We start from the raw sequence: 113,291 nt of genomic DNA, 5'->3' as shown, positions 1-113,291 counted from the left end.
ATAAATATCTTAATATATAAAATTACAGTAATAAGAAAAGAAGGCCGATGACGCTAATTAACGATGGAACGCGGAAACGAACCGAATCATTGACGTAAGCCGGATATCGTAAAATAAAATTGGATTTAATTTTACCCTAGATATAGATAATAATATTAAAGTGTTCATAAATAGAGCGTAAACATGTTCTCGCGGAAATACATTTAATAAAACGTCCGTGGAGTGAAATGTCCGCGCGCTAGGAATTTTCAACTCAATACACATTTCAATATGTCAATAACACCGTTGAAAAAGATCGTTTATCTTTTTATCGTTGATCGAGAGATAAACCGACCAACGCTCTTCGGCACGTACCAAGGCCAAGGTCTGGCCTCGCGATCACGTTGGTACTGTTGGTAGTCAACCGTGAGTTTACGAGCTTCATCCCATTGGATGCGCCAGCTTAACTCTTTGATTACGTGGCTTCCCGACAAGTTGCATCTGTTTTCAGGCATTTCTATTTCGTAGATACCTACGATTGGGCGCCAATCGTTTTAACTAAAGGAATACTTTTATCTACTTAGAACTCTATTGAAAACTTGCAGAAGATATTAAAAAAAAAATACAATTAATTAATCTTAGAGATTAGCACCCTCTTCGGTGTGTTAAGGCCCCCGCACAATGAAAAATGTAAGGAACAAGGAGCAGATATTAGAACAGCGATTAGAAATAAAAAATCAGGAATAAAGCTGGTGTAGCATTGATACACGGCTTCCGATAGGTTAAAAATCTATTGCCTGTGTTATTCCCTGTTTCTGTTGTCTGCATTTTTCATCGTGCATTCAACTTTATTCTTAATTCCTAATCGCTAATATACGTTCCTTGTTCCTTGTATTTTTCATTGTGCGGAGGCCTTTATGGTGTGTTATATCCCGTTACGATTTATATATATATTAAATCTCGCATATAATTTCAAAAAGCAGCATATACCTGCAATTCCATCTTTCAAAGATCATACATTTTCTTTTCGTTATTTTATTTTCTCGCGAAGGACATGATTCTCGAATCTATGAGCGAAGTCTTGCGAACTTGTCAGAGGCTCTCGCAGATATCACAATTTTAAAATTTAATTCGTCCCTTAAGGCAAAAACTCTCGAGCTCTCCGCCCAGCCTTCGACCCACTCTTTGATTCATCAATAACTTTCTCAATTCTCTCTGCGTTACTTTAATCCGCCATATGAAACGCTTTGTTAGCGCCGTTTTGAATCGACACGATCCCGCGGTTTCGCGTTCCGTCGTTCCGATATCATCCGGATATATGGGTCACCCAGTGGTTTCCGGGGAACGACGGGATTTCGAAAGGGGTGAAGGGGGAGAGGATGGGAGTGCTGTTACGAAATCAGCTGTGCGTCCGCTCGGGTTGCTCTAGGTCGCGCCGATCCAGGACCCCCATTTCCACCCCCGCGGAATAGCGGAGGGGAGACCGTGGAGACTAAAGGTCGCTCGTGGGTAGATCAATACTAAACTACTACCCACATACCTACCTACCCTACCCTCCTCCCTATCGTGCGCTAATAAGAATATCCAGAGAGGATTAAAATTCTCTCTCTCATCATCGGGAACCTTTCGCCACGTAGGTATATCGCCCCCTGCCTATGATTATTCCCACGTATGCGATAATCGTTTCGTTGACGGGCCACTTGCAATGAACCCTTACACGTTACGTGGGATATCTCCCATCTCTGAAGTGGATCTTTCCTCGGGACGAATTTAACGGCCGCGATATTAATTAAGGGGATTGTCGCAAATAGAACTTCGAGAGAAAATGGAACTTCGCCTTCTAATTAATCCCACGTGGATTTAACTTTGACGCAATTCTAATTGCGGACTTAATTATCCTAAGATATTCGATATAAAAAATTGAATTGAAGTAGAACTTGTAGAGAAAAAATTAAGAAACGACTCAACGCGTATCTCGCTTTGACACGCGTATTTAATTGGACGCTTTTAATTGCTAAAATATTCAACGTAGAAAATCAAAAGGCGATTATTAAATTAAAATAAAAGTGAAGCGAACAAATATTGATTTCAATTATGGATTTTCTGCGTCTTAATTGGTGAGTTAATTTTTGCAAATCGAAATTATAATTATATTTGCGGAAGCCTGACTGGCTCCATTTATCGCGTTCATTCACCGCATTCCACGTGGGATTTCCTTGGGGTTCTACCTGCGATAAGCAAGGTAAATATTTGTTTTCCAAAAGCGCTCCGTGGCGCGATATCGACGCGTCTATGTCTATTTTCGAAAAACAAGACGATAAATCGAGTTTGAGTGTCAGATGGGTGAGCGAGACAGTATTTCGCGATATTTCAACGAGGCATCACGTTTCATATATGCAATACTACATATAATACAAAATTCGATAAAGATAATTATTTAATAATTATAAAAATTATTAAAATAAAGTAACGTAAGATAAGTAAAGTATAGATAAAAAGTATTCGTTTCCAGATCCGATGTGCTCAAATTGAATGAGAAGGAGGAAGAGAGGAGGAGAGAGAGAGAGACCACTGTGTCAACGCTAAGCTCTCGTTACGTAATGCTAACGTTCGTTGGACCAAGTATATTCATTTTCCGCGGAAATAAACCGAACCGAGCCAAGAACGCGCTGGTACCTTGAGAATACCGCTCGGCTCGCAGCGGTTTCTTGAAATTAAACGAAATTACATTCCACTCGTGCGGAATACGACGCTGCATAACAACGCGTACGTTTTTGCGGCCCGTGCTCGATCGTGTGAGAATCACTGTCCCGAGCCTCTCGGAGAACAGCCTCGACATCCGGCCGTCGAGACTGATCGCCTTCGCAGAGTCCCCGCCCAGGAAATATTGCAATTCGACGCATCAAGCCATCCTTATTATTATAGATCCGCACTCGCGGTTCATCCGTCGCGGTCGCGGTCGTTTAGATTAGAGGATCGCCAGGTGCCCTCGCGGCAAATATAAGTTATCGGAAATGACGGGTTTTTGGACGAGAATATTGAATCCATAATTTTCTGAGCTTCGAGACATTCTGAGATCTGGAGGCAACCTAGAATAAACCTTGTAACTTATGAACTTAGCGTGTTCCAAATTTTTTGAATACATGTAATTTGAAATGCTCATCTGTCCTCTAAAGATTTAATATGGGCTCCATTAGTCCGTGATCCACAAAATTGTGTAACAAACGATTGCGTGATACGAAAAATATCTTCAGCACGGAAAGAATTTATCGCGGACCTATACCTCGGTCTTGCGAATCTGTTATTTTCAGCGGCACGTGACGAACGAAACGAAACGGACAGTGAAGTTGTGACAGTGAAGCTACGACCGTGACCTCGTTAGACGGTGTCCGCCAAATGAGAGGGAAATGAGAAGGGAGGTTTATTCGCCAGGTACTTCGCCAAGATACCGCGCCAAGTACTTCGCCGTAAACGATTCTACCTGTGTCGGTTAACGTTATGTCATAAACGTGGGTGACGAGACGAAGTCTTCAGGACAGGAGCCAATGGCCGGTAGGCGTTCGTTTATGGCGACCCGTCTGCCAAGTGCAGTATTTTCTTCATTCCTCTCTTGCTTATGCCTGCTATCGAACTGCCTTGTTTACGAGGAGCCGACAGTCTCGATCAAAGCTTATAATTTACTATATAGTAAATCTGTTGGTCAGCCGTCACCTGATTGTTACGGCCTGATTTTGGCCTTCTTCGGTTGATCGGCTGCACAAACGACAGAGGAAGTTTGGGATTTTGTGGATCAAAGAGAGAGAGAGAAACTTCGTATTATAATATCTTTTAATTACACGTTTGCATTTCTAATTAATATTAGATGTGCTATCCGATTCAAAGGGATGAATAGCTAATGACGACGAAACCGTGTATCAGGCGAGCAGCTAATGAGCAGAGAACTAGATTTAGCACGAAACATTTAGTAGGCAAACACCACATGATAGGCCTGTGCGGAATCGAAATACATTTACGATTCCGAATGCGCACCGTGACGAGAATTTTGTTTCTTCTTGTTTGCGCCGGCCATCGCGACGGTGATAAATCTTCGTAGTACAATAGTCGGTCCAAGTGATCACGCGGCTTTCGGCCGTCATCTGGATGGATATTGTCTTTCTTATGGGGCTATTAAGAGTTCAAGGAAACAAGCGGCGAACGCGTGACTCACGCGTTTATTAAATAGAATTTATTCATTCCTTCCATTTATTATTCTCTAAGAAGGTTAATATTATTGCCGTTTTATAATCGTATTATATTTATAAGTAAAAATACAATTTTTAATAATTAAAAAGATATAATAATTAAAATTATGAATCATATAATACAATGATGATACTATAATAAAGTTAAATAATATAATGACAGCGTAATGTATTACGGAATAGTAAAATTTATAACGAAATAATGAAAAGACCTAAAATAAAGGCTGTGATAATTTGGAATATTAAATGCAGATTCAGCGATAAACATTTTTATCGAAGAATGAATGCGCGTTCGAGCGCAAGGTGGTTCGATCGATTGAACACGCTTGATGAAACATAATTGCGAGTTGTAGGTAATTGCAAACATCTGATGAATCAGTCCGGAGGATTCAACCGTGAAATTAATTATGTTATCGTGCTGAGAAGCGAACCGGGTTGCCAAGATCTCCGGCTGAAATTAATTCGAAACCTCCGCCGAGGCACCGAAACCGTCACCGAGAGCGGCAGAGCGATATTGCATCGGGCGATGCAGAAGAAGTTGGAATCGAAATGTAGAAGAAGTTAAAACGAGCTCTCGGTGACGCGCGTACGCGCTAATGTCTTTGGAGATGCTCGCGAAATGGCACACGTGCCATCCGCCACATCTCTCTGCGGCGCGATTACGTAAGAACGGCTGTACCACGCGCGCGCGCTCACGAATCGATATCCGGGGGTCTTTTATCCACGAAGCAATTGCCTTTCGAATACCTTGCTTACTTACTTTACGAAAGTTTAAAACATACCAAATATATCTCTCTCATTTATCTAACGTGCTTTTGTCAATTATATTGATTTGAAACTCTTTTAACAGTTTTATTCCAATCAAACTCTTTCCCAAAAAAATATCAATATTTCTAAATTCGAGATAGCACCGCACTTGTATGGAACACTTTGTGTGTGTGTATGCGTGTGTGTGTTTATTTAAAGCAAAAATGTTTTTTTTTTTCTTAAAAGCGCAAGCTTTGAAAGCTGTTAAATTGAATGTAGCGTTGCTGCTCGTTATATTTCTGGAAATTCCATTATACGTATAGCTTACTTCCGCTCTTATCGCATACGTGACAATCATCCGACAAGTTATCTGACGTTTAGAAAACCAACAGATGTCACAAATTGTATGATAATATGCGTGGACAGATTAAGGTCCTACCTTCATTGATATACGTAATAACTCATTGTCGGATATAATGATTATCGATTATCCAATCAACCGCGTAATGATTATCCGCACAATCATTAATTACCAGATAATGATTAGTTAGAAAATATCAACAGGAAAATTATCACAGTTTAATTTTTTCTTTTAAATAATTCTACATTTCTTTAAAAAAATATTAAATTTCTAAAAAAAATATATTTTATTTTTAATTAGTGATAAATCAATTTATAGAGTGAGTTTGTGTGTGTGTGTGTGTGTGTGTGTATGTGTGTACACAATCGGTGTATATAAAACTTTAAATATTATCGCATGGTATACGAATGTATTATTATGAAATATTTCCTTCTACTTCTTATTTTTCTTGGCTGTAGCCAACAACAATGCTTCTTTACTTCTAGCCAACTCTTGAAATTTGTTTGTCTCTAATCTAAACGCTATATATTCCCATGTCGGATCTTACTCGCGATATATCAAGAAAGTACTATTTGGCGACAGTCATATATTTTATTGATTCGCATATCTGCAAATCGAGAATTTTATAATTAATTGGCGTTGTTCATCCATTGAACTTTGGCTCGATAACATTAATAATGTTAATCAGCGTTTGATTTTCTGGCCAGCGCGCTAACTTTCCACGGCAAAACTCTCCAACGAATCCCCAGAATGCTACGAAAACGATCTATTTTCGAGCTCGACGAATCGCTGTTGTCAGGCAGTCTTTCGACTCCCTGTCGCTTTTCAAAAGAACAGGGAGCAACTCTTAAAACAGCGAAACGATTACTTGTGGTTAATATATTTAATTATGAAGGATTAAGTAAAATTTTTCAGCAAAGGCCAGAATATTAATTTATTTCAGCATTTATTTTTCTGTCTTCCTTAGCGTTTGCTGAAACACATTATCAGAGATTTTCTATCTCAGAAGAGAAAGAGAGAGAGTGCGAAGGGAATTGATCGAGATTCTGTTTCGTGCTATAACTATACCCACGTCCGCGCAGTGTGTTATTCCTGCTGCGTTATGCGTTCTATTCGTTAGCCCTATCCTATTTCTCACTTCGGCTAATTCCATCACGGCGGGCCTGGTGGACTGACCTCGCGAACAAGAAACGTTTCCTGTCTTTCTATGCGATATTTTGAGACGTTTGACGTCCCGACGTCTAGCAATTCCCAGTAACGTTCGACAATGTCGCGATTTTACTTTCACGTGCTTTGTTTCAAATCACAGCGAGTTTAATAGACTTTTAAATGTAAAAATACGTACAAAATGAGAAAGACTATAACGCGTGTATTAAATTACATATTTGAAGAATAATAATGAGATGAATTATGTTTATATTAACGATAGCATAAATAATTGGTGAATATAATAAGAATAAATATGTACAATACATTTTGTAACATGAGAAAAGCAAATAAATAAATAAAATATAAAATTGAAATTATAGAAGGCTTTGATATTGGATATCTACAAGTATATAGAAGAGGAGCAGGCTATTATAATTATTAAGAGCCAGGCACGGTAAGCGGTGCGCAAATTATTCTTGATTTATTATAAGATTTTATTTTGTCGTACGTTTCGATCCTAGTTTCAGACCTAGTTTCAGACCATCCTCAGTAAATAATCGTCGGTTAAAACGTGCATATGTCTATCAGTAGCATATAGCAATACCCAACAACGGATAATGATAAACCTCCTTCCGGCTTCAACTCTAAAGGAAGGGCTTTAACGTTATTATTATATGTTGGAAACATTTTCTGAATGTCCTAACTTCTTCCATCAAATTGGGCACCGAAAACCACCAAATAAATAAAGTATTGAATAGTGAGAGAGAGAGAGAGAAGAGAGAGAGAGAGAGAGAGAGAGAGAGAAATAAATAATTATTATAATTAGTGATAGTATTTGATAACTCTATGTTCTATCCATCTTGTCTAATTATATTAAACATTTATATTAATATTATAAATATTATTAGGTTTTTAATTATAATTTGATGATTAGAATGTGGAGATTAGAAGCCACTTTGAATAAACTCCGATCAATTTATCAAGCAGTATGTACTTGCATTATTTTGTTAGTATATGGAACAAATTATTAGTTTCTTGTTTAATTTAGAGGAAAAAAGATTAGATACAATAAATTATATAAGTAGAAATTTTGTTTTAATCGATTGAATTAATCGCCAGTTCAGTTAATTAGAATTTGGTCGAACTTACCCTAGCTAATTACATACAAAGAATGTTCAGAAACAAAGACATAACGAAAGACAATTCGAGAAGATAATGCTTTAACAATGAACAAGATGATATACTTTTTATGTTTTGAATAATTTAAATGCATATAATAAAATTAATGAAGTTTTGGCTGTTCTTCCGAAAATGCAGTCCATGCTCTAATCGAAGTTTGTAAATAGGTTTCTTTTAGATAAAAAAGAAGTATATCAAAAGGATTTTTTGCTACTCAAAAGTTAAGCAACTTTTTCAACATTTTCAATATTTTCTTTTCTTATGCCTTGCACAACATTTTTCAGTAAGGATTAATTATATTAATTTCTCTAAGTCACTCGATTGTTGTTTAGCAACTATTCAATTTTTTAATAAGAAAAAATAAATACGCGGTTCGACACTTTTAAAATATATTTAATATAAATCTCTCAAAGTCTCAATAATTGTAATAATAATACTTCCCAAAGTTATCGTTAGGTGTCGCCACCTGCCGCTTTCGAGGGGCATCCAATTGAAGTCGGTCGATAAATACGGATCTTCTCGTTTCAATTGAATTTTTAATCTCTTGCTAAGTTCTAACAGAATTACATGTATACAATGATTATATGTTTACATAAATAATGTTAAAATTATTATTCCACTCGGAAAAATTTATCATAAAACATCTTAATTCAATACCATTTTTGTAATAAATAGATATTAAATTGCATAAATATATTGGACATCACAGCATAAGAAATACGTACGTCAAGTATAACATCTATCGTGTGTTCGCTACATTTTTCTTAGATTGTCGTAAAATATAGTTTTAGCTTTCAAGACAAATTAATTTTTATTTAAATCATTTTTTCTCTCTCTCTCTCTCTCTCTCGCATCAAATGTAAAATTAATTGTAAGAATAATATTCTTGCTCTCTCCCATATCTCGTATTATTATATTAGCGGTTTATTCTGGATTCGTAATATAATAGTCGTTCGATAACACTCCTCTGTAAATACCTTACACCCCCGTGATTACACACATCAACTTGTAGACCCACATGATTCGTGAGAACGCGATTTCACGACAAATCGCTTTCTCATGACGTGTTGTCGAGGACAAAAACGCCTCTGGTCGACGTCGTCCCGCATACAAGATCACCTATACGTAATACAATATAACATATGACTGCGGGTGGGAATAGTTTATGGGCTTACGTATCTTCGGATCTGATATTGCTTCTCGTATTCACGCAGAAACGCGGAAAAATGCGCCCATATGCAGGGCGTCATAATCTACCTACAGATCGGGATCTAAACTAACTTAATCGAGATGTTTTTCAAACATGCTTCTTTTGCTTCAAAATTGTTTGGAGTTTCTATATTGTAAAGATATTATTTCTGAGAAATATGAATATAAATGTGAATTCGAATTAAATATGGTGTTTATTTCTTAAGGAGGAGAAGAAGAGGAAATAAAGAAAGAGAAAAGAAAGAAGAGAGAAGAAAAAAGATATATTTATCTCTTATCCTTTTTTTTGTTTCTTTCAATTTTATTTTCAATTAATTTTATTTCTTATATGTATATGTCCGTACGTATTTTAAATAGATATATTAGTATTGTATAATAATATGCATTATGTAGTATGTAAAATAAAATATGATCACAAAATCTGTTCGAGTTTGATAAGCTAATTCACAAATGCTGCACAATGCTCCATGGTTTCTCTTTTTAATACTTCCCATCGCACTTACATCTCTTTTTCTGGGAACGAACGAGCAATTTATTTCGAAGGGAGTATTCGAGATTGTTATGTGTGGCTGTAGACTTGAAAAGGTAGCACCCACACGTTGACGAAAATATTCCATCGATAAATTGTTCTCGAGTCCTCCAGGACCCCGTATGGCGAAACCATATGCTTTTGAAGTCCGTTTATGCTGGCTGAGAGATGACTCTTTCCGACACGCGACCCGCAGCCATTCCGGACACTACATTCTCGACGTTTTATTCGTGACCGCGAGAAAATCCTATAGCCGTGGAATCTCTCATTGTCATTACGTCACTTCACAGAAATAGGAAAAGATATACAAAAATATCAAGAGACATAATTATCAATGCAATCTCTTTGCATAAAAGCTCTCTAAAACACATATTACATGGCTTAAATGATTTTATTAAACTTTTCCAGTGTTTTTTTTTTATGTAAACGGATATTAGGCGGAAATTTGTACTGTCAAAGGAATGACGAAGATATCATATTACGAATAATATTCGGTGCGCAAATACGCAACGGGGATACGAACGCGACGGATGCAAGCGAGCGTGTTCGCCGAGAGTTAATCAGGATGCAACGTCATCGTTTAAAGCGTCGTATTTTCTCTCACTTCGAAGGGCGATATATGCGCGAGCTCGAAACCGCGCGATATGCGCTTGGATATTAATTTCGCGAATAGTGTCCGTACGAAATATATTCCACCTTTTATTCTTAAAAAAAGTCGTGACTCCATCTTTTCCTTTTTTCCTTTATTTCTCACGGCGATATTATAATTACCGTACTTGATAGATCAATTATTATTACATTGATTGTATTGTTCTATCATATATTATATATTTTACTCTATATTAAACAATATAAAATAATCTGTAGATAAATACCTAAACTTAAAAAATCAATAAATTAAAATTAAAATGTTTTATATATAAAATCGATTATTACTATCTTATTCATTAGTTATTATACACATGTATACCTACTGATATTGAAGTCATATTTATACGTCTAGCCCGTATTTTCAAAAGCCCAGAATAAGACTCCGAGACAAGCTTCACGTGGGTCGTGTGCCAGAAATATAACACACACAGAGAACTTTATTCTCCCTTTGGACATGAATGGACCCAAATTCTAACGTGTCATTGTATACGATCCGAGGAGTTCAGCTATCAATACAAAATCGACGATTTGTGACAGATATAGAGAAACATGTCTCTCGATGTTCGCCTTATTTCCCGCCCTTGCAAACGCGTAAACGCAGTCTACGATTTCCAAAATCTTACGATTATTATTTTGTGTTCTTTTGATCAATTTCATATGTTCATATCTAATTATAAGCTTAGAACAAGTAATAATAATAAGGAATGGAATTTTTTTAATCTTTTTTTTACGCGTAGAATCTTTTATCAATAATTTATAAACTTTATCATAAAGCTGTTGCTCCATGGGAGAGTTTAGCAGAAAAATTTCAACATACTGTACCGGCTGACAGTTAAAAGTACGATATCGGTAGTGGTCGGCAGGAAGAGCTTGAGAACGCGTAACATCTCATTGACGATATTTGCGGCACGGAGAAAAAGAGAAAGAGAGAGAGAAAGAGAGAAGCATGGCGGAGGTTCCTCGTCGCCTTCGCGTAATTACGTCCAATTGAGGCACTTTAGACCAATTGAACGTTAACAGGCTCAATTGCCAGGCCCCGACGCTGCGGGCAGCATCGCACGTTCGTCGTTAAACGTTATGACAAACCTACGACGGAAAAGAAATACGAATGACGTGCAGAAAAAAGAAGAAGTCCACCGTTCAGAGGTCGAGCATCCGCGTCTCTCTGTTTCTCTCTCTTTCTCTCTCTCTCTTGCGCGTGCGTGTGTTTCTGACGAAGTTTCCTTTCGTGATGAAGTTTAGATTCGACCTCGCGTCTGTAGTTTGCAAAATCTTATATAATCCAGAAGGATTTTGTACTTGCATTTACAAGTTAGTATTGCTATAACATCGATAAAAGGATATTTTATTACAATTGTATTAAGATATTTCAATCATTCTTATAGCATCTTATTTTTGGGTCAGAAACTTCTTTTTTTTTTTTAATTACAATTGTGGTAAAATATAACGATTTGATCATCCCTCGTAAATTTACCATAAATCTACTATAAATTTAATACTTATTTAGCTTATGTATGTGAAATTTGTACAAGAGTTATATGCAATAAACATGTAAAATAATAAATTATTATTTTTTATGTTTATTATTCTTATTTTAACTAATACAGTTATAAAAGTTATATTTTGAAGTATTCTTCAAATTAACACGATTCGATATATCGAAATTTCAATAAAATGACATACTTACAATTAATGATTGAGTGATTTTGATAATGTCACTTATTAAGTAATTCTGTATTAAATGAAAGATAAAAAATAAGACGATTTTATTACACGTAATTCATATAGGTCTATAGCAAATTCGGTTGGACACACCAATGCGCACTGGTGCATATTAAAACTCTAATCTTTAAAGTAAAATGCAAATATCTCGACTGATAAAATGCCCAATACAAATTTTATCAAATAGCACAATAAAGAATATTGAGAATTTCGCGATTTAACACGTTATATTAAACACACACTTTATGTTGACTTGTGTACGACGGCTTTAATGTGCGCACAAACTGAATTCGCTAATAAATATGTAGAGACCTGTCCTTTTCGACCAAACCACTTTTTTCTCGATCTTTATCCGTTCTTTATTATGACATGTACCTATTTCTTTTTTTTTATCGTGTCGTTCTGAACGTGTACACAGAGCGCAGCTAAAAAAGAGTAAATTCTCGAATAATTTTATACATTTGCGCTACGTATCGAGAGTCCATTTGATGGAAGCCGAAGCGAAGAGGTGGAGCCGAAGAGGCCGCGCCACTTTATCCCCCTCCGCACGAAGTAGAGGGGTGACGACGTATCACACTTGTCTTCTTTTCTTATCTCTCTTCAGACCAGATTTCGTCCAACCGCGTCGCAGACGGAGTGGGAAGCATTAACGCGTCTCCTTCCTCGTGCACTTCACGTTCTCGTCCCTTTTTCTCGCGTTCCGTCCGCTTGCATCATGCTCGTCACCAATACCGGTCATTTGGATAATTATGGTGTAACAAACGAGAGATTTCAAGATAAAAACGCGCACTGTTCGTCTTCCTTCGGCGAGATAATCAAATACGCGATATGAAGGTCGGCAAGCGTGAGCGTGTTGTGATATTTGACGAACGGAAGCTCCAAAGATTCGAAAAGAGTTAAAAAAAATAGTAATTATCTTCTCTCGTTCGATGTGCCGCTATTTTTTACACATTCGCAGTCCGCGAATTATGACGGTACGCTAACGAGATCAACATGGAGTCTCGCTCGTTCTTGGCGGTGAAGCTACGGCGACTCGCACTTCCGGTAAGCCGCGCGGCGCGAGAAGCGCGAAAGCGCGATGGCGGGGAATCACATCGCGAATCCTCCTTGGACCGCCTTCGAATCTTGAACACCTGGTCAATCCGGCGATGGACCGACGAACCGCGGACGAACACGCGTTTATTATGTAGGTCATGTTTGTATCTCGCGAGGAGCAAGATGGCGGACGCGCGGATGCGAGAGAAAGTCGCGGATACGGAGGGTCGGTGCAGGAGGCTGCGTTACACTGCAGTCCGGCGCTCACCGGACCTTCACTTATATCGTCGCTCGGCTAATAACGCTAGTAATGTGATATGATTAGCTTAGTTGAGTTCAGTTTAGTTCGTATTCGTTCAATTTAGTGGTTCGCCAGCAAAATCACATCGAGTTAAACCCATTTAGGCCAGTTAAGTTACCGACTTCTCTTCGTTCTCTTGCGGCCGCCACCGCCGCCGCCGCTGCCGCCGCCGCCGCCACCGCCATCGCTGCCGCGCATCGACCTCCTGGGGTTCGATCCTCCTTGACGCGGAGAAATATCCCGAAATGTCCTAGAACATCCCGCATGAGAGTCCGGTCTTGTTATTCTGCCGTGAAATTGGAAATTAAACGCGCCGCGGGTGATCTCGCCATTGAAACATCTTGGTCGACTGACAATGAGTCAGTCGGGAATGCAATTGATCTAATATAAGAAACAAGGTCTCAAGCCCTTTTAAAGAATGATCTGGAAAAAAAAGAGTACTTCATATTTTACAATTTTCGTAAGATCTATAAAAAATGTCTATAAAAAAGAAATAATATTTCTGAGGAATTTCTGTAAGGAATAATAACACTTCTAATTTTTGTCAAAATTAATATAACATTACGGTTTAGATTTATAAATATAAGAACATAATATATATAATACTAGCAAGAAAAATATATATGTGTATAAAATATAAAAAAGTATTTGTATTTTTAAAAACTCAATGACTCGTTCGTCGAAATTGCAGGAACGCCTGGAAATTAATTGATATAACGTATAAAATGTTTAGATTTAAGCGATAAGCTGCTGTCGCGTTTAGGTTTACGCGTCAAAATGGTGGGACGATGGATCATGATGACGCAGTCACCCGCATTATCGCACCTTTATCCTGAAAGTTTCTTTATATTAATTACCGTATCCCTCATATTATTGTATTCCCCCTGTCGATTGTTTTACGAGATAAAAACGATCGAATGTGCGTGCTTTGACCCTAGGAATAGGTACTATGCCCATGGCTTTGACCAGAGAATGGATATCACAAGTGAAATATTATTTAATTGAGTAATGTATATAATTATTGAATTAACGATTAATGATGCAGAAGTAAGTTAATAATAGTTCAATTTTTAAGAGCCATAAGAACAAAGAAATGCGAGATTAATTTTGAAACAACAAATTATTTTTCTTTGTCACACAATTTGTATTTCTTGGCAACAAATTTCTTTTTCCTGATTGTATAATAGCTGACATATAACATTTGAATACATTTTATAATAATCTTAGGTCAATATTGTTACGTATTTAATTATCATTCGGATGTTGTCGCACCTCTTGACGTAGTTGCAGTAATAAACAGCAGTAATAAATGATAAACCAGATAATTTTCCTGATATTAAACTTTCTATTATTATATATTGAAGAATATATGCTTTTTCATAAGGCAGTTAATAGAGAAAATAAACTAACACTTCAATAGAAGTCAATAAAATGAGACAGAAGATGTAATGGGTAAAATAAATCTAGGATTAGTTCGTATACAAAAATGAGGAAGTAATGGAGCGATCGAGCAGGGACAAGGTAATGGCCGGGGAGATGATTAGGGTCGATCGGTGGCGCGATGGAGGCGATCAGAGCGGAGAGCGCGACGAAATCGGCGCGTATACAAGCGCGCGCTAATTACCGACCACGAAAATTAACGGTTAATATACGCGCGTGTACGCACGGGGAACGGGGGGGTGGTTTGATTGGGCCAATTCGAGGCAATTCCTGGCGATTGCTGATTTCATTGAGCTTGCGCTTAAGAGTGGCCTGGCTCAGTGCTACGCCAACTGCCGGCCAACAGAGACATGGATCTCTTCCCCGAGGCAACGAAGGTGCCGTACACCTTTCGCGATCTCGATCGATGTCGATCGACGCGCGGATCTCCCATTCGCGTTTTCGCACGGCATCGACTTTTCCCACCTCGCTGGATCGTCCGTGAAGAAGAGTTCGTTATATGGAAATATCGTGCCGCTTCCGATCTGCATTTCTTTGAACACGGAAGATGAAGAAGGAAAAGGTGAAGAAGGCATAGATGAAGAGGAACACGAGGACGGAAGAGTTGTCAATTGTTGCACGTGTCTCGAATGTTTCTCATCTCGATGATGGTAATTCATATTTGTATGTTCAATCTGAAAGGAGAGTGTTCGTCTCGCAAAGATTTTGATGACGGCACGCTAATCGACGGGAGATTTACACGTACTATACACGTCGCTGTGCTGCACCTGAAAAGTTTGAGCGATTAGAAAGATGATACAAGGAAAAGAAGAACATGAACGTAAATACACGTCGGAATTCACGATGGATTCAAGGTAAGAAGATAAGCTGTTAATCATACGCTTCTTTAAACGTCGTAAGTTGCTTTATCGTGTACTGCAAATGGAAGAAAAAAGGGATTAGTTGCTGTTAACGCGAATTTCTTCAATTCTAAATTGTTCGGATCTCCTAAATAACATTATTCAAGGAACTTTTTTTCCATATTATAATATTTCTCGAGTCCGTCTCACGTATTATCTCTAAACGCAATGCGGAGACTGGCTGAAACTCATCTAAGTACTTCCCACGAAGCGAGAGCGCGACTCCCTTATTTCTATTCCCACGAACGCCTAGCGTGTAACCCTCGCACGGATGCTCGTACCCCGTGTCATTTCCACCCCCGTCCGCGCACCAGCAGATATCGAGAGACGTTTTTTGCGCGCAGGTCGGCAGAGGAGGGGAGGGGGAGAGATAATGGAGAAAGGGGGGGGACGAGTCGCCCACTGACCACGGGGGCCCGCGGAAACAGTGGAGCGAGGAGAACGATGGCGCTGGACCATGAGAGGCAGCATCACCGCGCCCGCATGAAGCAGGATTGGCCGGGGCCCCGGGTATGGGGGCGGTCTGGGCCGGCGTGACGCGGAAAATATAAGCCTGTGTGAGTGGCGGCTGATTAGCCAGAGGCTCGGGACGTGGAGTAGTGGCGAGAGTGTCCCGACAGAGAGAAGAGAGGACGGACGTTCCTCTCGTTTTCGAGGGAGACGTCGATCGTCGGGTTATTCGGTCCAGTTCTTCCAAGGTCCGCCGCGAATAATCGGCCGGCGCATCGCGCGAGTTAACGCCGCTTAAAACTAATCAAAATTAATCATAACCCAGGCAACAATTGATCGCAATTGCCGCGCGCGCTCCATTACGGGCAATCGGGCAATCGGGCGACGCCGATCCTCTTCCCTTTTTTTTTTCTACCGACGGGAAGCGGAAAGAATCTCGGAAGAGCCTCGCGATGATCTAAGTATGCCAAGGTGTGAGACGGCCGATCTCGTTGGCTCTCGGATTTCAATTTAACCGTGTTGGTCACTCGACACTCCCGAAGATGGTGAAATTGACGGAGGAGATCCGAAAAGGGAAGCTTCACGTTGAAGAGATAAGCAGAAGTGATTTGTGACATCCCTCACGTTGGATTTGTGACAGCCGGCACGTTGGACCAAGTCGATTAAGATTCGGAAATCGAAAGTCGAGGTTTCGCAAGCTTGGTGATTGCGCACAATCTGACTTTTTTTAACCAAATCGAACAACGGTGCGAACTGAACGTGGGATGGCAACGCGGAATGAAAGTAAAAACTCTAATGCGAGAAAAGAGAGCTAACAAATAATTGATGATCAGTCGAATCCGACATCCTAGAAACTTCCTCGTTTCTCGTTTTTGGAGTCAGTAGTAACATATCTCTTTGAGATCAAGAAAGATATACTTCGTAGAAAAAACGTCGAAATTTTACGCTTTGAAGTGCGCGGACTATCGTCCGATCTTTCGAGAGAGGTTGTCCGTTTAAAGGTCTCCCGTTTAAGGGAAGAAATTTATTATCAAAGAAGATGGACGGTGCACCCTCGTGGGACGATCCGATCTTTTCGGACTTTGGGACGCGCGGCGGGACCACCGGGGCCCACAGTATCCAGGTGATGCTGAGCTTGCACGGTGGTGGCGGTCATCACGGAAGCGGCGACCTGATGCCGACCGGCGGCGGTCAGCTCCACAAGCTGGACTCGTCCAATAGCCCGTCGCCGCATCATCAGGCCGCGTCGCAGCATCAGCATCACCTGCAGCAGCAACAGCAGCAGCAGAAAGAGCTCAAGGAGCTCGAGTTGTCCGGCATGTACGCGCCGCTGCCGCCGCAGACCCAGGACGTCACCACCTCGACGTCCACCAGCGTCACGTCGACCTCGACGAGTCTTCAGCAGAGTTTGCAGCTTGGCAACGCGCTCAAGAGGAAGCCGGACGATCCGATCAATGCGCTCGCGCCAGGTAATCGATGCTCGATTCGGTTATCTTCTCCGTCTTCTTCTCATCAATCATGAAGCGTGTCCCCTTCGAGACATGATCGACCCTACGCTTATCTTTCTTCTTATTTCCGCTTTCTACAGAAACTGTTGTAGCGCTCCTCCTGGCTCAGTTCCCTGATCTCATATCTAAACTTTCCAAACTTTCCGATTGACGAACAAATATTAACTTTGCAGTCAGCAGCGAGGCACAGCCAGCCAAGAAGGACTCGAAAAAGAAGACTGACAACAATAATATCAAGAAAAAAAAGACAAGGTACTTGCATGCGATGAAACTGTGTGATTGATCTTATATTTAAATATCCTCTCAAGTATTTCATTTTATAAAAAAAAAATCTCTTAAATTTATCATTAAAATCTCTTAAATCTATTAAAATATCAATACATCTTTAATTTACATTTATATTATAGATATTAAATAAAAATGTCTCTTTTTTCGGTTTACTTGTAACTAATGTTTATTTATATCTAAATATATGAAATTTTCGATTTTTATATTTAATCTCTTTGCTTCAGAACAACTTTCACGGCTTATCAGCTGGAGGAATTGGAAAGAGCCTTCGAACGAGCCCCTTATCCGGATGTCTTCGCGCGCGACGAACTTGCGCTGAAGCTCGCGCTATCAGAGACTCGCGTGCAGGTGTGGTTTCAAAATCGTCGAGCAAAGTGGCGAAAGAAAGAACCACCGCGCAAGACCGCCGGTTACATGGCTGCAGGTTCCGCCAGCCCCGGTCTGTCAGGTAAAATTTTGCATTTTTGTGTGCAAAACCTGCGTGACAGAATCTTTTCAAAGAAAGAGAGCAGAGAGACGTTAATAAATAAATCAATATATAAAGGAATATAAGATTTCTCAAAGTATTCTCAAAGTATCAACATAATAATTAATAAGATCAAAATACGGCTTGCAAGAAAAAGCGAGAGGGATTTAAATTTAAAATGTCTTAAAATTACATACATATATTCTTCCAATCTGTTGTATTATTTTTCTATATATACTGCACATGTAGAAAAAATATATTTCTATAGATATGAAACTATATTTTACATTCTATTCAACGCAACACTCGCGCACGATAAATTATTTCAAAATTATATATTCTATATATTACGACCCTTGAACTCTACAGCTTATATGTACAGATTCTGTTTTCTCTTGCCATTTATCAGAAACGTTTTCTATGTTTCCCATGTTTTCAGGCTCTTTCACGTCGCTCAACAACACCCTGAACCCGTTCGCGTCGCCGACGACGGCGACGGCGCCGTCGGACGCCTGGGCATACTCGCCGGCGGCTTACGACCTGGCGCCGCACCTGAATCTACTGAACCCGTCCAACTCGCCGTACTCGGCGGCCGCGGGCTTCGCCAACAACGGCAGCGTCTCGTACTCGTCGTACGCGAGCATGCTGCCGACGCAGCACGACGCCGCGTTGTTCACCACGCCGGCCGCCGCCGGCAACACCATGCGCGTCCATCAGGACTACATGAATCCCGGTGGCGGCAGCAGCCCGCCGCCGTCCGGCGGGCCCCTCACCCGCGCCGACTATCAGACCATGGTGACGACGCACTCGCCGCCCACCCACCTCGGTAACTCCATGTCCGAGGACGAGCACGGCGGCTGCCTCGCGGACAAGTACGCGCACGACCAAGCCGCGGCCGATTACGGCCAGCAGCAACAGCAGCAGCAACAGCCGCCGCCGCCGAACGATCAGAAGCAGGACTACGGCATGCACTCGCCGCAGGCGCGCCAGGCCATGAAGGATCAGGTCATGGTCAAGAGCGAGCCCGGCAGCCAGCCGAGCTACGTCCAGCTGCCTCCTTTTCTGAACTGACTCGCGGCCTCCTCCGCTCTAGATCTCTTCTAGGCGACTTTTGAGATCTGTTCGCGATTTTTCGCGACGAGCGCGAGGAGTATTAGATCCTGGACTTGCAATTTCGATCGCGTAACTTCGACCGAGCTCTCGCACCGGCGCTACTTACATTTGTAACTCTCGATGGCGAACGAGCAGAATTCGACTCTATTAACCCGAGAACGGGCGCCTTTTTTTTTGCATGAACGGTCACCTGGGGCTTTCACATCCCAATTAAAAGTCATTGTTATTAATTACATATTGCATACTTTGGATTGTTCTATAATTTTTCAGTATTTGAGAACAATATGTATATAGATTTACTCAACATTCTCCGAAAAAAGTAAAGCGGAACCAAAGAAATATTTAAAAAAAACGAAAGAAGTACATTAAAATTATTATGCCTTTTTTCGACACTGGAGTGTTAAATAGCCCCACCGCTCATTCTCGGGTTAATGATATATAAGAATTCAGAGATTGGAATAAATTTGATTGAAAAATGCTATTTAAATCGTGAGCACCGGTGAGATCTCGATCGGTGTGCAGCATTCCGATTTTATTCGAAAGGATAATAATAATAAGTCCTAGGCTCTCGAGCTCGAATATTCGCGTTGCGACAGCCGCGACGTTTCTGTACTTGTTGCTTGAGTGACGCGTCGCTTTACGCGTGAGAGTGATTTCGAGCCAAATTCTGATTAACTTAATCGGCAATTAACTTAACAAATAGTATTTTGTTACCACGAACAGAATTATTAATTCTTTATTGTTTTGACGTAAAAAGAAAAATTAGAGATTAGAGATAACAAATTATATATATTTAATTATACAATTGAAAACTTTACTATCAGATTAGATTAATTCTGATTAAATTAATCGGAGCTTAGCCGGAGTCGCCCAAAGTCGATTGAGCATCTATGTGCGAGAGATAATGCCGAAGGAAAAAAAAGGATGTAAAAATATATCCTGAGGATATAAAATATTTTATTTAACGGAAGGAAAGGGAATATATATATATATTTATATAAGGATTCTATTTTCGCCGCTCTAATAACTTCATGTCTCGATCCGCGATTAACGCGTGATTGAAAACAGATTTGCCTGGAAAATGAAGGAAAATTAAAACGAAGAAATCTCGCGATGACTATACTTCATTCGCATCCGAAAACGCTTCTTGGTTGATAAGGATAAAAAATATGAAAATAATTCTTATGTTATGCTACTAATAATTACCCCATTTCGGAAAAATATAAATTTTTCTGAATCTAATGAGAGAGAGAGAGAGAAAGAGAAAGAGAGAATGAACCAAATATACTATTAGATTTGTAATATAATCGAGACAACTTTCCGTGCCTTGAATAATTAATGCCTTATGCGCAGTGCCTTTGCATTAGAAGAGAGTAATCGAAATAATCTCGCTTTATGTATCTTGCTAATATTCAGTTTCTGTATAAAAATAATTTGTAATAAATGAAGAACGAGGCAAAATTGATATAATCTCATCTCCGTACCGCAGTACTTGAATTTTATGCGCATAGTACGCGAAGATAATTTGTAAAAAAAAAACGAGAATCAACGAACTCGATAGGTATTCTTCGCTTGATCTTCCATTTCGTAGCCTTGTTTGAAACATATTACTGTATTTTTTCATCCCACTTTTACATACGTTGTATAAGTTATAAATATACAAACTTTGTTTTCTGTAACGTGACTTGCTGTAAGATATTCTATACAAGTAAAAACGTTTATGTACAATATGTACATTATGTATGTTGTTTCAACTGTTTATATTACACATATTGTTACTGCGTACATTGTCTACATCATTATGATCAATATCATCATTATCTTCTATTCTCAGATTATTTTTCACAATATTCATATTACTATCAGATTTCTTCACGGTATTTTGTTCTTCCGAAGATTGTTGCTTCGCGTTCTGCTCATTGCTCCACACACCATCGCCTGTGAAATGATTATCTTTCTCTAGCATATACAGGCACAATGCGACATACTGGCTATTAGTAAACGAGTACTCCGTACTCTGAGAGTACTGTCGTTTCAAGTCAGCCAGTACTTTTTTCACTCGAGATCTGAAAAGAAACAGGAGATTTGATCAGTCATCTATTCTAATAACAAAATAAATAAATAAAATAAAATAAAAACAAAGCCCGAAGATTGAAAAAACCAAAAATAGAAAAACAGAATTCATAATTTAAACTACTATTTATACTCTCTTTGTTGAATATTCTAAATTATGTCTAATTTAAATAATAATTCTATTATTAAGTAGATTACTGTTTATAAAGTACGATGTGTATATTCGGGCGTATCTCGTTTATCGTAAAATGCTTCTTTAGATATTTTAACATCTGCACGATATCAACAAACGTAGCCGTTTTCCAATGTTGATGTCTCATTAGCAAATCGACCTCGTCCACTCCCAATTCCTTTATTAACACATGTCTTAAATTATGTTTGGCTGAAACTATGCCGGCTTGTATAGATCTAAAAAAATAAAATTAAAAAAATATACATACAATAATATCATCAAATATATGAAACCACATAGAGTTCTTCAATTTCCCACCATATTTGCAAAATATTTTACAAACTCTTACTTGTCCACTGATGCTGCTGTAGATAGGAACGATTGTGGATGGGCCCACTTTAAAGAATCCATGATGTCAATATATTCCACACGATACTTTGTTTTCTCTATTTGGCATATAAGTTGCAGCATTCGCGGATGCTTGTACCACATGTTCAGGTCTGGGTGACGTTTTAAAATCTCTATTCGCTTGTGGAAGGCTTCATTACTTATCATAAAAACTTTCATATAATTTTTTACGTATTTATCCGGTATTTCATACTGTTGAAACAACATCAATAATCGTTTAATATTATCCACATCTTGTAAAAGTATATAGGGGTATTTTCTCAAGAATGTTACAACTGGGATTTCTAAGATGTCCGTAAAACTATTCAACAGCGACCTGATGTTATCGGCGGAAGCGACGATGACCGAGGGATCCTTTCTTATCTGTTTGAACAATAAACTTATGTAAATATATTTTATAGAATCAACAAAAACTTAGAAATACTAAGACTCGATTAAGATTAGAAATTCAAATCGAAGAAATAATTCAAAGCAGACTTGAGAAATTGAACGAAAACTCGCTTTCAACTCCTTTAAACTGATCAGGAAAATTTTCATAAAGAAATTCACATAAATTTTAATACTAAAGCTGTATTTACCATTTCGTCGTCATAATGAAGATCAAGCCTGAGTACTTTCAGCGTCTCCGCAATCATGCTTATGCTCTTTATTTTCATATAACTGTGCAATAATATTTTATCGTCCAAATATGGCAGATTGAATACCCGAGTTTTGCAATACAGTAGACACTTTTGATAATATTGCCGGAGTGTCAATTCTTCACTCAATTCCAACTGAGAAATATCTTTAGGAACTTCACCACCGAATATATTTGCAGCAATGTTTTGCTTGGCTGGTATATCAGTCTTCTCTTTGAACTTGGACACTTTTGTGTTCAAATGATAGACTGTTCTGGAATTTTAAAAATTATTGAAAGAAACTTATTCGTTTTACAGAACATAAATAATTCTGTCAATTGTTTACTTACTTGTTTAGTAGATGCGTATTTATAACCGGCACTCCTACATCTTTGAGTACATTAATTCTATGCTCTAACTTATAGTCAAGCAATTTCAGACAATAGTGGAGCTTTTCCAGAGATTCCACATTGACATTATATTTCTGGAGTAAATAAATAAAGATATTATTGTATATTGTTAAAAAAAAAAAAGATTACATCATTCATTTCAGAAAAGATTGTATTCTAACTAAAGACTGCGTAAAAAGTAGAAAAAGAAACTAAAAATTTAGAAAAGTAGAGAGAGATTCTAAAAAGGAAATTTTTGAAAATATATTTCTTCAAAAATGAGTGAGTCTATAACGAGTCAGGTAAACAGTTCCAACTAATTGCAGCTTTAGTTAGCAATTCTTTGTTGATCCCTCGATTCTATTAATTATATCACAAATAATGTAAAAAATATCAAGTTATTTGGTCATCTAAATACTATACTTGACCCTTTTGACCCTTAGGGAAAAAAACAGATTGTATTTAATTACATCGTATTAGAATTAATAAATTATATTTGTATACCCACCTGAAATATTTGACAATTTTTCAATACTCGATGACAGGGAATATCAATGGTACTTTTCTTCATATCGAGAAATGTGTCCACCTCGGTCGAAGTTAAACCCAGGTTCGTCATGAGAATCTTTCGAAACTCATTCCTTTTTGAAATGTATGACATTCTGAGTAAACTTCTATTACTGAATCTCATGATTAGAAAAAATATTGTATTGATTTATACGATATATTTTCCCAAATTTGACTTAATAAATTTTCTTTTAATTCACAGCAATCACGTGTATTCGAGTCGAGATATTTTATTATTCGACGGTGCTGTAAACGATTATAAAAATATTTGTTAGGTTAAGACGGTTTCCGACCGCTAATCAAACCTAACCTAACTAATTTACTCCGAAACAGCTGTAACATGGGGCGCGTTCAGCAGAACAAACCAGAACAAACTAAGAGGAACTCTAGAACAAACCGCTTAGTAAAAATCGAACGTGATTGGTTGCTTTGCAACTGTGTTGTAAAATTCGTGAATATGATTGGCGTATACTCTTATGCGGGGTCTACAATGGCGTTCAGCAGATACAACTGTTGAGTTCGCCTTATCAACACTCTGCGTTGATTGGTTGGTTCTAAAAGTAAGAGCCAATCACGTTCGATTGCTACTCAGCGGCTTGGTCTGCTGAACGCGCCCAATTTAAAGATTTCATATCTTTTTGCTTCCTCATGGAGGAAGCTTTGTGATGGTAAAAAAAGAATTTTTCGAGATTTTGATGGAAATAGGTTTAGAATATTCCAAAATGTCGAGAAATCATATTAGTAGAAAATGTCCGGAAGTATGTATGTATGTGTGCGTGTGTGTGTGTACGGATTTTTTGTACACGCATCTACTTCTACAATTTTTTAGATACCGGATTGAAATTTTGCACACAATAGAGTATCATAGAAAGTATGTTCTCCTCTAATTTTATTAAAATCCGTTGACCGGTATGGATTTTAAGGGATTTTCATTTTTCAGAAAAGCGTGTTTTACGCTGTAGCTTTCTCAATATTTGAGATATCGATCTATTTCTAATTCTATTATATATTTTTCAGTTTTTTCTACCCCTATTTCATATATAATTCTTTAAGATTTGATTGATTATCCATTTTTATACGCGATCAAAGGTCCATAATTTTTTTAGAAATATGTGTGGCAAATTTTGAAATATCGGGCTATTTATAGTTTTATTATATTCTTGGCTTAATTGTCTAGATCGGATCATGATGTAAGATCGGTATGATTCAAGCAATTAAGTCAAGATCGGGGCATGATCCAAACAATTAAGCCAAGATCGGGGCATGATCTAGACAATTATGCCAAGATCGGGGTATGATTTGGGTCAAGATCGGGGGACGATCCAGACAATTAAGTCAAGATCGGGGGACGAAGCAGACAATTAAGCCATGATCGGGGCATGATCCGTACTTATAATACCAAAATTATAGCAGCCACTAATTTTGGTATTAGAAAAATAATTTCGGACACAATTACATTACACAGCATCTCAAAGATATGTTAAATTTAAAAAGAATATATAGTCTTTAATTAAAACGCATTTATTCAAGATCAATAATTATTAACTCAGGTGAATAACTTTTTTTCCATTGGCCAATCAAGTAGGAGCTAATAATATTGTGGCCCATGATAGGACATTGCTTGAGACTAATGTAATAATTATCAGGTGTTACAAATTTCACGTTTTCCAGATGTAAATGTTTCAAGTTTTTGCACTCCGTTAGTAATATCAAATTGCGATCAGTAAGGACAATACCACAACAATCCAAATGTATTTTTTCCAGCAGTTGACAGGAAGAAAGTAATCTGCTCAAGCTATCATCAACGTCTGCTTTAACGCTCCATATTCTGCAGTAACAAAAACCATATAATTACATTACAGAATTTCCATCACAAAAAGAAAATTGATGTAATTTTTTTAAAATGCTTGCAAGAGAAACAAATTTTAATAAACAGTACGGTAATATATATTTTGAAAGAAAATGTAGCACACACTTACTGAAGATCCACTTTTTGTAAATTCTTACAGTCAGCAAAGGCATTAATACCCTCCGATGTAATATAACCTGCTTCATGTAAATTTATTATTTGCAAGTCCCGACACGAATTTCTTAACTCTATTACAATTGGGTCGATTGGGTTCAAACTGTAAACCTTAAAGGTACAGTGTAAATCTAATTCACGCATTCGTTTATTTTTTTGCAGTATTTTGCAAAGACGTCGAGCGTCTATGTTTGTATTTCCTAGTTTTAACTGTTCCAGGTTCTCTAGATTTTCGAGACATAAATATCCTTGATCGTTACCAATTTCAAAACATCCCGTCAGATCCAACTCTAAGAAAAATATGTATTGGTCATATATGCAACTTATCAATAATTTTGATATTTATATAATCTTTTATCTTTTATCACGTACATACTGTCAGTTCAAGATGCAAGAACAAAAGATAACATATGAGAAGATACAAAAGAAAAATCAAGAAAATGAGGATTCTAATATTAATACAGGAAATCAAACTGTGGACAATATTAGTACAGAGAGCAGCAGCATAGACAATGAAATAAAAAAAGAAATAAGTCCACAACAAAGTTCTCTAAAACCGTTACATGTAATATTTTTGCCTGACTGGAGCATTGATATAGATAAAAGCGCGGGTTGTGATAGTTCAACAAATAATAGTACAAGTCTGTCTTCTTATAAAGTATTGTTATTACGTCATAAGATACGCATGTTGCAGCAAAAGGTTCGCAGGAGAGACAAACAAATAAATTCTTTGAAACTGTTAGTAGAAAAATTAAGAAAACAGGTACAGTTTAAGAATATACAATATTGTTTTGTGTGTGTTTGTAATATTTTACTTTTTTTGGTTTGTGTTAATATTTTACTTTTTCCCTTTGACTTGTGTTTATAATATTTTACTTTTCCTTTGGTTTGTGCTTATAATATTTTACTTTTCCTTTGATTTGTGAGTACATCTGCGTAGTATATTTTTTTACTTCTTGATACAGGAGAATTTGGAAAGTGATTCTTTGCATGTGCTACTTAATAATTTTAATGGCTTGCCACTTAATAGCTTCAGTTATCTAATTGTAAATAAAAGAGTCTTTAAAAAATTATAAATATACAGATAATATAAAAAAATTTACACCAACATTGCATTTTCTAGAAACCTATGGATGCCACTGCTGTGAGATTGCGATATAATAGGAAGTGCATGGACAGTTGTCTCTTCGCGCATGAGCAATTTTTTTATTTGTGACAAGTCAAATATTTATACTGTGTCAATGCTAGCATGTTTTTCATAAATAAATATTATTAAATTAATTCATATGTAACAATGTAATTGCATTCGAAATATTAACTTTGAAATCAAATATAATCTCTGTTCCACAATCCTATGTGGACATATGTTAATGAATGACAGTCGATAGTTCGTCAGAATATAAAAAAGTGCATACTGAAGAGAGAAATTTATCAGATTTGAATCAGTAGGTTCAGTCAGTATCGTAGTGTTTAATTATTTTCAAAATGCGCCGTATGTCATTATAGATTCACATGAAATGAGATTTGCATATTCATAAAATACACAAAATAACACATAAAATTTTAAAGACTGACTAAGATCTTATCAGAAATGATGTTTTATTTCTTACAATTTATACCAGCTGCATTGCATTTGCCCTGTATTAAATAGCAAATTATAATACACGTTAGATATATAAAACGTTAATTGATATTAATTGTTGTTAGAAAACTTAATAAGTATCGGCAAGAGTTTCTAAGTAAAATTTATTATGTCTCCATACCACAGTTTAAGAAAATTTATTTCAACGATCTTATACACAGCAATGTATTAATCGATATTAATCTCGTACTATATTCGATTAATACAGTTATTTCGTTTGTGTGAAATGGTCAAATAGGGCTGCGTTCGGGAAGCGCGCTATTAGCGCTATTGCATCATTCTATCTTTATCGCTCATCAGGTGTAAAACAAGAATAGAATAAGCAAATAGCACTAATAGCGTCTTCCCGAACGCACCCTAGGAAGTACAATAATCCGCGCGTGTATTTACATCAAAATATTGTACTCAATATTCAGTAATTCCTTGTCACTTGTCTTCCTTTTTAGACGCGTTGGTCAGTTTTTCGTTTAAATCTTTTCTCGAGAAAACGTACATATTTAAATCTCGGAAGGTTTAATCCGTAAAATCACAGGAACACTAGTGCATGGCAGAATCGCCAATTCCGTGACAACGGCCGTCACAAGATCGGCCGGCGTCACGTCGTAAGTGATGTTCAAAAGATTCAACGATTTCTTCGTTCGCCAATTCGAGAGTAGAGACCTTTTACCGTTCAGTTGATGATTCACGAGCTCGTCTGCGTTACCTAAAGCAAACATCGAACAAAATGAGTAGCTGATGCAAAATAGAGAAAAAATTGCGACATTAGATAAAAGTTATAATCATCACTCTCTTAAGAAAAAAAAAAAATATATATATATACACAATATATATATAAATTTGAACGCAAAATATAATTATTAGATGATATAAATGTAATTATAATATAAAACAATATAATTTTATACATAAATATAAACATATGCATATAGAATAAATACAATCTCTAAAAAGATATCTACAGCGATAAAATCTGCTTCCTTGCTTACCTAATTCATTATGAACGATGGAATCGGTCTGTACTCGTTCACACGATTTGTGTGTTTCGCATGCTACTAAAACAGGAACATTGAAGGCTTTCGCTATTAGAGCAACCTGTGCGGTTCCAACTCTCGACATTACTGCTCCATTTGCTAATATCGCGTGAGCACCTAGAAAAACTTTACTGACCTAAACAAGTAAAATAATAAATTAGCTTGGCGGTAAAAATAGAAGTTAAAAAATGATAAGCAGATATTTGAAGAGCTTATTGTCATGCTTGTTCTCAAATCCGTACTTAAAACAAATGGAAATTATATGTTTACATATAATAGTGATATTATTTTGAGTTTCTTCAATAATTTTGTAATGTGTAAAATCTATCTTTGAAATTTATGGATTAAATATTTGAAAACGAGCTGTGGACAGTCAAAACTGTGAACTATTTACCTCTGGCATAATGAAGCTGAGAGCATTGATCAGTATATACGAGCAGTCAATTCCGTGTTTTGCTAAACGCCTCAATTGTTCCTTCCCTTCCAGCCACGGTCTACCATCGACTACGATCACGCGAAATTGCTTCCCTGCAGCATGTGCCTCCACTAATATCTTGTGAATTAAGGATGAACTGAAAATGTGGTAATATTTTCAGAAATCATTTCATGTTTCCTTCTTTTAGAAAAATTATTTATGGAAATACAGAAATAAACATATTATTATCTTAGAAAATAATAATAAATCCTCAAAGAATAAGAAATATATGTGACTTTAATCTTTGGATTATGCTGTATATATGAATAGATTATAGAATATACTTACTAGCCGTATGTTAAAATAACATTTCCATCCGATATTTTGCTCTGTATCGTTACCGATATTGCGTCATCAGCCAGTTTAATTTGTTCTTTGATATAAGTCTTTATTATTCCTTGTAGCTTAATTTTTGCCTGCAACAGATCAAATCAGATATTAACCAAACTGCTATAGTCCGAGGGATTTAAATAAAAATATATATATGTACATATATGCGATTCACAGATTCTCCCAAATCCCCCTTTGTTTCCTTTGTATATTTATTTATTATATATTTAAGAACTTTTGATTTGCACAAGTCGGACAACTTTGTACCAAATAAAAGAATAATTGTAATTTAATTATAAAAATATAATGATACGACAAAAACAAAATCACTTACCTCTTCGTCCGACAACGTGGTCGAAAACTGTGTCATCTGCCACTGGATGTGACGCACGGCATTCCGCATCGAGACGCCCAATGGTCTGCAATGATGCAGATACTTGAGCGATTCCTTCAAGTACGCCTCGAGACCGCGGGTGAAGTCTTCCTGTGGCGGCTTCTCGAAATCCCGGATCACCCGTTTGATAGCGGCCAGAAGCGCGACGCACCTCGCGTTGCTGCCGACGATAATCTTACTCGCGTACTGAACACCTAGTCTGACTATCGCTGGGTGTATATTCGAATTGACCGTGGCTATGCTGAACAACGACTGCTGCCTCTCTTGATACAAGTGTTGAAACAAATGAACTTCGTGCACGTTCTCCTTCATTGTACTCTTCACGACACTTCTCTTCGCCGAACATTTGGATACTGTTTCTACAGGCGGTTTGAGAGATTCCTCGCTTTTCACACTGTCCTTCGCCGACGACTGTTGCTGCTTCGCAGCTCTCTGGGCCTCCTGCTTGGCTCTTCGCTCCGCGCGCAGCTCGGCCTTGCTCCTCCCGTCAGGTTTGCCCTCGGCCGGGCCGTTCTGAACGACATTTGAAGATTGAATTGCCTCTACCTTCGAGGCCTCTCTACCAGGCTGCGAGCCTGCTACGTCTGTCGCTACATTTGCTTCTTTGTCGCTACTTTTACTTTCTTCTAGGGTCTCACAGCCAGCCGTCACAGACTTACTTTTAATATCGTCCGTTTCCACTACCTTATTAGTTTTTTCCGTTGCTACGTCCACTTTCGGGTCTCCCACCGGGATCTTACAACTGGCTACTGGAGCCACGTTCTTGACACGGTCCACTCTATCACTTTTACCCTTTGCCGCTTTAGTGGCAGCCTTAGCGGCCTTCTTCGCTTCGCGCTCAGCCTTGATTTCCTCCCTCGTCTTTTGCGAGAGACTCGGCCTGCCGTCCGCCTTCTGTGACATGTTCGCCCGTCCGTCGTTAGAACCAACGATCGAATAGCTTTAAGTTCTTCCTCTTTCCGTGGTAACGTTCCTTCCGCTGTCGGATAATCATCAGCATCTGTCAGAGACCTATTGAAACGCTATCCGTCGACGAGCGTAAACAAACGCGGGGCTGAATATCTCCGCTTGTGAGGTGCAATCTTGATTGTGCAGCGTGCTGTTGCATCAGCGAGGACGACGATGCGCTTTGGCGACGAGAACTCCGGTTTGGTCAGCTCTCTTAGGAGTTTCAACAGCGAAATACTTTATTACTTATGTATTAGTAATTTGATAAATTGTGCAAGAGAAAAATCCTTAATTCCCTCTTACTGAATTAAACTCGGAACTCCTTGAATCGTGGATTTTCAGGACACATGTGTTCACAAATCTGTCGCCATGCTGGAAATATCCTGCCATCTAGCGGGTAGAATTGAGATTATCAGCTGCAGAAGTGTGTCCAATTTATTGTATAAATTATCAGTTGAAGATACATATTTATAATTAAACAATAATTAATTTATCATTACATCAAAAGATTAGTTACAGATTGACAATTATTAGCTAACAAAGCCACGATTGTATTTTTTTTTCTCCGATAATTGTAATAAATTCTTTAGTTATAATTAAAATAAAAATTTTTATTTTAGATTTATATTTATATCTGCTTGCTTTTCCGTCTTTTATGATGTTTATACCTTCAATTATAAAATCAATACCTATTTATAGCTAAAAAATTTACTACATTCTTGGAATTGCTTCCTACTTATATAGTTTATTTTTTAAATCTCTGAATCATTTTACTTTCTTGTATAATTGTTTCTATAAATGTTTGGGTTCTTATATTAATTTGAACCGATTTGAACCTAAGCCTAAAGCGTTAGGAAGAAAGGTTGATACGCTTCGATTACCTTTTTCATTTTATTTATATAATTTTTCTTAAGATACATCACGCAATTTATTTCTTTGCGGCATCGTCCTCGCGTTGATACGACTGCAATAGCTCTTGCTTCTTCGAGGCAATGCGCTCCGCGCGGCGTTTACGTGCTTCCCTGACCTTAGTGCGCCGAGCCTCGGCCTGATCGGACAGCATCTCGGCACGGGCCTTCTCCGCCTTCTTCTTATGAATAAACTCCATCAGTACTCGCTTGTTCTTGAAAACGTTACCTTTAGCTTTCATGTACAGCGAGTGGTACAGGTGTCTGTCAATTTTCTTCGTTTCGCGGTATTTTTTCAGGAGACGACGAAGGACCCGCATCCTTTGAATCCAGAGATCCTGCAAGATGCATGCGAATGATTAGACAGACTTCACTAATAATAAATTTCATGTATAAATGTTCATGACTTTTTGATTAATACAGTCAAGATAAAAAAATAATAGAGCAATAGAATTATAACTGCTGGTATATACGTACTTTTTGAGGTGTACGCGCGTTTGCCGTACCCTTTCTCTTACCGAAGCCACAATGACGGCCCTTGCGTCTAGCTTCGGTATTCTTGCGAACGCGAGCTCTCGAGTGTACAGCAACAGGTTTCTTAATAATGAGCCCATCCTTGATTAGTTTTCTAATGTTTTGTCCTAAGAAAAACATAAATAAATATGTAAATCTTCCTACATAAATTAAGAAAGTAATAATGCAACGATGAACAATTCTCTTGCCGATATTCGGCTTACAGAATTTTTATAAATTTTTGCAAAAAGAAAAAAAGCACAGGCCACAAAGAAACAACGAAACTTACGAGAATTCGTATTCGCAATCTCATTGATCTCGTTCGGATCCAACCAGACCTTCTTCTTGCCACATCTCATAACAGAGGCTGCTAGCCTCTTCTGTAGCTTCAACGAGCTGCAAAGGTAAAAAGTGAGGTTATCTCATTGCAGAATTTATCGTGACGCGTCTCCGTACGCGGAACGCTCGTCGAGGACAAAAATCACGTCTTTCACGCGTAATTCCATCGGCAAGGTATATCGTCCACGCAACGACAGAGCGTCACGAAGATATTTCGCGAACGGCGTGGTTCCATGTGCTCGACGGATCGCGAACACGCGACGAAACATTTCCTCGCGCAATATTCATCGCGAAATCGCGTTCGTACGCGCGGCCGGATTCCAGCGAGTCATACGACGACTCCGAACGCAATTAGCCGCGGTACTTGTCAAAATAACGTATTAAATTCATCGCGGCGAACGAACCTCATGTTGTATTCCACAAGCTCTTCTCTGTAAAAGAAGATCAAGATGGATCAAGATGGCCGACGTTACATTTCCTTTCCACGAGGGACGAGGGAAACGTAAAGCCGATATCGCATGGCGGCCAAGCAGCGTGGCTCGTTCTACGATCGGATTGGCCGTGGGATATGGAGAGCGACACGATTGGGCACGATCGACCCTCTATCCTTTCGACGGAACCGCGACGAGAGTCTCGACGCCCTCTGCTTCACTCTCGTGTGATGGGCTTTATTTATTTACTATCCGAAGCAAATTGGCAACTCAAAACCGTAATCCGGGTCGTGAAAGAGACATATTTTTTTTTCTTCTCTCACGGCTGTGCGATTTTCACGTCGCTTCTGCGATATCGGAAGGTAACACCGTTCGATAATGTTGCTTTTGTTCATTGCGAGATGTAGCCTCTAGCCTCCCCGCGTAATGCGCCTCACCGCGAGATGGGTTTTTTTCGGCTTCCCCCTTTTCCTCCTAACGGCTGAAGCACCAGCGACGGGGCACGTTTTATCGCTTTTATCATGCAACTCGATGCGATTTGCGAGGGGAAACTTTTCTTCCAGTTATTCGCACAGCACGTAGCGTTACGTACACGCTTAGCCTAAAAGAATGGAGAAATGATAACAGAGCTCGATTTGAGGCACCTTTGCAGCTTTCATTTTTGCTTTCTTTATGTTTGTTTCTATTGCGACGTAATATATACTGCTTTTTGATTTACTTATATAATTTCTTTAAGATAAAAAATATATATTTTATATTGGTACACTATGTATCATTTTTTAACTGTATCAAGGATAGGGTGCTTCTTCATCATCTTATAAGATTATCTGAATTTTTATGCGACCCATTATTGTCTCTTCTTTCTTCTTTTTTTATTTACTATTCTTGTTTAGGTTTATTTGATTATATATAATTCCTTAATCAGGTTGACCTTGAAAAAAAAACTTGACTAATTTTCTGATTAATACAAACAGCTTTAAGATACGAATTGTACAGGCAATCTTCTGAGATTCTATAGCTAGTCTGTCCAAGTTCTACGAATGAAAGGGCCACTTACTCGCATGCCAGGTCAGATAGATTTTAGGTCGTACACTGATTCAGCATATTGTTAATTGTAAAGTCTTGCATTATGATTTATGCACAGTGATCAATTGGACGGAGCTCTAGTGTCTGTTCTCTTTTATTTTCTCTTTGCCCTGTTCAACGAAATGATGAAGAAGGCGAAGCATGTTACTTGCGAGTAAAAACTTGGACAGGCTTGCTATAATTTGTTTGGATAGAAAAAAGAAAAGGATGATTTTAAATGACACAATAAGTCTTTAAATACTTTAAAAACATATTTTGAAATTTATCAGTTAATAAGTTTGTAATTTCCTTAAGTGCGATTCTCTTTAACAAAACTTCTTACTAGCTCAATAATTTTCCTATCAACTAACGAATGCGCGAAATAAAAAGAGAAGAAACGTACCTTTAAAAAATTGACTGGAAAAGAAAGTCTAGTCTCTTTTTTTTTTTAAATCTACTGATTAGAAATAAGATGAACTCAGTAGAAAATACAACTCGAAAATTCTGTCTGAGATTTCTAATATATATTATTGTAACGTGTAGCAGCTATGTCCAATGAAGAACGCTTGAAGAAACTTTTATCAGATCTGGGAAAGGCTACCCTTCGTGGAGTTCGAAAATGTCCGAAATGTGGAACTTATAACGGATCTCGTGGTCTTTGCTGTAAGAACAAATATTGCGACGCAGTGTTCAAAGAACCTGGCGAGAAGCGGAAGCTGTCCACGGAGGCATGCAAGCTCATCACAGGCTCGACGGTGCAAGTGTTCTCTGTACGAGTCAAGGATAAGGGACCTGATTACCGTGGCTTTGTACAGTTACCATTGATAAATGCCACCATTTCGAATGACATTACAACGCTTATTTCACAAACCACCGCATTGTGCTTCGTGGACAGCTGTGAGAGAAGTTTTCATACCAGTGTCCTCAAATGTCATGTAAATGTTTTATATTATAAGATTTGCATATTGACACATTTCCGTGATTATATTTTGTATTGTACTTTTATATATTTTTATAATTGGTATTTTTAGGAGAAAGGTTATTCAAATACTGTGTTTGCGTGCCAGCACATTCAAACGGCATTAAAATGTTATGCGGAGGCGCAGCCATTAACTTTGAAGAATTCTATTTTGTCGTCGTTGAATGTAAATAATGAAACAAAGCAAGAGATATGGCTGTTAGCGACGGAAACTTCTGGTCCTTTAGTACAAAGAGTCTCAAAGAATATAATGGCAGTGAAATGCAAAGCTTCTCCGAAGCATCCTTTAGGCTATCTTCATTTTTCTTTCTTCGTTAGTAAATTAAAGGATAGAATAGAACATCGTTACTTCTGTAGTTGTACTACGTTTAAGGTAAGCAAACTGCATAATAATTTTCATAAAAAATTTTTTTCTTAAACGATTTAAAGAAAGATCGTAGGTAAATAAAAATCAAATTTTTAAATTATGCGAATTAATACAAATAATATTTCTGGTTAGAAAATATTTTATTGAATAATAATTGATTAATTTATAGGGTACAACAAAGATAGGAGGAGATAAAGTCGACGGCACTTCGTCGTCACAATCAAAGCGATGCGTGCATTTTTACGCATGTATTTGTGCTTTTGCTAGCGACCCAAAGTTATCCGAAGAGTTTAGTTATTATATAAATTTAGATCAAACGCAATCTAGTATAGAAAAGTCTCTAGCAACTGTACCGCAAAGTGAAGAAGAAGATAAAATTGTTGGAATTGGTGAGATTATATGCGCGTATATATGTATTGTACATTAGAAATTTATTATATACTTTCTGCTAATAATAATATGAAATTTCAGATCTCGATAGTTTAACCACTGATGAAACTGATACACATCTATTAATTTTTCGTGATGATACTTTAACCGTACAAAGTTTGGATGGAAATAGATTAGATTTGGATTCTATAAATTTGGATTCTTCGATTTTGCCGCATAGTATTGTCGAAAATATAGAGGTGGAATGCGATCGCAGTTTATTAGACGATAACAATATAATATCACAAGTAAGATAAAATATTTATGTTGAAATTATATTCGTTTTTTTTTCATTAATTTATAAGGAATTAAAAAATAGTTGTTTCTCTAAATTATTGAAAAGAAACAAATGGTTAAAATTATTAAGTTATTTATATATTACGCAGGTTCACAATTTAGAAGTAATTGATCAAAATGGTGTTCAGTTAGGAGGAGGAAATACTATAAAAATAGTAAATGATCAAGGGACAATTAATACAAAATATAATGTACTCAATAGTCAGTACATATTGAACGATAATAACATAAAAATATTGGATCCGAATACGTTGAAGGTTTTCGATGCCAGTGCTGCAGTCTTGAGTGTAACTAATGCAAAGCTCGTCAATAATAATGTTGCCCTAAATAACAGAAGTGTTAAAATAGTCGACAGAAACGCGGTAGTACATTATAATAACAAAAGTACATCGAATTCCGAAGCTAACGCAACGCAACCGACAATTTCGACAAAACGGAAAAGAGATGAGAAGCATATGAACAATAGTAATTTGAATCTAAATTCGATCGAGTTAAGAAAGACGAAGGCAAAGTCGCAAATTGTTAAAAAGTATCAAAATACTTGCGACGACTTGGACGAGGCCAGCGCGAGCTTGCCATTTATCAAGTGGCTCGCTTCGATAACCGAGCGAATAAATCAGACGATGCATTTCCAGTTTGACGGCAAGCCCGATCCCCTAGTGTTCCATGTGCCGCAGATATTCTTCGATTGTTTACGCGAACGAATATCATGCGGCGGCAAGAAGAAACGCCTGCCGAATTCAACGACGGCGTTTGTCAGGAAAGATGGAGTACCGTTGGGAACGTTCACGAAATACACGTGGCAGATTACAAATATCTTGCACGTAAAGAGTATTTTCGAGACACCGTATATACCTTTGGAGATTACGAGAAGTTTCGTGCAGAACGCAGATGGAACATACGAATTGTATAAACGTGAGGAAACGGAAATAGATCGTTTCAAAAAGACGAACAACAACGCGTTGATTAAACCGTTAGAGCTGAAAACATATTTAAAAGTGGGTAAGTGAGAGTTCGATACGCGAGGAATGATTCTGATTACTTGATAAAGATGATTTATCGAAATTTGGCAGCCTAAATTGGTGCTTAAAGAATCTATCATTAATAGAAAAGATGATATTAGAGATATTTCTATTTAATATATGCTCTTGTTTTGTTTACTTTTAGGAAATACTTCTCCGAATCAAGTCGAACCTACACCGTTCTTGATAGAATGGATACCGGATATTTTGCCAATCTCGAAGATTGGTGAGCTTAGAATTAGGTTTGAATTTGGACATGTAAAGAACGAAACGAGCCATAAATGGAGAAAAGTTGCTCTTTCTAAAAATGATTAACATTTTTACCCTTAAAATGATCAAGTTTTTACTTTTTTATCATAAATGTTTAAACGATACTTGAGGATTTACAAGACAAGAGGCAAATTGTATTATATGTGTGATATGTAATTCACAAGAACAATGACTATCTCACTAACAGTTACGAATGCAATGTTATAATTTAAATAACTAAAATTTTATTAACGGGATTAAATTTGTTTTGTGTGTGAGTGATAAATAAAACTATCGATTAGATGATATGAAGATGATAAATACAATTACGAAATACGTAATTATATTTTTCTGAAATAAATATTAATTAACATGCTTTTATATCACCAATTCAAAGACTGATGCAATTTTTACAATTAAATTGCAGTATGACTTAATCGGAACAGAACTTCAATCTTACTTTATAATTAATGAGAAATGAGAAATCTCTTCTGTATGTATTGTATTTACGCAGCGATTTACGATTGCCGCTGTACAATTTCTTCTTCATTCTGTATCTTGTATCCTTAATTTAATGAGAAAAGTATCGTCAAATATCACAATCATAAAATGTGTTAATATTATTAATTATTGCGCTGTAGTGTTTGAAAAATGTAATATATATTGTAAATATATTTCAGATTTTATGCTGTTATGAAAAGATATATTTATATTATTTAACATTATTGGCTCTACGTTTTGTGAATATTTAAACTTGAAAATAAATTTATTTAAACTACATTAATTATATATAATATATATGAATATGTATAAATTTCCTGAAAAATAGGCTACACATACAGATATATAATTAATTTTATCTAATTCGTATAAATATATATTAATTTTACACACGCGCGTTCACATGCACACATACATGTACAAGTATGTTATATAATTTTATGAGATTAAAATTTATATAATAAATAAATGTTAAATATGATATTTATTTACTTCAGCTTTACATAATAGCCAGGAAGGGACTTGGTTTACAAAATAAAACTTAACCACACTCATCCATCCATACCTTGCGTATACTATCCGTTATAGCCTAAAATAACCTACAACTACCTTAAACTAAACTATTTCTCACAGTCATATCACAGTCATATCTTTAGTCTTATTTAATTCCTTGCGCTTCTTTAGTTCCTTCTCCCTCTCTTTCCATAATTTCCTCAGCATCTTACCCTTATCTAAATCTAGTTCATCGCTCCACAGCCTTTTCCACTTCTCCGCCTCATTCCTACCTAAATCCTTAAACCACACACTTGCCCTCTTACATTCCTTTACATAATGTTCCATACAGTCACTGCCCTCACCGCACAAAATACATTTTTTACAATTTTCTTCTAACCAATATTTATTTACTTCTTCTAAATTTCCGCATCTCAGTTTTATTAAAGCTCTCACATCATCTCCTATCCTTACTTTCTTTAAATTACCCTTCTTTAAATATTCCGGACCCCCATTCGCCTTGTCTAACACTCTATATCTTTTGTTATATCTTGCCTCTAAGATTTTATTTCCTTCCCATTGCCTCTGATTATCTCTTTCCCTGCTTATTATTTCTTCCTCTAGATTTGTACCCTCTCTTCTCTTTTCCTCCAGAAAGCCTATTCCCCATCCATTCCTGTTATAATACCTTTCTCTTTCCATACTATACAGATCCTTCCACCCATAAGTTTCTTTTTCCTTCCAACAATGACTTACAATAACTCCGCACCTATCTTCTAAAATTCTTTCCTCATATTTCATTGCCCTTATTCCCCAACCCACCATTAATTTATCCATACCTAATTCCCTAGATATCACATACCTTGGTGTGCAGAAATCTATCGCAAAAATCCAACGAATATAGTCCATCATTATTTTCTCCAACTCTTTTTTCTCTTCCCACCCCCAAATTTCTACCCCGTAAGCCATAACGCTTTGCACCAAATATTTAAATAACATCCACCTCCTTAAGAAATCCCCTCTACACATTCTTTCTCCTAATCCCCAGATTTTTCTGACTGCCATCCTGCCTTTTTTCATCAGTTCTCTAATATGATCTTTGTAATTACCATTCCTATTAAACGTAAAACCTAAATATTTAAAGCTCTGTACCTCTTCTATATATTTATCCCCCCATTTCCACACTTCTTTGCCTTCTTTTCTCTTCCTATTAAACACTAAAATCTTTGTCTTTTCTGTACATAACTCTAATTTCCTTTCCTTTAAAAATCTTTTCAGCGTGCTTAACATGTCTAACAATGCATCCCTATTTCTCGCAACCATTACAATATCGTCCGCATACTCTAAATTCCAAACCCTCATCTTATCTACCTCTATTCCTCCTATATCTCTCTTTTTCAATACTTCAGCTAACTCCGCTATGTACAGATTAAACAGAAGTGGACTTATTACGCATCCCTGCCTTACTCCTTTTGACGTCTGGAACTTCTTCGTATACCCCTGGCTGGTCCTGACCACAACTTCCGTTTCCTCGTAGATCATTTCCAATCTTCTTAACAGTTGTTCATTTGTACCTTTATCACGTAGAATTCTCCACAGGATTTCCCTATCCACATTATCAAATGCAGCCTTAAGGTCTGCAAATATCGCGTACACCTTTTCCGCTTTTCCGCCTCTTCTTCTTCCTTTTTGGATCAGATGGTTCAACACGAAAATGTTATCTATTGTTGACCTTCCTTTTCTAAAGCCTGCCTGACTCTCCGGGATCATTCCTTTCTCTTCCGCTTCCCTCTCTAGCCTGCTCCTTATTACCTCCACATAAACTTTATACGCCGTACATAATAACGATATACCTCTATAATTTCCGGTCTTCTCTTGATCTCCTCTCTTATATAGTGTCACTATTATGCTTTTCTTCCAGTCTGATGGTATCGTTCCTTCTCTCCATATTTGTCTCAGCAAATCCACCAGCCTGTTCCATAAGGGTCCACTCGCATATTTCCACGCCTCCATTGGTATTTCATCTATTCCCGCCGCCTTTTTTAATTTCAATTTCTTCAATGCCAATTTGATCTCCATTTCTGTAATTTCATCCTCCTCATCCCCTTCAATCCTTTCATCCCTTTTCACTTCTTTCCTTCCTTCTTGATGCCTTGTCTTCTCCCTACTTTCCTCTTCCTCCTCCACTTCCGACCCTCCTAGTAGCTCCATGAAGTGCCTTCTCCATTCCTTCTTGCCTATTTTATTCTTCTTCCATACCTTTTTGTTCCTTTTCTTATTTATGTATTTCCAGACATCTGTTTCCTTCTTCAATTTCCTTAATTCCTCTTCTTCCTTTTGCCTCTTCTCCTCCTGTTTTTTTAGTTGTAGATCCCTCAACTTTCCTTTTTCCTCTATGTACCTTTTCCTACCTATTTTGCCCTTCCTCCACTTCCTGTACATTCTATGCACTTCCCTCTTCTTTCTTGTACAGCTTCTATCCCACCAGTCCTTATGACCTAATTCCTTTTTCTTAATTCTTATCCTTTTTTTGACCATGGATTCTTGAGCAATTTGTTTAATCCTTTGCCATTTCTCCTCCACCGACCTGCATACCTGTCCTTCTTCCATACATAACTCCTCCGTCCTCTCTTTATACTCCTGTATAGCATCCTTATCCCACATTATAACAAGCTTTTCCTCCTCTTCTCTTGCTTCACTTTCCTTTTCTACCTCTTGTCCTCTTCCTTTTTCTATTTCCTCCTCCAGAATTAGCGGCAAATAAATGTTAAATATATAATCATAATCTCTGCTGCCGATTTTTCCCTTATATTACTTATAACAATAAAATTTGTTTTCTGTATTTTATTCAGAACAGTTTTAATATTCTAAGATAGTGCATTAAACCCTATATGTTAATCATTAATATCTTTTTAACCATAATCGACACAAGTTCCTTTTAAGGACTCAAAGTCCTAACAATATACTTAATTTTAATTGCAAATAAACTTCTCCGACACGTCAGCACATATTATAATTATAATATGTCAAAATACACTAAAATAGCCCATTTTTGCAAGCTTTAACTACAAATTTCTCAAAATTGTGACGTGATAGAGTAATTTGACAAACGGGATTGTGTTCAAAAGAACTACCGGAAACGACTAGTTTCGTTCTTGTGCTCGAAAAACAAGTAATTTTTTGTTGAACAGTGCTATATAAAGAGACACGGTAGTGTCTCGCGCCAAGTACACGCGGAGCGAGACCGACCGTGACTCTTTTACGCGACGCGACGAGTTGCGAGTACTCTGGGAAAATCGTCACTCATGTTTTGTTTATCTTTAATTAATTATAGTTGAAATATCACAATGTTGCATGTCACATCTCAAGTAAGTACGTGGGCTTCAAGTGCTTCGTTGTATAATGTATATATAAAATATATATACATATGTAATAGTACGATAAAATTTTTACTGTGACATAATTTATGGAATTACGTTATATAAATTTTCTCTAAGGCTGCGTTCGGGGAGCGCGCTATTAGCGCTATTGAATCATTCTGTCTTTATCGCTCATCAAGTGTAAAACAAGAATAGACTAATAGCGTTTTTCTTTGGCAGAACTGGTGCGCACTCAGTGCACATTAAAGCCGTCGTACACAAATCAACGTAAAGTGTATGTTTAATATAAACGGGTTAAGTCACGAAAGCCTCTATACTTTATTGTACTATTTGGTAAAATATGTATTGGGTATTTTATCAATCAAAATATTTGCATTTTACTTTAAATATTAAAGATTAAATCAGTGTACAACGGCTTTAATGTGCACTGAGTGCGCACTAGTTCTGCCAATGAAAAACGCTATAAGCAAATAGCGCTTCCCCGAATCCAGCCAAAAACTAACATTTTAAAATATCTAAAAAACATGACATTATTTATAATCGTCAATAAATGATTGAATGTATAAATTATTGTATATTGTTGAATTTATAGGAATCTGTTAAGTTTTTATTATCGATACTCATTGTTAGTTGAGAATAAATCTTATATCACGATTTAAATCGTTTTGGATTCAAATTCTCGTGATGGATCAAGCGATACAATAAAGCGCTCGCGCATGAAAGATTCATTGAATTAATAAATTCAGCCTTTTGATGAATTGTCCTCGTGAGAAGAAGCGTTTACGTCTAATATGCCAATGGAACATAGGGTACACGTACATGAAATGCCATACAAAAAATGGCCATCGTTATTCCCTCCACTTTGCCTCAATCCTGATTGGTCGAGTTAGCGGTCCAGGGGTCGATCATGTATCTTTTCCCCTAGCGCGAAAACGTGAAAAGTGAAAAGTTTCACACCGAAAATTTTCACTTTTTACCTTTCCGACCTACGGATAAAGTTACATGATCGTTACTCTGAAAGAAATACTCATACTGCTCGCAGTCTAGTATCTGTGGTGCTCACCGACTGCGTGTTCCCACATGTTCTCTCTTTCTTGATTTTTCATTTTATACGGATAAATTAAATCTGCTTCGCATAAACAGTGAGTATAAAAATCGATTAGCTTTTCCGATTAATCTTTAATTTAGCTTTCGTCAAATTTCCGTTAATTTCCTTTATTCGCTGTATTCGCTGTATTCATATATGTTTGACTTAATCGCTATTATGCATATCGATATGTAAGATAGAAAATATATTATAAATAACATAAAAAATATACATTCTTGAAAATATTAGTCACTTAGAAAACGTAAGTGCAGCGAACATGAGCAATTTTTTTCGTTTCTTCTCTGCTACTTACGTGGTAAAAAAAAAACACAGAGCACGTGCTCACGATATCTCAGATTTATAAAAAAATATTTCCATATTTTATTTAAAAAACTTTAAAAAACTATTTTTTCTTTAAAATATTTAATTATTTAATAATGATATACATATGTTTTTACAAATTAATTCATATTTTCAAACACTAATACATTATTATCTAACCTCAATTATATTTCTTTTTTCACGAGAGACTGCAGTGCTATACTTATTGCTAGAGCAGTGGCATACTCACACAGACAGTGCGCATATGCATGCACTAGTGGCTCATACTACGTTTACGCGAGCGTTACTTCTGTAGTAACTTACGATATATCACTTGTTTACGCGGAGTAAATTATCGCAAGTTACTACAAAATCCCGTTTACGCGAAGGAAAATCCCGTTTACGCGAAGGAATTATCGTAAGTTACTACAAAAGTAACGCTCGCGTAAACGTAGTATATCAGTCTCTTCCACAGACTTCTATATATCACTAGATTGCTCATTTCGCAGCCATTTTTGCTTCCGAGAATGAAGATGAATGTCATTGAATATTTTTTATACTCACACATATACAAATCACGCGTAACAATATATCACTACTGATTTCAGTCACGGCCAATCACGTAAAACACTCAGATCACTGCATGGTACACTAAGGGTATTTTCCGTTTCACGCATGATGCGCAGAATGCATCATTTATTCTTGTTTAACACTCGATGAACAACAAGGATAAATGATGCATTTAAGAATCATTTCAAATATCTCCGATTAGTTTAATCAGCCGATTAGTCCACTGGAAATGACCAATCGCATTTGTCGTTAAGCAGATTGACCAATCACGGGTGTGGCACTTAATCGTCGATTAAAATTAATCGAAGTTGATCGAAGTGACCCTTATACCTGTGCATACCTTAGAACATTTTATAAATGTTCCCATGTATTACACATAACTTTTCCAACATAAGTAAACTGCGCGCCGACTAGATTTGTCAGACTTATAACACAGTTCCCATTGGAGCAAAATCTCCTCTCTCCCCGCAATTAAATCGATTCGATTTAATCATTAAATAAAGAAATTATTGCGAAAAATATTACCTCAGCCAGGATTCGAACCTGGAACCTCCCACATTCCGTGAAGGGTGTCGCGTACCAATTTGACGACTGAAGCATGTGGTAATATTCTTATACCACATGCTATTCCTTATATACCTGTGCATACCTTAAAACATTTTATAAATGTTCTAAGGTATGTTGCCTGGCATTGTGCAAGGGGCTTTACAATAGTACATACAATTATAGGCCTGTTCTTTTTAGCTAAAAACTTCTCGCACATTTTATCTTTTTTCTTTTTTTCTACATCGTAAAAAGAAAAAAGGAAAGATGAGCCGTACAAGAGCTAAAAGAACAGATCTATTATCTATTTTTAGAATAGAATTAATGCTTGAAAACTTGTTTTCTATTGCACAATGTTTCAAGCAGGAGTAAGCGAATTTTGAACAAGTTGATTGTTCATCTCTAAATACTCCATTATCATATATAACCCAGGTAGCAAGCACTCGTCATTTTGACGTCAAATGACGTCAAAAGACGTCAAAATGACAGACTTTTGACGTCAATTGACGTCAAAATGACGAGTCTTGCTACCTGGGAATAATTATAAGAAATAATATGAGAATTATATACGACCGTTATATGATATACAATCAAATAGATTAAACTAAAATCGCCATTTAGCGGTCCGAGCTGGATCTTTGGTAGCCATATCATATATACAGGGTGTCTGAGACCACCCGTCCACCCCTTTTCTTTTAAAAACTAAGCATTTTAGAGAAAAACGTTCTAGACAAAAATTGTATGGTTTTGAGGGGAACATAAGATGGTGTCATTGATTTGACCTAGGGTGGCATCGTTAAGGTCAGGTAAAGGACACTTTCAGTTTCTTAAATGGAACCCTCTATTTTTTATTGCATATTCTTATAGCTTATGTCGAGAGCTTTCCAAAACACTATAATTAAGTATTTTTTCATTAAGTACTTTTTGAGTTATAAGGCTTGAAAGTTACAGTATTGTGACATAATATTTTGTTAAGTATTTATAATTCAAATTCCTTACTTTTTATTTTTGCAAACAATACGAATCAATTAATGTAAAGAAAACACAATTTTCTTAAAGAAAAACTCGCCGGCAACATGCTGTTGATAGGGATACGCTAGGAAGCGTCGGCATCTCTGGCGATAAGCAGCTGAACTCCACGCTCAGGAAAGCGCTTTTTCTTTTTCAAGCTTTTGTAGTTTAATAACCGTTGATATGTTTTCAGGCGATGTAAATAAACAATAATTATAAATCGAAATTATCTTTACTTCCTTCTCAATAGAAATAAAAATATACAAATTATTAAGAAGCATTATTGAAAATTGTTAATTACAGTCATTTGATAAAATTAATTTTGATTGCACTAGACGCGCTAATTAGCGTTCGCCTAAATAGAGTTTGTAGCTGTATTTTAATACTGATAATGCAAAGCAAGCAAGCAAGCAAATTTATACTATATAATGTTTAAAGATTATGTATATTATATAATTATAATAGATATAATTAATTATATAATTATAATAAATGTAAAGTATGTATATTATAATGCAGCATTTTAGCGTTTTTATGCCAAAAAAGGGCAAGGATTATAACCTTCATATCTAATATCTGCTTTCAGAGAAAGAATATGACATTCCATTATCCATTTGAGAGTGAGAGTTTGAGTCAGTATCCCTACATCGGCAGGGTCTCAACAGGAGAGAAAAATTCTGTTGACTTTATCTATCAATTTGTGAAGCATTGTAAAAATGATATTAATAATCTCGACACACTTAATACTTTACATTACATGTATGGGGCACCTACCAAATTTCCAAAATATGGAGATTTTTCAGAAACATTCATTATGGTATGCGTATAATATTTCGCGGGATTATCTGTTATTGTCCTGTAGAAGTAATCACAGTTTAACATTATGCTACAAGATTTTGTAGTATTTTTGACACATTTTGACATTTCAATATTTTAATACAGAGAACTTATGATTTCGACATGTCATTATCTTCATGGCATGCAAGCGTTGCACTACCTGGTAGAAGTATACCATGGCATGAAAAAGATATCAAACACATCAATAATATTGGTATGTAATATTTTAATTGACAAATAAAATATTATTAAAGAAGAAACATTTCTATTGGGAAGAAATTATAATTTTACTTTCTATTTTATAGAAATCGAGTATCATAAAGCTGTATATCCAATCAGAGTCTCTATATACGAAGTATATAATCCTGGAAACATAATTAAAATTTGGGCTCAAGATTCTTCAAATGATCGGTGGATTTTATTGTGGGATGGATCACCTCCCCAGGTAGCAAACACAAGTCATTTTGACGTCAAATACTAGTCATGTTTGTACAAATGACGTCAAATGACCAAAAAGCGACTATGTCTTTAAAAATGACATTATACTGACGTTATTCCATAACATCATTATGACGTCTATTTTTAGTCATTTTTGGTTAGGTTAGTCTATGACATCGGCGACTAATAATGGACGTTTATAAGACGTCATTTCTTAGACCATCTAAAGACGTCATTTTAAAGACGTCTTAAAGTCGTCCAAATAAGGTCTTTTTGTAATATAACTATTTTTACTTCTTAATATTGTTTAATAAAGTAATAATAAAATAAAAACCACAAAATTAACTGCAATATGTTTGTTTAGCAACTTTATGATTGAAGTGGCGAATTTATGGTATAAGTGGATGTAGTTGCGTGTGATTATAGTTTTATGATAACTATTTCACGCAGTGTTATAGCTATCAAGAAGATTATCATTACAAGATTTTTGAACACTTTAAAGATGTACCTGTTATAGACAAGTACAGTTAATAAGGAAGCATCAGGGTGAGAAGATCGTCACTGTCCACTAGATCATCGAAGTCAAGCGACTCGGACGCGGTACTGTACTAGGATGGGTGACCGCCTTGAGAGCGGCTATACGCACATGGCATGTAACGAAACAGTTAAAAAAGTTTTTTTTTCTTAGATAAAGAAAAAAAACATTTTTTTATAAACGTTTATCAAGTAGACATTTTAACATTTTAATTTCATAAAAAACATTTCTAGAAACCGGTATGTCGTACAATGGACCTATTTTTGCCGTCAATAAGACGTCAGAAAATGACGTCAATTGTCTGTGACATTAGACCGTCATTTTAACGTCATTATGCCGCCAGTTAGTGACGTCAGGAATGGTCAGTAAAGGACCAAAATTTGACGTCAAAATGACTTGTGTTTGCTACCTGGGTCAGATTGTGCCTCCGATATCAAGACTATTTTCCCCACCCTTACAGCTGTGTAACTTTAAAACGAACATACTCAAACTAGAATTTAAGCACAGTATATTAGACTACACAAAGCTAGACGCTGTGATGCTTATCGGAACGTCAGAACTGATCCTTCCTAGAAATCCTGAAGAGAGTTTAACTGATCTATTAAAAAGACTTAACTGCATGTATTCTCACCATGAGGATGTCCATAATCTAACAGCAAATTACGAAAACGCACATTTGGATATTGACCATCTTCAAAAGAATTTTCCTGGACACTGTATTATTTGTAAAAGGTATTACATTTGTCAACTTTAAGTAGGTAGCAAAACGTGAGTGTGCAAATCATTGCTGAAAACAATTTATGTATTGTTGCCACAAACATTGCGTAAACATGAATGAAATCGTAGCTCTATAATAGAATTTATATTTATGGTGCTTTGTAGCAAAAATGTGTTGTTTCCATCAATAATATTTAAACTATATAGCCAATGGAGCTTCTGGGCGTAAACTGTTGCTACCAAAATGTAACAAATAATGAATAAATCATTGCTTGAAACAAATTCAATACTGTTGCTAAGCATTTACAGACGCAGCTTTACATGTTATTTGCACAAACACTCGTCACGAATTTTCGCACATATTTCGTAAATACAACTGACGTTTTGCTATCTGGGAATATTTAATCTTTCTTTATTTTATTAATAATAAAAATAAATTTGTTTTGATGTTGACATTATTTGCAGCGATATAAAAATAAGTTTTCACAAGAATAATTTTGAGCACAAAAAGGCATCTGTACTTTTTAGGAAGGTAATTCCTGATTATGTAAATCGTATGGGTGAATCCAAAGAGCTACCATCTGACAGTTTTTCTGCACTTTCTGTAAAGTATTCTAAAAAGTCTACTTCTCATAATAATATTTATTTCAATGTTATCTCATGTACTAAAGTTTTGTGTTCTATCTTTGCAGGATGAAGTAATTCTAGAAATATTAAAGCACTTAGACTTGAAGACGTTATGCCTCATGAACCAAGTAAATAAGCGCTTCAATGATTTAACACGGGACCCTCTACTATATACACGTTTGAACATGCGAAATATATGTTGTCCTACTTATTTTTATAATATACTTTGCTACTTTACACCTAGATGTAAATATTTGCGACAATTAGATCTTACATTATGCGACTTTTCTTCTTCGCATTTCGTGCAATTTCTTGAGAATTGCGGCAGGCATTTAACGCACTTACGGTTAATGGAATGCAGATCTGTCGACAATAATGTCCTATTCAAAATTTCAGAGATATGCAAAAATTTGAAAGGTATATATGTATATAAAGATTATACAAATATCAAAATTATTGTTAAGTTGCATATATGACCAATATATATATTTTTTAGAGTTGGATCTGACGGGATATTTATGTAAAGAAGGACTTTTATGTTGTCTCGAAAATCTAGAGAGCCTGGAACAGTTGAAACTTGAAGGAATAGAAATAGAAGCTCAACAAAATTCACGTATCCGTTTATCTCTTTGCAAAATACTGGAAAGAGATAAATGGATGCGTGAATTGCGTGAATTATACAAAGATAACCCACGTGTCCGAATATCTTTTGCACCGCTCGAAAGCGGTAATCATTGGCAAAGTATAGAGTCCCCATTCGACACCATTGCAATTTTTGGCGAATCCGGGCGCAAACCGTTGCGCCTATTGACGAGCTCTACCCCGACAGGGATAAGGCGTGCGAATTAGACAGGACACTGTTATAGTTTGGAAATGGAGCAAGGCTCCAATTTAATTAAATACTTTTTTCAAAAAAGGCAAAAAAGGCGCCAAGTACACGTGATTGTTACCTCGAAAAAAAAACCAAGTGGTTGTATCATTAATTTTAAATTCAAAAATGAATAAAATCTATTCTAACCTAGGTGGTAGTAGCTCTAATTTTTCTTAACAAAATTATTATATTACAAAATTGTTACTTTATTCAATCCAAAAGTGATATCTACCTCGAAAAAACAAATGGTAGACGTAATCTTTGTATCTCGAAAAATCTCGAAAAAATTAATCTAAGCAGTTGTATCTTTATTTCCAAAAATTATAACCCAAGTGATACCCATCACAAAATTACGTTACCTTATCAAAGAAGAGTCGCGCTTCAAGTGATCTATTATATTACAATTACAAAAAAGAAATGATATCTCTTTAAGGGCTTACACCTGAGTAAAGTGACCATATTTTGGGAATTTTTTTCTCGGAAAATAATTGCTTTATTCAAAAACTTTTTTTTCTGTTAAAAAGGGCATGCATGTATTCTAGTACGTTAGTGAATTTTTTAATTAAAATTTATCAACAATAAATATTGTTTATTGGCGTCAGCGTAAGCCCCGTTTTTTTGTTGTGTTCACCATTTTGGGTTGTACGTCATCTGGAACAAAAATAGGCATTAAATTCCTAATTAGTGATATACAAGACAGTTAGCTACGAGCCAAAAAAAATTTTAAAAAAAATTCTAAAAATGGCGGCTGTTTGAAGTTTGAAGTCGATTTTTGACCTATTTTTTCAAGTTACCAATGCATTTTTTAAACATTTGTAACAAAAAATTTATAAAAGTCTGATCGTAGCTAATTAGACAAAGCATCCAAGAATATCGTGTCCAAATTTCAAAAAGATCTATCGATCCGTTCTCGAGATATCGTGAACACCGTTTTTTAAAACCATGTTTCGAGAAAAACGCGTTTAAAGTTGGAGAAGAGATTTGGATATCATTAATTGTTTATAATGCTATAACTTGAAAACAGCTTGTCTTACGAAAAAAATGCAAAAGACAAAAAAGTTTCATCTTGACTCGAAATTATTAGTAATAATTAAAAAAAATTTTTTTTTGTTAATTAACAATTAAATTGTTTTAAAAAATTTTTTTTTCTAATTTTACCTTTAGTCGGCGATTCCGGGGCCATATAAAAGTTCTTGAGGAGAGGCTTCTCAAAGGACACGAAGTCCTGAGAGGAGAGAGCTATCTTGCGATACCGGCGAAAAAGGCGCGATACCGCTACGATCCGCTCCGCCCCGCTTCAGTAAAACCTCCGTAACTTCTACAATTTTTCGAATTTCTTAATAATATTTTAACACAATATTTTTGAAACTATATATTTTCAAGAAATGCAAAAAAAAAATCGATTTTTTCAAAATGCTACTCAGGTGTAAGCCCTTAAACTACAGCGCCGATTGCAGAGAGAACATATATATTGCCTCAAAAAATAATTGTTGCACAAGTTTGAAAAATCTTTACATTGTGTCAATTAAAAAAAGAATGTATGATAACAATTTTATAAGATTAAAAAATTTTATTTAAATTTAACAAGGGAATACAAGATATTTAAATACAAAGTTTACATGTGTATTTTTTAGTGGATATGATAACAATTTTATAAAATTAATAATTTTTAAATTCAACAAGGAAATACTTATATAATACAAAGTTTACAAACATATGTGTATTTTTTAATAAATAATAATTATTTTACAAGATTCAACAAGGGAATACAAGGTATTTAAATAGAATAAAAGATTTAATCACAAAGAATTACAGAGGTAACAGTACAAAATAAAAATATTTTATTAAAATATTTAAACCCAACAAGGGAATACAAGGTATTTAAATACAAAGTTTATACATGTATTTTTCAATAGAATAAAAGATTTAATCGCAAAGAATTACAGAGGTAACAGTACAAAATAAAAATATTTTGTTAAAATACATAAATTTTTCTTGTAAAAAAACTTGGCGCTGCTAGATTTCTTACAAATGTAAACTTATTCTATACTTAATTCTAATCGCTTTTACAATGTTTAACGCACGTCTTAAAAATCTAAACTTATCCTATACTTAATTTAAGCCGCATTATTCGCCGCCATCACCCACACCCATATCACTCGCTCGTACATACACACCACGCTGATAATCATTTTGTTACTCCCGTCGCATTCTTCTCTGAATTATTTTTATTTATTGTTGTCCTTATTTATTTAAAATTTCGAGGTCTAGCAGCGCCAAGTTTTTTTATAACAGCAAACGCCGAGCCGCGGGGGGCGCGGGGTCTCTTGCGACGTTTCGAATCGGTGCCGGTGGTCGCGCGCGGCGGAAACGATCCGCGCGCCGCCGCTGCCGCCGTCCGCGGATACTCCGGAAGTCAGTAGTTCTGACGTAGGGGATCCGCGAGCGAACGAGAGGGTACGCTTCCATTTTCTCGAGCATCTCAAGGCGAATTGAGTGAGCACGTGTCGTGTGTAGCCGGTCCCCGCGCTCGCGCGACGTCGACCCCGCTCGTGTGAGAGGAAGGATTTCTCGTTGGAGGCAACCCGTTTACTAGTCGCAGGTCAACCCGACGCTCACGCGCGCCCGTCACCCCCCTCGTGCACGACAGGAGGTTAAAGCATGAATCCGGAGAAGCTCAAGAAGCTCCAGGCCCAAGTGCGAATCGGCGGCAAGGGTACACCCCGACGCAAGAAGAAGGTAATGTGCACTTGGCATCGTACACTTCGGTTAATTCGTTTCTTTCTTTTTGTTTTTCTTTTTAACGTAGGGAGACCTAGCTCGTGCATTTTGCTCTCTATCGCCCTTCGACGCGCGATCCATCGTCATCATTATTAATATGCATTGCATGCCGATCCTTAAATCAGAATAAATGCGTGACATCGCAAGATTTCTTCTCGCAGGGACAACGAATTGAAATTGTTAGTCTAGTTAGTTACCGTCTGCTCTGTTTTGCAATATAACCTCTACATTTAGAAGTGAGGATGTTGTACAGATTTCTTATAAACAGAGCTATTTTGATGATCTTCTTGATAATCGTTTTGTAGTCCGATTTGTACAATAGATATTAACTAAGAATAACGTTTTTTCTATTTGTTAGAGCTCTCATAATACACGAATAGTAATTGAATTGTCAAAAAAGAAGGAAGTAACATTTATATGCCGCAGGAACAATGTTACGCAGAACACTAATGTTTTATTTATTTCCTTGTGACAGAATTAAACATTGACGTCTTTACATTTATGTTATTTCTTTACTTTTGCAGGTCGTACACGCAACTGCTGCCACAGACGACAAAAAGTTACAGAGTTGTCTGAAAAAGCTTTCTGTAAATACAATTCCTGGTATAGAGGAGGTTAATATGATTAAAGATGACGGCACGGTCATCCATTTTAATAATCCGAAGGCCCAGGCTAGTCTGTCCGCTAATACATTTGCCATCACTGGTCATGGAGAAAATAAACAGATAACCGAAATGTTGCCGGGAATATTGAGCCAGCTCGGTCCGGAGGGTCTGACACAGCTGAAACGATTAGCGAGTACAGTAGCTGGAAGTGCGGTCGGGAAAACTACGTTGGAAGAGGACGACGAGGTACCTGATCTAGTGGAGAACTTTGACGAAGCTAGTAAAGAGGAGGTAAGAGGATAATTGAAATAAACTTGACGGTATTCTTATTAAATAATAATTGCTAAGATGAGAAAAGAAAACAATTTTCGTAAAATTTGATAAATTTGTTGAAAACTTTCCATAAACATTTATATGAATTGCTACAATTCCATATCTGTACCTTATTGTTAGAGGTAAGAATCGTATCTCCAGTTTTTGTCAAAATGGAGTCAATACATCTTTCAATATAACAGAAGCTTAAATTGTATAATGATAAAGCGTCTTATGTCTATTATTACTAGTTCCCAAGATACAATGTTTAGAAAAAGTTGTATTGAAAATTTTTATAGTGCCTAATTTTTTAACCAGATACAGCGTGTTATTGGCAATTACACTATTAAACATGTCAGTTAAATTACTTTATTGAAAACTTAATAAATCAAGGTGCTACTTTTATTTTATATTTTTAAAAATTTATCATTTCCCTATTTAAAACTTTAAAACTTGTTTTCTCGAAATCTCCAAAAAAAATCGACATACGATTCTTTATCTCTAAGGTATAGATATGTATAACAGTAGTATCTTTTTTCATTGATGTTGCAGATAATCTTGTTTCTTTATCATTTTAGAAATAGTTCATAAATATACGAAATTAAGTACATTATTTATGTAAAAACATGTTCAATATATAAATCTTGTTTGTAATATTTGGAGGTGGCTCCCAAAAAGGAACTGGATGAAAATGACAAATCCAATGGTGAAAAGAAAGACGCCATTATTATTGAAGAGAAGAAAGAAGCCCCGTTAGCTACACCTGAAGCTTAAGAATGAACGCTAAGGTAAGATAGATGTAGCGATAGATATATTGACATTTTTCTGGATATTAATTCTGGATATGATAATAAAACAAAACATAATTTATTAACATAAGAATAAAATATAATATATGATATCTTTTTTTTCCCAGATATTTCATACAACAAAGTTGTAACAAATAAGTAACTGATGAGTCAAGAGAAATGTGTGACGCAGAAACAATGAAGCATAACTATACATATATTACAAATACTTGATATACACCTCATAATAATTGCTAGTATAAGTAACAGTTGACAAGAAATAAAAAAGCTGTTACAAAAATCAAAAGAATTTCCCAGATATTTTTTTTTATCATTTTGGTGCTACCACTAAGATAATCTGCTTCGAATTAGTCAAGATATTTTTATTGTCCCCAATTAATATCATGTGACGCTTTAACTATTTAAAATGTCAATGGAAACTTGAGCATTTAACTTGATTGCAGAGAATTGTAACAATTAATACTATGCTACAAATTTTGTTATTAATAAATTGATGTGAGAGATGCAGAGTACTTTTTCTTTCGGACATTTAGTGATTTTTATATAATTTAGTTAAACTTTTCTTTTATTTTGGTCAAATAGCATTTCAGCACACTCCAATATTTATATTTTTTATTGATATACTCATCACATTTATTGCAAGAAAAAAATATTTTTAAACAGTATAAAATAGTATAATTTTTCTTAAAATATAATTTTATTTACTTGTTTAAAACTTTCTTTGCTCAAACATTTTCTGTGGAATTGCAAAAGCAGAAAAGAATATAGTGACTGCAATCAATATACAATGTAACTTCTGATTGGCTTGAACAAATTTTACGTTTTCATACTTTGCTTTTCCGCTCCTAATGTGAATAGGCCGTCTTGCTTGTTCTGCAAAGAAGATTTACGGTGGACTCTCTGCAAAATCTGTTTTCGACAGATTTTAATAGCTGAAGATAATAAGAGAGAAACATTTTAATTAACAAACTTTATTTATATTCGTGTTTGAATACATCCATTACCGAAACCACAGTGCATTCAAATATTAAAGAGACATTTCGTCTCATGATGTAATATTGCGAATAGTTGTTACTTGCACGCACATATACATACACACACGCATATACACATCCATCTATAAATTGCATTCGTCTACAAGTATTTCTCCATTCCTTCAAAAATCATGGACACGTGACATAATATCATGCATCGTTAGTCTTCCGATATCGATCGAAGTGAATTCGGTGTCAAGTACAATGGTCAATAGCAATTAATAATAACATCATTTTTATCATTGGTTACACGTTGTTACCGATTGTTTCTCCGGCGAACGATCATGTGCCTTTATCGAGACGATCTATCGACAAACGCGAGTTTAATGAAGAATATTTTTTTATACGTACCACTTAGGCAAATAATACAAAAATAATTCAGAGGAGTACATTTTGTTGTCTTGTAATGGAAAATTCTTAATTAATTGGCAAATCGTAAGCCCCTCGACGTATCGGGTGGACCAAAATCACCATGTCGAAAGAGAAACGACATTGTAGCTAATCAACAAACTATTGTTAAAGTAATTGATTTAAAATAAGCCTTAATTTTCTTCTATAATATTAATTCCGTCAAAATCAACATTATATTATTTTTTTTTATTTCGCACATATATAAATACAATAAAGCTTCTCTTTAATCGAATTTATTCGCGGCATCGTGACTTTTGATCCACTCTATATTTCGTTTCATCTCTTCAATATTTTACATATCTATTTTCCCTTTTTTTTTCCTTTTTTTTACACGTTTCTATCCTTTTCGTTTAATTTATACTCACAGGCTAATCTGCGATCACTGAACTATGGTAATACTGGAATTCTCCTTCCTATATAAGCATCGCACGAAGTGTTTTACACCGAGAAAGAGAGAACGAGTGAGAGAATTAGATTTGTTATAAAAGATAATTTTCTACTTCTTTTTCTTCTTCTTTAATGTATATTCGTCCCTAGTTGGGACGCAGTGCCATGCTTTTTAAAACTTTCTTTCAACTCTTTAGTTCCTTAAACAATTTCTTATATCTATATATACCAATGTATGCATACATATATACCAATCATATGCAAGAAGAAAGTTCTATTCTTTTCTCTCATTTTTTATTCAGTGGAAATCTTGCACATTCTTATCGAAAGTTTAGTTAGCGCAGTGAGCCATATCACCAATTAATTTAATTAAATACTTTACTGTTAAATTGCAGCAGCAAACTCTACTAAAAAAAACCACAAGTTCAATGCGGATATAAAGCATTGCTATATCTATAGCAATTTCTAATCGAATCTGCTGCCAATATATTGCTCTAGGTTTAGTACTTTATTACTATGTCCTTTTAAAGAACGTCAAATAAGTTTATTGGACTGTATTTTTTCTGAGAGAGAAAAGAAGAGGGAAAGGAGAAAGAGAGAGACATGAGATTTTTTCAAATTAGAGCTATCTCTCTCAGATCACATTTCGAGCGCGTCGGAGCGTTCCACTATTAATATAGTTCGGTGCCTGTGATATAATTTAGGCACAGGGAAAAAACCTGATCACCAAAATGATTCACACGTACATAAGGGAGATGCTTAAGCAGCGGTGTCGCGCTTAATCGCTAGCCTTTTTTTTAGCCGGAGGCTTTCTTCGTCGCATTCGAAATTGAAAGCACGATATTCTAGCAAGGCATTGATTACGTGTAAAAAATAACTCTCCGTGTAAACATCTGTAATCTAAGGATTATACCTCCTACTCGATGTGCTCCTTACATAAATAAGTTCTTCTTTTTTGTCTCTTCCTTACTAACTTTCTCACGACTTACAAGCACTGTTCCGTAGACATTGTACAATATTTCTCTTTCTTCGAATAGTAAAAAGTCCTATCTGTTTTATGATTATAATACATAACGATTTCCAAATCTGATCGCGTCGAGTGATATCACTATTCATTATTTTAGCAGATAACATTAATATATACGATACGTTCATATGAAAATCGATAATCATAATTATGTGTCTAAATGATCAGATTAATTGATATATGTCGGCTTCAATTAACACCCTTGCTTTAAGTGATGTTAACCGCAACAAATCGATTTGCCGTTCAATTTATACAATCGTCTATACATAATTGTACTCATTAAACTCTTTTTTAATTAAATATTGTGTCCAAAATTGCTATTAATTTATAAACCACAAGTTTGAATTTGTATCGACTTTTAGATATTGACGTAACAACAAATTAAGATTAATTAAATATGAAAATTTGAAGAACGAAAATTTATTAGAACGAAAACATGAGGAAAGCAGTTGATAAAATTGATCATGATTGATATCTTTTGTCTCACATCTTGTGAAAATTGAGACGTCTCCTTATAATAAAACATAACTAGAAACAAAATTGGTAACGACATAAATCTATTAATTGCGACAAAATTCATGAAACGTCAATGAGCGAAAGATCTGTACACACTCAACCACTCTTTTTATCAATCGAGCGCACGTATGACGCTGAATAACCGTCTATCATGAATAAAAGTCGCATTCCCCAGACCTATAACGTAACGCAATGTTTCATAGTAATCGGAAGTATCTTATACGAGTTTTCCAATAGGAACCAAATTCGTGTGAGATATAAGAAAGAGGTAACTTATTGTCGTAAATTTGGCACAGGAGCTGGTGGTGTGTGCTAACGCACCTGTGTATATACTCCAAAACACTTCAACGGGCAGTAGTAGACGTTTAGAAATTCTATCTCGCGGTAATAAGTTACGGCGTGACGCAACTATTGAACGCGGAGTTTTCGTTCTATCGTTCTTCATCGTTATTCGTTTGAACGTGCATACGCATTCCCATACAAGTACACATTATACATTACACAGGTGTATATACACTATATATATAATTTGACGCTTCGAAAATGATGTTGTAAGTCTTACACGAGGAAACCTTACCTTCCATGGAGAATCAATTGTCGATTGTCAACCCAAGCGTGTCGAAAATGCATAAGTTTTGAATGCGATCTCTTGGTTGTTATAACGAGAAATCGAGATATTTCGAAAGAAATGAATCTTCATATCGATGTAACAATAGCGATGTAACAATGCTATTCATCACTTGTCCGCTGATTTAAAACTTTGAAACTAATATTTTACCTAGGTTCGAATCCTTTTAAATATGTGTGTGGCTCTACGCTTTCTTTAATAATTTTGAATTATATTTATAAGTTATATCATAAGTTTATGACCTGTACCAAGAATATATTATTTACACTTGCTATAAATACATATATCGATAACTTAATGATGTATCTGTATCAATCGTATTTTTTTCATTTTAGAATACAGAACGCGAGAAAGGTTTTATCACACACATCTCCGACAGAAATAAATCTCTATTTTGTAATAAGCTTCTGCACAATGATATAACTATAAGAAATTAATAATAATTATTATAATAATTTGAACAACAAATCTCGATAAGAATCATATTTTTGAGGTATAATAATAACTAATTGTAAATAATAAAGACAATAATAATATGAAAATAATAATAGAGAGAGTAATAGTAATGTGCAGAAGAGTGCTTGAAAATTATTATCTTGTATACAATCGCTTAAATACGTAGACAGTTTTCTTAAATAAATTTTGAAACAAATATACGAGAAATCTTACACCATATACCCAAATTACATTGCCACAGTTGTTACAAATTAGATTGACACCTTCTTAGGAGAAATATTTAATCATGATGTGTAAAAATATGAGCAATTAGCGCCTATACATCTAATTTTATAGATTAAGTGCATACAAGTGTAAAAATAACGCATATAAGTAATCTAGTGACAACGATTTTCCTCCAATTCCTTTATTCGTTATTATACAAACGCGTCTGTCTACAGTTTTCTTTTTTACAAATTATACATTGAAAATTGGATAAATCGAAAGGTCACCAGATTTTTCGATATATTCAATGTATCTTTGTATCTTAAGAAATAAAAAAAAGCAGAAGAGAAGTAAATATTCGAATACTTAAAAAATTTACTTCAATTTCTTAATTGAATAACTAATAAAGCAGCGATTAATTTATCGAACTAAACTTTTCAACACCGGATAAGCGTATCATATAATTACATGCTCTAACGAAACTTTGACACGTGTGTTCCTATAAGATACAAGAATATTTACTTATTTTATTATGAAAATTATGGTTGTCGAACTTGCGCGAATATCTTGTATATTGGAAAGGAAATGTATCGCGTAGGGAAAAAAATTCGATAGAAAATAACCGGATTTACAAGCCACTTCGGAAACATTCATCTGGCGGACGAGACTTGAGATACCGTAAAAGGCGTCACTTGATACAGAAAACACCTGTTGCACACTCTTACAGGTTTTGTGTGCCCGAAATGAGGCAGTGGAACGTTGTTGTTGCTGCAACGACCACAGAACACTTTACCACAATTTCGGCAATGGTGTCTACGTCGCACAACCGTGAATCCTGCCTGACAAGCCATACACCTTGGCGCATCGTTGTCCGGCACCCAAACAGGCGCTCTCTCGACACATTCCTCTCCCGTTTCAGTGACAGGAGAAGCTATATAAACGAAAAACAGGGACATGATTATATTTAATATAAATTTCTTATATAATTACATGTCAAATAATAAATATCTATTTCTTGGGAGAAACTTAGATAGTAAGTTTGTGAATGTAGTTCTGGCCACGACTAATTTTTTCCTCAAGAATTAGACAAAATTATAATAAGAAGAAATTATATTATACCGTATTTCACATCAAATTGAAGTTGAAACATTTAATTTTTGTATTTGTACATAAAAATAATTTGAGATATATTTTTTTTGTTATATTATATTTAAGATTAAAAATTTTGTCCTTTGGAAAGAGAGAGAGAATACTTTACATATTAAATACTAAATCATTGTTTGGTTCATAGATATTCACGAAGATTAAATTTTAAAAATGGATTCAGGTAAAAGTCAACATACCCGTACTTCGGTCGTGTTCGTTCGAAGTGGTTTCCTCTACATTTTCGTATTCTGGTAAGGACTCTTGCCGTTCATGAATACTTTCTGTCTCTGTCGTATCTAGTGGTGCATTTGCCACAGAAGCTAAATTCTGAGCATTCGATTCTTCGGTATCTTCAACTGTCTGACTGCTATTCATGAGAAAAACACACTTTAAAATGTTTCGCAAATCCGATGCGAAGTTTGTTTGCAACTGGTCTGCCACACCTGCTATGCAAACGAAGAGGCGATGGACAAGATCTTCCGAGGATCTGGAAATGTAATAATAGCAGTATTTTATTATATTTTGGAGAAGAGACTACATATTATATTTTAAAAAATATTATGCATGTACAAGGAAAGATGGAAAATAGGAATATGTAAAAATATATATAGAATAAAGAAATATACAAAATTCATAAATACAGGAAAAACATACGTAAAAAAGATGTAAAGACAGAATATTAAACATATTCAAATTAATTATCCAGATTAATTTTTTTTAATTGAAGTATTTAGCAAATATATCAATATCTTTTAAATATGTCGATAAACTCCAAGTATAATGATGTTATCGTTTACACGGTACGTGTGAATAAAGTAACAATATATCCTCTTACCGAAACTTGGCTCTGATTTGATTTCTATTTGCGATCTCGGCGGCTTGCATCGCCAATGCAATCTCCTCGTCGTCCTGACAGTCGCTATGAAACTCGCTGGTTTCTGAACTCGAGTCGCAACAGCTTGAACAACTGGAACTTGACGCTACATCGGGTTTGTAGATTAAAGATTGATGGGAATTTAAATACGACACGCCGGATACTGTCGAGGCATTGACCAATCTCACTGCTCGCGCAGATCTGCGGGTGTTATTGCCTTTTGCACTTTGATATTCGTGACAAACCACGTTCTGCGGCGTAGTTGCGATGTCGGTCACCAAGCCGCTCTTGTCCGTCCTCGGGCCCAATCCGTCATTCATTAGACTACTTCCGCTTCCACGTTTTCTTTTGCAACTTTCTATGCGCGCATATTTGTCTCGTTCGTGTCCCTCCCTCTTCTCGACATCTCTTTCCTTCATTCTAGCGATCTGCTCAGACTGTGATCTTCTATGATGCAGCAACTTTCTACTTTGTGGCGACGAGTGTTTGTTCACGCAATGCGTGCTGAGATTGCAACAGCATTGTCCGCGCGACTCAAAGTGATGAAGTCGCGGACTTATGTGAGGACTGCGACTGCCGAAATTCGGCATTTGCCTAGTATTTTGACCAAGATGCAAACTAGCGCCGAAACTGGTCAACCGGGCATTCAAGCATCGATCCGTGGAATTCGACCTGGAGCTCTCGGTACTTGTGGCCACCCGCATAAACTGCAGGTGGTTGTGTCTCTTCTCTCCCAGTCTACTATGAGCTTTGTGCGTGTTTCGGTCCATTTTGTGCTGGTGTCGCCGTCGTTGCTTTTCGTCTCTCGTTTTCCTCACCTTATCCTGCACGTACCTTTCTATTTTACTGTCGATTTTCTCGATACTTCGAGAAGTGGACGGGCAATTTTCACATTTCAAGTCATCCCAGAACTCTTTCCGGGAACTCGACGCGTCTATATTCAAATTGAGATTTTCCCAATTCTCAGAATAGTTTATCTGAAAGGTGGATTGATTGGAATCACAGAGAGTCAATTGGCCGTTGCCGTACGCAACGCCAACGAATTCCTCGTTAGTGCCATCGAAGTTCGACGATATTTGTGGAATGTTTTTGCCGGTGGATTCTCTGTCTCCGTTCGAATGCAAACCGGGTACTTCGATCGAGTGATTCGAAGTAGATGTTTTGCTAACATTCTTCATGCCGCAAACACACGAGTTCTCCGAAATGGCGGGATTCTTTTTCTTTGGCGAGTTCATATTAGAGCAAGAATAGCTAGTATTCTCCTGCGTGTCTTCCTCGTCCGATACACCGCATCCTTCTTGCTGAATTTCGTTACCAAAAGTTTTCTTTTCTTCCGGACTCTTGTCATACAAGCTGGTGTTCTCGGACGATATTACTGTACATATGCCGGAGTCTGTTTGTTCCGAGATCTCGTTCGGATATTCGCTCGAGTCTAATAAAAGATTTGAAAGCGTTTTATTCGCCTCCGAGATAAGTTTTTTAGAGTCTGAATCGGATGAAGTGTTCTCGGATATATGCGCCTCACTGTCAATGGTATTTTCATGAGCGACTTGATTAAACAAATACTGCATCTGTGGAATCTCCATCAGAGATTCCATCATGTCAGAGTATCCCTCGAACATTTTAGTCAAGTCGGGGGTAATGAAGCTTTCCTCATTCCGCGTGTCTTCGATAGTATTTGAAGCACTGGTTCCCGCTACAACTAATGTCTCAACGTCATTCTGTACCATCGCGTCGGGACTCGCGCTAACATCGTTCTCGTCATTAGAAACTGAATCACAGTCGTGAAGAAATTGCCCAATGTCGCGCGAAGCGCCGTCAGATAATTCCCGTTCGTATTGCATTCGTTCGTCAACACTTTCCCCATCACTCTGCTGCATCTTTTCAGCGCTGTCACATATTACATTACTATCACATTCGTCCGAGGATATGTTTAAATCTTCACGCTCGGTTTCCGCACTTCTCTTCGTTTTACGTCCATGTCTTCCCTGCTCACGCTTTTTGCTCGGTAACTGATCGCCTCTGCTACTTTCGTCCAACGATTGAACCGCATCGCTCGCTATCTCGTCCATGTTGTTGCCCGTATTTCTCGTCACAGTATAGAAATCAACGATAAATTCTTTGCAGTTCGGATAACCGGTATAAAAATTATGAACGTATTCTTCCAAATCCGGTATGTCCTGACACGTCGATTTCGTCGAGTGCGTAATCGAGCCTGATGGCTCCTCGTTCGAGCATAATAACTTCTCCAACATGTACAACTCGCGGTTGTTTAACGTCCATAATAGTTCTCTTATCTTGAGAAGGAGAGTCTGAAAATTAATTGTGTGTGTATATATCTTGGCAAGTGAAGAGAAGACGATACTTAGCTACGAAATGTAAAGATTAATTAATGCTGATCCTGATCATTGTATTATAAATAGAAAAAGCTACGAATTTGCCTTTCTGTACACTTATAATACCATCTATATATCATACAGATACACTTTTAAACAAATTCGCTAGATCATGGTCAGCAATAATTTTCAAGTGAATTCCTTACTCTAAATGGTCTAAACATTTCGCTTATGGTGTCAGGCGAATTGAGGCACAACGGTCCGCCAGGCGGTGCCAAAAGTCCCGAGACGATAGCCAGGCGGGGAATAGTGAACATTAAAGCTGGCTCATAGTTATCTACATCTGCTTGGTCCAACAGCCCGCGTTCAAGCGCTCGCTGCAGAGTCTCTGAAAACAATACACATACGAGCTCCTGTTGTTCGTACTCCTTTGTCGACTTGACCGGAACCATAGCGCCGACATAGCACAGCTCGAAATCGGCAAACAGCCGGTCGAAAATCTTCAACGACTCAATAAGCTTCTCCAGAGACGGCTCGAGAGGATTTTGCGCCTAAAAAAAGTAAATACTATTAATACATACGCCTGATTATTCATCAAATCGTAAACTATATATGCAAGACAACAAACAAGAGGATCAAGTGAATAAAATCGATAATTATCTTCCTCCCAAAGACCTAAGGAATATCTTTCGTTTATCCTGCACCGTAGGACTTTAGAATCGACGGTAACTCGTCTTTCAAATGAGTCGACGAATTTTACTTAATAGGTATACGTTCAATACCTTCAAATTCATATGGCCCTTGAGCGCGTGCTCTCTCAACAAGTTTCTGACGATCTCCAGCGACTTGGTGAGAGCTTTCGCTAACGGCCTCATGGCCGAGCTCTCGGCCTCCCGATTCATGATCGAGGAACCGGCCGCCAGGCATTCCGCGCCGAACCAGAGCTGTCCGGCCAAGTTCTCCTGCATCACGTCATCGGGGAATTTCACCCTGAAGTCCCGATTAGCGCGGCTCTCGGGGATCAAATCGTCCATTATCTGATTGCAGATCGTCAGCACCTTATCCTGACAGTGTCGCAACTGATTCACCAGCGTCGTGCATCTCTCCGGCTCTTGTCGGCCGTCGAAGGAGTCCAATTCGCAGGCGACTGCGTTCAGAGACTCGTCGGCGTAAAAGAACTGAGCCAGTAGACTTGTGTCATCCTTCTGTAACGACAAAATGTGGAAAATCGATTTAAAAAATTAATTTAAAAAAATTGAGCGTTCCAAGTATATCTCACATATCAAGCAAAGCTTAAGAGATGTCTGAATCACATTTTCCTCGGACTTCAGAAAAAGACGGAGATTTTCCTTCCCGGATACTCGTGAGGGATAAATCCACGTTTGCAGTGTAAACTGACGGAGCCACACATCTGAACAATGACACTAATTCGCGCCTACGTCATAACGAAAGGGTCACCCACGTCACGATTAAAGGGCGCGGCGCGTGGAAAATCTACCGTATTATTCCCGATGAATGAATTTGTACTATACCGATATGACGTCGAGCGAGTATAGGGTAAAGGGTGAATCCGACTTAATCGTCGACGAAACCTGCAATTCCTACACCTAACGAGCATTTTAATCGTAACGAAAATTAGTGTGTGACATCGGCGGGGATGCAGAAGCACGCTGAATCATCGTTGAATTATTATAACGCAGCTTGGTACTTTAGGATAATAGTAAATTTTAATACTTTGTGGCCAATATAGGTCACCCGATGACCGTAAGCTCTAAAATCGCGTTGGAAGTGCCTCGTCGCATCGATGGCAACGTACGTTTCAACGAGACGCGGCGATTCGGAATCCCTTTTTGAGAAAAGCTGGCTTTAAATCCGATTACGACGCGGAATCCGATTCGAGAAGCGCGATCAAGGTTTTAATTTATATCATATCGATTAAAACGCGACTGAAGGATTTTTACGAAAATAGCGATTTTACATGTAAAAAGAGCAGCCGACACATATAGAACGAATGATTTATTCAAGAAAATATGCTTAAAAGTAAGATAAAATAAACCGATTGCGCGCGATCGTAACTAATTATTTACGGATCGTCGATTGTGTAAAGTTCAAACATGGATTTATTCTTGTCTTATCGATGCAGACAAGAATTTTATGGAAAATATATTTTTAGCAATTAAGAAAGCGCGATTTATAATAGAATGGGGGTTGAATTTTTTCTCTCGGTTAAATTTCGAAATCGATATTATTTCCAATAGCGATAGAGAGATAATTTCACTGAAAACGGCGAGATCACGGATAAGAAACGATCCCCCCTACTGTTCCCATTTATAATACTCCTATTTATGTGTGCTGCTCAATAACGTGCTAATAATAACGTGCTTTAGGTGCACGTGAATCTCTGACGGTGCAATGTTCGTGCTGTGCCGTACGGATGTACTTGATATTGAATCATATGTCCTACTGGAAATGACTCAGGCGTCATGCTTACGTACGCGGCGCGGCGTGACAAATAAATCGATTAAGCTACCGTATCGATATCGTAAAACTAGAACAATGTTAGCCGTTTGTGCGCGAGCAGAGGGAGAAGCAAACTTTATACGCTCAGCGGGAGAGGAAACGCATTGTTGTTTTTTTTTCGCAAACTGTACGATGACAATAATCGTTTCATTTCCGGGATACCGATATGTTCGAAATGAAAACGAATTCGTTACAGCGACATTCTAAGAATTTTACACGTGGAAGAAACGCGCTGGTTTCTTCCTCTTAAAACAAAAAAAAATTTTTTCAGAGTAACTACAGTAAAACGCGAGCAAAGTTTGCTTCGTCGGCGATGAGAACGAGAAAATTCGACCGCGATATATAAAATTTTCAAACTTTTGTTTCAATAATAATTTCGCTTTAGTCATCATAATGTAAATAAACATAATACGTAACGTAATCAGTAATCTACTTCTCCGATAGCTCCGCAGAAAGTTCTTCCGTATCGCACTGTGCATTATTATTGGATGTGTATTCTACGGTATTCAAATTTGCGACTACAAGAGCTTCTTTAGAGCTTGCGCGCAAAATTCTAATATCACATTTGCATCTATAAACGTTTGTATATTTTTATTTCTGACGTTATATACAAATCCTGACGAGATGTAACTGCAAGCTGGAATGGCAAGATCAATATAAAAATTCAATGTTGTTCAAAGATGTCATCATCAAACGATATCAGAAAATTCGTGAAGCCGATCAATTTTGTGGCATGCTTCTGGACGGTAGGTATACCGTTTGTTCCGCGCGTTCGTAGAACTTGCAAAAATATACGGAATAATTTGCCGTACAGTAATGACGTACGGAAAATCAGAGATTTTTCTGATGCACATTAAAATACTGTTTACAATCTCTTATTTAAAAGATTTAAAAAATTTGGGAACATTCTTCTTTCGCTTCTGAAGCTCGTGGTGGTTTCAATCGCATATAATAAGTATTATACCGTTATGCAAAAATACCAGTCGACTCATCAGTCGTTTAATCGACTTGGGCTTGTTTCATATGTTTAATTAGACTGACGTCTGCACGATTGTCGTATCTCCCCTGAGTCATATCTCTCACCTTGAGACAATAATATTTTACTCGAAAGATAGAGCAAGAAATAAACAAAATATAGAAAGACGTTTGTGTTCAGTAATCATTCTACGGTCTAGAGTCTAGAGTGTTGATTTTGGTGTCATCTCTAGCCTCCGTTCGGAGACCGCGTTTTAGCAAATTAATTGCGACCTATTTTGTGACCGCAATCGCCGTCGTCCGACGAAAGGGGGAGAGGAACGCGATTCGGACGAACCGCTCTCTCGAGCCTGCTCGTTTCTTTCAAAATATCACCTCTGCTTTGCAGTTTCGCCGGGGCGCTCAACAGTTCGTAACGACGATTTACTAGAAAGTCGCGCAAAATACAACATACAAAGTGTTTTCAACGTCGAGTGCGGCGAGGTGAATGACGCACTCCCATCCCGCGAATCACGAAGCACGATGAGCAAAATACAACATACAAAGAGCAAATTTTACGCGAATATATGAACCGAAAAAGAAAATGCTTTTTAAACCGTCGCGCCCGTCGAGCGAGCGATTGCAGTTTCCGAGGAAGCCCGATCAATTCTACCGCGCGGTGAAAATACGCGTTTCGCGTTCGTTTCGCACGGGCAATGTCATCGGATGCGGGGAAAAAAAATACGGAGCGTCGCTGTGACTCATTCCGAGTCAACGTTGACCCTCTTGTTAGTGCCGCCACCGCCACCCTATATTGCCGGCAATCCCCATGTATCTTTGTTCCCTCCGTTTCTTTCTCCTTATTTCTCGTCGTGTGCGAGCTTCCTTTTACCAAATCAGATCGATCGTATCGTACACCGGGATTTCGTCGGTGTCAAGTGACACGGTAGAAATGGTCTCTCTCTTTCTCTCTTCTCCGGTTAATAATAACGTCGTAAAAACAGCCACTTTATGGTGTTCCTATTCTGATCAAATCTCTCGCGCGTGCTGTATCTTCTATATAGACATTTTCTCGCGATATCGCAATAAAATAAATAAAAACCCAAGTGGTACATTCCTGTTCCAACCCAAGTTTAATTCTCCTTAACAAAATAATAATAATAGGTAGCTTTAATTCTCCTTAACAAAATTATTACAAATGCGTTACTTTATTCGACTCAAGTAATATGCATTAAAAAAAAAAATGTATAGGAATTTCTTACAGAGACATTTTCCCGCGATATCGCAATATACTGTCCGAGGTATTTATTTCAATTCAATATCATACGCGGCTCGACTTGGCGTGTCCGCATCTCATTTGAATTCGTTGAACTCTAGTGTCGCGACGGTCATTGAATCGCATGTTTTGAAAATTCCGCGACACTGCGGTAAATGGATAAACACATACGGGAACATTTCGTTACACGCCAATTGTCGGGAATCGATTTCGCTCGGGCGTAAATGCGCCGATTCTTATCGCGCTGCCGTATCACACGTCGCGATATTAAAGGCACGCTCCGCTTTGTCGCGATGAGCCGCGATGTGAACGTTAATTTACACAATCAAAGGACTCATCGGTATTCGTTATCTGCCTTTCCGTTAGAGAAATCTATCATTGGGAATTTATTATTCGTGCCTGTATCAAGAAGAGATTCACGTCTTGCGCAAAGTCACGTGCAGCGCTATGACACATTGTTAATTTTAAGCGCTTTAGCCTTGCAATTAGTACAAAAGCGTTTCACTCCGTTTTCCGCGGCATTCGTGGCGTATTATGCGCCGTCATTTCTCACCGTCCCCTTATTTCACTACAATTACTAATCGACTCGTAACATTGTAAATTGGCTTGCGGGCGCGCGTTATGGTGTTAATAAAGTAATTATGCGAAAGCGTAACACTTCCCATATCCTATAGTTGTTCTCCACCAATTTAGCAGATAATTCAGTTGATGACAATATGAGATAAGGAATTCAATAGGAAGAAAAAGATCGTGATATCAATTAATAAATTAATCCAGAGTCCCGGCTTGATATTAAAAACGATCTTCGTATTAGATTTTGTAAAATGTACATTCTCTTTTCCTCATTGTATGCCAAAGGGTATTTTTTCCCGTTAATAAAGATTATTATTGTTATTATTAAAGAAAAAGATCTCGTGTGTAATATTTTATTTTATTTTATTTTGACAAATAAATTTTTGAACGTTTTATTTCGTAACAAGCGATGTATTCTACGTGAGCTAAACGTACGGGAAATGGAGAGGGGGGAAGGAGAGTAAGAAACTATACGCTTTCGTGTGCCACATTGATGTAACGTTAATATACAAAGTTATCACTCTCGGAATCCTTTACTTCAATTCGGCCGATTGTTAGAAACGTGCGATTTTGCGATATATCCCTGGCACCGCGATTTTTTTTCTTAAATCGCAACGCGATATGCAATTGGATTTTTAATCGCAGCTCAAAATCGCATTTGTAATGAAGTTTTTATTCATTAAATATTTATATGGGAAAATGGTAAAACAAAATGATTTAAATGTTATAAATGCACGTTTGATTCTGATTATTAAATGCATATTTTCAACACTAGACACGGTTTAACTGGTCTATTTGAAATCTGTTCCTCTTTATTAATTCTTAAAAATTAAGTATTTAATGACGTAGAACTAAGAAAATAAACTTAAAATTATTATAGACACGCACAAGTTTTTATTTACGGCAAGATAATGAAAGAAATATATGGAAGAAATATATTTTTTCATGTTGTGATTAAATTAACATTTTCATATGTTCGTAGTTTAATATTTAAATTTAAAATGGTGCTTGCGATATAAAATGACACGTGATTCAAAGTTGAGTTTACGATACAAAATTACACGCAATTCAAAATATAAGATGAAAAAATCGCGATGCAATATATCACAATCGCCGCGCGTCTTAAAGAAGGCGCGCAAACGCGATGCACAATTTTGTGAATCGCACCGATCTCTACCGATCGTACGGCTCAGCATATGGCGAGCAACACCCAGCTCGCCGGAATCTGTAGCGCGGAAGCGCGAGGAGCAGCTCGAAAGGGTATCTACTCCGGATTCAAATTGAATAAAGTCGCGGGGATGCGCCGACTTTCGCTGAGAAACCCGTATAGGATATTTGGACGCTTTCCAACATGCCTTGGCGCGCGACCGCTCCCGTAGGCGCGATTACGCGAAAACCACGACAATTCGTTCCTCGCAACGTGCGTGTGTAACATACGTACGCGATGCCGCGCGCGCGTATAAGTCGTACACGGTACAAGTGTTATCATGTGTGTATGCACCTCGCGCCGTGCGAAATTTTCACGAAACAGGTGGCAACAGCGCTCTCGGCCGAAGTCGCGCCTCGCGCCGCGGTCCGCGGTGAGAACGAGAGAGAGAGAGAGAGAGAGAGAGAGAGAGGGAAAAGAGCGCACGCGTTCGATCGGCACGAGATGGGATGAGAGAGGCGAAAGAAAGAGAAAATAGAATATATTTAATGATCGTGAAAGACTGACTCTCGTGCTCTCGTAACGTCCCGCGAATTGTACATTGAAAGCTAATCAAAATGATATATACCGAGAAAAATAGAGAGCAGCAGAAAAATATGAGATACACAAAGAGAGATGAGAAGAGAAACGCACGGCAAAGTAGAGAGGGAGGGAGGCACAGCTAAGATAGAGATAACGAACATAGCGTGAGGATGGGTGACGAGGAAATGTACGGAGCAAATCGTACAATCGCGATCGGAGGACACGAGCGACGGTAATCAGTAATCACCTTAGGCCTGTAAAACCATTTTCTGATGGACTCCATCATATCGCGCCGCGGCTGACGTCATCAGAGTACGCTGACGGAAATCGTCGTCACTGTGCCCGCCGCGATCGAGGCGATGTTGACGTCGATATCGATGTCGATGTTGACACTGACATGTCGCCTCCGGAGTGAGCTTTAGCCAGGGGATTTGGCCGACGAGTCGAAGCAACGTCGAACGATGAATGATGACGGCGACGGCGCTGATGGTGACACTGACGATAACACTGACGATGACACTGGCGATGATGCTGACGATAACACTGACGACACTGACGACACTATCGTCGACGACGACGACGACGACGACGGCGATGCGATACGATCTGGGTGTACGAGCATTGATGATGATGATAATGATGATAACGATAACAACGATGTCAGCGACTGCGACAGTTACAGCAGCGACAGCAACAGCTACAGCAACGGCGAAAGTGACGATTATGATAGCGTCGACGACGACGACGACGTCGACGGCGACGACGACGACGACGACGACGACGACGGCGACGACGACGGCGACGACGGCGACGACGGCGACGGCGACGGCGACGACGACGACGACGACGACGACGACGACGACGGCGACGGCGACGGCGACGGCGACGACGGCGACGGCAAAGGCGACGGCGACAACGGCGACGGCAAAGGCGACGACGATTTCGCGACCCGCCTGTGGTGCTCACTCGCGAAAACGCATGTCAACCGAAACGCGCGTTCGTAAAACTAAGGTGACAAGCGTGAGACACGGTTCGCAAAAAGACATAACTGCTTACCGCGCCGCGCGCGTGCGTTTGACGCAACAATCGTGAAGCGATGAAGCGCCGCAGTCGCGTTAACGGTTCAGCCTTCGAACTATATGTATAAAGGGCGGCAGATACAAACTGGTTTCCTTCTTTATTTAGTAGACTTCACATACGAATTTTATTTCGATAAACTGATATTTACAGATAGATGTAAAAATTAGTATAAACATAACATAACGGAGATATAATTCATATATTTTTGCATGAATATATAATTTCATAACAATGACAAAAAAATATGTACTAAAACTCAACACAATATTTTATATTTAAAATTGAAAATAAAATAACTAAAACATATTTTTAGTTTAATTTAATTTTGCCATGTATTTTACAATATAGCTTAACGTATATTCTTTTAAACATTGAATATTAAATAATAAAAATATTTAATCTGAATTAGAGTAAGGAGAAAGAAAAATGGAATAAGGAAATAATTAATTAATTATTAGAAATAAGAAATAAATAAAGAAAGATTAATTATTATTCTCCTTGTTATACGTATTGAATTTTTGCTAATGTCCCTTATTCCGATAAAACGTCCCGCGTTAAAAGTTACCGACCTAGCGTCGATAAGTCAAACCGCTACTATGACCTATCAAATAGTGCGTCAAGTATGTACAGTGAGGAGCATAAATGAGTTCCGTTACCCGGTGAGCTACGGTGCAGAGCGGTGCAGATGAGCGCGCTACCTCTAGGTCGGTTACCGACCTACTTACAGCCACGGTCGATAAAAGGTTCAAATACAGAACCGCGAACGCGTAAAAATAGTCAGTCACGCTGTATTGCTCGCGCGTGCATTTGATTAAAAGAACATTTTTAATACAATTTGATACACACAATTAATATTTATTACATACAATATAACAATCATAGGTGATTATGTAATTATAATTGTATTATGCATCTGCAACTATTATTCCACCGACTAAGTATGTGTTTACTGGAATAATATAATTATAGATAATATGATAAATATAATTACAACATAATTACCTATAATTATTCTATTGTATATGAAAAATTGTTCGCGATATTTTATAATTTTTACGATGTCGTATTATTTTCAGTATCTTATTTATAAGTAAATAAAATATTAAAACTAAAAGCCAAGTAATGTTACGGCCGATATTCCGAGCAATATTAGAGTATTAATAAAAAGCTATATATACATTTTGAATTATAATTATCGAGTCAACGTTTCGACCTACTTGGTCTTTCTCAGGGCATTACACTCAAACTTACAAGTAATATAAATAAAAATAATTATAACTGTTAGAGTTCACATTATCAACACTGAAAATTATAGTCATCGCCGATGAACGATTACGACACGCAAAAGAAATAAAGTCAAAACCAACTTCGAATTAAACGCCGTCACAGGCCACATAATTACAATAATTGTTACCGATTACAATAAATTCTGATCTGAGTTGCAGCTGACGGAGATGCTAATTTCGTGCATTTTCTGTATATTTTAAAAGGGGCAGTCCTCTGTATGATCCTGGTATCAGCCATGCTCAACGTCGGAAATTGTCATGTCCAATATTAAATGGAAGTAGAGATCGGTTTTGCGTCAAGAACCTTTTAAAATATACAGAAAATGCACGAAATTAGCATCTCCGTCAACTGCAACTCAGATCAGGATTTATTGCAATAGGTAACAATTATTGTAATTATGTGGCCTGTGACGGCGTTTAATTCGAAGTTGGCTTTGACCTTATTTCTTTTGCGTGTCGTAATCGTTCATCGGCGATGACTATAATTTTCAGTGTTGATAATGTGAACTCTAACAGTTATTATTATTTTTATTTATATTACTTGTAAGTTTGAATGTAATGCCCTAAGGAAGACCAAGTAGGTCGAAACGTTGACTCGATAATTGCAATTCAAAATGTATATATAGCTTTTTATTAATACCCTAATTAATTAATATTGCTCGGAATATCGGCCGTAACATTACTTAGCTTTTGCTTTCGACGAGCGATAACACGTCCTATTTTTTATATTAAAATTAAAGTAGGTAAATTAAGGATTAATCGGATACGAAATCTATTTTGTAATATTTTATGAATTCCTAGATTCTTCTAATTTGAACATTAAGTTTATAATGCGATTTTTATCCATTTTTGCTTTTTACAAAATGTCTTTCCTAACATTGAAATATCTTCTTATATAAGAAGAAAATATTTTTATATGTAAGTGATGGTATCTCGTGTTTATGGTAATTGGAATTATTTTCTGCGAAAGAGAAGCCATTTTTATGTGCTATAAATTGTGAAGAAGTATATAAAGTCTGCGATATTATCACGTAGCTGTTAACCATTATTTTCACAAATATTATATTATTTTTATTATCTTTTTTATACAAAAAATTAAGGATTAAACGGATAGAAAGATATTCGTAACATGATATATATGTTGTCGAGATGTTTCGAGTTTCGAGATGTTCCTTGTCTTAATATTTGGTGGTTCTGAAAAGAACCGATTGTTTTGCTTGGCCCTGGAGCGAATTTTAATAATCCGTCTTCATTATCATTTCTCCGATCTTTTAATCTGACCCGAGTCGGGTCGAGTCAACAAATCGAAAATCGAAAACGCTATATGTTAGTGCACGATATATCATATTATCGAAAGAAATGATTATTAAAATTCGCTCCAGGGCCAAGCAAAACAATCGGTTCTTTTCAGAACCACTAAATATTAAGACAAGGAACATCTCGAAACTCGAAACATCTCGACAACATATATATCATGTTACGAATATTTTTCTATCCGTTTAATCCTTAATTTTTTGTATAAAAAAGATAATAAAAATAATATAATATTTGTGAAAATAATGGTTAACAGCTACGTGATAATATCGCAGACTTTATATACTTCTTCACAATTTATAGCACATAAAAATGGCTTCTCTTTCGCAGAAAATAATTCCAATTACCATAAACACGAGATACCATCACTTACATATAAAAATATTTTCTTCTTATATAAGAAGATATTTCAATGTTAGGAAAGACATTTTGTAAAAAGCAAAAATGGATAAAAATCGCATTATAAACTTAATGTTCAAATTAGAAGAATCTAGGAATTCATAAAATATTACAAAATAGATTTCGTATCCGATTAATCCTTAATTTACCTACTTTAATTTTAATATAAAAAAATAGGACGTGTTATCGCTCGTCGAAAGCAAAAGCTAAGTAATGTTACGGCCGATATTCCGAGCAATATTAATTAATTAGGGTATTAATAAAAAGCTATATATACATTTTGAATTGCAATTATCGAGTCAACGTTTCGACCTACTTGGTCTTCCTTAGGGCATTACATTCAAACTTACAAGTAATATAAATAAAAATAATAATAACTGTTAGAGTTCACATTATCAACACTGAAAATTATAGTCATCGCCGATGAACGATTACGACACGCAAAAGAAATAAGGTCAAAGCCAACTTCGAATTAAACGCCGTCACAGGCCACATAATTACAATAATTGTTACCTATTGCAATAAATCCTGATCTGAGTTGCAGTTGACGGAGATGCTAATTTCGTGCATTTTCTGTATATTTTAAAAGGTTCTTGACGCAAAACCGATCTCTACTTCCATTTAATATTGGACATGACAATTTCCGACGTTGAGCATGGCTGATACCAGGATCATACAGAGGACTGCCCCTTTTAAAATATACAGAAAATGCACGAAATTAGCATCTCCGTCAGCTGCAACTCAGATCAGAATTTATTGTAATCGGTAACAATTATTGTAATTATGTGGCCTGTGACGGCGTTTAATTCGAAGTTGGTTTTGACTTTATTTCTTTTGCGTGTCGTAATCGTTCATCGGCGATGACTATAATTTTCAGTGTTGATAATGTGAACTCTAACAGTTATAATTATTTTTATTTATATTACTTGTAAGTTTGAGTGTAATGCCCTGAGAAAGACCAAGTAGGTCGAAACGTTGACTCGATAATTATAATTCAAAATGTATATATAGCTTTTTATTAATACTCTAATATTGCTCGGAATATCGGCCGTAACATTACTTGGCTTTTAGTTTTAATATTTTATTTACTTATAAATAAGATACTGAAAATAATACGACATCGTAAAAATTATAAAATATCGCGAACAATTTTTCATATACAATAGAATAATTATAGGTAATTATGTTGTAATTATATTTATCATATTATCTATAATTATATTATTCCAGTAAACACATACTTAGTCGGTGGAATAATAGTTGCAGATGCATAATACAATTATAATTACATAATCACCTATGATTGTTATATTGTATGTAATAAATATTAATTGTGTGTATCAAATTGTATTAAAAATGTTCTTTTAATCAAATGCACGCGCGAGCAATACAGCGTGACTGACTATTTTTACGCGTTCGCGGTTCTGTATTTGAACCTTTTATCGACCGTGGCTGTAAGTAGGTCGGTAACCGACCTAGAGGTAGCGCGCTCATCTGCACCGCTCTGCACCGTAGCTCACCGGGTAACGGAACTCATTTATGCTCCTCACTGTACAGATCTCGATAATACAAGTATGTACCTATATTTGATTTTTATTCGATTTAAAAAATTGCGATTTTATTGTTATCCAGATTTGAGTATCCATGCGAGTGACAATTATAAAAAAAAATGTAGTTTTGCGACAATATATGATATAATAATGTAAATATATGTAGTTTTATTTATAAAATATCTGTATAACGATAAACCACGAATTTAATATTTGCGATAAGAGCTAAGAGTCGCCAAGTACACGCACCAGTATTAGAAAACTGTTATATATTGAAAAACTGTTGTACTCAATCAATCAAGTTATATCTAATCAAAAATATAAAATATTCGTGCATTATTGCGACATAAATGGTGTTGATTTCTGTAAGAAAAATTTTTAGGTAAATAAACGTTTAAAAAAATTATACATTTTATGAGACTCATTTAATCACATATGAGAAAAGACCTAAAAGGATTTTAAAAGAAATTTAAATGTAGATATTTCCCCTATAGTAATAAGAAAAAGGAATATAAAGATTAAATTAGTTTTGCCCTATGATTTTGCAGCAACACCCTCCCCTTTAAAAGCTAACTAACAATAAGTCATTTGTATCTTGTTCAGCCGTGTCAAACAAACAGACAAATATGTATACTTGAAATTATTATTACAGCATAGATATAATATATATATTTTACAAAGCTAAAATTTCGAGGTATTCTCCGTAACTTTAGAATGACGTAAATCTCTAAAATAACTTTCTACACATCGTCACGGCCGTAATTATCTAATCACACGAAACAGTTGCTCGTTCCGATTTAGCAAACCGCGTTTTAAGTATCCCTATGCTTTTGATGAAAGCATAGGGATACTTAAAGTTAGGTCAATTTTCGCACAATGTCTACTAATATTAATTACCAATAACGACCGGTCTTATTGTATATGCCGCCGTCTAGGAATTAATCTAATCTTTTGACTCCCGACATCGATATTATTTCAGTGTACGAGACATAGTGTGCTGGAGCGTATATAAAGCTCCTTCTCGATCAGATCGAGAGGAACACTTTCAGCAAGATCTCCTACGAGAACGTATCGTTCCAGCAACGGCAAACGAAATTCATCAAGGTACGCATATATATCTCGCTTTTCCCATTACCATAATTAAATTAAGAATTATTAATTTCAAATTAGATTTTGAGACAAGAATTTTTGAAATTTTTACTTCAATTATGTTTTTTTTCTTTTCTTTTGAAAGATTTTATACTTGCAGCAAATGTTGATTTTATACGAGAAATACCTGCTTTATCCGTCACAGATACCGTATTCTATGTGCGTTAATTGAAATCAGGATGGGACGTTTATATATACGTGTACACTATAATAGCGGATCAGCGTAAATAATAATATTTCTATATTAGTATCATAAATATCTTTTATGTCATTGTGTACAGTTAATTAATTAATAAATTATAACTAAAATCCAATTTCTAGTCTAAAACTATTTTTTTTATTTTTTTAGGACTATTTGTGAAAATATAGTTCAAAAAATTAATTAATTAATCAATTAATTTATAATAATTTACATTGCTTATATTGTCTATACATATAAGAAAGATTCGCGTAAACATAACGTAAGCAATCCGTAAAACAATTCATGTAGATGCAATCTCGAAATTTGTGACACAACCCTGATTGAAATCTTCTTCATTTTTATCGACATTTAATATAACGGCAACAAGAGGTAGAGAAGTTGAAGACGTGTAAAAGTGTAAGATAAAACTTGAAGTCATAGGAAATCTAAGGATACTTCAATAGATGGCGCGGCATTTCCGATTTACATCCCCAGACTTCTTGTATAGTCGCTTACAGCAGTGCGAATACATGTGCATGTATAGGAAACATTTAATGATGCTCTCGGTTTTACTTCTGTCTCTTTCTATCACATACGCATACGACATAATATCATAATGAGCAGTCTAGTAGTATACAATTCAACGATTTTGCCGATTAAATTAATCGTCAATTAAGTTAATCAGATCTTAGTTGAAGTCGCATTTAATTTTTCCTACGAAGAAATTATACAAGATCTTTATTATCCAATTTCGATGAGCTTTGGATAAATAAAAATGAAAGATATATTATATTTTTTTATAAGTGTTCTAACTATGTTCAAATTTTTAAAGATATTATGTTTCTTTAACATCTTCACAATTCACTCATTTTAAGAATTTAAAGTTTTTCATACGTATACTTTATTAAATTTGTCTTCAAATAAATACTAATTTATTTTAAAACAAGATTCTTAAATTCTCACAAATGGTAGATAGAGATATTTTTAAAAATATAACATTATTAATTAAATATGAAATATAATAAAACTATGAAATTTAAATACATTTTTGTAAAGTACCATTAAGTAGCATCTCTCGTCTATTTTTTATTATATATTGTACTGCATCTAAGTTTAAGAAGCTTTTTTTTACAAAACACATCTTTTTATCGATAAAACTTCGAGAGAAATTTGAAGGGAAATAGTATTGTTTGCTCCTATTGTCATGTTACTTTCTAAATAAAGTCAGTTTCGTTACGCAGATGCCGTTTAACGAAGGAATTCAATCGCTGTCGTAAATTACAGATCCGCGCGTATCGTGGGAAGATCGAATAATACGAATACAGATATAGAAGTATCAATAGAGAAAATTACACATAATGGACATATAGACTTATGGGAATGCGTAGAAACGGAACAACCCGGTTACACGAAGCTAATGGATTACGAAACGTACGACAAATTGCCCGTCAGCGTGAAATGGAAAATCCACGATATATCGTACCTTCGACGCAACGGCGAAATAAATTGCTTTCCTGACATTTTCTAATTCCGTTCCACGAAACGCACACGGCGCTTTAATGCGTGTTCGGCGAAAATTTCAGGCGTTAAGAGATAATTATTCTCCGTGATAGGATATAGGATTATAGCAATCCTGTTTAATTAATTCCTAACGTACATCAGTTTGTCGATCGCCGTGCTCTGAATAACGATGAAGAAACGATGACGCCACAAAAAGATGAACTTTGCTTTTTGGAGTAACATCTAATCCTTATCTGCGACTCTTGCTTGCCGATAAGTGAAAGAAATGTTAATGTACGTGTTCGGAAATTACGGGAAATAATTTTTTCGATAATGACGCTGTCGCGCCATTTTTCTAAATTGCTCATGCACAATTCCTCTTTTTATTTCGCCACAAATTAAACATCGGTTAATATTATTGGCGAACGCGATGCACCGCGTGCCTCGCTAGGCACAACGCAGCAGCTCAAACGGCTGGGATGCTTCATCCCTACATGCTAACGGAGATGCTGGTCACGTCTTTTATCCGCTCGGACACTTAGTAGCACTTACGCTTATCTTAATGACCAGGGACGCTCGTAGCGTTAATGGTCCTCTTAAAATTAGCGCGCGGAACAAAAGTCGAGCGCGCGCTAAAAATTTTCGAGAAATGCCGGTTTGCCCGCGGTACTACACGAGTCGTTAATCGTCAGCGGTTTTTTTTTTTTTTAATGAATATGAGGATTTAAAGAGATCGATGTAAACACGCGGCCTGCGAGAGTTTTGCAATTATCGTAATGGCCGATACCTGAACCTTTATGTGTCGGTTAATTGTAAACGAAAGGATATTTCTCGAATAGCTTATTGGCTTATTGGATGTAATTTATTTTATCTACAAAGAGTATCCTGGAAAATACAAAGTAAGAAAATAATTGCCGATAAAATACGCGAAATGTCATTTCGCCGCATTGCGTTGTTTATATCGTTTGCATCATCGTTATTATTACAGCGATCGGCATTCCGGTGGTTTATCATTTCAAAAATGATATCCCTATAAAGAAACGGGCAATGGTGGCGAGCGTAAACTTGCGATCGCGCAATTTTAAGTTGCACGGCTTCGATACGGATCGTTGCCTCGTCAAGTCTACCGTGACAGTTAGATAGCCTATTGTTTTTCCCCCCTTAGCACTAGTTTTACGTTATAAACGCGAGCGCGCAGATTTCCTTCTTCCTCTCTTATAACAACGAATCGAGCGATTTCATTACAATTGCACGAGATTCCCAGAGATTCGCGACGGCAAAAAGATTTCCGCTAAGCTGCCGATATTAGAAAACTTGTAATTATTCCAGTGACAAGTTGCTTGTCTTTGATAGTAATTGATAGCCTATATATATATAATCCTCTTGGAGTTTGGAGCAGCTCCGGAAATCGGTAGAATGTAAATCCGCTTGGCAAAAGTGAAGGACTGTTTTAATAATACCCGTCGAATTATTCAGCGCGTCGCGCTCATGGCGAGCTATCGACGATTGCTCTGCCCTAATTAACGTTTGAAAATCATTAGTCGTTCTTTTGAAAGCTGCCAATAAGTGTCGAGTCGTTCGTCCTTGCGCAATTATTTAGCGGGCTAGGTAATACGGCGAACGTTTAAAGAAGAATGCACCGCACGATATACCGATTGTCCTCCATTATGTCTCTCATTTTTTTTTGTTTCTATCTGTTATATTATTCTCATGGATGAAACATTTTCTCCACGCATCGTATTTACCTTTCGCAGATGAGCAAGAAATGCGCACTCGTCGTTCTCGTCCTGTCGTTGGTCATAAGCTCCGTTCTTTGCCAAACCTTCCAGTACAGTCGTGGATGGACCAACGGCAAGAGGTCCGAATTGCAGAACTCATTGGGTGTCCCCAATCCGGGGGACGAACATTTCACCAACGGCGAACTCAAGAGACTGAAGATGCTGGTATACGGGAATGATGAACAAGTAAGCTTTGGAACGACGGAGGAACAACACATAGTAACACATTTGCTGAATGATTAATTTTGAAATTAAAAAAGAGAATTGTTATTTAAACAAAGCTAAACGTTTCGGCAAGTAGTGTTGTACATTGAGGTTTTAACATTGAGACTTAGATTAATCTGTTAATATCTTTTCCACAGCCGCTGTTGATCCACTGTGATTTTGTGGACAAACTGAAAAAACTCGTTCACACGGATAATTATGCCTCTCAGCTGCGACAGAAGGGACCGAACGATGACAGTTACTAAAGCGGATACTCGGCGTGATGGTCGTCACATAATAATCACGATTGTTTCAAAGAAGTATATTCAGCGTATAATTTTAAAGGTGCTTTCATAGTTTTAGTTAAATCGGAATAAATTATTAATGCACACGAATCTTTGTTCCAATGATAATGCACAATCACAATCAGAACCGTCATATCCCTATCTCATGTGAATCATCATATCCTCTCGCGACGCTCACATCTCCTAGGTAAGAAATTAAGTACAGTCAATAAATCGTGATGTTGGAGCTGCTGGAATTTTATTTGTACGATTATCAGCGCATTTCTTCGAGTTTGTTACTCATCGACTCGTAACGGTTAATTAAGTTTCGCTCTCTTAATTGGACAGTCGGTCGATGGAACAGATCGCGGACGGTCGCTGCTGGGTATTCGACATTGGGGGGGGGGGGGATTTCGTCTGTCAACGGAAGATGGAGTGAAACCATGTCGAATGGAGACACCCGCTGAGTCCGTGGATTATCCCTACGGACAACTTATCTTCCCGGCTGCAATACGGCACTCCTGGCTCTCCCGGAGTATCAGACACCAGCGATAAGGATCGTTTGAACGAAATAACAGATTAATTTTTTATCGAATCTACGATTTCGGTTAGCGCCGTTTTCACTCGGATTTCGCGCATTAACATCTCGACGCTCCGGAAAATATCGTAGCTGGCGCTCGTTCCGAAGCGTTCCGAAAATCGTGACACGTGTCTCACCGTCGGTGATAATCAGCGCCGTTTCAATTAAAGATCAAAGATCGGCGTCGATTTTCGGCCGAAGCCTGGCGGCACTCAAGATTATTGGTCGACGACGTCGACGGGGCGTAACTATTGCACACGCGGCTAATGCGCTTAAAACTTAGCTGTTAATCAGAAACCAATTACGGGAGGCGGGACGAAATGAGTTTAATCGCATTAAATATTAAAACGTTCTGACGATACCGCGCGCGCGTGTGCTTGTTCGGTGTATACCCGGTGTCTCCGTCGTGTACGCACGAGTCAGTCATCACGGGGTGGCACACACCAGCACGTGCCACGACCGGCTTCAGCCATTTTCCTGTCTTAATACCCACGGGAGTGGCCGACCGGCAACCCACCGTGCACCCTCCGCGAATACCTTGCATCGAATCTTGAAACCATGCGAAACCATGACGGTCCAAATGTCGCAATAGTCGGGTTTTCCGACACAGATCCTTCGTCGAGACGATTTTTTTTTTGTTGGAGAACGAACGGAGGCGAGTCTTCGAGAAATTCCCTTAACAGTAACTCATAAAAAGCGCGACATAAAATATTCATCCGTTCGCTTCTATTTTAACATAATGTCTCGCGAAATGATCGTCGCGATATAAATATGCATCGCAAAATTATACCCCCCTTATATATCGCGACGATAAAGGCTTTGATGGCCGGCAACTTTCTCAGTCTCGTAAAATAAATAGTGACGATCGCGAAATACAACCTGTCGAGGAATAATGTAAGACCTGATGGAACCTCGTTGAATATATGAGCTGTAACGTGAATGATGTACGACCCATCCCTACACATGTCCCTTGCAAGTTTCAACATAAATGCCACATATGAGAAATGATATTTTTCACATGGAATTGGAAATCGAGCGTGATTGACTATAATTATATCATTATCGTGACGTAAGAAGAAGAGATCGCGGCGGTATTCCGAACGTACAACGATTTAAAGTTATCGAACTACATCGAAGATCATAGCTACATTGTCGCTCTCGAAAGGTTTCGCGGGATTAATCTCATTTACGGAATTACGCTCGTCTGCGAAATTTCGCGCCGTTGCTCTCGCCGGCATGGCATGGCACAAGTACGAGCTGGGAAACGAAACGAAACGAATTCCTATTAGCGATAGAGAAACAGAAAACGTCGGCGCGGTGAAAAGCGGGACCGACGGGCCGGTATAAATACATAAAATCGGGCAATCATCCTAAATGGGCGCCTCGCTACCGGATCAGGAGCGGCTGTCGCCTTTTTCAAGCTGTCGTCTGTCGCCTGTCGTTTGTCGCGCGACAAGGGAGCGCGCAATTCCAGCGCCACGTAGTTGAAAACGAAAAAGCGTGGAACGACGGAAAAGCGTTTGACAAGTACAATTTCCGTCTCGGGCACGTCACGCTCGCTCGGTGCTTTTATTACTTTCGCTCGTGTCCCACACCCCTTCAACCGTCCTCCTCGTGAGACACGTTAACGTTTATCGTATTGTCTTGTGAGCATCAGGATGAGATATTAATTCATATTATACGATATTCCCTTTTGTATAGGGACAACATTAACCATTATATAGAGGACTGTGAAGATACCAAAGATTGGTTTATAGAATTAGGAAGAAACGAGGAAGAAATAACAGATAAAATATGTAACGACGAATTAGATAGGGTTAAAGGAAAGGTGTGGAAACAATTGTGGAAAGAGCAGGGGGCTAGAGTAAGGAAGAGTAGATAGAAATGAATATTTTGTATGGAAGGAATGAGTGTGTTAAGTTATTTATAAAGTCCATTTCTTGGCGTAAGCAGAAGTTAATAAAGATTGATTGATTCATTCATCGACATTCACTCTCTTTTATCGTCAAATTATTTTCAAGCGTCAAGAAATAACTTTCTATTAATATTACGTTCTATTTCTTTGCATTGTACGATTTATGACGTACACCGTACACTTTTACTCTCTTAAGCAGGCGACCTTCATAGGGCGAACAACGTTACCTCGTCCCTAGCGTTTCTACGATGACCTAGGAACGAACAGACGCGATCCGCCGTCTGTCTGGCGGCGTTCATCCGAAAAAAAGAAAGCGGTTTCGATTTTAACACGGCTCGGCCGTGGTTCCCGCAACGGCGAAACCGCAAACGATCGGAAATAGAGAAACTGCCTCGCAAGATAGTTGCGGGAGGGACCCGTTTTACGGGCAGGAAATGAACGGTGCTTCGACACTGTGTTTTAGGAAACGCGCACGAGGCACTTAACCGCCATGAAAATTGATCGCCCTCCTGCGCCCGGATCAAAATACCACCCAACTAGGTGTTGCGCCGTTCCCCGAAACGGAACCGGAATACTTTCCCTGCCGGAAGATCGAAGTCGAAGCAATAATTTTATTCTTCTTGGAACAACGCCGTCCCTCCCCCCTCCCTAAAACGACTATCTCTGCTCCTACATCTAGCGTTGTATGGAGAAATAAATTTTTTTACAAATCTGTCATTTATAGAGCATTTTTTTCGACCAGGTCTCTGCCAGTAAACTCATCTGAGCTCGCCTGGCGATTTAAGACAGACGCTATTCGCGTTATTTCGAAATTATCCGAAAATCGTGGATATAACGTTCCTATCTCGCGCACAATAATCCCGGAAATATCTCCGGGAGCGTGTCGCGCTGGCGGATTTATTTTTCATCGGAACTATCAATTTCCATAAGCGCGACTCGTTGTTCCCGTCGCGAAATTGAGCCGCCATTCGACGATGAGGCGGCGGCGGCGGCGGCGGCAGTGGCGGTGGAAAAAGCATCCCGCGCTCGCGTTCGCTCTCTCGCGCGAAGCGCAATCACAATAAATTTTCTACGCTCGTATAAATATGGCAGCGCGCCGCCTCATGATTTTATAAACGCCCTTCGCGTGTCGTGTACGTGTATATATACGCGTACACGCGCGCTCGCACGCACGCGCGTGCCCCGTGCGTGTAGCGAGATGCTGTAACATACGGACAATACGGTGTGCAGTATTCAGAAATGGCGATCAAACGGAACGACGTTATTAACACCGCTTCTATATTCTCTATGGACTCATCTTAACGCCGCTGCTCTCTTCCGAGTGAATCTCGTTGAAAATTTTATTCTAGCGCCCCCCTATCCTCCTTCCCCCTCCCCCCCCCTCCCCCATCTCTCGATATCGCGCCAAGATCGACGTTGTTATTAACGGGTCTCTCAAGACAACGTTCCCACGTCGCGCGTATATACGCGTTCGGAATCAGATAGCCGGACAAAGCGGCTGATATTGCGTGCTCCCGGGAAATTAGCGAACGCAATACGGACCTAATTAACCGCGATGCATGAATAATCCCGCGTGTAGCGCGTGTTATCTTCAGGTATCGGGGTACCGTAACTACCGTAAGCGTCTTTGGCACGGAGGAGCACCCTCCTTCAAGGAGAGACCAAGGCGCAACGCGGGGAGAGGGGACCAGGGGGAAGGATGGAAGGAGAGTTAATATCGGATTAGTTTTTAATTCGAGCTATATCCCCCCGTCCCTCCGCGCCTCGATGGCCATGCGAAGCGACGCTACGCCACGAGGGGTGGCGTGTGCGTGCCGAGCATGTGTGCACGAGCGTAGATTAATTTTCCAGGGTGCGCGCCGCACCGCGCCGCGCCGCGCCGATCCGGTCGGGCGGAGGGCAATGAGTAGTAAACGGCATCAATAATTTGCATAATTCCGCGTCGATTTGCGCGTGACTCGTGGAGATTACACGGTAATCCGCGGCGCCGGCACCTGGGACTTACAATTTTCTCGAAAAACGGTATTATTTACACGTTCCACACGTGACGGAACGGCTGAATACACTTCGTTAACGTAACGTAAGAGGGAATGCTAAACGATGAAGACGTTTGAGCTTCCTGTGCCGTCCCGCGTGTTAATTCCAGAACGGAGGAAGAGTGAAAGAGATAAAGAGAGAGGGGGGGGGGCGTGTATTTTCAGCGGAGATTTTCCGTTAAATGGGATAGAAATCGCTTCGCGTGCTTTTTCGAGTTATTACTTGCACAGTTTTACGTGAGAAAACGTATAGGTACGTTTCACGCGTCATCGCAGATACACGCGCGAACACGTACATCAAACAGTAACATTGTACTTTCATACTGGATTTTCCATAATTTTGGTTTTTTATTCGTCCGGGTTTTTTTTTTACATCCACGTCGCGGTCAATGACTCGTCGGCGGCACGGAGTTTCGGGTGTGGGACTCGATAGAGCCGCTTGGACGTCTTGATACTCGGAGTTCTCGTAATTGGTCACCTCTCCTCTCGTCTCCAACCCGCCACCAACGCGGTGTGTCTACGTTAAAAACTAGAAATACCGCAGAAAGGTCTCCGCTTGAGAAACGAGATTACAGGGCGCCGATGACGCGCCTCTCGGACGACGGTGTTGTACCTGTTCGGGGTACCTGTCGGAAACGGTTCACTCACCAGACTTCTGCGTTAAACGGCGGAAACATTTGGGATACTTCCGTCAAGTATCTTTTAAGCTCTTTTAAAGATACAACGTATCGGTCTGTATTTCGAAAGTCATTAGCTTGACTTGTTATTTCCAGATAAGATACATCGGTCATCAGTAAATAATCAAATCTAGCTAATTCTTCTATATCATTAGGTATAGAATCATATCATAAAGTAAGATAATGATAATTTGTTCAGTGTGTATTATTAATAATTCTTAAACAACAATATAATATTCATATAAAGTCAGAGAGCAGCGTTTGAAAAGTTAAATAATATTATTTCCAAGATATTACATAAATCATCTAATAATGTGCTTTTTGAACTTCGTCGGTGCATTTTGAAAGGTAGATCGCGTATCACGTGGATTCGTTGTGATCCACGGAGACGTGGATCCTGCACGAAGTGTTCAGGACCTTCGTTCCCGGTGGCGGCGGGTGTTTGTCTCCAAATAATTGGGCGGGACGGCGCGCGGCGTCTCCTCTGCAATTATAGGCAGTAAACGCAGCCACATCCGGTACAGGGAGCTCTAGGTGAAGCCGGGATAATTCCACGGAGAAAAGACACCGATTAAGGTCCGATCGGAGAGAGAAAAAGGACTCGCGTCTTTGACGGACGTTGTTAGGGGAAAGAGGTGTGACAAAGAGGGGAAAAGAAGAGGAATGGGGAAAACTGGCTGTGCCACTCGCGCTATTACGCGGATGCGAAAGATCAAAATATTGCGATCGTGTGACAAGGTAGTCGTTTCGACACGAAATTAACGGAAATCAAGCTTCCAAAGAAGATGTATAGGCATTACGGCGCGCACTGACGCAAGAGTAATGAGTCCTCGTTACGACAACCCGTTTCCCGATGCTTTCCTCGTATTTCTTAAACGGCGCAATTTACAAAGTGCACCGATCTCATCGAGGGAAATGAAACGTTGTACCTCGTTCCGCGTATTTGCTGCAAAATGCACGCGTATCGAATGACACTGTACAAAATAATGAGATGAATTGATTGATGTGAAAGAGGACGTGTAATTGCGTTTAAAAAGACAAGAGCAGGCCGCCACATGCATTTCTGTGTCTGTGTAAACATAGAGTCGTCAAACGATTCTATTTATTATTCTATAAAAATGTTAAGATAAAGACGTTGCAAGATGACTACACTTCACGAGATATTCCATTCCATTTCATGTCAGAGTGACACGCAAAATAATGGGATGAATCGATTGATATGAAAGAAAATATATGATTGAGTTTAAAAAGAAAGAGCAATTGCACATTCAAGATGTATTGTTGCATTTGTATAAATATAATAGCATCAAAACTCACTGTATATGTATAAAAATATCAAAGTAAGAACGCAAATAAAAAAAATACTAGATATTCTATCCATTTCAGATCAGAATATATCTATGAAATACGAGATATGTTGGAAACTATTGATTTTTTTACATTATTGCTTCACTTGAATATTTTCACAGTAGAATAACTATAAAAATTGATTTATATATAAAATATACCGTTTCAGTTCAAAAACGTTTTAATAATTTTAAAATATTGAAAATTGTCATCGCGAATAAAAATGTTTTACCCCAATATTCGTTTTTTCAAATCAAATAATTCTTAATTTTTCTATAGCATAAAAAGCAACAGAGATATTACAATATTCGCGTTATCAAAGGAAGTAAACCACATTCTATATATTATAAACACTTTTCTCTACAAAGACACGCGTTATTAACCCGTATGCTCTGAAATATAACGAGAGGAAATTACTCGCCACGAAGGTCATTAAATTATTAATCGACGGTCTCTTGAATTATTTCGGATTTCTTAAATTTTTGTACTTTTAAGCTTTAGACACAAATTGCTTTTACGTCAAAGTTCGTTGCAATCGATGCGATGATGCTCGAGATACCTGTGTAAAGGGGATCATTAAAATCTTTAATTATCCGCAAATCAAAGAATGGATCGTTGCTTATTAAGCTAATGAAATTATTACTGACGCTGTTACTAATTGTTTCTGCTGTAATCGGCGGTAATTCCCGTGCTCTTCCCACGCAGCCCGTCGGCGCAGTCGGATTCTCGCAAGGATGTGTACGGTTAGATACCGAGGAACGAGTAGCAGTTAAATCATTTTATATGCATTTCAATTTTTTTCTCGTATATACAACGTTACACGTACTTACATAACATCACATCGTTCGCTATAATAATAATTATTACCGAACTTAACTTAAGACATACCTAGTCATACGACGACGATGACGACGACGATCGTAATGTACGGTATGCATGGTTTATTTTTTTTAGCAGTATATATATATGTATAATAATAGTATTCCGGGATATATATAATATAATCTTGATTGCATTGTGCCGCGTTGCAGCGCGCATGAAATAATATATACAGGACGTATCTAACAATCAAAGAGAACGTACGCCGTCGGTACGTTGGCACGACAGCGCTTCTGCGTATACAAGTATTTCATATATCGTACAAGTATAATGTCTAATTACAACTATGGCGTCTAGTATGTACACGGATATGTCACGTCAGCTGTTCCGTTTCGGGCCCGCATTTCACATCTAACGAAGAGATACTCCTTTTATTCGATGGAAGAAAGTCGAAAATCACATCTCTTATCAGTCATATCCCCCCTCCCCCCAATTAAGTCGTTCACCGATGCGTCTACGACATAAAATTTAAAACTTACCCGGCCGCTTCTCTGAAATGTGACGTTAAATAAGGATGTGAACGCGGATCTTGAGCTTCGCTGCGACTTCACTCGTGCGACCGATGATTTCTCGACGATGCATAATGCGGGAAAACGTACAGCTTCTCTTTAGGAAAGATCGAGTAACTCAGCACGGGCAGGAGGAGAGGGGGAGGGGGGGAGACATTATCGAACGTCCGGCCCGTTCAACGCGATCTGGAAATAACGTTTTGGAGGGGCCACTCATCTCCGCGACTCTATTTCGTCGGGTCGAGACACGTACATGTCGATAATGTCGCGTCAATCGAGGCTAATGACGATAATCCTCGCGTCGCGAGAAGAAACGGACGCTTTTAATGCGACCCGATTGTTCGTACATGATAAATTCACGACGATTATCGGCGCGCCTCGCGCGCGCGATCGTATACCGCGCTGGTTAACTGCTCGAACCGTGACAATTATATGGCAAAATCTCGAGCCGTGGCTAATAAGTGATACAGCTCCGAGTATGTGATGTTGTAAGGCAATGTACAATCGATTTTTCGCGGTGCTCTTTAGGACGTTCGTGTTCGATGGTGGTCGCCTGAATATCGTAAGGCAGAAGGAAGGCGAATGCTAATAGCCTACAATCCGTAACTATTCTAAAAAAAAAAAGAAAACGGAATAAAAAAAATCTCTTGCTGTTATTAATATCTCACGATCGGTCGATGAATGAGTATTTCCTCGTTCGCTATCTGTCGTAAAGCAAATTAAAAAAAAAGAAGGTAACAGGACGTAGATCCGACTCCGGATTCCTGATTCTAGACGCAGGGTGGGACGAGGAGGATGAGACCGACGATTCACTTAACGAGAGTTTCTCGGATCGTCGTCGCGCTTCAGCAAATCGGCTCGGCCAGGGGCTGCGGCGGGCCGTAAGGGGAGGCCCATTGGCCGACCGGATGAGTTAGAGCCGTCGTCGATGCCTGCTGCCTGTCCAGGCTGGACACCGGGGCGCCGCCCGGATGCCCGGACACCGACGTCGGATACGCCACCTTGCCGAGGGCCTCCGCTTGCAGGGACAGCATCAGTCGATTCGCGGCTTGCCTCTCGGCCTCCCTCTCCTCCGCCGTCTGCCTCCTGCAACAGAATCGCGCGGCGTTGTTCCAGATTAATCATTCGCCCGAGACCTATAGAACAGAAAGTTACAATAAAGTCAAAGTGACGGTTATTTCGACTTTATTGTGACTTAGTGTTCTACTTGAGGACTAAAACTACCTTTATATCCGACAATCTGATCGTCGAAGATATCATTTAGCAGAAAATCATGTATTTCCTCGCGCTTTCCCTCGCGTCAGTTAAACCTTCTAATTAAAGACGTATCGCCGGCTCTCAAATTGCATTTTCCGTAGTTGCGCAAGTTTGTACGAGGATGTGGCTTGTCGGGAGAAACTTCCTGGCTTTTGACACGGTAGTCTATAATATAAATCGACTATCCTAGCACTATAACCGAAGTTCTCAACTGCCGCGGCGCGCGGTGCCATCAGGATCGCCGTAAGGACGGCCTTGCGCGAGGGGAGCGAAGCCTCGAGGAGGAAACGAGGCGGAGTAAAGAGACGGCGAAAATAGAGTGGCGGTGGTTGGGCGGAAAACAGAAGACGGATGTAATAAAGCTAATTCGATTCGTCACTATAGAGGAGCGCAGGCCACTTTGCGCCGCAGGATCGCTCGCGCAAATGTCTGTTTTCTAGCGTTAAGTCTATTAGGGCGCCGCAAAATGGCCGACTCGTTCGGTAAGGTCGATAGAGCTTGCGCGGCACGACCGCCCGGCGTGACGAATGTCGAATAGCAAACCCCAGGTTGCCTCAGGATACAACATCGTTTGTTAAAATCGTATTTCCGAATGTCGCGCCCGTTAAAAACACATTTTCTTCATTTTTTTCCCCCCTTAAATCCCCTGAAAGTTACCACATCCCGGGGATTAGAGTCCAGGCGCGATTTCGACGGTCGCGAGTTTCTCGTCGACGTCGCTTCCGTGACAGGATGAATCGGGTACCGCCGGGCGTGCCGGTCGAGCTCTCGACTTGATCCCAATGTTTTCCTCGCGTTTGTGATCGTTATAATTTCCTAAAACTGGTTCCTCCGGCGTAATGCTCGTGGAACCTTCTAAAGACCGGTGGCGGCGACCGCTCGTGTCCTCCTCACGAATTACGCCACGTTCCCGGGCCTATCGCGGCGCAGGTACATATCTCGTTGACCCTCTTTTTGCCCGCCTTTTCGGCCGCGAGTTGAGCAACGCGGGCTCAACGACTTCCTGTAATTTTCTTCACCCGATACACGGAATAAACGAGCTACCCGGTGCCGCTGCGCGGCGCCGATGATCGCTCGCCTTCAAAATTTACTTTCCGATTCCCTCGACCCACTTCGTCGTAATTCCCGTTGTTTATCGTCAGATTGATCTCTTCTTGACGAGCGATCGCTAAGCGGAAAACAAATCGCTTTATCTCGCGAAACGAGTTCGCGTAAAAACGGCGCTTGCGCGTTCAAACGAGTTGAAAGATGTGGCTGATTTCTAAAAAGATATCTAATATTATTATTTATATAGATTTTAATCACTACATATCGCGTATTATCGCGACGCGAACGAATCGCAGGTCGAAACAGATTTCGAATTAAATGATATGGACCGTTCATCGCACGTTTCGTTACCGCGACAATGGCAGGGCGGAGACGAATGTATAGAAAACGCGCAAGATTTAGCGCGTTGTCACTTTTATTAGCTTTTGGGGCAATTGAATCTCGCTCGTCCGCGCCCGTCTACGGGATCCGTTGCGGCTACGCCATTGCCGGCAGTGACAGGTGCACCTACGCCGCTGCAAGTAATTAACGCGGTTAGCGATTAATAATTGACGGCGCCGTGCCGATTACATTTTGCAGCCCCGACGCAGCCTCGCCCTATTCGCTGCGGCCGGCATAACTGTATTCTCTCGCAACCTGGGACACATTACTCTTATCTTTATACTTCGGCGCACGCTCGGACCCCCAACGAGCGCGGAGCGCTCGATGTGCGAATATAAAGCGCGTTCTCGCGATTCTTTCTCTTTAATTAACCCGGGCTGCGTCTCGTAATTTTTATCGTTATTTACGTTTCATTAATAGCTTGACCGTTGCAGATTGCGTCGTGTCTTGCATCTATATTATTTTTGCGTCTTCGCTTTTCGAGCTAGCACATTCCGCGAAACGCGAGTAAACGTCGGCCCTAATAAGATAAGTTAAAGATAAAGCTGAAAGCGAGTCGATGAAACTCTAGTCGCACCGAATCGCGACGCACAATACACGTACCGATTGATCCTCCTCGCGCTACCTGGTACATTACGCGCGTGATATATCGTGTCGAGTCTGCGAATCGAATGTTTGAACGGTTACCGGCCTGGTCCTACACCGTAACCGATGAATGTTTAACGAGGGGAATCGGTGGGGTCTCGCTCGGGCCCGGCGGAGATCGAAACGATTCAGCCAACGGATTCGAGCGTTTGACAGTTTAAAAGCCAAGAAGCTCTCGGCGGAGAGAGGTGTAGGGGCTAGGGGCTGAAAGAGGTGACGGGGCGCGGCGGAGGATTGGCAGTCAAAGCGAGAAGCTGCGACCGACAGGAGGCGAGGGGAGGGGGAGGAGGGGGTGAGAGAGAGAGTGCCCGATGTGCGGCGATGGGAGGGAAGAGACTACATTATGTACGGGACAGGGCTAAGCTGTTAGGTACCTGAATTATTGAGACCGAGTTATCTCATCTCTGCCTACAGTCATCTCGTTACTTTAAACGCAGCTGCACGCCGGACCGTACCGCGCCGCGTCGCGCCGCGCCGAGGCTTACGTCGCTTATGCGTGCCCTCCACCGAAATTCCTGCGACTATACCTTTGTTTTTAACTCTTTACGGGCCAAACTATTTCTCGCAAATAAGCGGAGAACAAAGTACTTTGTCCTCCGCAACTTTATCTAATCGGCTGGTTTAACATAAACCAAAGAATTTTGATTACCGCAATGTAATACCGCAATGTATTATGTCCAACTCGCAACGTAAGACCGCAAATGGTTAAACTTGAACACTATCGCGAACGGTGATCTTATATAAGATGTAAAATCGTCGAACAAAAAGAAAATGAAAAGCGAAGAAATTTCGAAAGACCTCTCCGATTCACCCGCCCCCGTTTTCCACTTTGCCGCAACGGCGCGGCGGCGGCGGCGCGGAGAAAAAGTTGAAGTGGAAAAGTCTGTCGTGCGCGCGCGGCGATGCGTTATTGATCGCGCGTATGATTACCCGCTGTCGTGCGTGCGTCTTTAATTAAAAATGATGTACTTGTCACTCCGGCGTGAAGTTAACTCGTCGTAACATTCTAGACAAATGTACCTGTCACGGCGATAACATTTCCGAGCGTACCGCGACAGATAATGCGTGTCGTCGGATTCTAAATTGAATTTCACGTCTGCTCTCCTCTCGCGACGACGAAAAAACTTTTCGGTCATCTCCACACGGTGTACGACATAGTAAGTCCCGGAACTTTCGCCCGTCCGGATCAAATCAGGACGCAAGTCGTTCGTGTTTCAATGTCGAGACGTCCGAGTTACGCAAATGTTGAGAGTTTAAAAAAAAAAGGACGAATTAAGCGAATTTATATTTCCATTGCAATCCGTAATGCACATTTTAATAGACAAATAAATAAAACATATTTCTAAACTGTACGCGTAATTTTAAATCACTTTGATTCCTAAAAACAGATCAGAGAATTGAATAATAGTTGTAACCGAGTCTGCAAGACTTCGACAAAATTATCGCCAATAAAATTAGAAATGTTCATACTTAAGCCCAACGTCGTTTTCAGCTATACGCTGCGATGCTGTTGCAAATAGCATTCGTTAAAATTAAAAGAATTTGTGATTCTCGATCTTTTTTAAGAAGGTATCAACGAGGTAGATCTTCTTCGGTGATTGCGACATTAAAAATAAAGCTTGTCGAAATTGTATCGGTTTTAATTCTTAATGAACCGTCTCCCTCACACAAAGTGATTATAGAAAATCGAATTCGAAGGATAAATAGAGTCTTGGATCTGAGGTTCGTGGCTCGTTCGGGAAACTATATCGTCGTCTCTCCGAAAACTTCTCCGCAAGTTTACCGCTTTATCACGGCGTTTCGTAGAACGATCCAAGGACTCCACAGCACGACAACGATTTTAGAAATCCTGAGACGAGGGAAACGTGGGAAGGGGTTCGGAATACGGCAAAGTATATTGTATACGAGTCCTCGAGAATGTCGCCAGGGTCCTCGTCTCGCCGCCGTGACGCCCCCGGTATCGGGGACCCGCGCTACGAACGAGCCCCCTTTTATCTAAATGACGTGTTTTTGTCCTTCCTTATCTTGAAGAGACTCCAATACATTTGACTGCCAATGCGTTTACAGATATAGGCGTCAGGCCACGACTAACCCGCTATTAACATTCCGAGAACGCAATTCTCGAGTCGTATTTTCCTCCGAAAAATTCATTTGTCACGGTAACAATGTGCCTCGACAAAAGTCGTCGTTAGTAAGAGTCAAAACTAAATAGCTGATAAACTCCACGAAGAGAATCCTATCGCGGTTTCGCTGCAACCGAAACGAAAATGTCGTTCGAGAACTCACCTCCATTTCGTCCGTCTGTTTTGGAACCAGGTCTTCACCTGCGCGTCCGTCATCTTCAGCGACTTCGCCAACGCCGCACGCTCGGCGGATGCGAGGTATTTCTGTTTGTGAAAGCGCTTTTCCAGCTCCGCGATTTGCAGCCTGGTGAAGCTCGTTCTCGGTTTCTTCCTCTTCGGTGGCGTCCGGTTCTGATAGGGATGACCGATCCGCCTCGGAAACGCTCCTAAATCAAGGGGGAAAAAAGAGCACTGATAAGCGTTATTTCGGACACTGCTGGCGACATTCTGTCGCTGTTACGTCAGCGCGTATCTCTTACGATATTCTTGGCAGGCGAGCGCTTAAATTGAAAAGATATCGTCGATATCTTGAAGAAAATCGTAAGTTAAAAGGACATGTAATGACCCGTCGTGAGTCATAAGTAAGAGAATTTGCTTGAAATACTCGAACGCTTGACACATTAAACAATTGTCATAATATAATCGAGTCGACTTTTCTTATTCATGCATCTGAATCGTTATAACATTAATGATATTATCGACGGTTCGATAGAGAGGACAAATTCGAAACCGGGCGATATTGCAATTTATATTTGTTGAACGTCACTCTCTGTCTCTCGTTCGGCATCGGTCCTTTCCGCCCTTCTATTATATACCAGATAGGCAGCTGTCGGAGTCATTAAGTCGCTTATCTCACTTGTAGTAATAGCGCGCGAGTAACGAGAAACTACGCTAAATGCCCCGTGCGTGCGTGTATTTGCATACGTAATGAGAAGGTACACGACATTACCAATTTCACGAGACCAATAAAGGAGCGAAGAATCGGCCGCTTAGATACGATAGCGACCTGTGTACGAGATATCGCAAAAACGATTCGCCTGCCCTCTCGACTTCTGCTGCGACGGTTCCCCCGCTAATGGATTGGAACGCGGTCTCTCCGGAGAAAATCCGAATCGCTAAGGCGAATTTAGCGTTTATACTTCGGCGATTATTCCCGCGATTGCCTCCCTTCGTAGATTTCATTCAAGCCACTCGCCGAATTAATTAGGGGATTAAGAACGGAATGCAATCTCTCGCGGACACGAACGGAAAACCGTTCGCGGATCATAAAATAGTATCGTCGTTTGCCCAACGAGCCTGGTATTTGTTTTTTGCAATACCAACAGTCAACATACTTATTTCGATGCAATCCCATGGCTCGGAATGGCGGGATAATCAGCGTACGATATAACGGTTTATATTTCCAACTTTGATTTACTGCTAAATAATACGAGTAATACGCTTCAGAGACCCTCTCATTATGCCTCGCATGAGCTCGATCGAAGGATCGCGTGCCTTTAAGTGATATTTATACAAATACACACGAATGAGCGCTGGTTATTCTATGGAGGCGCACATTTTCCGACGTGAAAGTAGCATGGAATAGCTAAAGAATCAGTCAAATTTTTTTTACCGAAATAGGAAATGGACCGGGTATCTCTCTTCATCTCGTCGACTATCGGCCGGACCCCTCTTCACAATTTGCTGGAAACCGGAGGAATCATCGTTAAAGGGTAAAAGGGCCATCGAGCGAACATTATCCTATTATGCGCTACCCCCTTTTTCCCACCCCTGCCCCGTTTTGCGCCCGTCCTTTATCGCCACTCCTCGTCCAGAAATACATCCCGTCGCGCGGTAATCGCGAGAGCGATCCAAATAATAATCTCATTACCCGTTCATTTGTGATTCCTTATCGATCTGTAAACGTCAAAATGTGTATCAAGCGAACCCGCAATATCTTGAGCCTAAAAATAATTAATTCTGTCTATATATAAACGATAAGATCTTTAATAGCTCTTAAATGGGGGATCGAATTATGGCGAACGTATGAAGAATAAAATGCGGAAAGAATTCTGTGTGCGATTAGAGATTCATTAGCGGGCACGATTAATCTCGATTCCTCGTCATTTACGAGAAGTGCATGATTTATGTGCCGCGGATTAATCAACGATCCGTGGCGATTATAGAGCACGCATTAACATATACGTGCGACACGCAATGATATTGCAATTGATATATACTTATAATTGATTTGAGAGCTGCACACGGACACTCGCGATTGATTTCTCACAACTGTCTCGCGCATGTTGACAGGCGGTGTCGAATGGCGATATAATTATGGCGATGTAATTATGACGATACGGCGAGGACCGTGAAAGGACAAATAGAACCCATTCTTGCAACCGTATCGCGTCCGATTCCCATTTCAGTCCTTCCTCGCGGCGCGGTGGCGTACTTAATACGTGGAGCTTCGGCTTCACATTGGCCTCTCACATTCTTATTCCGCGCGCGCGAATGGCTTTCTTGCGTCATTGCTTGCCGCTTATTAGGACGATAATCGCATAGTGGCTATTATACTTCGTTCTATTATCGCGGTATACTAGTCTAGTAGCAGCGCGCTGACGTGGTCTCTCTCTCTCTCTCTCGTGATCCATCCGTAATTACCTTCCTTCGCGGAATGGTCAGACACACGCGCGATACAAGGATCCGGACCCGCAAAGCTCCGACAGAACTCTCATGGAGCGGACGAGATGATGGAAACGTTTCCACGTGACGCGTCGGTTGGCGTAAATAGATACCCACCGACCATTGTATTTCTGTAAAAAAAAACCACGAGCGTCTATCTCTTTAGCCAGGAGCAACAGTAGGGTGTAAGATCGCTCGCCTTTTACTCGGTATCGTGGTAACGAGAAAAGAATAAGAACCAAGTGGGGATATTCTCAAGGTATCATATTGGTAATTTTTATCATGACAAACGTCGATCATTGTCCATTATGCTACTAACTCTCGTAATCTGCATAGTGATTTCTTCGGTCGTTATTCTTGTTCCATCACATTTAACGCTGAACGCGAGTCTTCACACTTATATTTTTTCCGTTTTTTTTTTTTTTTTTTTTTTAAGGAGAATCTTGGCGAGTTTTAGCAGAAACTTATCGAGGATTCGACGAATAACGATGTTCATTATCGAGCAGCGTATACGATCGATAACAAAGAATTAATCGGCGTCGGTTACGACGGAAGAAGAGGTGACCAGAACTTTCGGTATCGAGTAAGAAAGAAGACGGTCGTCTCGTAAAACCAATTAGGCCCCGCCTGCCAGCCGTAACTCAGCGTTTGACGATAACACTCTCGATTTCTGTTAATTAACTGCGTTTAAGGCGCCGCCCGTTTTCCGATCTGACATGTAAACGTGAGTGTATAGACTGCTGGCTCGCATCGCAAGCGATATTCGGAAGGAGTTAGGAGTTACCTATATCTCGTACCTAGCAGAGGATTAATCCGACATATATTTCACGTGAAATATATGTATATATAATTTGTGTATCCAAATAAGTCGGCAAGAAGAAGCCTAGACTTTGTTACGGAGATGTTCGATTTGTTTACGCGAAATTGGTTCGTGCAGCTCGATCGCGGCGCGCTTTCGTGTATCCATATCGTCGTACGGTAGCCCAATTGCCGGGTAGTCAGTTGTCGTTAGCGTGTTTAACGACAGTTCAGTCATCGCGATTTGTCGGATGGTTAAAGTCGACTTCGACATCGCGCGCGGCGGTCGTTTTACCGTGCAATTTCGGTCAGGTATATACTATGCCGGCGAATCTTTGCGGTCGAAGCGTTTAACTCTGTCGACAATTCCCGATGTTAAGGATCGCTGACTGTCGAGGCGATATTTCTGAAGAAAATTTTTATATTTTTATATTTTTAAAGTGATTTTAAAGAACCGAATAGTATAGTATCAAGGGATGACTCTTTTATTCCTGATGGAATATAGAGGAGAAGATAAAGAAAAAAATAACAAATATTATATTTCCGATTATACTGTATTATTTGGGAATAGAACATTTAAAAATGCTTTAAATATTACAATATTGTTTATAAATCAAAGCATATCTGGCCCATATTAGGAAATCATGGATTTAAAAAAATTGGAAATTATTCAAAATGGAGATCAAAGTGCAAAACTTATGGACATAGATCAATAATATAAATACAGTTTAATAACAGGAAATTCCTTTCAATATAAACAAGCTGCAAAGTCTATCGCGAGATTTGCTCGCCGCAGAAGACCGTGGCAAGGGCCTGCCCGCGAGGTGGTCGTAAAAACAAGATGGCGGCGCGTCACTGCAAAATGGTCGGCGTAAATAAACGGCACAGCAGCCTCCTAGCAAAAATTATCGACTGTTTTTTTATTCGTGCCGAATTTTCGTTTGGCTGACCGTTCTTGTATTCATCAGCGGAAATGCCTGCTTCCGATCTGTCGCCCTAATTTCCATCTTTTATCCCAGCACAACAATTACCGTTCGCCTTAGCCGATATATCGAGAAATACTACTGTCCTATTTATCAGTTAGTCACCATGTATTTTTGTCGAACGACTTCCGTCAAATCTAAAATACTTCGCTCGTCGATTAAACCACTCTGATCATTCCGACGCGAAGAGTCGCACTTTACAAAACCAACCAACCGTTCGTTGAACGTACTTAACAACGTGAGTAATAGCGAGTACCGGTTTCGCGTCATCTTAAAGTAGACACGCCGGAAGTGAACAATTTGTTCACCGATAATTCCCACCGTTCGCGCGGTAAGTACTCGGCAGTTTATGACCGCGGAAGCATCGTTTCCGTTGTCTTCTACACTGAGAAAAAAAATATTTAGATCCAAAAAAATATTTATTTAGATTGTGGCCAAGAGATTATTTACTTAATATAATACACATATTTATTTAGAATTAAATATTTTTATTTAAATTAAGTAAAAATATCTAATTCTAAATAAATATGTGTATTATATTAAGTAAATAATCTCTTGGCCACAATCTAAATAAATAATTTTTTTGATTAAAAAATTTTTTTCAGTGTACGTGCATTTGCATGCTCTGGATTCGATGCCGGCGAAACGATAAGAGAATTTCGGAAATAACTCGATTGCCGAAGTAACGATAACCAGATAAAAATTCCGGGATATAACGGCGTGGGGAGAAATCGGGGCGAAAAAAGCTCTAATCAGGATTGGCAGTTTTCCAACGGTGACGGTTCCTGAGAACCGCCGCCGCGACGGTTTCGTCCTCGGTGACCTACTGAGCTTGTAACATAACCTTTGCAGCGGGCTCTGCAACGATGACGATTCCTCCCGCGACCGAGAAAGAGCCAGGTCGGGGAATCGTCCGTGATGACGCAATCCCCTCGCGCCGCGCCGCTCGCGCGCGCTGCCATGCCATCGCCGCGATGCGACAGCGGGCGAGCCTAGAGAAAGTCATTACTCGGAGAGCACGTTCTGCCCAGTAATGGAGTTTGCGGCCTTCAAAGTAAATTGTTTTCTGCGCGCGGCGCGGATTTCACGACGACCGGTCGGCCGTCGTCGTTGAAGAGGAGAAGATCCCGCGGCGGCTCCCGCGAATTCCCGCCCACCCGTCGCGGCACTTGTCGCGAAGGCGCGCGCCAAATCACGACGCGAATCCTCTTAAATCCCTCCGGATAATCCTCTAAGTCTCTGTTTATCCTTTTTAATCTCCGGTTAATAGTTCTCGAACGTTATCTGTCACCGTTTCGGTGTCCAGGTAAACACCTCAGTCCTTCCAACAGATATCCCAACAGATATTTTTCCCGACCGATATGGGCACTCTCTTTTCTCTACCTGTCGTTCCCCCTTCCCTCGTCGAGAGTCGTTTCCCCGTCCCGCCCGTGATTACAGATCTTAATTGTTCTCGGATGTTAGAGCTGGACCTGGAGGAGAGCCCGTAAATGAAATAAAGGTGCAAAACACGCCGAGTTTCGCACTCGCGAGCTCGCTGTGTGGTTACAGCGCCGGGAGAGAGAGAGACTTGCCCCTGATGGACATGCAATTTCAGGTGCAACGTTATCTGTAACTGAATCTTTACGAGGAATCGTGTACTAAAGAATTCCCGGGCTCCTATACCGCGACCCGCTGTAAATCCTACACGCGCATTCAGAAAGCGCCGATGTACGTATACACGATCACGTGCGTGCGCGGACGTTTATATATGTACGCATACGCGCGCGTACCTGCCGATGGTGTAATTGAACCAACATAGCGGACAGGCTAAATGGCACTAAACGAATTCGTGGAAAGCACACATACCCCATCCTATATAAAATTATATTCTCCATAGCCAACCCTCGCTTAATATATCGCGATCTCAGATACGCCTTCCATACGCTCGGTTCAGCCTCAAAATATACTTGCCATTTGGTTTTTCTCCCTTGCCTCTCGGCATTCTTTCCTGGTTTAGAATCTTGCGATTAATAAGGTTTGATATGCATTTGATTACCACTGCGTTCTGACGGAAATCATAAAAAAAGAGAAGTCCATTTTCAAAGCCGGTTTGCCATCTCCCGGGCAAGGACGCACAGTGCACGATAAGTGGAATATATAATATTTCCAGCAACACACATATCTAAGACAAAATTGGACACTCTTTCCGTAATTAAAGTCTTTCGAGGAATCGCGGCGAAGTGTTGCCGCTCGTATAAGGTACACAGGCCTTGCAAAGCGCAAGGATAACTGCGGCGCTGTTACGGTAATGGGAGTGCTGGGTGCTTTGTTAGTGCTTAACTAGAGGAAGGAAAGGAGGGGCACGGGGCCGAGGGAGAATGAAAACTAAATGTTTCCAGGAATGTAAAGTCGATGCGGTTCCAATCGAGAAAATTGCTCAAGAGCGCCCCGAGTAAGAAACGCCGAGTGTTACAAGTCTTTAAATTTTATCGTCCGATCTTCGGGGAAGATTAAAGAAACGAATTTCGCGGGGAGGAAAAATTGCAAAAGACGTCATTTTGTTTTCTGCCGATACTCATTTAACCGTAAGGAAGAGCGACGAGAAAACCGTCAATGAACAGATGGCTTCTTCGTCCCGTTCACGCCTCACGTCCGAAGATAACAATTCGAGATGCAACGAGATAAAGTAATGAAAATATCTTTTAACGACAGATTTTAATCAGATATAATCACGCCCGTGTACAACAATCATAAAATTAATAATTTTACGTCGACGTATCGCGCTCGCAAGATCCGACAGAATTTGCTTCTGTATATACTTTAAGATTTAGTTAACCGACCATTACGTAACGTCGAAAACTTTGAAATGCACGGATGGGAGCTCCTCTCGCGTCTCGCGTCGATCGGAAAAGGGAAATGTGAGAGTCGCACGGGCACCGATCATTTCTCAAACTCCATAACTTGATATAGACCCCTCGACCTGGATGGCGGCGGAGGAGGGGAGGGGGACGAGAGACGGGGCGAGAGGTGAAGCAGCGGTGCCTTACATTATCGATATTACGAGGCGTCGATAAAAAATCGCATAAAATTAAGCAAGCTCGCACGTGTTCGCGATAAAACTCAATACCTTTAGCCTGCGGTGGGTTGCGTCAGTGGTTCTCACGTCCGCTTTTCCGCCGCGAACGAGCGTTTAATCTGCTAGCGAACATTTTTAGAGCGCTGTTACATGGTTTTAAAGAGATGCTGTAGTCAAGCGATCCTTATTCTTAACTCTTAGCTGTCACGACTTTTGTTCCTAAAACTTTCCAAGTGCAGCGCGTTTGATAGCCTTAGATTAATCAGAGGATACATGTTTTGCATGTTTTGTAATAGATTATATTAATTAATAACGTAAAGTTTCCTTATTATCTGTGCGTCGAAGAACGAATACGTCTTCTCCCGCTTCAGACAAAACCGAATTATTTCTCTCAGCAAGATGCTACACTATTTAAAGTTATCCTCTCTCTTATATAATCGTCATATTTATTCTAAGTATCATAAACCGCGGCTCATACATTTCCCCACGTATACTCACATATAAAAGCGAGTCTTTCATACGTTGTATTTAATCCGTTAATTATATCTTCATTCTTCGCCAACGCGTCTGTGACTTTTGACCCATTATAACTCTTACTACTAAATGGTATTAATTTTAAGAGTCTCCCATAGATTACTTTAGGCTTAAATATCTTGAGACTAATATTTACAGACGCTATACCATGCTCTCACGGCGACTGGATTGCTCGAGAAAAGTACAAAGGACAACGTTCGGTAAGTTCGCTCGCCGGTCATCCATACGTTATGATAAGCACGCGGCGCGATCAAGGTCTGGCGAAATTCACTGTGACGTGCCGCCGAAGACCCGCCAGCAAATCCCGTCGATTTCTCCGGGGACCCGAAAAAAATCGCGAATGATATGCCGGAAACCGTAACGCTCTCTCTCCCTTCCTCTCGCGCTAGCTCTGGTTCCGCGCGATCAAATATCGTCACTGCGCGACCCCGCGTTTTTTCGACGTGCCCGCGTCAAAAGATTTGCCGGCCCGCGTTTTTCCGCGGCCTCGAGGGAGGTTCGATCGACGCGGGAGATAGGGGCGGATTCGGCCGATCTCTCGCGTATCTCACACGCGAGAGAGTACAGACCGCTTGTTCCGAGCGGCCGGACGCCGATCAATTGACCCCACGCGAAAATATCGCGTTTTACACGCGCGATTTGCCCCTTCGCGCTCTTTTGTCGTCGAGCCTGATGAATTATTACAAGCCTAACGAGGTTTGCCAGCCAGACTTTGCAATGCGTATTAAGGCACGTAATTTTTAGCGAATAAATCTACTAGCACAATTGTAACGATAATAGTAATAATGGTGATATAGTAACATATAGTGATATAGTATGTTATTTTATATAGAAGTGCAATACAAAGGAGCATAAACACTATGATTAAATATCATAAAAATATAAAATTAATAGTATATTGAAAGAATATGTGACAATATCTGTAAATGCAAAAAGAAAAAAGATACATAGGAAGTTAAAATTATACAAAGAAATAAAAAGGTATATATAAAATTCATAAATAAACCAAAAATTTGTGAAAGAGTAAAGACCTGGAGACTGGCTATTAAATGCATTCAAAGATCAATTATTTGGATTAGCAAGTTCAATATCGAGCGTTTTATTTAACGCCAATATTTAATGCATATGATGAGAGACAGAGAGGGAGGAAACATCTTTCAAATTACCAAGAGGATATTACAGCGAGATTATACTATCGTTCATCTCTAATTTCGCCTAATGCAGCGGCGATGGCTTGTAGGGAACGATCCAAATCCATGGTATCTCGCTTCGTTCAGAATCGTCGCCAGGACGTTTCGGGATGGACCGACTCGCTCGCTCGCTCGCTCGCGTCTACGCGCTAATTGTCCGCAGCGAAATTAAACTGAAGTCACGTTAATTATATAACTCCCTTCCCGCCGCGCCCGTTGTTCGGCGCGTAACCCATCGGCGGTGGCTGGGCATCGCGACCAACGAACGTGCGAGCAAACGAGGGGGGGCGGCGATGATGGACGAGCGCGCCTGACCTTACGGGGGCTGCCAAGCTCGCCCAGCGAAATCCCTAACTCAACGCTAACTCGATCAGTCAACGCCCACCGTGGCCCACACCGTGCCCGTTGCTCGGCTCTAATCTGCCTCCAGATTAATTACTACGTAATGCCAGCCTGAATAATTATCGTTTCTACGGAAACCTGCTCGCGCCCGTACTCGCATGCGTGCTTCCGCGTTGCGTTTCTTCGCCCTCCCTTCTCTCGCTCAACCCTATGTGTCAACGTTTATATACACGTGTACCGTGTATTTCAATTCTATCAAGTTCTATTAGATCCGTCGAATAATTACCGAGGATGTATTTAATTAAAGTAATTCAGTTATGGATATTGTGATTCTTGTAATTCTTTGTACGCCGCATTACAAGTTACGGCCGACGAGGGTTGTTACTGCGGCAAAAAATACTTTAGAAAGTCCGATGTTTCGATTTTGCAGTTACGCGTTCACTGTACAAGAACGCGCCAAACGCGAGTGCAGTTACGTTTTACACGCATCATTTATCTCGGTTATTGTTTCTTCGAATACGTGTTCCCCTTACTTCGAAGGCGAAGTTTTAAATCTTTTTCATTATTCCAGTATTATCGATACACGCTGCCGGGGAGTTCGACTTTAACTCAATCAAATTTAAATAATGTAGTCGTCAATTTTCAACATAGATAACAAATACTTATCTTTCACTGAATATGTCTTTTAAATGACTCAATTCCGCTATTACCTTATTTATGCTTAATAGATTGATATATCTCTTTTTAATTAGCAATCGAATATCTTTCCTGTCAAGAACAATTGCAATCAAATTTCAAAAATAAATAAGTAAATGTTACTGTATTGAGATTATTTATAACTCAACTCAATAAAATTATCAAGAATGCTACTTACACATATTATAAATCGTGATCATTATTCGAATTGTTAATTTGCAATAACCAGATTGATTTTCTTACTACGTCTGTAAGTACTGTATTCTCGAGAGGATATTTTTGTATTAACGATCTACTCTACGCGTCTTTACTGTCGAGCAACTCGTACGATGCGATGTGGGAGCGGCGTGTCGCGAACCGAGTACCGTACGGGTCAATTGCCTCTCGCGCGTTTATGTTTCCGCTACGAACGATCCGAAAAATGAAGTGCGGGGTCTAGCGCTAATAACACAGCGTAACCAGAGCTCCGCGGCGAGTGCAAAATTACGCCGAATACCGAGAAACGTTTTTCCGCGCGCGCGCTGCGCCTCGCGGCCGTTCACGGGATATTGACGCAAGAAATTTCGAAGCCGCGCGGCTATACTACTAGCGGCACAGGGCACAGACGATTCCGCGCATGGAGGAGCCCCGTTCGTTTTCTCGACCGATTCGCGATCGGTAGTCCCGACCTTGAGCCTGCTCTTCTCGGCGGGCGGGTTCCTCGCAATTTATATATCACTGAAATCTCTTTCCAATTCGGTAGCCAACGGCGCCTCGTCGTAATTCGTAATAACGTATCTACCGCTACCGTTCGTGGCCACCGGGATTTGCCGGCGAATCGGGAACAAAACGAGCACGTACGAGCGGTTAAGTGACTACCCCGTAATTTCTAATATTTCATTTAAAACGAGGAAGACGCGCCCGAGTTCCCGACTAGGATGGCCCCGGGGGCCGCTGAAATATTATAAATTGCGGGTTGTATACGTACCTATAGCGCGCTTAATTATTCGTATACATTCTCGCGCGCACGGACATACGTAGGTATACACATTTGGACAATTTCATTGGCGAGAAGGCGCCGCGCCGCGCCGCGCCGCGCCGCTCCGGCCGCAGCGGCATCGGCGGATTCTGGTTTTCAGGTTTCGGTCACGCGATGCCTTTTTTCTCTGTTCCCGGTACCCGCTTATCTCCGGCCCGAGGCACTCCACGGCGCATCGACACACTGCGCCGTTTCTGTTTCTCGTACCTTCGTTTTGTTTTGCCGGTCGTACACAAGCTAGACTCCCCGTCCGAAGTCAATAAGCACCTCGTCCTCGCGGCAGCTCCCGAGGCCGCCCTTCCCGATCGCCCGGAATCCTTTTGTACGCGGGTACGCTGCTTATTAAGCGTACGCGACGTCTCGCGACGTTACGTAAGGAATGGCGCCCGGGTTCGCAGGAATTACCGCTTAACGAATATATAACACGCCCGTGTATAGGTACGTGTGTTTCGTGCTGCGCCGCGCCCGTGCCATTGTGCCGTAACCGTTTCCCAGAAGGGCGCAAATCAGAGGAGTAATATGCGAACGTAAAAGTGCGAAGGCCTAATTATTATTGAATGCCTCCGTGCGAGGAGCGTACATTGTAGAAAATTACTGTTGCGGGAAGCTAACGCTCGGGAGGGGCCCCGTTTGGGCCCCGGTTGGGCCCCGGCAGACTCATCGCCGCAACGCCCCGAGGATCATCGGACCCGTTTCTGGCCCCGCGTAGCGCTGCGTTGCGTGGTGCTACAATTGAAGAGTTCAATTAGAAACCGGTCCAAGTGCCGAGAGCTAAACAATTGAGACCAATAGTCGAAGCGCCGTTCGCATTCGCCGCGAGGCCGATGTCATTCTAACGCGGTCCAATCGTCATCTCTATTATACCTTTCAGCTCGAAATATTGATACCTCGGAGAAAAACGGCTGCTCGTTCATTACATATTCCTGCGTACTCTTCGATGTTGCGAGTCGCGAGGTGACGGCGCGAAACGAAACGGCGAGAACGTGAACTTTAACAGGTGACTTTGCCGTTTAATCTTTTGCACTCTTGGCATTTGATATCCTGTTTTCAACATGACTTCCCGATCGCGACCTACTCTCAACTTTCCGTTTCAATTGACTGTCAGTCAATAAAGTGTCCATTGCATTTACCGAAAATAAAGCGGATTCTACCGAGATAATTCTATCCTTCGAGAAATCCCGATACGTCATGCCAATTAATTGGAGATATAAAGCAGTCGCGAAGTAAATTTCGCGCCGATCTCGGGCCGCGTTCCCGAAAATAAAAGTTGAGGAAGTCATTGTGAGATATATGTGTGTTGCGGGTTTACGATGCTTCGCGGCGACTATTTTGACCTATTGCAATTTTCGAAATGCATTCCCCTTGCCAATTCACGAGGAGAAGTATCGCAAAGTGTGGACGCGGGTTCCGGAGCATTCGTAGAATCGTTCGAGCCCACTTTTAACGACGAGCCGTCGTTCTGCCAGCCGCATTGGCGTAGCGCCGCGTGCAACTCCCTTTTCGTGTGTGCCCCACGAAAACATTTCTTTCCCAGAAAGCTATCGCGCCGATACGGAGAGCCGATTCGAGCCGATATCGATGAATAATTATTGACAATCGCAAAAATACAAGCCATAAACTTCATTTCTCGTTAAACAAATCCTAACAGGATACGTCCAACATATGATAACATATTTCTTTAAGATAATAAAAATTGACGCAAGAACTGGACGAAGAAGTAGTGCGTCTTTATTTTTACGCGAGCTGAATTATCTTTACAAATGCATTGTTCTTATCATTATATATGCATATACGAACGATTTACCCTGATTATGTATGTTGATTATGCACGAAGTCGTGTTACAAATGAATGATTTATGTATTGCCACGGTCATCAATTAACGTCACAACAGATAAACTCGAGGCGCTATAAAAGGTGACACAACTCCCTTTCGTTCGTTTCGCTCCGCGCTACGCTAGTGACCGAATGGCTCGAAGAGAGTTTTTCGGCTCGCGATCGGAGCGAGACCATTATGTCAAATCGGCGAGATTGTTTCTCTGAACGTAAATTGCAGCCCGCTTTCGTATAATAGTTACGTCCGAATTTTATAGCGCTAGTTTCGTAGCGCCTAATTGATCGGAGAAACCTTTCGGACCAAAACGCGTCAAAGTTTCTCTCCGTTTCGCCGCGCCGTGCTGAGACTCTCGTTAAAGAACGATGCAATCGATACGACGTCTCACAATGTCGACGTAACAACAACGTCGAGGCGAATCGAGACAATTAGCGTTTGTCTCCCGTTTATAATGATTTCGGATTTACGTGGTGTCTTCGCAAAACGTGGCGTTTCCGGTCGAAACCTTTCTCTCTCTCTCTCTTTCTCTCTCCGACTCTAATCGAGCGCCGCGTGTCATTTCAATGTCAAAGTGACAGGTGGCGGGACGTAATAGAGGTAAAAGAGGTACAAAGCAAATAACCGGTGATTACCGTTCGCCCGTCGAACAAAACGTTATGCGCTTTTATATATTTCACGTGAGTTAAAAGCGCGTTTTCTCTTTCCGCCGATCGATCCGACTAATGTTCCGCGATGCCAATCCGATCGGCGTAATATGCTAAATAAATGGCAGCAAACGCGATTTACATTTTCGCCTCGTTTAAGCGATCGCGACGAAAACAGATCGCGAGGGTTTTAATTATGCAAACTGCACGTTATGTTAATTATAATGCTTACATTATCGCTCTCGCGATGTCTCCTTTTCCTCCAAGAAGACAGATTGAATCGCATCGGGCGTCGTGTTATCTATGACATCTATGTGTAGGAATTATTAATGCGTTTTTACAGAAGATGCCTTCCAGGCCGCCTAAGGTGGTTCCCTCTCGAACCCACAAATCTTGACACGAATTAACGATGTGCTTTTCGACAAGTGATTAATTTTCGACACGACGTGCTTTTGCAACTGGTCTTTACATAATCTACAATCGAGAGACCGATATGTCCGAGGCATATCATGCAAATATCACCAGCGGGCATTGTATCACGATCGACATTCGCGCGTAACGTCGTTACGTGGAAACGATCGTTTTGAAGGATTACTTTGTTTCATTGCGCCGTAGCGTGTCGGCGCTCTTCTCTTTGGGGCATTTAAGCGTACTTCGAACGAAATAATCGGGCGAGAGAGTAATGTTGCTCGTACGCATAAATACATTTCACTCACGCCACGCAAGTAATAGCCGGGTTTCATTACCCGCACGAAAAAGTCGGCATTCGAGAATGCACCGGTGTAGACGCTAATTATGTATTTTGCACGTACCTGCATTTTAACGTTTACACTTTTTACGTCCTTTTCCCCGCGTGCAATGATCGCGCCCGTAATGATGCCCTGGCGCGGCCAACATTTCCCGTACCGTATTTCTCCCGATTAAAGCAAATTAAAATTATATGCCTTTCTAAGAGAGAGACAGATACGTATATACGAGTTCAAATTGCATTTGTAAATTATAGATATCTCGAAGGCACGCGGGTGAAACATGAGAGGGCACCGGGTAACAGAAAAGTAAAGTTTCTTTTTAAGAGCTATCACATTTATATTTATAAGTTGTACAAAACGGTTGTCCCCCCTCCCTTCCTCTCCCCCTCCTGGTTTCGCGAAATTCTTTTATCGTAACTGATATTTCACGTCGCGCTTTGAAATATCCCAGAGAATTTTTGGCTCAAAGTTCTCTGTATTCGCGATAGATATACGTTATCGGGTAAAAATAGCGATTAGAGATCGCTAAGCGCTTAGATTAAGTGAACGAAAAGGGTTATCGAGCGAACGGAACGGAGGTAACGTGACGACTTCGACTTGTCCGCATACCATTAAAGTGTCACTCGGTGTCTTCGACGATTTCGTACCGGTCTGATCGCGACGACAGGGCGAGTGAATAATTCGCCGCTGATGCATAATTGATATCCTCTATATACGGTTAGCAGTCGCGAAGCGCGCAGTAATGACACCAAGTGGAGACCCACGCCTAAGCCCGGTCGCCGTCTAAAGATATACCCATCCCAATTAGAGGAATTGACATCGGTGATCGCCGACGCCAACCGGGGAACGCCTCTCGTCGCTCTCTCGCGTCGCTTTATATTTCGTCACTCGATTCTATCGAGCGCCGGCGGCCGGTCGTCGCTCCAATCCCCGTCGGGATAATACGGAATTAATAATATCTGACAATCTCGCTAATTGCACGAATCATCTGTTCCTTCTGCATCGTGTTAGCCAAGTACGCGGAGACACGTATAACTCGATCGGACACGTATCGCGTACGATCGTTATCTCGTTACGGAGATGGTCTAGTAATGTATTCACGATGGCGAGAGAGATAAGTAAGATATTCAGATCGACGATGTTTAATAATTAACGTCTCTTTTTTTTCTCCAGGATACCGCAATACATTAGTTATGCGAATTAATTATTCGTAGAAACGTGACACTTAAATAATTGCAGATATTGCTTTTATTAGATGTCGTTAAAAATCGATTTGTTCGGGAATAATTCGAGCGCGTACACTCTGTTTCACTTGTAAATACATACCCCAACTCAGAATTTAATAAAAGGAGTTAGAAATTGATGCATTTTAACTCTTAACTTCAAAGCGTCAGTTCGCTAAAAAGCGTCGCCGCGCCGCCGCGATAAAACGAAGCTCGGTACAATGCACATCGAGGTGCCCGCGGTTTCGTAAATTACACGGCGCGTTCGAGAGAACCAGTAGAATGAAATACTTAAATTTCCGTTTTCCCCGCTGCTCTCGAAAATACTTAAAACATTATTTACTCAAGGCAATATCATCTCGCACCGAAATCAAGATACAACTCACGCAACGAGATAACAATACGGAACAACGAGCACCGTAGTAGTTGATAACGATCAGCGTACATTCACCGAGAGTCTCTTACTCCATTTCTGAGACTGCTACTTTCAGGACAAAACATACGTTGATCTGACAAACAAAATGTTCTCTCATACTTGGCTTAACAATAACATTAACTGGTCGTGTGGTCCTGAGAAAAGAGAGAGTAATTAGCGGAGACAATGTACATGCTTCTTTTATGTCGAGAAGCCTCACTGAAGCCTTGGCACTTGGTACCCAAACTGACCCCTAGTCTGAAGTAAAAAGGAGCAAAAGGCTTCTGGCTGAGATTTCCTTATCATATCGATGTCTTCATTAGTAAAAAGAGTTTTAACGTTCTTAAGCAAAAGTCAAGTTACATAATAAACTCAATTTAAATGCGACAGAACGTTTAGCTGTAAGACATAAGCACCATTTTATTCCAGATGACCTGCCTTTCGGATCTTATCATCAGCGCATTTTCAACTTATGCAGTGACATTTCAAGTTAATTTACTCTTATGCACGTATATTAACGCGCGCGCGTACCTGCCAGTCTGTCCTTGAGATGCGGATGCGCCTGCAGAGGGTGCGCAGCGAGGTTCGCCAGGAGGCTCGCTCTATGCAGACCGGCCGCCGCGGCTTGTTGCTGGCTGTGCTGAAGGGCCTGCAAACTCCAGGGTGGTATCAGCGCCTGTGCGGGCAAGGCGCTGGCCGGCGCGCCGTTCGTTCCGGGTGGTCGGTGCGCCGGTACCCTTATGACACCGCCGCCGGTGTAGATAAAACCGGCGGGGAAAACTCGGAAAGGGGCGAGGAGATCCGCCGTCGACGTGCAATGTACGGATGAGGAGGAGTTGGCGCGAGTGTCGAGCGTGCTGTCGTCGTCATCCTTCTCCGACAGTTTCTCCTCGGCGTCGTGGCCCCAAGACCGCCTGCCGTCGTCGAGAACGCCACCCGAGGCCGCCTGGTTGTTGTTGTTATTGTTGTTGTTGTTGTTATTGTTGTTGCCCTCTTCCCAAGACCACTTCCTCTCCTTGTCGCTATCCGGTTCTTCCGAGGACGGACTCTTGGGATTCTGGACGCCGCTCTCGCCAAGCAGGCGACTTATGCTGAACGGATGGCTGCGGGGAGGATCGTTCGCCAGCGTCCTCGCGCCGGTTTGACCGGGAGGTGGCGAAGTGGAGCACTCGGAGGTCTCCTGGGACACGTGGCGGCCATCGTGGTTCGCGTAATTTCGCGGACTGCAGCTCCGGGAATCCGAGTCGTCCACGTTGATCTCCTCCGTTGCGTCCACGTCGCTGTCGCCGTGCTCCGACATGATCCCTCCTCCTCGCGAACTCGGAGAACTCGGCACTTGTTATCGGAGATGGTGCGCTTCAAACAATGGATGTTTTCATCGAGCCGTCTGCAGCGTCTACAGCGATTCGGAAAGTGACATCGATCGCGACTGCGTGGGACGATCGAATAAGTGAGAGTGGGATGTTGATGAAGGTGGGTGATCTCGTAGAGAATTTGCCGAGGACTAGATTATGATTGTATCAAGTTCGATGCGACGAACGTTTGTATTTATTGCACGAGCGATTTAGTTCGGGGCACCTCATAAAATTTCTATTGTACGACGGCCATTTTGTTTCTACCGATGTCGGTACTGTTTGTTCATCGGACGGAGATTTTATCAGACATTTATTTCTCTTCCCGAACCTTTCCTCGAGAATTCACTGTCCCTGTCGTTGCTCCTTTTCTCGCAACTAATTTAAGATACAACAGTCCAACACGGATTCCACTGCTTTCGTTCACTGACTCGATTAGCCATTGGTCCTTCTTGATATTCGTACAATTTTGTGTCTGTCGATACACCAATTTCCGTCTTCAGGAACTAAAATCCATTCGTGAATGACGTCTCTGTTTGATAAGGCAGATCGGGGACCAACGAGCCTCTCTCGAAGCTGGCCTCTCCGTCATTTTATACATAAATCTCTACAATTCCGTGGGATAACCACTTCACGCCAGTTGGAAACGTTCCGTCGTACTGGAAAGATTTTTCGAAGCTCTCGGAAAAGCTCCGATCACACTAAACCGGATTCTTGACAGGTCCTTCCGATCGCGGGCGCCAGAACAGAGCAGCTTCTCTCGAGCAACACTTCACGGACGAAAACGCACGGCGGTAAGAATTTTGCACCTCGTGGAAAACATAACAGGTCGCTCGCGCCTAATATCCGAACGGAAGGGGGATCCCCGTTCCGTTCTCCGTTTCGTTGAAACTCGGTCCCCTCGGCTTGACCGGAGTGTCGGCGAGTGCGTGAATCCGGGTCGGTCGCGTCGAGAGAGACGGGACGTTGTGAGGGTACCGGCGAAACCAGGTGGTTTATCCCTACCAGAGAACGGTGAGACGCGTCGCCTACTCGCGTACGTACGTATCGCCCGATCCTGCCCACCGTCGGCCGGCCGGCCAATCCCGCGGCGGCGTTGTACGCCCACGGGCGCGCGCATTGGTCGCTGTTAAATTGATACCTATTTAACATTTGAGCAGAATGTTGCAGGCGATCGCCTTTTTCCTCCCTGTATTATTTATTGCTCGATCGTCGTACCTCCTTTTTTCGCCCCCTACTCTTCTCGCTCGCTCGCTCCGCCGCTTCTTCCTTTGCGTTTCTTCTCTTACCGCGTTCTTCTTCGCGGGGGCTGTCTTATAGCTCATTCTCTCTTTCTCTCGCTCGCTCCCCGGGTAGACTCGTGTCCTCATCTCGCCACGGCGCCGCACCGCGCGCCGCGCCGCATCCAGTTGAGGAAGAGCGGCGGGACTTAATTACGGAGAATACTCTTGTTGCTCTCTCTCTCTCTCCCTCTCTCCTTTCGTTCGTTCGCCCCGTCATGTTATCGTATCATGAACGCCATGAAGAGAATGCAAGAGCAGCAGTTGCATTCCTCTTTAATTTTAAACGTACGAGCGAATTGTATGAGCGAACGTTCCGTAAAAAAAAAGAAGAGGCAGCAATTTTATTAATATTTATCAATCCGAATTTCAGAACACAAAATCTGGCAGGAGAGCCGTATCGCTATGGCCCGTCATCCAATAATCCTGGCTCCTTATTCCACTGTTATCCAAGTTTTCTAACATCATCTAATTATCCTCCGAGAGATGCACGCCAACCGGAGATCCTTCTCGAGGGGGCGGGTCGATATTTCTTACCGGGAAGTTCCTTACTACCGATCGATTAGTCGCACCACCTCGGTAGGGGTGGCTGTCCGACCGCGTAAATGCGCGGGCGCGTCCTTTTATATGAGCCGGTTTAAAATGGTGACTGTCGACAAGCTCGACCCGCCATTTTCCACGTCCCATCGAGAAAACGTATATCTTTCCCCTTAACCAAACGAGGGACGAGGCACTTTTTCTGTGCTCACGAAGGAGCTACGATCGAGTTCACTGTATCAAATTTATCCACCGCGAGAGAATGTTTAAGGCCTGTATTTATATAGTCGCGTTTCTGCTTGAGAACTGAAATCAGTCTTGAGATATAATATTGGTCTAATGAATAGATCTTCAGATTCAACTTTTTTATTCATTATGTCATATTTGTAATCGAGCAATTTAATTGAGGAAG

General features: G+C 39.4%; 10 protein-coding genes and 2 long non-coding RNA genes across 15 annotated transcripts; 6 read left to right on the top strand and 6 right to left on the bottom strand.

The window, feature by feature from the left end:
- The first annotated feature begins 13,762 nt into the window (after positions 1 to 13,762).
- Repo (reversed polarity) lies at positions 13,763 to 21,006 on the top strand. The gene is made up of 5 exons (XM_071710437.1): positions 13,763 to 15,397; positions 15,787 to 17,361; positions 17,574 to 17,652; positions 17,913 to 18,136; positions 18,594 to 21,006. The coding sequence occupies exons 2-5, from the start codon at positions 16,932 to 16,934 to the stop codon at positions 19,223 to 19,225; spliced, it is 1,365 nt and encodes a 454-aa protein (XP_071566538.1). The 5' UTR covers positions 13,763 to 15,397; positions 15,787 to 16,931; the 3' UTR covers positions 19,226 to 21,006.
- On the bottom strand, positions 20,860 to 23,864 carry Mterf5 (mitochondrial transcription termination factor 5). The gene is made up of 6 exons (XM_071710435.1): positions 23,435 to 23,864; positions 22,888 to 23,021; positions 22,499 to 22,811; positions 21,862 to 22,283; positions 21,539 to 21,748; positions 20,860 to 21,333 (listed from the first exon to the last, which is right to left on the bottom strand). Exons 1-6 carry the CDS (start codon positions 23,615 to 23,617, stop codon positions 21,018 to 21,020), a joined length of 1,578 nt encoding a protein of 525 aa, XP_071566536.1. The 5' UTR covers positions 23,618 to 23,864; the 3' UTR covers positions 20,860 to 21,017.
- A 1,129-nt stretch (positions 23,865 to 24,993) lies between these two features.
- Positions 24,994 to 25,954, bottom strand: LOC139774895 (uncharacterized). Its single transcript, XR_011718709.1, has 2 exons — positions 25,473 to 25,954; positions 24,994 to 25,321 (listed from the first exon to the last, which is right to left on the bottom strand). It is a non-coding gene; the product is annotated as an uncharacterized lncRNA (long non-coding RNA).
- A 1,144-nt stretch (positions 25,955 to 27,098) lies between these two features.
- Positions 27,099 to 30,734, bottom strand: Eif2bdelta (eukaryotic translation initiation factor 2B subunit delta). Of its 2 annotated transcripts, XM_071710427.1 has the most exons (6): positions 30,640 to 30,734; positions 29,329 to 30,549; positions 28,953 to 29,080; positions 28,584 to 28,761; positions 28,145 to 28,325; positions 27,099 to 27,861 (listed from the first exon to the last, which is right to left on the bottom strand). In XM_071710427.1, exons 2-6 carry the CDS (start codon positions 30,289 to 30,291, stop codon positions 27,656 to 27,658), a joined length of 1,656 nt encoding a protein of 551 aa, XP_071566528.1. In that variant the 5' UTR covers positions 30,292 to 30,549; positions 30,640 to 30,734; the 3' UTR covers positions 27,099 to 27,655. The 2 variants fall into 2 exon arrangements, with proteins under 2 accessions (XP_071566528.1, XP_071566526.1); XM_071710425.1 differs by having other exon boundaries at positions 29,329 to 30,720.
- Positions 30,735 to 31,213: 479 nt separating this feature from the next.
- Positions 31,214 to 32,597, bottom strand: Rpl19 (ribosomal protein L19). The gene is made up of 4 exons (XM_071710428.1): positions 32,501 to 32,597; positions 32,047 to 32,153; positions 31,722 to 31,885; positions 31,214 to 31,582 (listed from the first exon to the last, which is right to left on the bottom strand). Exons 1-4 carry the CDS (start codon positions 32,503 to 32,505, stop codon positions 31,265 to 31,267), a joined length of 594 nt encoding a protein of 197 aa, XP_071566529.1. The 5' UTR covers positions 32,506 to 32,597; the 3' UTR covers positions 31,214 to 31,264.
- A 115-nt stretch (positions 32,598 to 32,712) lies between these two features.
- Positions 32,713 to 37,715, top strand: LOC139774891 (uncharacterized protein C2orf42). 2 transcript variants are annotated; one of them, XM_071710423.1, is made up of 7 exons: positions 32,713 to 32,889; positions 34,139 to 34,527; positions 34,624 to 34,944; positions 35,108 to 35,327; positions 35,410 to 35,615; positions 35,754 to 36,666; positions 36,832 to 37,715. In XM_071710423.1, the coding sequence occupies exons 2-7, from the start codon at positions 34,141 to 34,143 to the stop codon at positions 36,999 to 37,001; spliced, it is 2,217 nt and encodes a 738-aa protein (XP_071566524.1). In that variant the 5' UTR covers positions 32,713 to 32,889; positions 34,139 to 34,140; the 3' UTR covers positions 37,002 to 37,715. The 2 variants fall into 2 exon arrangements, with proteins under 2 accessions (XP_071566524.1, XP_071566525.1); XM_071710424.1 differs by having other exon boundaries at positions 34,136 to 34,527.
- Positions 37,716 to 45,374: 7,659 nt separating this feature from the next.
- Positions 45,375 to 45,937, top strand: LOC139774894 (uncharacterized). Its single transcript, XR_011718708.1, has 2 exons — positions 45,375 to 45,657; positions 45,783 to 45,937. It is a non-coding gene; the product is annotated as an uncharacterized lncRNA (long non-coding RNA).
- Positions 45,938 to 45,978: 41 nt separating this feature from the next.
- LOC139774864 (F-box/LRR-repeat protein 4-like) lies at positions 45,979 to 48,244 on the top strand (the record flags this gene model as incomplete). Its single annotated transcript, XM_071710369.1, has 5 exons — positions 45,979 to 46,122; positions 46,994 to 47,382; positions 47,896 to 47,899; positions 48,060 to 48,122; positions 48,239 to 48,244. Coding segments are annotated over 5 exons (606 nt in total), but the record flags the coding sequence as incomplete, so codon positions are not given.
- A 3,043-nt stretch (positions 48,245 to 51,287) lies between these two features.
- Positions 51,288 to 53,875, top strand: Bic (bicaudal). Its single transcript, XM_071710422.1, has 4 exons — positions 51,288 to 51,604; positions 52,171 to 52,542; positions 53,227 to 53,351; positions 53,480 to 53,875. The coding sequence occupies exons 1-3, from the start codon at positions 51,527 to 51,529 to the stop codon at positions 53,335 to 53,337; spliced, it is 561 nt and encodes a 186-aa protein (XP_071566523.1). The 5' UTR covers positions 51,288 to 51,526; the 3' UTR covers positions 53,338 to 53,351; positions 53,480 to 53,875.
- Positions 53,876 to 54,327: 452 nt separating this feature from the next.
- LOC139774888 (lateral signaling target protein 2 homolog) lies at positions 54,328 to 70,531 on the bottom strand. Of its 2 annotated transcripts, XM_071710421.1 has the most exons (7): positions 70,410 to 70,515; positions 69,691 to 70,140; positions 63,174 to 63,596; positions 62,598 to 62,942; positions 60,017 to 62,367; positions 59,379 to 59,668; positions 54,328 to 58,966 (listed from the first exon to the last, which is right to left on the bottom strand). In XM_071710421.1, the coding sequence occupies exons 2-7, from the start codon at positions 69,727 to 69,729 to the stop codon at positions 58,686 to 58,688; spliced, it is 3,729 nt and encodes a 1,242-aa protein (XP_071566522.1). In that variant the 5' UTR covers positions 69,730 to 70,140; positions 70,410 to 70,515; the 3' UTR covers positions 54,328 to 58,685. The 2 variants fall into 2 exon arrangements, with proteins under 2 accessions (XP_071566522.1, XP_071566521.1); XM_071710420.1 differs by having other exon boundaries at positions 69,691 to 70,531.
- A 5,556-nt stretch (positions 70,532 to 76,087) lies between these two features.
- Positions 76,088 to 80,279, top strand: Crz (corazonin). Its single transcript, XM_071710357.1, has 3 exons — positions 76,088 to 76,176; positions 79,657 to 79,866; positions 80,043 to 80,279. Exons 2-3 carry the CDS (start codon positions 79,657 to 79,659, stop codon positions 80,148 to 80,150), a joined length of 318 nt encoding a protein of 105 aa, XP_071566458.1. The 5' UTR covers positions 76,088 to 76,176; the 3' UTR covers positions 80,151 to 80,279.
- A 7,207-nt stretch (positions 80,280 to 87,486) lies between these two features.
- Positions 87,487 to 112,012, bottom strand: C15 (homeobox protein C15). The gene is made up of 3 exons (XM_071710372.1): positions 110,242 to 112,012; positions 93,728 to 93,950; positions 87,487 to 89,197 (listed from the first exon to the last, which is right to left on the bottom strand). Exons 1-3 carry the CDS (start codon positions 111,008 to 111,010, stop codon positions 88,957 to 88,959), a joined length of 1,233 nt encoding a protein of 410 aa, XP_071566473.1. The 5' UTR covers positions 111,011 to 112,012; the 3' UTR covers positions 87,487 to 88,956.
- Positions 112,013 to 113,291: the final 1,279 nt, after the last annotated feature.

The sequence above is a fragment of the Temnothorax nylanderi genome, unplaced genomic scaffold, assembly GCF_030848795.1.
Source record: "Temnothorax nylanderi isolate EJ_2023f unplaced genomic scaffold, tnyl_v1.0 TNYL_tig0089_pilon, whole genome shotgun sequence".
NCBI classification, from domain to species: Eukaryota; Metazoa; Arthropoda; class Insecta; order Hymenoptera; family Formicidae; genus Temnothorax; species Temnothorax nylanderi.
The sequence above is the reverse complement of the archived record's forward strand: the minus strand, read 5'-3'. Positions and strand labels throughout refer to the sequence as shown.

Coding starts and splice junctions, on each gene's coding strand:
- Eif2bdelta (XM_071710427.1), bottom strand. CDS start 30,291: ATGTCACAGAAGGCGGACGGCAGGCCGAGTCTCTCGCAAAAGACGAGG. Junction 28,762..28,952: donor GTTATTTTAACATACGGCTA/GTAAGTATATTC, acceptor CCACATTTTCAG/TTCATCCTTAATTCACAAGA. Junction 27,862..28,144: donor CATCGTTCATAATGAATTAG/GTAAGCAAGGAA, acceptor TGTTTGCTTTAG/GTAACGCAGACGAGCTCGTG.
- Mterf5 (XM_071710435.1), bottom strand. CDS start 23,617: ATGAGATTCAGTAATAGAAGTTTACTCAGAATGTCATACATTTCAAAA. Junction 22,812..22,887: donor AATACGCATCTACTAAACAA/GTAAGTAAACAA, acceptor TTAAAATTCCAG/AACAGTCTATCATTTGAACA. Junction 21,334..21,538: donor CACATCGTACTTTATAAACA/GTAATCTACTTA, acceptor GTTTCTTTTCAG/ATCTCGAGTGAAAAAAGTAC.
- Rpl19 (XM_071710428.1), bottom strand. Junction 31,886..32,046: donor GATTGCGAATACGAATTCTC/GTAAGTTTCGTT, acceptor TGTTTTTCTTAG/GACAAAACATTAGAAAACTA. Junction 31,583..31,721: donor ACGCGCGTACACCTCAAAAA/GTACGTATATAC, acceptor TGCATCTTGCAG/GATCTCTGGATTCAAAGGAT.
- Crz (XM_071710357.1), top strand. CDS start 79,657: ATGAGCAAGAAATGCGCACTCGTCGTTCTCGTCCTGTCGTTGGTCATA. Junction 79,867..80,042: donor TATACGGGAATGATGAACAA/GTAAGCTTTGGA, acceptor TCTTTTCCACAG/CCGCTGTTGATCCACTGTGA.
- LOC139774891 (XM_071710423.1), top strand. CDS start 34,141: ATGTCCAATGAAGAACGCTTGAAGAAACTTTTATCAGATCTGGGAAAG. Junction 34,528..34,623: donor CCAGTGTCCTCAAATGTCAT/GTAAATGTTTTA, acceptor TGGTATTTTTAG/GAGAAAGGTTATTCAAATAC. Junction 36,667..36,831: donor GAAAACATATTTAAAAGTGG/GTAAGTGAGAGT, acceptor GTTTACTTTTAG/GAAATACTTCTCCGAATCAA.
- Repo (XM_071710437.1), top strand. CDS start 16,932: ATGGACGGTGCACCCTCGTGGGACGATCCGATCTTTTCGGACTTTGGG. Junction 17,362..17,573: donor GATCAATGCGCTCGCGCCAG/GTAATCGATGCT, acceptor TTAACTTTGCAG/TCAGCAGCGAGGCACAGCCA. Junction 18,137..18,593: donor CGCCAGCCCCGGTCTGTCAG/GTAAAATTTTGC, acceptor CCATGTTTTCAG/GCTCTTTCACGTCGCTCAAC.
- LOC139774888 (XM_071710420.1), bottom strand. CDS start 69,729: ATGATGGAGTCCATCAGAAAATGGTTTTACAGGCCTAAG. Junction 59,669..60,016: donor CAAATCAGAGCCAAGTTTCG/GTAAGAGGATAT, acceptor TTACATTTCCAG/ATCCTCGGAAGATCTTGTCC. Junction 58,967..59,378: donor CGAACACGACCGAAGTACGG/GTATGTTGACTT, acceptor TCGTTTATATAG/CTTCTCCTGTCACTGAAACG.
- C15 (XM_071710372.1), bottom strand. CDS start 111,010: ATGTCGGAGCACGGCGACAGCGACGTGGACGCAACGGAGGAGATCAAC. Junction 93,951..110,241: donor TCTCAAGGACAGACTGGCAG/GTACGCGCGCGC, acceptor CCCTTGATTTAG/GAGCGTTTCCGAGGCGGATC. Junction 89,198..93,727: donor AACAGACGGACGAAATGGAG/GTGAGTTCTCGA, acceptor ATTCTGTTGCAG/GAGGCAGACGGCGGAGGAGA.
- Bic (XM_071710422.1), top strand. CDS start 51,527: ATGAATCCGGAGAAGCTCAAGAAGCTCCAGGCCCAAGTGCGAATCGGC. Junction 51,605..52,170: donor CACCCCGACGCAAGAAGAAG/GTAATGTGCACT, acceptor TTACTTTTGCAG/GTCGTACACGCAACTGCTGC. Junction 52,543..53,226: donor ACGAAGCTAGTAAAGAGGAG/GTAAGAGGATAA, acceptor TAATATTTGGAG/GTGGCTCCCAAAAAGGAACT.